At 39.0% G+C, this 101,640-nt stretch overlaps 6 protein-coding genes across 11 annotated transcripts; 4 read left to right on the top strand and 2 right to left on the bottom strand.

The window, feature by feature from the left end:
• Positions 1–2,744: 2,744 nt before the first annotated feature.
• On the top strand, positions 2,745–30,187 carry nadka (NAD kinase a). Of its 2 annotated transcripts, XM_022219166.2 has the most exons (12): positions 2,745–2,910; positions 3,808–3,970; positions 11,764–11,847; positions 22,827–22,956; positions 23,629–23,737; positions 23,844–23,929; positions 24,025–24,127; positions 24,443–24,585; positions 25,090–25,189; positions 26,691–26,848; positions 27,273–27,355; positions 27,768–30,187. In XM_022219166.2, exons 2-12 carry the CDS (start codon positions 3,819–3,821, stop codon positions 27,913–27,915), a joined length of 1,296 nt encoding a protein of 431 aa, XP_022074858.1. In that variant the 5' UTR covers positions 2,745–2,910; positions 3,808–3,818; the 3' UTR covers positions 27,916–30,187. The 2 variants fall into 2 exon arrangements, with proteins under 2 accessions (XP_022074858.1, XP_022074860.1); XM_022219168.2 differs by lacking the exons at positions 2,745–2,910; positions 3,808–3,970; positions 11,764–11,847 and adding an exon at positions 19,732–20,122.
• LOC127534364 (uncharacterized) lies at positions 5,895–8,528 on the top strand. The gene is made up of 2 exons (XM_051949364.1): positions 5,895–8,124; positions 8,209–8,528. Exons 1-2 carry the CDS (start codon positions 6,182–6,184, stop codon positions 8,261–8,263), a joined length of 1,998 nt encoding a protein of 665 aa, XP_051805324.1. The 5' UTR covers positions 5,895–6,181; the 3' UTR covers positions 8,264–8,528.
• Positions 30,188–30,389: 202 nt separating the features above from the next.
• On the bottom strand, positions 30,390–44,169 carry LOC110969135 (uncharacterized). Its single transcript, XM_022219174.2, has 9 exons — positions 43,990–44,169; positions 42,472–42,568; positions 42,009–42,183; positions 40,082–40,227; positions 35,534–35,710; positions 33,567–33,683; positions 32,941–33,027; positions 32,068–32,215; positions 30,390–31,835 (listed from the first exon to the last, which is right to left on the bottom strand). Exons 1-9 carry the CDS (start codon positions 44,001–44,003, stop codon positions 31,819–31,821), a joined length of 978 nt encoding a protein of 325 aa, XP_022074866.1. The 5' UTR covers positions 44,004–44,169; the 3' UTR covers positions 30,390–31,818.
• A 4,137-nt stretch (positions 44,170–48,306) lies between these two features.
• Positions 48,307–62,098, top strand: LOC110969134 (solute carrier family 35 member E2A-like). The gene is made up of 9 exons (XM_051949395.1): positions 48,307–48,673; positions 50,219–50,677; positions 52,688–52,823; positions 53,053–53,180; positions 54,284–54,404; positions 54,477–54,530; positions 54,606–54,678; positions 57,592–57,737; positions 59,662–62,098. The coding sequence occupies exons 2-9, from the start codon at positions 50,398–50,400 to the stop codon at positions 59,897–59,899; spliced, it is 1,176 nt and encodes a 391-aa protein (XP_051805355.1). The 5' UTR covers positions 48,307–48,673; positions 50,219–50,397; the 3' UTR covers positions 59,900–62,098.
• A 2,754-nt stretch (positions 62,099–64,852) lies between these two features.
• Positions 64,853–73,111, bottom strand: LOC110969133 (solute carrier family 25 member 45). Of its 5 annotated transcripts, XM_022219171.2 has the most exons (8): positions 72,837–73,111; positions 72,578–72,612; positions 72,413–72,469; positions 72,282–72,325; positions 71,870–71,941; positions 71,552–71,740; positions 67,161–67,395; positions 64,853–65,627 (listed from the first exon to the last, which is right to left on the bottom strand). In XM_022219171.2, exons 3-8 carry the CDS (start codon positions 72,447–72,449, stop codon positions 65,335–65,337), a joined length of 870 nt encoding a protein of 289 aa, XP_022074863.1. In that variant the 5' UTR covers positions 72,450–72,469; positions 72,578–72,612; positions 72,837–73,111; the 3' UTR covers positions 64,853–65,334. The 5 variants fall into 5 exon arrangements, with proteins under 5 accessions (XP_022074863.1, XP_022074861.1, XP_022074864.1 ...); XM_022219169.2 differs by having other exon boundaries at positions 72,578–73,111; XM_022219172.2 differs by lacking the exon at positions 72,578–72,612 and having other exon boundaries at positions 72,837–73,109.
• A 16,394-nt stretch (positions 73,112–89,505) lies between these two features.
• mad2l2 (mitotic arrest deficient 2 like 2) lies at positions 89,506–95,635 on the top strand. Its single transcript, XM_022194053.2, has 8 exons — positions 89,506–89,832; positions 92,535–92,653; positions 92,757–92,828; positions 92,916–93,016; positions 93,108–93,202; positions 94,219–94,292; positions 94,411–94,503; positions 94,689–95,635. The coding sequence occupies exons 1-8, from the start codon at positions 89,793–89,795 to the stop codon at positions 94,725–94,727; spliced, it is 633 nt and encodes a 210-aa protein (XP_022049745.1). The 5' UTR covers positions 89,506–89,792; the 3' UTR covers positions 94,728–95,635.
• Positions 95,636–101,640: the final 6,005 nt, after the last annotated feature.

A 101,640-nucleotide genomic window follows, 5' to 3' on the forward strand; every position in this document is an offset into this window, starting at 1 on the left:
GTAGCGCCACCTTTTGCTGCAATTACAGCTGCAAGTCGCTTGGGGTATGTCTCTATCAGTTTTGCACGTCGAGAGACTGAAATTCTTGCCCATTCTTCCTTGCAAAACAGCTCGAGCTCAGTGAGGTTGGATGGAGAGCGTTTGTGAACAGCAGTCTTCAGCTCTGCCCACAGATTCTCAATTGGATTCAGGTCTGGACTTTGACTTGGCCATTCTAACACCTGGATACATTTATTTGTGAACCATTCCATTGTAGATTTGGCTTTATGTTTTGGATCATTGTCCTGTTGGAAGATAAATCTCCGTCCCAGTCTCAGGTCTTTTGCAGACTCCAACAGGTTTTCTTCCAGAATGCTCCTGTATTTGGCTCCATTCATCTTCCCATCAATTTTAACCATCTTCCCTGTCCCTGCTGAAGAAAAGCAGGCCCAAACCATGAGGCTGCCACCACCATGTTTGACAGTGGGGATGGTGTGTTCAGGGTGATGAGCTGTGTTGCTTTTACGCCAAACATATCGTTTTGCATTGTGGCCAAAAAGTTGGATTTTGGTTTCATCTGACCAGAGCACCTTCTTCCACATGTTTGGTGTGTCTCCCAGGTGGCTTGTGGCAAACTTCAAACCAGACTTTTTATGGATATCTTTGAGAAATGGCTTTCTTCTTGCCACTCTTCCATAAAGGCCAGATTTGTGCAGTGTACGACTGATTGTTGTCCTATGGACAGACTCTCCCACCTCAGCTGTAGATCTCTGCAGTTCATCCAGAGTGATCATGGGCCTCTTGGCTGCATCTCTGATCAGTCTTCTCCTTGTTCGAGGTGAAAGTTTAGAGGGACGGCCGGGTCTTGGTAGATTTGCAGTGGTCTGATACTCCTTCCATTTCAATATGATTGCTTGCACAGTGCTCCTTGAGATGTTTAAAGCTTGGGAAATCTTTTTGTATCCAAATCCAGCTTTAAACTTCTCCACAACAGTATCTCGGACCTGCCTGGTGTGTTCCTTGGTCTTCATGATGCTCTCTGCACTTTAAACAGAACCCTGAGACTATCACAGAGCAGGTGCATTTATACGGAGACTTGATTACACACAGGTGGATTCTATTTATCATCATCAGTCATTTAGGACAACATTGGATCATTCAGAGATCCTCACTGAACTTCTGGAGTGAGTTTGCTGCACTGAAAGTAAAGGGGCCAAATAATATTGCACGCCCCACTTTTCAGTTTTTTATTTGTTAAAAAAGTATAAAATATCCAATAAATTTCGTTCCACTTCACGATTGTGTCCCAATTGTTGTTGATTCTTGACAAAAAATGACAATTTTATATCTTTATGTTTGAAGCCTGAAATGTGGCGAAAGGTTGAAAAGTTCAAGGGGGCCGAATACTTTCACAAGGCACTGTAGATCACAGTCATTCTGCATCTGTTCAAAAAGCCCTAAGCCTGACGATGTGAATAGTGTCAACATCATACAAAAAATGGTCAGAAGGAACAACACATTTTCTAATGTTTTGACTTAACCGTAAAGAACAAGCGCACTAGAAAAACACTTGTATTGGTTGTAGAATATGGTCATTCTCAAGCCATGTCACTGTTATTTATATAGTAAATTTAAAAAACAGATAGTGGGCCAAAGTGCTTTCCAGTAGAGAAATAAAGTATAACAAATTTACTTAAGACCCAACGATATAATATATATTACAAAGTTACCTGACAAACTGAAATGTTACATTTATGAACCTACAATATTATATACTCAAATTACTACTAACTCAACGAAATGGGAAAAGGTATAAAGAGAGAAACTCTGGACAGGATGCTGTGACGAGTAGCTGCAGATCAGACCTGGGCAGGTCAGGAACCAGAATTACCTGCAGAGATATACAGACAGAGAGGATAAAACAAACTACAGCAGAGAGAAGGCACAGACATGCAAATATGGAAGATAGAAAACTATGAAGACAACCATAAGAATAGGATAAGCTGAGGTAAAGCATGTAGGCTAATTAAAAAAAAAAAAAGAGGTGGAGCTGTGAAACCAGAGGACTAAGAGAGAATATTGAGTGATATCAGGCAGCCGACTAATACAAAACAGCAGGGCGACAAAAAGATACTAAGAGTGGACATGAGCCAAAGGTGGCTTCAGGAAAAACTGAAAGTAAATGAAATTAAAAAATATTTATGCCAAACAATTAGATATTATGAAAAATAAACATCAGAATAAATAGAAACATAGATAATGTGCTAGTTTCACAAAACCCTGGAAAATTTACTGTTGCAAAAATACAACATCAGTTTTATTAGTTTTATTTTTTTAAGTATTATTTATGTAAATACATATATCAAAAGTTACTCATTCTGTGGTGGTTAATTATTTTATACATTGTAGATTAATTCTGAAGATATTAAAACTAGAAAAGAATACATATGGAATTATGTTGTAAACAAAAAAATGTTCATCTTCAGTATTATTCTACAATGTGGAAAATAATACAAACAATATTGGGTAATAAAAACAGAACGTCCAACATGATGTCTGTAAAAGTACATTTGTAGGGAATAGTCAGGTAACTCATGCAGCAGATTTCTGACTTCAGATTAACTTAAATGCGAAATGCAGTTTACGAGTTTAATCCTCTGACATAATGTTGTAATTACAGCGTTAGTTGGTTAGCTCTTGGTGTGATGCAACCTGACAGCTGTGTTTGGTTTGAAGCCGTTACGATATGACATCATGGAGGCGGGAGCCTGTGATTGGTCGCACAGTATCAGGAAGCGATGAGCCGACTGTTGACTGTTAAGTAAGGTGGTGTAACGCTGTTATTTCACCTGGTAATGGCGAGGCGTTGATCCCACGGCAGGCTGCTGCTCTCCAAACCCGTGTCGTCCCCCGTAACGCTGTGGCTAAAAGGTAGTGTTGGGAATGGAGGATGCTACGGCTTACTTTGAGCACGACTGACTACTAGCTTAGCCGGCTAACTAGCTGCACACTAGCTTAGTTAGCTCACCCAGAATATTCTACCATCTGGACCCGTCACCATTCACCCACTCATGTCAGAGCAGGACTTGTTGTTGCGTTTAATGCTCAGACTTTTTGAAGAACTAACAATTTACAAAGCGGGCTGGCTTTGGTGATGACGAGGCTGCTAGCCTACTGCCGTGTAGCATATTTACCGTCCAATTTGGCAGCTGAGGTAAACTTAATAACAGGTTGTAAGCGACCAGTTCCCACTTGGGTCCCACATTTTAGGGACGTAAAATCATGTTAGATGTTTAAGGTATAGCCTTAGTAGTATCTGGGGCCTGTTTTCACGTTTGTAAAATCTTTATTCTATTTGTTAATGTGGAAATGCAGATTATATTGCTGTAGACCATATTAACCAGGTATCGATCAAAAACCACTCTATCTAGACTGTTGTAGACTAGATCATTCAGAGAGAATAAAGCTATTCCACTAATCAGAGTTTGTTTTTAGTCTCTTGCCTAGTTTAGTTCTTACTTTCCCTTAATCTTTTCCCTAACTACTGAACTAATGCTGCAAATCATGGGCTATATTCAGCCAATGTGGACCTCAGTGGATTCTGTGTGCACATCTGTAGACTGACTCATACATGCAGAATATTGTCTAAGTTGCACTTTTGAAGCATCAATTAAACAGATTTTTTCCCATGAAGTTTAGAACAGCTTGATTCGTGCACAGCCTCGTAATCAGGGAGATCGGAGAGCTGTGCTTCTGTAAAGCTGCCTGATGATTGTTAGCTCGTTTGTATGTGACTGTGGATTCACGAATGATTGATTTGTCTGTCAGTGAACGTCAAGATGGATGGTGGACAAGAAATGCAAGTGGAGGCTGCCCCCTACTGCTGCTCCACCTGTGATGGAGGGGAGGTCTCCGGCCGTAACCTGGCTCGACGCAACCGGAAGACCCGCAGCCTGAGCACCTCCTCAGCCTGCAACTCCTCTGAGTACAGGTAGATGCAGAAACAGGATTTATAAAGGTGCAGACAGGCCTGTTAGGTCTAAAGCTAAAGGTCAGAAGAACTAATTCTTCTGTATTTGTTTTGATTTCCTTCCTCTCTTAGATAATAAAACCTGTAAACTCGTATTCTAAGTGGGGCTGCTTGATATTTGAAGAGAGAAAAAAAGAGTGATTACAATACGTTATTCACCATTATTTATTGCCACATAAAAAATACAGGATACTGTATCGAACTACTTGAATATCTCTGTAAAGTAATAATCATTTTAGAACAACTGGTGTGATTTTGTCGGAGAGTGTATCTGCACAGGAAAAAAACAGATTTAAAAAAGCGGAAGACTGAGTGCAAACCATTTGGAAACATGTGTAATACAGGCAGTTATCTTACTTTGAATGCCACTTATATTTGTCTTGTAATCATGTGTTGTGGCAATGATTGCATGACAGCTGAGTACCCGTTTCTGGTAAACATCACTGGCTAAATGATAATCACCATTAGTTTTGATCAATATTGACATCAGACATGTGTGATGAAAAATAACTTTGAAAAGAGTGAAATCAGGAGTTCTAATGCCATATACATGACCGTTCAAACGTTTGAGGTCATCCAGACAATTTCAAGTTTTCCATGAAAACTCACACTTTTATTCATGTGCTAACATAATTGCACAAGGGTTTTCTAATCATCAATTAACCTTTCAACACCATTAGCTAGCACAATGTAGCATTAGAACGCTGGAATTCTGATTAATTTAATGTTCTCTTCATTGAGAAAACAACTGCTTTTCTTTCAAATATAAGGACATTTCTAAATGACCTCAAACTTTTGAACAGTAGTGTATATCCAAGGTGGAACCAGGGGATTTTTATCTACATGGACCTTTTCATATCAGCGGAGCATTTTAAACATCACTGCCAGCCCTGTTTATTCAATTATTGGAAACACAATCATGATAGTAATGATAGCTGCAACCAAATCTTCCATTTCAGTGCAAGTAAATTTTAAAAAGTCAGTGTATCCACCGACATTTCATTATCGGTATTTTCGTTGTTGTGCAGTCATGTCATTGTCACCCAGTGTGTTGCCTCAAGGATTTAAGATGATGTTTTATTACTACTCACCTGAGTGGTAAAGAGTACTTGACACACTGAGGTGCGAGCAGCAATGTAGAGGCCCGACAGCACGATATTTCAGGACATGCACATTTGCTCCACTGTTCAATCAGGTGTGCCTGTTCCTGATGGTCTGATATTTTACTGCATGGCTTGAAGTATTCCAGCACATGGGGCCGGGTTTTGGCTCGAAAAAAAAGCTAGAACTACTTTGCCAATTGAGTTGGTCTACCAATGGAATGAGGGAAACGCAGCTTTTGCTCTCAACCAAACTAATAAATGGGGAGTAGATGGGGGCGGGTCTTAAAGAGACGTTGAGATCCAGCTGCAGGTGAGTCCATACCGGAGTGTCACGCGATTTCACGGAGTTCCGTACGCTGATATCAGGAGCATGGAGAACAGATTATTGAAGCTGGGGGAAGACCTCCTAATAGACGAAGGATATAAGAAGAAAAACACTCAGAGAGCGCAGTATTCCGCCGTGGCTGCTCATACGGTGTATCATTTCCGACGAATGCTCAGCGGTTGGTTTGTAGTGGGATCAGTCACGTGATCGTCTGCAGCTGACGTTGCGTTCACTCGTCATAGTTACAGTGACGCCGCGGTGCTTTCTCGCAATGATACAGAAATCTTGAACAAATCCGTGGATCCGGACTATAAGCCACATCACTGCCGAAATCACTTGGTCCTTTTGTCATTTCTGACCTTCCCTGAAAATGTCATCCAAATCCGTTATTCCGCTTTTTGGGTAATGGTGCGTCCATAACTCGTTCCTTGGCGGAGTAAAAATAAATAGCCTTTTCCGTTAGGGTGACCAGACGTCCCTGAAAATCCGGGACAGTCCCTAAATTCAGCCGCTTGTCCCGGATCCCGAATTTTGCTCTAATTGTCCCGAAATTAGCCATACACCTGTTATCACGGTCCAAAAACATGACTGCCGGGCCGCTGCCTGGCCGTCTCGTCTCAGGCCTTCATGTCTCAGGCCTTCTGCAGCCTGCGCAGTGGTCACTCGCGCATGAATTATGACGTTTGTATTATATTTTTTATAGGCGCGAAATGTATGCTATGCTAACACACATTCATTGTTAAAATGGAGGTGAACAATGCTCCGGAAAAATCTGATGAACCCCCAGCAAAGAAAAAACGTCTGTGCAAATACCGAGAGGAATGGACGAGGAAATATACATGGGTAACGGCTGCATTTGGGGATGTAAATAAGGCGTTCTGTAAAGTGTGCCGAAAAGACTTTAGTATTTCTCACGGGGGAGAGTCAGACCTCAAGTCTCACGCTAGCGGCAAGCAGCATGTAAATAACACTAACGCTGTACAGACCAACACTTTGCTATCATCATTCTTCAAGCCACAGGATGACTCAGTGTACAGTAAGGTTGCTGCTGCAGAGTTAACTTCTGTATTTCACTGCGTTTCTCATCAGCAGTCATACCGGTCCCTTGACTGCGCAATGAAACTGACACCAAAACTGTACCAAGATTCAGCCATTGCCAAACTCATAAGCTGTGGTCGCACCAAAGCAGAGGCCCTTGTCACCAATGTACTGGCTCCTCTTGCATCTGACTTCACCCATAGCCTTGGCACAGAGCAGCTCTTTTTTTCTATCGCTACTGATGCTTCAAATAAAGGCAATGTGAAAACATTTCCTCTCTCAGTGAGATTTTGGACCCCAGAGCAAGGCATTCAGAACAGAGTGCTGGATTTCTATGAACAGGCAGAGGAAAGTGCGGATGCAATCACTGACATGTTGTTAAAAAAGTTAAAGGAAAACAACCTCCTCATCCACAACGTATCAGCTTTCTCCGCTGATAATGCGCCAGTAAATTATGGCAAGCGACACTCAGTTTACCAAAATCTAAAGCAGAAAAACAGCAAGATCATCCCAGCAAACTGCCCAGCTCACATCATCCACAATGCAGTTAAAAGGGCCTGCAATGTGCTACAAGTCGATGTTGAAAACATAGTTCTTAAATCATTCAACCATTTCAGCTGCTCCGCAAAAAGAGTTGCCAGTTTAAAAGAAATGTTTGAATTTGTTGATATGGAGTATCTTACCTTGTTACGCCACGTCCCCACACGCTGGTTGAGCTTGCTCCCTGCAATAAATCGACTGGTGAGCATCTGGCCTGCTGTGAAAAGTTATTTTTTGTCGCTGGGCCAGGAGGAATGCCCCCGTGCCATTTGGGATGCGCTCAAGGGGCACGAGCATGGCGAACAAGATGATCCAAATGAGCTTGAAATCACGTTCTTCTTCCTTCAGAATGTTCTCAAAATATTCTCCACAGCTGTCCTCAGTCTTGAAAGCAACAGTCTCACTTCAGTTGAGGTATATGGAGTGATGAACGACCTCCGAGTCAAACTGCAGCAGCGCAAAAACGACGCTTTCTTTGGCACAAAAGTGGATGATATTATGGCTTCCTCTCCCAGCAATAAAGTTGACCGGCTACGCCAAGAGTTTAGCTCTTTCTTACAAGTTGCTGTGGATTACTTGGAGAAGTGGTTCGACTTTTCACAAACTGGATATCTCTACAATGTACAGTGTTTAAATATCAAGGAACAAAGAGAGATCAGATACAGTAAACTTAAAGACGCAGTGTGCGCTCTTAACATGGAAGAGCATCTGGACTTGGATGAGCTCTATAACGAAAACTGCGCTCTGAAGAATGTATTGGCCCATCTGGACACGAGCAGCAACTCAGTTGGCGATCTTTGGGCCCAAGTACTGAAGACCCCGTCCACGTTTCCGCAGTTTACAAAATTATTGTCCTTCGTCCTCAGCGTTCCTGTGAGCAATGCTTACTCAGAGCGGGTCTTCTCCATCATGAAAGGCGCTTGGACTGACGTGCGAAACAGGTGTTCAATGGAGCTTGTCCGTGCAGAGATAAAAATTAAAATGAATCTGGCTATGACCTGTGCAGAGTTCTACAAATTCATCCTGGAGAACAAGAAGGCCCTCTTTGCTGTGAAATCATCCGCGAAATACAGCAACAGCACCGAGTCGTCACAAAAGCCTCCTTCGAGGTAGAAGCCAGACTATGAAAGATGCGTTTTACCCTTTACCTTGTTATAATAACAGTCACTGATTCCCGTTTTTTTGTCTCATAGGCAAACAAATGAAGACAACACCCGTGGCAGCAGAGATATGGGAGAAACGTCATAATCTAATAAAAACCGTTGCCAAGAGATTTTAGTTTATGAATTAATTAGGCCTATGCTAAGAGTTTAAATGAATTAAAATTACCTTTTTTTTGTTCTGTTTTTAAGCAGGCCTACAATGAACTGTTTTCAGTTGGGCAACTTGTCAAAATACAATGCTTGTTGTTAAATAAAACTATAACTTCTAAAGAAATAAATGTGTAAATGTCTTCGAAATTAATAATAATAATAATAATAATAAAATTAAAAAAAAGAAAAAAGAAAAACAGTGTACCCCCCCCCCCCGGCACAGCGTCCCGGATTTTAGTCATTGCCATCTGGTCACCCTATTTTCCGTGGTTAGAAGAGTTAAACGGAGATGGCAAGCCCTTTGGTTTCTGGTGCAAAAAACTGAAGGGTGCTTGCTTCTGTACCATGTGCTCCTAAAAACTCACGTAAGCAACTAGCGGCAGAACAGTGCTGTCACATCAGGAGTCAGACCCATAGAGCTGCTGTTCTCTGAAACTCGCAACTCGTTTACCGGGAGCAACAGCCTTCGCTGAAATACCGGCATCGATGACTGACCCAGTTTGTGAGCACTATGTTCACCAGATCTCAACCACTCGTTAATCTGTGTAAAAAGTTGGCTGAAGATAGAAATGCTTTGTCAAAACTGGGATAGCACCGGTTTTTAAGAAAAGTCTTTCAGAACTGCTTATAAAAATGTGTATTTTCATTGAATATTGATGAAGCCACTAGCCAGAGCATGGACAAAATTCTGAATGTGTTTGTTCGTTTTTTTTATGGCCAGAGCAGCTCAGCATATGACAAACACAAAAGTAAACATTGCCAATGCCTCAACACTTACAGAAGTGAAAGATGTCAGAAAGAAAGAAGAAATAAATGGGGGGAGGGGGTTAAAGATTTAGCTTCCCACTTCTTGTAGCTCTGTCAATGTTTTTTTTTAAATTGAACTGAGCTGTAGTTATCCGTAGTAAACTGTAGTTGTTTTTCTATTTTCTTATTTATGTCTTATTATTTAAGTTAGCAGTTCTGAGAGCACTTTGTTTTTTTGCTGGTATTATTTCAATTGAACTGTAGTTTGCTGTTCTAAAGTATATTTTTATTTATTTAGTTAGTTTTTTTTTTGCACTGTAGCTGTATTTCAGAGCAAATGGTGTAAGTGGTGCACATATTGTTAAAAGGCAAATTAATGTCATTTTTTTCCATGTCATTTACTGATTGGTTGCTGAACAATATATTTGCACCACACTGTAGTCAGACGGAGTATCTGCCATGACCTGCTGACCTTTTTCAGCATTACTATAATCTATAAACAGCTTTATAATCTGCAAAAAAGTTCAAGCCTAGGATTATTTTTCACTTTAAGCCCTGCAAGTGTGGCTGCAGTAACGAGCTTGCTGTGCGTGACTAACAATATGCCTGTGGTTTGGAATCATTTCCAAGTCCACATGTATCGGTATTGGTTGATATCAGAATCAGAAATTGAGAGGTGGACGATATCGGCATATCGGTTATTGGCCAAAAAAAAGCCAATATCGGACATCTCTAGTGGTAAATAGTACTTGACACACACTGAGGCAGCAATGCAGAGCCCTGATAGCTCACTGTTTAAGGACATCCACATTTGCTCCACTGTTCAAGTTGTCCACAGTAACCTGACAGAGGTGCCGTGTTTAAGAACAAGTGCAGTTGCCCCAGGTTGCGTGAGAAATGTTTTGGACACAGCCTTGTGACATGATCTGCGTTGCACCACCTCAGACATTTGTGAAATGTGCATGTGTGGGTTCAGTTCCTGCAGCCCTCACAGAAGTGGCTTCATGGAAACATAATATTTAAACCATGACATGTTTTTTCTCTGTAGGTGTTGCAAGGGTTTTGTATGGCTGTTTTAGCAACTGTTTGAGGTTTCTTACAAGGAGAAGTCACTGAAAAGACCACACTTGTCCAAGATGTCGAAATACACACCCACAAATGCATTAGAAATGGGTCTATCTTAATTTGGCAACAGGTTTCTAAACTCTTCATCTAAGGTCAGTTTAAACCCTGAAATAAAAATAGTTTTATACAATATAATCCAACTTTAACATCTGTTGTTGTTGTTTTTTAGCCTAACTTTACACAGGATTTGATGTTTCAGTGTGTTGATCAAATTAGAGGAGGAGCTCTGAAACACAACTTACTGGAGATCCAATTTTGGATTTGCATTTTCTGGGTAAATGTGCAGGCTTTCTCTTCTCTCAAATATGTTTGAACATATATTCAGGTCTTCGTATAATAAACCCATTAAATCAGTCGTGCAGTGCAACTTTTTTATCGTCGCGTCAGAGTTCCTCTTATTTTTCCTTCCCCTTTGGTTAAGTGGGTAAATGTAGAAATGTTAAAGGTGCATTAACATTTCTTTCTCCACTAGAGGGAAAAAGAACTCCAACACAAGCTGACAGACACACAGTATAAGTGTTGTCACTAAAGACTGTTGATGACTATCATTATCATACCAATTCATTTGAATCCTTTTTCTGGTTTCCTGACAAAACACTAACTAAAACAAGATAAACAAACGCTGTAGAGCTGAACAGGTGGTGATAATTCTCTCTGTTTGTCACTGTGAGCAAATCTTTCACATTACACATATCCAGTGTTGGTATGAAGTTACTGATTACTGCAGCTTTAAGAGCTGCTAAACAGTCACCAACTGAAGTTGCGTTGTTTTAACAAATCCCAGTACAGACACAGTTTGTCAAACTCTTCCACTTTTGTAAGAGCAGCTTCGTCTGTGGTCATGAGCTTCAGAGAAGATAAAAATATCTGATCTGTGGATATCGATTGTTATTAAAACTGTTTGGCTTCATTTCAACCTCTACTGATATGGTATCTGCACTGCTGCTATGATGGATAAAAGTATTTGTTTTTCAGATGTTTCACAATGCCTTGTTGCCCTTTTCTAAGAATTGTCGACGGCCTTGACACAGCATACATGTCAGATCCACTGCATATAGCATGTTCTAATTTGATGTAATTTAATAGATACTGTAGCACTTTGTCACAGGTAGGTGATCACAAAACGTGACCGACAGTGAACCAAATAATCTGACGTTTCCCGGTAATAAATGATGAAAGCTGTTACTTCTGTTTCTGTATGTCTCAAACACAACATGTGTCACTTCTCTTTTTTTCTTGAAAACAGAAATGAAAAGTGGAATTTATTTGATGAGAATTTTGACAAAAAGATGCATTCAGTAATTTGGGAATTTTAGAGACCTTCATCTCCAAACAAGGATGTATAGCATTGGCTGTTCTCAGCTTAGAGTGTTCTGTAAATGCTAAATAAAACACACTAAATGCAGGAGAAGAACATCTATGCACAGCATTGAGTCGTGTACATAGCCTTGTCTACTCTGTATTTTGCAACTTTTACTTTCTACACTGTAAAAATAGTTTGTCATCATTTGCATATTTATGAAGGTTCCTTAAAACGGTTATGTTTGTCATTCTCTCTATCAGGAGGACTCAGTCACTTCATGGACCAAGCCCCGTGACCACATTCGGCCCGAAGGCATGCATGCTGCAGAATCCACACGCAGTAATGTAAGTCCCACACAGACAGTTTTTTTGTTTCTTTTTTCAATCACATTTTCTGTTGCAGTCATGAGTCGGGGTAAAAATTTGAATAGCATTCAGACTTTAATCTGTGTATCACCAAAAAATCCCATAAAACCACTTGCTGTTGTTGCAGTTAGGCCCATGCTGCCCTAACAGGAGCATACCTTTCTGGATCCATGGCTCTGGATGACCTCTGGTTGTAGGTCAGGTGTCTTTTCTTAGCTTGGCTCATAGCTGCTAACTTGCCTTTTCTGAGGAGAGCCAGAGAGACACTGCTTTGACATTTGCTATCCTGGGTTACGCAACGTTTGGATAACTCTTCCACTGAAATTTAGGCCTACCTGCACACTTTACAGCTAATAACAGTTGTCACTTCTGTCAGCACACACTTTACAATGACCCTTATCAACTTGAGGATGATAACTTATTTTTCACACGTGCAACTCCCACTGCCAACTCCTGTTGATGCACACTTTCAGTTGCACTTTATAGAGTTACAATCATGAAGCCAAAGACTCGGTCGAGCAAATACTCAAGGAGGTTTTAGCTAAACTGGGATGAACTGAACTGAAGAGCAGATAGGAGACACATGTTGTTGGGATTTTTTTTTTTTTTTTTTTTTTGGAAAACAAGAAGGTATGTTTGAGTTTTCTTTTCTTTTAGCCATAGCTGTTCTGTTTCTTTGAGGTGCAGCAAAATCATACAGATAGTGCTTATGAGCTCAGAGGGTTAATTATGCAAAGCTGAGTCATTTCAGATGTCTGCACACATGACTGGTGGGAACCTTTAACATACAGTATCTGAACATACAGTGGAAGTCATGACGGAACATGCTAACCAACCATAACACCTTTGAAACCAGCTAACTATATTAGGCTCTTGCTGAGGAATTTAAACCAAACTACATAGAGAATGTCAGTACGCATAAACAAACGTTGAAACCTGTTTTTATTTTTGTCCATAAAAGTATTGAGCATCATGGGGCAAAGGTACACCACTTGTTTCTCAAAGAAGCAAATCCAGTGAAACCAATGCTCACCTGCATATTTTCTACACAGAACTTCTGAATATTTACTCTTGCTTCTCCTAAACTGTCTATTTATGAGATTTTGATCACCTCATAAGCCCGGCCTTCGGTTTAAATGTCCTAATACCCTCTTGTGTAACTTCCATGTCAGAAAAAAGCTCAGTATATGGCAATGTATATATATTCTTTAACTTTCGGTTAAAACCTGAAACCAAAGTCGTGCTTCATGTATGCACTATTACAGTTCTTTTTAATGTTAAAATAACATTTTCAGTTAATTTGCATCATCATAGAGGATGTTTCTTTCTAGGACTTGTTTTCTTTGGGTTTAAATGGTGTATGTGTTTATTATGAATCTTCTAATAATAAGATATCCAAAGTAGTTTAAATCACTCCACTGGACTTTAAGAAAGTTCCTTGAAGTTCCTCGTGTGCTAATGGTGGTCATTAACATGAGTCTGCTGAGACTCAAAAGAACTCAAAAGAACTACTCAGCAGACTCATGCTAATGACCACCATTAGCACACGAGGGCTCAGTGACATCTGTGCATTTCAACGACCCCCACCGATACTCACAACGACCATCGTTGAGTAGTCAGATGAGTTTTGGTATCGGTCGTTGGAATAATAGCCCTGGACACACCTCACAGAGGTTTGAAGCTGAGGCAACACCAACCACCACCAGAACTGAAGAAGCCTCTTGGATGAGAGGTGAAACATCTTCAAGGAACTTTCTTAAAGTCCAGTGGATTGATTTTAACAACTTTGGATAACCATGACCTGGATGAATGAGAACCTACAGACATAACTAGACGAGCCCTCAGTAGATGGCAGAACCACGCCCATGAATGGACACACACACACACACACACACACACACACACACACACACACACACACACACGTTTGTTTTTCTATACCGGTGGGGACTTACCATTGACTCCCATTCATATCTAACTCCTAACCCTTACCCTAACCTTAACCATCACCAAATCAATGCCTAACCCTAAACAAACGTTTTTGCACTTTTACATTTTTTATTAACAACAACATGGCCAAGAAAACGGTGTTGCCACCCGTGGGGACCTCATTTTAGGTCCCCACCGTAAGACAAGTCCCCACCTTTATAGCAAATAGTCAGGTCAAAGTCCCCACCGGTATAGCAGAAACAAGTACACACACACACACACACACACACACACACACACACACACACACACACACACACACACACACACGCATACTTACCCAGCCAGCCAGATACTGAAGCGAATGCAGTAACCCCGCTGACGTACACGTCAGGCATGGTTAATAATAAGATAGTTTAAACTTGCTCATACAGGACTTCACAGCATCTTCTTTTAACTGAATTTCACATGTTGAGTGATACCGCTCCAGGTACAAGGACTGGCTGCAGAAAATAATGTCCAGTCATCGTTACAATGGTCAGCGACACCCTAAACACGCCCTCAAATGAAATTCAACAGAGTGCCAAGGAGTTTTAAAGCCAGCCATATCAGTACACTTCGCCCTACATTCCACATTGGCTTCACATTGAATTAAATCAAATGGTTATCACTTCTGATTAAAAACAACAGTAAACAAGATAAGGCATACACACGTGGACAAAATTGTTGGTACCCCGCAGTTAAAGAAGGAAAACCCACAATTCTCACTGAAATCACTTGAAACTCACAAAAGTAACAATAAATAAAAAATTATTGAAAATTAAATAATCAAAATCAGCCATCACTTTTGAATTGTTGATTAACATAATTATTTAAAAAAAACAAACTAATGAAATAGGGCTGGACAAAAATGATGGTACCCATAACTTAATATTTTGTTGCACAACCTTTTGAGGCAATCACTGCAATTAAACGATTTCTGTATTTGTCAATGAGCGTTCTGCAGCTGCCAACAGGTATTTTGGCCCACTCCTCATGAGCAAACAGCTCCAGTTGTCTCAGGTTTGATGGGTGTCTTCTCCAAATGGCATGTTTCAGCTCCTTCCACATATGTTCAATGGGATTCAGATCTGGGCTCATAGAAGGCCACTTTAGAATAGTCCAACGCTTTTCTCTCAGCCATTCTTGGGTGTTTTTGGCTGTGTGTTTTGGATCGTTGTCCTGTTGGAAGACCCATGACCTGCGACTGAGACCAAGCTTTCTGACACTAGGCAGCACATTTCTCTCCAGAATGCCTTGATAGTCTTCAGATTTCATCGTACCTTGCACACTTTCAAGACACCCTGTGCCAGATGCAGCAAAGCAGCCCCAAAACATTACTGAGCCTCCTCCATGTTTCACCGTAGGGACAGTGTTCTTTTCTTCGTATGCTTGCTTTTTGAGTCTATGAACATAGAGTTGATGTGCCTTACCAAAAAGCTCCAGTTTGGTCTCATCTGTCCAAAGGACATTCTCCCAGAAGCTTTGTGGCTTGTCAACATGCATTTTTGCAAATTCCAGTCTGGCTTTTTTATGAGTTTTTTTCAGCAGTGGTGTCCTCCTTGGTCGTCTCCCATGAAGTCCACTTTGGCTCAAACAACGACGAATGGTGCGATCTGACACTGATGTACCTTGGCCTTGGAGTTCACCTTTAATTTCTTTGGAGGTTGCTCTGGGCTCTTTGGATACAATTCCAACGATCCGTCTCTTCAATTTGTCATCAATTTTCCTCTTGCGGCCACGTCCAGGGAGGTTGGCTACTGTCCCGTGGGTCTTGAACTTCTGAATAATATGAGCCACTGTTGTCACAGGAACTTCAAGCTGTTTAGAGATGGTCTTATAGCCTTTACCTTTAAGATGTTTGTCTATCATTTTTTTTTGGATGTCCTGGGACAATTCTCTCCTTCGCTTTCTGTTGTCCATGTTCAGTGTGGTACACACCTTTTCACCAAACAGCAGGGTGACTACTTGTCTCCCTTTAAATAGGCAGACTGACTGATTATGAGTTTGGAAACACCTGTGATGTCAATTAAATGACACACCTGAGTTAATCATGTCACTCTGGTCAAATAGTTTTCAATCTTTTATAGAGGTACCATCATTTTTGTCCAGGCCTATTTCATTAGTTTTTTTTTTTTTTAAATAATTATGTTAATCAACAATTCAAAAGTAATGGCTGTTTTTGATTATTTAATTTTCAATAAATTTTTATTTATTGTTACTTTTGTGAGTTTCAAGTGATTTCAGTGAGAATTGTGGGTTTTTCCTTCTTTAACTGAGGGGTACCAACAATTTTGTCCACGTGTGTATATTGCCAGCTATCATTACTGGACAACTTTATATGCTTGGTGCAAGAGACACATTGCAGTAAATATTACAGCTGCAGGTTTCAGGGGCTGTTTTCCTTCATTCTGGTCCTGAGCAAGTCAAACATGCTCAGCCAGTTTGAGGTCAGGTGACTGATTTGACCAGTCAAAAATTTTCCACGATTTGCCTTCACAGATTCCTGGGTCAGATTGTGTGAATGTTTAGAAGGCGTGTCCTGCTGCACATCTGTTCTGTATCAAATTAAGGTATTTTTGATATAAATACTGAAAAAAACATTAAAGGAAGACATCCAGTAGTAAAGACCTGAAGGTGCCCAATGACAGAAGATATTAAGGATGTATGCTGCTGTTTGTGTTTGCTAACAGGTTGTAAGTATGATAACTGTAATGTTATGATATACAACTGTTTACTTCTTCCCCTCACATTACAGCAGAACGTTGACATTTTTATCCTCTTTGTTATATAACTCCAATATGTTGTAGTACAGAGCCAAAATGAGAGCGGGAAACTGTGACAGTCACATGAATGAACTTTTACTGCTCAGTATTATGGGGTAGAGAAAAATCCTGTCTTTTTACTTCATTTCAGATTTATATATATTACACTTAATCATCGGCCATCTCAGAGCACTTTATACTAAGGTCACTATCTTACAGAGTTCTAGAGAGAAACCAAATAATTTCCCCTTGAGCAACACTTGATGTCAATGGGGAAGAAAAACTCCTTTCTAACTGAAGGTACCTTTGACAGAACTAAACTCGGGGATGGTGGCTGTCTGCCTCAAACAGCTGAGATAAGAGAAGTAAGAAATAAAAGATTGGCATTAAAGAAATCAAACACTGGGCTGATTGGCAGCACTATCGGCCATAAATCAGAAACCTGCAGCTCCAGACCCACAGGCACCTGCAGAGAGGTATGAGGAGAGAGGACTGAGATGACAAAACACAAACTATGGGGGAGAGAGAGGAGACACAAAGTTAATAGCATGAAAAAGAGGCTTATATATGTATGGAGAAGAGTAGAGGAGAAATGCTCGGTCCATCACGGAAGTCCCATGATTAGGGATGTTTTAGAGTCAACTGAGCAGAACTTAATTCAAAAAAGAAAGTTTAAAATCTAATCTTAAAACTGAAAGTTGATCCATCAGGAGAGGCATCAGATCGCTGAAGGCTCTGCCTCCAGTTCCACTTTAACATACTCTAAGAACCACAGATCAGCCTGCAATCTGACTGCTCTGTTGGAATAAGATGGTACAATAAATGAAACTGTGAGGTGAAACTATGAACTATTGATGTCTGTGTATATAATGAGAAGGATTTTAAATGGTTTCCTGTGATTTTATTTTTTCACTATAATTAGGAAATCGGTCTTTTTCTCAGTGTGTTGTGTCTCTGAATCTCTACAAACATTAGGAAATATTTTAATATTGTAGTTTGATGACATAATCTTACTAGCTGTTTCCAGAGCTCTGTCCATTACACAGGATGTAGTCAAATACAACAAACACTACCTTTATAAAGCTTCTACCATTCATCTTTTGAAACAATGTAATAAAAAGGCAGTTTGTTTAATACAGTTATAAGCCTCTAGATGTAATGCTGTGCAACTAGCAATGTAACATATCTTGTTCAAGTATATAACACAATGCAGTTTGTCAACATAACTTCCTACACACACAATCATATTGCCACCACTCAGACACAGTCAACACAAGCTGATGACTTCACAAAGGTACATAGCTCTTTGTTGTAGAGCTGTTTTATTGGGTCAAAGATTCTGTCATGTCAGAGTTATGAAACACTCTTGACGTCTTCCAGTCAAAGACTGGCCAAACTGCTGTTGGTCCGTTGACTCTCAGTCACGTAAGTGTTTCCCAGCCCTGACTATTTCAGGCTGCTGTATTTGAAGGATTATCTTCCTCAAAGCGGCTAGACAGGTTAAAAGTAGTAAAACCAGGCTATCTTTATTCCAAATAAAGGCCAGACTGTGGTTCCTTTAGGCCTAGTTCCACACATTGTGTTTTCAAATATTTTACATTTTGAATAAATTATGGTAGATGTTGTATGTGCAGTCACTGTGGGCAATAGCCATTGTGCTTTAGTGCATGAGGCAATAGAAAAGGTGGTTTAGAAGTAAAATAGCCACAATTTAGACCCTCAAAACAGGAACCACACTATTTATGTGATCTCTGTGGAAGGGTGTGGTTATGATATTGCTCTGGCTAGATGGGTTCTTTGTTTTTGACAAAAAAGAGAATGCTCCCCCATCCTCACATTCATGTCCGGCACCCTAAACACACCTGGAAATGAAAACCACTCAGGGAGTCGATACAAAGGCAGCCATGTTGGTTGGTTCCACATTTTGGCATGTTTAGTTCATCTCCTTCACTAACCAGCTGTGGTCACAGTTGTCATGAACCAGACAGTAAACTACCCCCACGCTTAGTGATGTGACTTAAAGTATATATTATCAGTAGATAGATTGCTAATCATACCCATTTGTGCGTATTTGCAGCAAAATAAATCAAGCTTTGCAACTTGTTGAGTATCTTCTGTCCAGTTGATTAAGTTTTTACTCTTGATTGCAGCATTTTAACAAAAAACCAATTGCACTAGTGGTTTGATTACGTCTGAACATATTTAATTGTGTGCTCATTTAAGGCAACAACAAAAAGTATCGTACAGTTTGATCTGTGGAAATGATGTCAAAGCAGTTACTATTCATCAAACAGCTGAAAGACTGGTTCCACTTCAGGTTGTCCTGAATTTAAAAGAATACACTGTAATGTCAAAAATATCACTGGGATACTAAGGGCAGTTTTACTAGGAGATATCTGAACTGCATTTGAATACCACACCTTATTTGTTTTACATTGCTTATTTTACTCTGCCATGGGTAATCTCATATGTAATGCTACTATGCATTTTTAGTTTTCCAGACAAAGACTACCAATAAGGAAGTTTATTATCAGAAATAGCTGCATAATATATATGAACAGAACTGGCTATGTTCAAGTCAATTTTCTTACTGTAATGAGACATCAGGAAGCTGAAGTACATCCTAATAGATTCCCATAACACAGAATTACATTATTTGCACACATTATATAACCAACAGGGATCTTTTTTTTTTTTTTTTAACGTACTGCTACATTTCTACAATTTCATTAAGCAGAAGACTTTACCCAAAGCGACGTACATCTGAGAGTCAATATAACACCAGCAAGGATCTTGTCAGGAGAAAACAACCTGGATAAGAGCCATAAAGCAGGTTCAGGTGTACTTGAACTTGTTTTATACTGAAATGTAAACCTTAAAAAAGGGGTATCTATTTACCTTGCATCGCCTTTAGCGCTTTGTTAATTTCTGTACTTGGTGGTCAAATACCTGTCATTACAGTGAATATACTAGTTTTAGGAGCAGCTCTGCCAGTGTTGTTTCAGTGTTGGGTTTCAGTGAATCATACCTGTCAAACAAGGAAAGCCCTTCCCTGAAATGGGCGGGTTCAGCACAGCTGAGTGGGCGGGGGCTGAGATGAAGTCAACCTTAAGATGAGTGAGAGCGTTAATTCAGCAGCAGAATGCACCAAGAAGGTTTAGTGTTAAGTCCTCACGGGGACAAATATAGCCACAGTGAATCCAGCTCGAGGGGTTATTAGCTGATCGTAGGGCCTGACCACAGCGCATGGAGAGACTCTCAGACGACCTGAGGCTGACTCACAGCTTGACTGCAAGAAGTGACTCTGTTGCTAAAGCTGCTCTATAATGTGTAGCGTTCGAGGAAGTTGTTAGAGACAGAATGAGTTGTTTTGTCAGAGCGGGTGACCGGGACAGAGCGCCGTTCTCCAGCTGAGTCAGACCGAAGCAGCATCCTTGTTACATGTGTACAGCCATGAAGATCAACTCATATGGACTGCAGGAGGCTTCTGGGAGCCACAGCGAGAACAGAGTCTGGAAATGGTGAGAGGACCTTCTAGCATCTTCCCTGTCTTTGTATCAGCAGAGAGATTATGTTTGATAGGTAAAGTATTAACTGACACGTTTGTTTACTGCCAACCAAATGTTCAGAGTTTCACTGCGGTGAGCTAATGGTAATGTTTAACTGATGTAGCAAAGTTCAGACAAAGCAGAGAATAATGTTCTCCTTTTTTTTTTTTTTTTTAAATTTGTTTTGTCAAGAAATTGGAACACAGAACAAAACGTATGTTTGTCCAGAGAGTGTGAGGTTGGGGTATTGTGTATTTGGACTCCAGTGTGATATCAAGCTTTAATTATGCCGTATCAACGTTTTAGAAGTGATTGTGTGTTATCACAGGCCGGCTGTTGTTACAGCACGGCCCTGTGGTTGGGACAGAGCAGTGTTGTTGAATGAAAGGGGAAGGTCAGGGTGTGGATGCTTTGAGTGGTCAGATGAGAAATTGTTCATGAATAGACCACTGCTGTTTCAAATGCTAATGAAGTTCTGCTTTGTTTCATGTACCTGTATTTGAAACCAGGCCAGCACAGTTTGAGTTTCAGATGTTTGCACCTGTTCGGTGTTTTGTGACTCAGATCCAGTTCATTTTGGGGATGTTTTAGTACATTTGATTGGTCCACAGCCACTACTGCATGACTAAATCTGTGTTGAAAGAAACAGGAACTGGATATGTCATAATGATGCTGCCTTCTTATGTTATTTGCGGGGACGGAAGCGTGTTGAGGAGGAGAAAGCCTGTGTGGTCTTCTGTCAATGTGTCGCATCATTGAGAAGAAGTGCAAAGGCAGGTGAAATGTAGTGAGGCAGCTTGAAGTAATCACTGTCAGCGTGAGTGTGTAATCACTGCATTTTTATCAACAGTCAAATGTATTGTAGGATTTCTAGTCACTACCGTAGTAGATGGTTGGTACGGACACATTGCTGCATTCTATTAGTCACATTATAACAGCCCTGAAACTAATCGGTACAGTAAATCACTGTTAAAGAGTAATGGAACCATAAGAAATGATATGACACAAATGCATGAGGTGGGGCCATAATTGCTTATATTATATTATGAAGAGACTTGGTTGCTCACACCTCCAATAAACACTTCATACTAGATGATGTAATGTGTGTGATGCATTTATGTGCTGAAACAAAGGCCATCAGACTTGTTTGAGTGTCATGAAGGCATTTCACCTCTAACCTTAAAGGTGTGTTCCATTCTGGCTGAGTGGGGGTGAGCCTCCTGACCTGAAACTCAAGCAAGTCCAGTTGCTTCTGTTGTAGCACTGAGCTATACCAGTGCTACAACATGTCGCTTAATGTCGCTGTGTCAGAGAATTAATCTTTGAGTTACATGCATTAATGATTAATTCTTAACTATTCCAACCCTATGTTCATAAATTTAACAGTTTCTAAGCCTGCTGTCATTAATTGTGTTTTGTATTAACAGAATTTATTGAATATAACCCGTCATTGTGGGCATGAAGCATTCACACAACTTCATTGAAAAATTAAATTATTTTTGGTTTCTGATGTGATGAAATGGAGAAATTGCTTTGAGCAGATGCAGACTCCCAAGAATTTCCTCATTCTCTCATTTAGTCTCAGTGATGTGTACAACAGATTGTAATGAAGCTTGAAAGTGCCCCGTCTCAGCATATTATTAGTTTAAAAGTCACAGTATGTGTACTATAGGAAGTTCTTTTACAGAGCAACTCTGTCTGTAAGTACAGTTTATGGGACTAAGGAAATGTGTAGTAACAGATTAACACTTTAACATTGCAGCATTTTCAAATTTGTTACATCAAAGTGACAAAGACAAAAGCATGTTTGCAATTGTAAATCGAATTATATGAAAATTAAAATTCTGACTGTTTCAAAACTGAATTCTTGCATAAGAACTCCAAGAATGAGTTCTTGTATAAGCAAATAGTCAGCCTATTATACAGTAATTTCCTAATATGTGGCAGTACTGCAACTAATGACAGCCATACCTAACCAAAGACAACAGACTTTGGCGTTGTTAAATAATCTTTGAACAGAGCCACTTTTTTCCCTTCGGAGCACGTGGGAAATCTGAATTTCATGCTTCTTCTCCAGTCCCTTTTTTTGGGGGGGGGGGTGACTGAAGAAGAAGCTTTTCATTGTGTTTTTTCTCAATGATGTCATAATGTTCACCCACCGTCATGATTTTTTTTAATAGCTGTTTTTTTTTTTAAATCAGTTTTGTTTAAGTTTTGCTCCCACTCTGTTTTTTTCCATCTTGCCTGTCTCACATTTTTGTTTTTTGTGAACATTGTTAGGAGTTGAGTTAAGGTGAGGGCCCTGCACACAGCATGTGGGGTCAGAAGTGTGTGGAAACAATGTGAAACTGTAAGCCTGCGCACCTAATTGGATAGGTACTAAGAAAGCCTGGTGACGATAAACATTAGGAATCTTTAGTCACTTCACTGATCGTACATAGACTACCATATGTGGCTCGAGTCCCAAACCTTGACTGAAGTAAAAATCTATCTACCGAATTCATATCTCTCTCTCTCACTCACTCACTCACTCACTCACTCACTCACTCACTCACTCACTCACTCACTCACTCACTCACTCACTCACTCAACCAACCATTTTATTAAATTTAAAATTTTAATGGAGAATTCTTGCTGTTGTTTCCTCTGGCTGTAATAGTTCCGTTTGTGTGTTCAGGCACATTCAGGACCCCGCCAGCCAGAGACTGACGTGGAACAAGCCACCAAAAAGTGTCCTTGTCATCAAGAAAATCCGAGATGCCAGTCTGCTTCAGCCTTTCAAAGAGCTCTGCATATTTCTCACCGAGGTATGACTATGTACCAAGGCTGATAGCACTCAGTGGCAGCTTGTTTGTGTTTGTTGGTGATGTGGAATTAGCATGAACCCTTTTTTTTTTCTTTTTTTTTTTTTTTGTATGTTGTCCCCTTCCTGTTGGAATAAAAAAAAAAAGTAGAAAATCTGTCAGCACTGGTGTCACTATTATTATTATAATTATTATTGTTATTATTAGGCAAAAACTTTAGTATTTAGATGGTGCCACATGACCTTTTCCTCAATGCTACACAGATATGAATAAGGGGTGGGACTAGAGCTGGCCGATTAAAGCTAAAAAGTTTATCATAGTTTTTTGTTTTAGTCTACATTAATAATTACTGATAGGTTTTAAAGACTTATTTTAAATAAAATCCACGAGGAAAAGATTTCTTTTGAATTTGTTTATCAAGGCACACAATCATTTCAATGTAAACAAAGCAATGAAAACACACAAACAAATGAATAAATGTACATATAAAAGAATGATCTCCCCCCGATACGTATTAAATATAGAAAGATGGTGAAAAACCTCCACAGGGTTCAACATCCATTCAGACACAACTGAATATTTTATTGCTAGCATGGACGTGGTCAATATTTGCTTAAAAAAATGATCAATGAACTGGCTGTTGCTCAGCTTTTGTCTTCTTGGCTGTTGCTGCAGGTAAAAAATCTAATTGTTTACGTGGAGAAAAAAGTTCTGGAGGACCCAGCTATTTCAGACGATGAAAACTTCGGGGCAATTACGAAGAAATTCTGCACTTTCAGAGAAGGTATGATAATCAGTCACCTTTGCTGCAATTATATGGGGAGTGTGTCTTTAAAAAATCAGTTTAGTGTAACAGATTTAGATTGTTTCTCGTCTTTTACGTTTGTCAGATCTCGATGACATCTCCAATCGTGTCGACTTCATCATCTGTCTTGGTGGAGACGGAACATTGCTGTACGCATCTTCGCTCTTCCAGGTATTCAGCCCGCCATTCCTTCTGTCACTTTAAATGCAGCATTTTGTGTCTTCTTACCTGTACTGCTACAAGCTCCTTGGTGTGTTTATTTGTAGGAGAGCGTTCCACCGGTTATGGCCTTCCACCTGGGTTCCCTGGGCTTTCTGACACCTTTCAAGTTCGACACTTACCAGTCTCAGGTCACCCAAATTATTGAAGGTAACTTAAGAGAGCAAATGCTGGAAAAAAGATCATTCCTGTTTGGTTTGTTAAACAGAGGTCGTGCTCCAGTTTTAATTTGGTAAAGACTGTATGCATTGTGGGCTGCACAGTGGACTAGTGGTTAGCACTTCCACCTTACAGCTAGAAGATCCCCGGTCCAAAAACATGCTGAGGTTAATTGGTGATTCTAAATTGTCTGTAGGTGTAAATGTGAGTCTCCTAAGTCAGCTGGGAGAGACTCCAGCCACCTGCAACCCTAATGAGGATTGAAACGATGTGTAGATAATGGATGGATGCGTGTGTTGTCTATAGGTAATGCTGCCATTGTCCTGCGAAGTCGCTTGAAAGTCCGGGTGCATAAAGAGAACTGGGAGAAGAAAGCCAGAGTGGACGAAAAGGGTATCATCCTGACCAACGGGGACATCGAAAATAGCCGCAAAGCCCTGCAGTATCAGGTAATCTCTCCACCTGAAGCTCAATTTCAGTGCCTCTGCATTATTATTCACCCTTTGATTGCCAAGAACTGAACTGTAGAAGTGATTGTTCTGTCCAATGAGTGATTTACATACCAGCCCGGCTAGATTATAGACCTGGGTTCTCCAAAATATTTATCAGTCGGTGACAGGGTGCAGCTCTGTTCTACCCGGTTCACTGTAAATAGGTCAAAGGCATGTCCATGTGGTGTGATCATCATTACTCAACCGTCTTTACCTTGCTGCCTGTAGACTTTGAACACGTTGATAAACAACAACACAACAAACGCTGTCATGAGTGATATGTTGCTCCAATGGCAGGAATGAGGTTAATGGTCTCCAGCAAGTATTTTTTACTGGCACAAATCCAACAGTCTGGTCTGAGCTTGTTAGTGAACTCATACCAGCAGTGGAGGTAAACCAGGCTAAGGCAAAATGGAAAATCCAAGTTGCAGCGTGAATTGGTTTTGATTTGGTGTGTTTCAGGTCCTAAATGAGGTCGTGGTGGACAGAGGACCGTCCTCCTATCTCTCCAATGTCGATCTCTTCCTGGATGGACACCTCATTACGACAGTACAGGGAGATGGTGAGTGGGCACGCTGTCTTTATTCTACCTGGTTTGGGTAAACATGCTGTACGACAGCCTTCAAACAAGAGTCACAGTCTGATCAGTGCAGTGTGTTGTCGTCCTGGACTGAGAGCTACTCTGTTTAATCACTCTGAGTAAAACTTTCTAGAAGCCTTGATAGGAAGGTCTGAGGATGGGTCAGAGTTTAGTCTCCACGACTCCGGCTGGCTGTCACTTCCCAGACTGCAGCGTACTTGGTGTACTTTGTACAGACACAATGGAAAATTGCAGCAAAATATTTAAAGAAAACAAAGATCCACATCCAGAAAGGTAGTCAAAACTTTGAGTAGCCATATTTTCAGTCAGGTTAGTGGAAGCAGTTTGGGAAAGAAAAAAAAAAACAAACCTTTCCCAGTTGTGCAAAATGTAAAAAGAATATGTCCAGTAAAAGTTTTTTTTTCTTTCTGAAAAACCATTAATGTGCTAAATACGTTCTGACAGGGAGCATATATGACTGATACCAGCTGACATGAAAGAATTCTTACATCTTGCCTAAAAGCAATGCTTTGTCTCTGTTTTTCTCTTGTGAATGACGACGTAAATTTAGTTTTTCTTCTTCCTTGTGGTTTTTTTGGGCAGTTGGCAGAGAACTGGAGGGTAGCATGCTGGCTTGAAAATTGCAAAATGAGACCAGATGATGTCGGACATCCTGGTGTTTCTGGCATACGATATATTACCCACTACGCCACAGTAAACTTTATCTGGGCTACTGTATTGTCTGGTCACATGGATGCTGGAACTGGATTGGAGTCCAACGTACTGTCACTTGAGCGCTTAAAGAGGAGATTATACACTGCAAGCAAGATGGTCAAAGGTGCAATATTATCACCAAGTACTGTGTCCAAGTTGTCTGCATATTTCATGCAGCAGTATTTATTTGTAAGTGTGGCTGCAGTGGTTACTGAAAGGTAAACAGAAGTCCTTTGGAACGCAATGGTGGTTTTGTTTCTGGTCCTTAAGTGTAACGTAGCCTACAGCACCACCTTCTGATGACACTATGCACTTTACTTTATTAGCTCTGAACTTGTTGAAGCTCCCATTTTGTGGCCCCACAGTGTGTCTTGGTTTTTGATATAAAAATATTGCAGAGATGGTTGATTTTACCATGTTTAGCTCATGTTTTTAGCCCTGTTTTAAACGCGCGTTTCAGCTGTGACAACCAGTGAGCTGCTGCTGTCCTCATCGTTCCTGGAAGGAAGGAATAAGTAAATGAAAGTTCAGAGATAAACAAATGACCGCATAGCAAAATTATGTAAATGAAGCCACCCGATACAGAGCGCATGAACACTCTCCTGTTCACCTTTTGCAGCTAACAGCAGAACTTTTGTTTCTTTGCTCAGTGCTGCTCTGGAAAGTTCATAAACCTGGAGGACTTCTTACCTGGAAGATGCAGTTAAATATCTTGTGTACTGGAGTTTGTTTGGCTGGCACAGTGAATATGTCTGTTTGTCCTCTTCAGGTGTGATAGTATCTACGCCTACAGGCAGCACAGCGTATGCAGTGGCAGCAGGAGCTTCCATGATCCATCCCAATGTCCCGGCCATCATGATCACCCCCATCTGCCCACACTCGCTGTCCTTCAGACCCATCGTGGTGCCCGCTGGGGTTGAACTCAAGGTATTCACACTGATGTTTGATTACGTGGTCTTCCTTTGCCAGCCCTAACCCTGACAACAGAACCAAGTTTGCAGCATGTAATTTCACAAATGTGTGTTTTTGGTTTTATTTGGTATGTTGTCAGTCCAGTTATCAAATGGATCAACGACAAAAAAAATCACAGATGAGTAGTTCAAGAACCACTGGGAAGTTTCTTGTTCTGATAAATGGTGTAAATTTGGCATTTTTCCTTTATAAATAACATGCCTTTTGCATTGTTTGGGGTTTAGGGGGTTAAAGAGAGCGAATGCGAGTTGATTTAAAAATATGTAAATCTCATTTAAATTCACCATAACAAAACAAGCAGCATGCTTTGTCTGAGCTGTAAAAATAAAACCGTGTTCTTTGTGCGACTTCTCCACATTCTTTCCTTGTCGTGTCTCAGATAATGCTGTCACGTGACGCTAGAAACACAGCCTGGGTATCATTTGATGGAAGGAAGAGACAAGAGATCTGTCACGGAGACAGGTTAGTCCACATACCGCGCTGCTGGACAGTCAGACGACACAGGTGAAACAGAGTAAATGATGCAAAACAAAGGCGGCACAGTGAGCGACTCCCTCACCTGCTGCCTCAACACTTACAGGTTTTGTTATGTAACCTCATCAACCTGCTTAATGCGCTTTAGGCTGTGAGTGTCCACTGAGCCGCATCAAACTCCTTTCTTTATGTAACTCATCCAAACATAATCACCTTCCTGGTTCTCGAAATGAGCTGCCAGTATTTCATCACAAGGAAGCGGTGTTACTACATACGGTGTCAATGTGTCCTTTTGTTCTACGATTGCAAATACCTGGGCTTTCCTTTCATCACTGAATCCAGCCTGTGTGAGACAAAGCTTTATCTGACTTTTATTGTTTCTCCCCCATCCTTTTTCCAGTATTACCATCACCACTTCCTGCTTCCCTGTTCCCTCCATCTGTTTCCGGGACCCGGTCAACGACTGGTTCGAGAGTCTGGCTCAGTGTTTGCACTGGAACGTGAGGAAGAAACAGAACTACCTCAGCTCGGAGGATGAGGAGTTCTAAGGCTGCAAGATTTTTCTAAGGTCTCCAAGGACTTCTGAAGTCATGATTTTACCTTGACCATGCTCTGTGCCATTTTATTTTTTTATGGATGGAATGTAGAACCAAACTCTATTCAAAAAGGTCTGTTGTCGCCCCTCACGTGGATTGAAATAATTCCACAGAATACTGATCCAAAAAATGCTTCTATGGCGGGCCTTAATGTTGTGTTTTAGAGGAAGAAAGGTGCGGTAATACGACCCAAAGTGAAACTAAATATTTTGGTTGTTTTTAGCTGGGTGTTGGCTGCTGGCAGTTGTTGAGTCTGCAGAGAATGGGAACTACTACATTGTCGTGTGTTGTTCAGAAAAGGCAGCGTGGAAACAGACATGAGAAAGGACTTACTGAAATGAAAACATTTACAGTAAATATCTATATCATAATACTAATCTAGTAAATAAAAATTAGGGGAAAAACTAATAAGATTGTTAAATAACTTTTCCAAAAATGAGTTGAATTTTAATCATTTCTGGTTCATTAATAGACATGGAACACTTTGGTCTCCACAGAAACAAATCTGAACAATGCGACAATCTAACCAGCGGCACACGACTAACCAGACTATATGTTAGGAGAAAAACGCTTTTAATAAAAAGTCTGTCAAGTTCCCCACCCAAAAAACAAAAACCCCACACATAAAGTTCTGCGTTATGTGTTGGCTTCTTAAAATGTTGGGTTTTTGAATGGAGTTTGGCCCCCCGCTGGTGAAGGATCTGTATGCTGTGAAAACTGTCCCTTTGAAGTGAAGGAGCAGCTTGTAGAGAACAATGTTTGGACTAGTAATCGAAAGGAAGTACAACATATGAGCTGACCTTGAACCAAAGTGCTCAGAGGTCAGTTGTGGATGACTGTTTTTTGCAGTACTCTCGACGGGTGTTTTCAGGTCTGCGAATCCTTGAGACAGACGGCAGGGACACGACTGCTACTTTACAAACGGCAAAAGCCTTGTTTTTTAATGAGAGGTGAAGGCCAAGTTGCACTATTTAGAAAAAAAAGCAATCTGTCAAATCAGACGCTTCAAATTCTGTTAAACAGGCCAGGAAAAACGCTGTGATGCCGTCAACTGATGTTGCTTTGAGGTGCATTCAGGGGAAGAGCAGGTTTTCAGTACGTCTACTCGGCGGCAGCGGCCCAACTGTACAGACTGTGCCTTAAACACTGGTATCATTAACAGAGATAAATCTTATTTTTCAAGGTTTACATCATGTTTGTCATATTTTTTTATCATACACTTGCACATATCTGTATCGTGCGCATTATAACCCCATGTTGACTGTCTTCTCCATCAGCAGCACATGACACTTGATTGAATTCTATTTAATGTTGCATTAAATCTCTATGTTCAGCTGTTGGTAAACGCTAATGGGTGGGATTCATTCCAGGCAGATCTCAGTTCAGATGTCTTTAATTTTTTTTTTTTTTTTGGTGTCTGCTTTTTAAAATGTCCTTTAAGCCATAGCTGAACTTTTGGAAATGTATTTTCTAGACCAATGTCTGTGGGTGGTTTACTGTTCTGTGTGTAAATGTGGAGGAATCATTAGACTTCCAATCAGTTTATGACAAGTGAACACTTCAAGGTGGCCTACCTGACATGTTAGTTTGGACTTAGTGTACAGATGTTAATATATACTTTCTAATTTGGCTGTTAGGCTGAAAAGAGGAGCAGTGGCATCACCAGTTGAAACTCTGCAAGACAGACCGAGCTCTAAAAGGCAATCATTCCTTTAACTCTTGCGTATGTATATAAATGTAACGCTTGTATAAGATGTATTTTGTAAAGTCCACATGTTTATTAACTGGTTTACAATGTATTATTAATGGAAATAAATCTATTTGGTACTTTTTTACATTAATAAATTCTTCAGTTGTTGATTCTTTTTGTTTATGAGGAAAAAGTCTGTGTTAGCAACTCTTAATTCCTGTTTAACCGACTGTAATTGTAAAGAGATAGTGACGTACTTTTACATTCAAGTTTATTCGAAATGCATTCCAGGACGACATGAATAGTCTACTTTTTAGGAAAGATGCTGGCAGGTTTGTTTGAAATGTTGAGCTATTTAAACTCCAGTTCCACATGAAAACCCACCTCCAGCCTCATCAGCTCTCAAAGTGCTTTTCACTTTTGTAACTCTGAGAACCTGTCATTCTAACTTTTGTATTAAGCTTGTTAATGTTTCTAATATGACTATTTTTTTCCCCCCAAAACACTTTAATAAACAGAGAGTTTGACCAGGAAGTGTGTGTCCTTCTGTCTGATCAAACAGTGTCACACCTTAGAAGTGTCCTTTAGCTCATGTTTGCTGTGAATGGTGGGAATGTGGTGCATGAAGGACTCCGGTTCTGAGGTCCACAGAAGTCTGTCTGAGAACTGGGGTTACATCCAAATAATTTCTTTTTCCATACTTGTCTTCATTGAGTAATGAAGCAAAGCAGCAATCTTCTTTTAATAATTTATTAAGAACTTTGGATGAAAAAACATTTGCAATAAGGTGCAGCACATAGTTCAGTAAAAGACATCCGTTAATGAAAATATTCCAGTGTTGCCCAAAGTACTCGTCTACAGAGCACATGATCCCATTTATACAACTACAGTTTTAAAAAGAACACTTAACTCTGTAAACTCTGAACACTATTTACATGACACAAAAATTACCTTTTGAGATTAAAAAATTACGTTAGAAATGGATTTCAGCTGGAGTTAGATCCTACAATGGACAGGGTGTCACTAAGGTCTGGACAGGAAAAGTGAGAAGTACAACTTCAATTGTTTGCTTCTTTTGACAAAACCATATTTAATCTGTGGAGGCAAAAAATATAGTTAATGAGATTTCCTATGTGTCCAGACTTCGAGGACGTCGTGTTTACGAGAGTTAAAGTACAAATTAAAAATCCTTAATAACCCAGTTGAAGATAAGCAAAATATTCTGTAGTTTTAGATGGAAATGTATACGGATTATATTTCTTACACCTAGTCTTTACGTGGGGCTACACAGAGGCTCAGTGGATCTTTCTGTGTTGATTGATCATTCTAAATTGTTTGCGGGTATGAATGTATGTGTGATTGTTTGTCTCTATGTGTAGCCCTGTGACAGACTGCTGACCTGTCCACGGTGTGCCCGACCTTCACCCTAAGTCGCCTCATGACCCTAATGAGGACTAAGCATGTATGGAGGATGGATGAGTGGATGGTCGTTAAGTGTGATCTGTATCTGCATAAATGAAGGTAAGAGGATAAGATGTAAATGTACACTGAGATTGGATCAGATCAGTAAGACCACGTTTGGGGTTGGTCAGGTTCCCAATGTAATGAGATCTCAGCCAGGAGTAAATCTGCAGTCTGACCACATTCTGAAGAAAATAATTTATTCAAAAAAATTTTGAGAAAACTTGCAGGCAGCAACAGTCACGTTTGCTTGGCAACAGAAAAGAAATATAGTGCAAACAGCAGCACAGCTACCTGGTATGAGCCAAGTCTGTTGACAAACTGACAGCTACTAACATTCATATTGCACTGACAACAAACTGTATACAACCGAGATGACGCATTTTAGTAGCAGGTGTAAACACAAAGACCCGTGGATTAGATATGGTTATCCAGACAATGTATTCAGATACAGATCAGTGCTAATACCAGGTGAAGATGAGGCGCTGATTTACAGAAAATTCTAGTAACAGGCCAAAGTAAAAATAAAATCAATACAGTAAACAACACATTTGGATAAAAAAAGACGTTAAAAAATGTAGAGTGATCGTTTTGGTGGCGTTAATGCTGAAAAGAAATTGGAGTTCTGTTGTTAGCACTACAGTGCTAAAGTTTCTTAATGCTGTTTTTAGGCACTCAGTATGCAGCTGTGACCCGGTTTAAGACTAGCTGGATGCAAACACTGCAAAAAGAAAAGAAAACAACAACAACATCAACAGAATGTCAGGTTAACAGCAGCATTCAGTGTTCCAATTTCTTTTTAGCCAACATAAACACACTCAATATCTGCAGATTCAGAAAAAAAATCACACACAAACACACACACCGCCATGGAAACGCTCCCCTCATGCTCAGAGTTACTTTTGAAGGACTGAACCCCAGAAACAGAAATGCAGTGAAGTCAGTCTACTCACTTCTCTCTCTCAGGCCTTGTCCAAAGCTGTGAACCAGTCTGATAAGGCCCCAGAATAAAACCACTTTGATCATCAGTGAAATGGCAGCTCCAGTGACAGCAGCTGCCTCCAGAGTGTAGATGTTGTCATGGAACCACTTCTCTATAACCTGGGATTAAAGCGAACCGCATTACTTCACTGCAGAAATGGTTTTTGTTGGCATACAGAAAAAAGCCGGTGATCCTCCATATTTTTGTCAACAAATCCCAAACATCCAAAACCTGATAGCTCTTACTCCTCTGTGGAATAGAGCTCGGCTGTTGTTTGAACGCTATTAATAACGCGTCATGTAGACATTGCACTAAATCCATCATGCTGCTACTGTAAATTCTCACTAAACAAATACATCATTTATTCACGTTTGAATAACGTGTGCTATAATCTGCAGCTAGCAGATGTTACATGAAGTTACTGAGATTTTTTTTAAAGAATATAATACTATACAGATACAATCATTGTTTTAAGATTTATCGCTTCAGAAAGAGCAACCTGACACCTCACACAGGAGAGCTGGCAAAAAGTCAGCTATAATTGAATCATTTGATACTTAACAGATTTAGATATAGTCTATTGTATGTTCTTTCATTGGTTTGTATGAGACTCCACTGAATGTCATGTCTAATCTTTCATGCATGACTAAATGTTGTGTGTGCACCACAGCTTTCTCCATCAATGTGGTGGAAACGTCTGAATGGTGCTGTGAGGAACATTAGAGTGGCCTATATCTACGTATTGCATTTAAGTCGTCCGTGGATTAGCATTTGTATGAGTCAGTCCACTTTAAAAAGCACACAGTGATAACATGGATTCAGAGAAATGTTACTGTCAGCCTACCGTGTACATCAGATATATAAAGAAGGCTACTTGAGGAAGGTTCTGCATCATGAAGATCCCAACCAACACTTTGGCTTCCTTCAACACCTGCAAAACAACAAGGGGTTACAACCACGTGCACTTCTGACCGTATCCTCCACAGGGTGCCCCTAAGGTCCGGACACAGGAAATCTCATTACACTGCAAAAACTCCAAATCTTACCAAGTCTATTTGTCTTATTTTTAGTCAAAGTGTCTCATCCCACTCGATTTAAGATAAATTCACTTAACAAGCGACATTTCAGCAGATGGTGGGACTTGTTTTAAGACAATGCATCAAACAATCTTGAAATTATCTTGTTATGAGTTGAATTTTACAAGAAAACTCAAAATAAGTTCAACCCTTGTGTCGTCCTGTGGGTCAAATTAATCCGTTTTAAAGTATGAAAATGTGGGAAAAAATATTTTCACAGTGAAACTTCTGATGTCCACATTTTCAACAATTTTGGGAAATCTTTGAACATGCTAAAAAAGTTTAAGAACATTCACATAAAAATCAACCAAAATCCAGTGAAATTCGCTGGATTTTGGTTGATTTTAGACAGTAGTCTCTTGATGTGACCAGAAGATGGATGAACTGCACTCACTGCAACAGCACCTACAGCAGCAGTCAGGCAGGCCCAGACCACCCCCACAATCAGGACGATGGTGTTGGTGGTGGACATGGCTGAGTCTGTCGTCGTGATCAGGATACACAGACACAGCTGGAAAAGTCACACAACAATACAACGTTCATGAATCCAGTCAACAGCTCTTGTATTTTTGTCTCTCTTCTTCTAAAACCAGACCGTCTTTATTTAAATCAGTCATTTTGTACATGGAGGAGAAAAGTGACAACGGAAGCATCACCAGACCTGAAATTACTCCAGTCACGTGTGTTGTGTTGTGTTGTGGTCTGTTGTGTTGTGTTGTGCGTCAGTGAGGAGCATGATATCTGACACGGCCAGAAAAAATGCTGTTCTCATTAACCTAAATACTTTACTTCTTCAAAACAAATGCAGCCATAGGCAGCTGCTCAAAGTCTTCCCAGGAACTGTGGTAAAGCTCTGACACTGGTATGAACTCTGTGATGACACAAACAGACGACAGTTCAGCCGCAAACATCTCATTAATGGCAGCAAAGCCAACTTCTACATCCTAAGTCCTATTTACCCTGAACTGGTATACTTGGGGACTCCTAGTAGTTTGTAATAACTTTGGAGGATGCCTGTGATCTTCAGCCTGTGTGAATCTGTCATGTCTGCAATTTGCAAAGTAAAAATTCCACTGCCAAAATCCACCCTTCCAGAATTTGCCAAACACTAAAGTCCTGTAATAATAATAACAGTTCCGTGGAAATTGGCATCTCTGATTTGGCGTGATTTAAAAAGAGATGTTTGCAAAGGTTTGGCTGTATTTTCTTCGTGCAATTCTGGAAGCTGCATTGGCATTTACAAGTAAAAGTTTGAACAGGATTTTGGTGCAAACTCTGGAGACTCCAGTCAGGAAACAGCATGGAGACTTATTCACAGAAAGCTCAAGTTCATCAGAAGAGAGAAACTCTGAAGAACGATTAGATGGACGACACGCATGGCAGCATGGAGCATTCTGTTGTCGTTCAGCAGTTATTATGAGGCAGACAGAACTGATCTTTGTAAATGTGAGCCGCAAAACCCAGATGTGAGGGAATGACTGCTAAATGACATGAGGTCAGCAGGGAATTCTAGTCCAGTGCAAGTATGGTTTTAGTGATTTGTTAGAACTCGTACTGGGAAAAAAAATTCACTGCTGCTTGCACAGGGGAGCCTGTCTGTCATGTATTTGTGTAGATCAGAGATGTCAAACTCATTTTAGTTCAGAGGCCACATTTGTACAAAACATTATGAACAACCTGAAATTCCTTAAGAAAAGTAAGTTGAATTTCAACAACATTACACCTCAGTTCATCGTTTTCACATTACAATTAGAGATCACTGTGTATCTACAAAGACACAAAACATTCAGTCACAGGGATCCGGTACTGAACAATGTAGTATTTTATTTTATGATCAAAACAACTTGTCCAGATCGAGAAATTATTTTAATTTCACGGTTTTACAAATGTACAGTTTGCAGTGTCAGTTCACACACTCTGCCTGCTGACTAAACTTCTCTACATACTGGACATTTTACATTCTAAATGTTATTCATTACATCTGTAAAATATCTGCACCTATTTCTATCATTGCACATGAAGCACATCCTCATTTGCACATTTCTGTATCACTCCTGTATACTCTTTTATATATTATTAATTTCTTCTTTCTATATCAAATTTTATTTTATTATATTTTAAGTTATCTTTACTTTATTCCTGACCCTAATATTCTGTGTTGTCTTGTTGTTGAATATCCAGCCGCTGTAACAACAGAATTTCCCTCTGGGGACAAATAAAGTCTGTCTAAGTCTAAGTCTTCTCTGTAATTTTCACACTTTACAAAGTCATCCCGTGGGCCATACGGGACCCTCTGGCAGGCCTGTTCTGGCCTGCGGGCCACATGTTTGACAGCCCTGGTTTAGATGAAAGCAGACATACCTGAGCCTGGAGGTCAAAGGTCACCATGGAGAAACAGAGGTTGAGCAGGAAATACTGCTCCTGCAGGCTCTCCAAAGCCCCGCCCACACGGAACGCCATCATGTTGGGCCTCTGGATGAGCAGGAGAGTGCAGAGGACGTGCACTACGCCCAAAGTCACGATGCACACAAAGCGAACCTGCGACACAAACACATCACAGCCGGTAACTTTTTAATTTAATTAAACTTAATGTAAAATGTTACAACATCTAACTACTAACAGACATCAGGCAAACGCTTATATGCTGAACTCACCCCCTATTTAACATGTGGTTTTACACTGAGGCTCTTTATGTGCTGCAGATGTGTAGTACTACACAATTCAAATGGTGGATGGATTGTTACTGACCCCACTCTCCACCTGCCATCCATTCTGTTGTAGAGTTACCATGTGTTGGAACCACAAGTATTTATTTCTCAATGATAAAAAGAAGAGATGCAACTGAAAATGGAACTTAATGAATTCCAACCTGCTGCATTTATATATTTGTTTCGTATATGTCACTTCTTAGTGTTTCCACATAAACATTTATTGACAAACAGGTATAAAGTTGACAGTAATGTCATTATTGTTTCTCATTTTCAGACCTGGACTTTCATGCCTCAGACTAGCCCACTTTAGATCACGACCTACAGTACATTCAGTCAAGAGTCTACATACTGTCAACCTAACCAGTGATACAGCAGCTACTGGTTGGATAATCTGACTCAACAGACTGTTTGCACATTTCATGCAGCTCTCTCCTCCCCTTCCATTATGTGTCTGTTATTGCTGTCAAAATAAGAACTACGACCTCCAAGCAGCGACCTACTTAACATGCTGAAAACGGTACGTTTTCAAGAACATTTGGATTGTACAGGTAAAAAAAAGACCCTTTAATGACAAAACTCATCTCACTTCCATCATAACAATTCCCTTTTACTGTTGTGCAGAAGGACCATCACTGCATCCTTTGCTTAGCCTCACTCAAGAAGACTGGGATTTGTTGAAAGAAAACCAAACAATCCAGAGCTTTTTCCCCTCCTGTAGCAGAATGACACTGAGGTGCAGCCGGACCATTCTCCAGGGACATAGATCTGGCTGTGTCAGACTGTGCAGGCTACACTGAAGCTTCTGTGTTTTACATCCTTTCAATTAGAACAAACACTGCTGTCGCTAACAGGGATGTTTTCTCTTTCCGCAAAAGCCAAAATCATCATTTTCTTACAATGTACCATCGGTTAACTTTCACCATATCAAGGCAAATGATAAATGTAAATGACATAGAGGAGGGGCTGCATAGTGGCTCGGAGGTTAGCACGTCACCTTGCAGCTAGAAAATCCCCAGTTCACGTCCCGGCCTGAAATCTTTGGAGTTTGAATGTTCTCCCCATGCGTTTTCTCCAGGTTCTCCGGCTTCCTCCCACAATCCAAAAACATGCTGAGCTTAATTAGCGATTCTAAATTGTCCGTAGTAAATGTGAGTGTGATTGTTTGTCTCTATATGTAGCCCTGTGATAGACTGGTGACCTGTTCAGAGTGTCCCTTGTCATCAATGGGCACTTTTCTACATTCCCTCAAGACACACAAATCTGTGATCACAAGATGGGACTGATACAACAGTGACATCAAGTGGAGGAACAGTGAAAGCTGACTTTTGCATTGGGTTTTGCCCCCAGGTAACACATATTCTGCCTTGTCTTCTTGGTACAGGTTGTTAGAGCTTTATGAAGACCCAACGCATGACTGGCATGATATACCTTATCAGTACCTTCGTATGGAAAATATCATTTAAATGTGGGTTTTTTTTGCAGGTAATAATAAAACACCTCTGAAACCAAATCTATGAAGAAAAAAAACCTGTGCTCCTCTACCCCACTGTGAAGTCATTAGTCTGTCAACTAGTGCTGGGCGATATGGAAAAAATGTTATATCACAATATGGATTTTTTTATATATCACAATAACATTATATATCACGATATACCACAAGTTTTTCGAGGACCTTCTTTAGGTGACAGAAGAGATTTGTTGTGTTGGCATTGGGTGCAGGAACAGTCTTGTAGCATAGTTTGCATACGGCCGTCTTCTGCTCCATGTCTGACCTCTTGAACCCAAAATGTAACCAAATCACAGATGTACCCCTCTTTTCAGTAAAAGTGCTTCTTCTTGGGCTGCCAGCGTAGCTATCTCTGTCTGTTGCGACTCCGGGCATAAAACTTCAACCTGCTGCACGTCCATGGTTCAGCATTGAGTTAAGTAACGTAAAGCATGTCGCAAACCCATGGGAGACTCAAAGAACGTAAAGCAGCATCACGTCGCAAAACCACAAGACGGAGTTTCTTTGCAAAAAAATTTTTTTATTCTTCTTTATTTTCACATATATAAATTTAGAGTATGCATAGTGATGTTGCAGGCCAAGCTGCTCTCCTTTAATCAAGCTAGGTTGCGGTATTTGCTGTAATAATTAATCAAATTAGACTAGAAACCGTTCCTGCTCAGCTGCCCGACCGTGGTCAGAAGGCATAGGGGAGGTCAGTTCTCCAGGGCCGAAGTTACTGCAGTTCACTCCGGGGTTAACCCCCTTCACTTCACCAGCAGTTTTGGAAGGCAAAACACAGGAGCCCGGCCTTGTCTGAGAATGCTGCAGCCTTTATTGTGGATAGACTGTGACTACCGTACAGTTGCAATATTCCAGAAGCTACGTTTCTCTGAACTCATCTTCTCTTAACCGGCTCTCGTCTTCACTCGCTCCTGCTACATTCAGGGTCACTCGGACAACTTGCGCTCGCTCGTTCGCTCTCTCTCTCTCACTCACACACACTGCTCTCTATCGCGATAGAAACGATAGAAGAGAAAAGGCACAATAGACACTTTTCTATCGTTCTCATGATATATATCGTCATATCGCCCAGCACTAGTGTCAACTACCACCAAAAGTCACGTGAGCAAAACTCAGGGACTGTTTGATGTAGAGCTGCCATTTTTTCCAGTATTGCTAACACCTGCGCGCACTTGAAAAAATATGTACTGTACATGTGGATTCCAGGTTTTTTCAATATTTGTAATTTAAGTACTTAATTAAACTTACTCAACTTTTGTTTTTGCTTTATTTGCCTGATTCATGGCATTTTAACTTTGCTATACTGCAGAGAAAAGAGTACACAGGGGAGCAAGCTGTCAGCAAGTTGTTGAAGGACACACTCAGCATGGTGAAAATTTTTCTACAGTCAATCTGCAGAGTTGTGTGAAAAACACCTAGTTTGTAGGGGTTATAAAAATGTGAAAAAGCCTCATGAAAGAGTCTGTCCATAGCATGTGGAACCTCCAAAAAAATGAAATATGTAGATTCCTGATTTTATCATTTAAATTTTTGTTATAACTATTTAAAGAATTTAAATTCAAATGTATTCTTTTCTGTGTTTTATGGCATTGTAACTGTGTTGTACTGCAAAGAAGACATTTCTGAGTTCTCTCTACTTCCAGCCATGCTTGTGTTGTTTCTGTAGAAGTGCAGGATTTTATATTGTAGTGAAAAAGAAACCCACAGTGAATAAAAATGTGACAGCGCTAAGAACTGTCCAGAAACTGTGAGGGATTTGCAAGGTGAAGGTCAGGTCAAAGCTCAGTCTTGAAGCAAAGCGTCTGCCACTATTACAGTGTCACATATGATGGTTTATATGCAACCTTGACTGTTGTCTATTAGTCTACATTTATTTAAATTCACAGATAGAAAGAAGCATATTTACAGAGTTAACAATTTGAAGAAAACAAAGCCTAGTGCTGCCTAGTGTGACTAACTACATGTAGGTTGTGGTTATCATTAATATCTGTTGACATTCACCCCCCCCCATCCACTACCTCTGTGTTACCATTTCCTCAAAAAACAACACCATCCTCCTCGCAGCAACATACCACACTAAGAATGAAACTGAAAAAAGTTTGGCCAAAGATTTGGTTCGAGCAATAATGCAGCTCCTTTTTAAACACAGTGTTCATCTCCCTGGATGCAAATCTTCCACCACAACAATTCCAGCCGCCACTATTTTAAGGGAACACCAAAGCTGCAGCCTTTGCTTAGCTCCGCCCCCAGCAACTGTGATTGGTGAGTTTTTTCCCCTTATGGCAGAACGATAGTGTGGTGCAGCCACACCATACTGTTCTAAGTATGGGCTGCCTAATAAGACTAAGTCCTGCCTGGTATTAGACAGAATTTTTACCTCATGAAGCTCTGTTTTCATGAACAGGATTAATTCAAAGGTCTGCTGAAGTCTAATGTAATCCTGTGCATTATATCCTCATTTTAATTTGTAAAGTTTTGTTCTGTACATCCATAAAAACAATCTATAAATCAACAAAAAAACACACAAAAGGTCATTAAAATAAATGAGTGTGTCATTCTTAATGCCCGCACTTCCAAATCTATTATTTGCAGATGTTCCATCATTACAATCATTTAAGAGCTTATTAATTCCAAGGAGAGTTCAGACAAACATCTCATCATGCTGTGTTTTGTGTCAGAGCGACCCACCAGCAGCTCCTGCTTTCCCTTCGACCCCAGCACGGAGAAGTTGACCACCGATCGAATCATGACCACCAAGATGGTGAGCACAAAGGCCACCAGCTCCTGCCTGTTCTCCTGCAGCACGCCACGGCTGATGTAGTAGATGCAGAACACTGTAGGAGACAAGATCACGCAAATCTCACACACAGTAGTAGTCATTCCAGTGTTGCATTCTTTATATTGACTGACTTTTATATTTGCACTCTTATACTATATAATGTATACGTATACTACCATTTAAAAGTTTGGGGTCACCCAGACAATTTCATGATTTCCACGAAAACCCACACTTTTATTCATGTGCTAACATAATTGCAGAAGGGTTTTCTAATCATCAAGTAGCCTTTCAGCACCATTAACTAGCACAATGTAGCATTAGAACACAGGAGTGATGGTTGCTGGAAATGTTCCTCTGTACCCCTATGGAGATATTCCATTAAAAATCAGCCGTTTCCAGCTAAAATAGTCTAAACTGGATTTCTGATTCATTTCATGTTATCTTCATTGAAAAAACAAATGCTTTTCTTTCAAAAATGACATTTCTAAGTGACACCAAACTTTTAACCAGTAGTGTATTTATATAATATATTCTTGTCTATAATGTTTTGTTTCTTAAATGTATTTCCATATGCATATAGTTTAGTTTATACTTCATATTATTAAACCTATGACCTTATGTACATATTTCTGACTGCAAAGCTACTATAATACTATGTTCATTCATTTGGTTTGCTTACAATGGTTGTCAACTGGTAATTCTAAACTGTCCATAGGTGTGAATGTGAGTGTGATTGTTTGTTTCTATATGTAGCCCTGTGATAGACTGGTGACCTGTCCAGCGTGTCCCCTGCCTTCACCCTAAGTCAGCTGGGATAGGCTCCAGCCCAGCCGTGACTGTACAGATAGTTAAGCGGTGTGTAGATAACAGATGGACTATGGTTGTCTGCACTGGCTATCGTATTATGCAGAATGTGTAAGGTTGCAGCAAATGTTCCAACTATTGATTAAGTTATAGTAGATGTTTCATGCTTTATGAAGCATTTGGGTGATAAAATGCCTAAAATGTTGACAAATGTGTATTATAACATCTTTGAATAACTAGTCTCAGGTGCAGCACAAAAGACAAAAAAATACTATAGAGAATGTCTTACAAAGTTAGTTTCCAATTAATCAGTTTCTTCCTTGTTCTTCTGATCTAATTTCACAACAGATTTATTTCCTTTTATTTTATTTAAACTACAAGTTATCCTTATCTTAATCTGTGCACCAGCAAAGCTATAAAAAATAAGAGCGCTACGGTGTTATAAATCTTCAGATAAATAATAATAAATTCTTCTGATCACCACGTGACTCAACACTGAAATGGCCCACAGCATTTGTTTGTCATGAAGATTCTCAGTCATCCAGGTCATGGTAATCCTAGGAACTTCAGTAAAAATCAACCAGGCTTCTCTGTAAGGCACCTTCATCCAAGAGGCTTCTTCAGTTTGAAATGACTGCTGGGTTTCAGAATTTTAGAGTCAATCCAGTTCACATGACTAATAGCAGATTAAGGACTGAGAACGTGAGCTGGTTTCTTTTTGACGTGTAAACTTTCACAAGTCAGATCGAATGTAGATGCTGCTTGTCATCTTGTGTTCAGACACTCCGTTGTTGCCCCTGCTACTTGTTCATAGGTTACATAGAAAATGAGGAAGTAAAGCTATCTAGAGGGAACTGAATCACCAGAAACCCACAAGCACCATGGGCTCATTTCATCAGAGCAAGCACAGAACACCCTCAGTGTTCATCACTTCATTAAATGGAAAACTTATGATTTGGTCATCACTGTTAAACAGGCGTGCCGTAAAACTACTTCCTGAAGACACTGACAGTAAATGGTGGTGACACTCACGTATTCCAATGAGTTGGATGAGAGATACAGTAAAGTTGTCCTCATCAGACACGTCTGTGTCCATGTGCTGCTTATAGATGCTGGACACCGTGAGGCCAAGCAGCGCCAGCAGAGACGCTATGGTGAAGCAGAAATAGAGTCTCAAAAGCCTCGACAGCTCTGACCAGGGCTTGATCTGCAAGATGGTGGAGTTAGAGAGGACAAAGAACGTGAAACAACCTGTGATAAGGGCAAAACCATCTTCTTCTACCACAGGGTTTATGTATCTATGCAACTTAAAGACCAGGTTTACATCTAAAAAAAGGCAACAGAACTAAAAAAAATTTAGGCACAACAAGCTGAGAGACTGAAACATTTAACTTTCAGGTTGTGATACTTTCTTCACATTATTTTCCATTTCAGTTCATTTTTTTAGGGCACAATAGTGATCAACAGTGTTGGGATAAAGGGTTGGGTATCTTACCGGTCCACATGGTGTTGGGATCAGATCCTGGTGTCTTGGCCTCAGGTTTGGAGACAGAAGGTCTGGGCCCTGCTGTGGCTGGCTCCCCAACAAAGGACTGGAAAAAAAAAACATTCAAAGTTTGAGTTTCTTTGACATAAAGTTAATGTTCATTTTGAGCACTAATGTAGGAAAGTGTCCGCACCCAACCAAATTGAAAACGGGAGTAATTTCATGTTTCTCTGCATATTCACAAATAAATACTTGTAGTATAAAATTGTAATCATTATTATACGACTGTATTATTATAGATATTTTCCAGAGTGAAAGGAACAGAGCTGAAGCTGCAGAATTTATCACAGCAGATAGTGCTTAAAGGCATCTTAAAACACAAGCCTGACAGACAATCTGACTTTGTAATAAAGTAAGTAAATAAATAAGCTATGAAGCTTTTAAGCTCGTAACGTAAAGGCTTCATAACTTAGTTATTTAGGTAACCCTACTGGCTGGGGTACCTGCTGACCCTAGAGGCTCACTTTTTGTCGTATCTCACAAGCGCCTTGTTCTATCATTTTAACCATTCATAACTCTGTCAATCATTTTGTTCCTGATCACTCAGTTATAAAAATTGCTTTTAAAAATACCAATGTATCCGAGTCCTGGAGAACTCCCCTAAAAATGCTAATGGACTCTAACATTTTTAAATGATGTTGCACGATTAATAATGTTTTGAGAAGAAATAAGCTAGCATGTTGCTATGCTGGTTCTTTCTCACAGACAGTCATCTCTGCCCGTTTAATATGTTGAGGGTTATGGCACCAAAGTGGTGCACAGGTCAGTAAAAACCCATGACAAGGCACATAAAACACAAAGCACAGCCAAAAGTAGGTTTATAGTAGACTGTACTGTTAATGTGGCATATCATAAAAAAGGGGAAACATGACACATATTTTAAATTGCTAAAATAAACAAAATGTACAGGGACAAAGGGCAAAATATTAATGATATCTTACATACAATCACAAACTAACATCAAGAATATTTTTTCCAACTCTTTCCACCATAGAAATCGCCTCCACTATAAAGTAAAGTATAATCCTTAATCCATATTGACAGGTTAAGATTTCACTTTCATTTATCTCAGGTGTAGGACTGTAGCTAAATAAAAACTGAATGAACTCTAAATGTGTTTAAAACTATGCATGTATTGCGTTCATTATTTATTCGTTCATTTAGCTACTTGTCGACTTGTTGTCTGGTTCAGTCCCACCTGCTAACATGTTTACTTCCACAGAAGGAGAGTTTGGCAGTCAGATAATGACCCACACACAAACTAATACTTCATAAACAGCCTGTGGGAAGAAAACATTTTAACAGCTTATATTTCATTTAAATGTACAGTTGTTTGCTTTACTGCCCTCTGTGTCGGGAATAACGAGATATTAAGCTGAACATCATCAACAGTTTGTCGTGACATTTTTTTTAATGACGGAAAAAAAATAAACTTAAGTAAACAAATCGGCAAATGATGCTCCTGACCTTATCTCGTCCATTTCCCAGCGGACAAAACGGCCGGACCCGGGGCTTACATTCCCACAACCTTTCCAGCTTGTCTCCTCCTCAAGCTGACACAACTTCACTTTCACATTTTGTGATATAAACAGGGGGGAAAAAAAGCCCAGTTCCTCTTCTTCTTTCCCTTTCTTCTTCTTCTTCCGGTGAAATGTGCGCGGCAGAGGTGTGTTGCTGTCCCCTACAGGTCAGCGTTAGAACTCCTCCCACTTTGAATCTCATCCTTATGAGCACTCAAAAATAATGCTTAGGTTGAACAAAAACTTCAAACGTGACAGCATGTGTAAATCTTTTTGAGTTACGAAAGCTTCTAATGAAATTATGTCTAACCAGCGAACCACACTGAGTCAGACTGATGAGCTTTTCCTCTTCAGTCAAAGGTATTTCTTTTATTACAGCTGTCAAGGCATGTTATGATAGGAGAGGCAAGGCAGAGCAAATTTATTTGTATAGCACAATTCATACACAAGGCAGTTCAAGGTGCTTTACAATGGCAAAGAAATACATTCAGAAAATTAACTGTAAAGATGATTTAAAAGTAGACATTAAGATCATACAATAAAATCATAGAAATAAAACATAAAAGCGCATTAAGTTCAAGACTATAAAGATGATTTAAAAACAGAATAGTGCATCAAAAATCGAGAAAATAGATTTAGTATCTAAGAGAAAGCTGCAGTATACTATTTGGTTTTCAGGCCCAATTTAAAAGAGCTGATAGTTTGAGCAGACCACAGATGTTCAGGAAGTTTGTTCCACAGGATAGGATAGAATAGAATAGAATAGAATAGAATAGAATAGAATAGAATAGAATTGCTTTATTGTCATCATACTTGGGGGCATGACAAAAATATAAGGAGCTGCCACTAGATGGTGCATTGAAACAAGTTAAATCAACAACAATAAATAAGAAAATCAAATGTACATATAAAACTAACTATGCTAACAATTCCAACATATGCAAAAGAGGCAAGATATATACAGTACGATAAGGAGCTAATGAGATCAAATAAAAACCAATAAAATAGAATAAATATGGGCAAGAGATTGCACGTAAGTAGCATTATTAAAAGTGATTCTGTGCGTGACTGTTTTGAGTTCAGAAGCTTGATGGACCATCGGTAAAAACTGGAGGAGCATAATAGCTGAATGCTGCTTCACTAGTCTTAGTTCTAGTTCTGGGAACACACGGTAAACCTGTCTCAGATGACCTGAGGGCTCTGGATGCTTTATATGGAGCTAATAAGTCCAGGATGTATTTTGGTCCAAGACCATTCAGTGCTCTGTAGACCAGGAGTCAGATTTTGAACTCTATCCTTTGACTAACAGGAAGCCAGTGTAGTGATTGGAGGACTGGTGTAAAATGATCCAGTTTCCTGATGTCAGTTAGAACTCTGGCAGCAGCGTTCTGGATCAGCTGCAGCTGCATGATTGATTTCTTGTTAAGACCGGTAAAGACACCATTACAATAATCTACTGAAAATAAGTACATGAACAAGTCCCTCTGTGTCTTCGTCAGACAGGAAACCCTTGATTGTAGCAGCATTCTTCAGGTGGGAATAGGCAGATTTAGTAACAGGTTTCAAGCGGTTGTTAAAATTCAGGTTGGAGTCATTAATGGTAGCGAGGTTTCTGGCTTGATTTGTAACTTTAAGTGACACGGAGTCCAAGTGAGCACTGATCTTTGACCTTTCATTTTTGGGGCCAAATACAATCACTTCAGTCTTGTCTTCATTGAGCTGGAGAAAAAGGTGGGTTGATTTGAAATCCTGAACTCAAAGTGAAAAATAATGAAGTTATCCAGCCATCTTCATGAAGTTATCCTAACCGAAACCTAGTTTTAAACTAAAAGTTTTGAGCTTAAAATTACACACAATATTAAGCAGCTCATCCGCTGAAGTGTGTTCAGAGGTCTGACAGCGATGCTACAGGCTGATTCATAAAGCAGTTTCTGCTCAGACACTGTGTGATCAGGAGGGTATGACTGACCTTCAAGAGTTTCTGTTACAGTCTCTGCTCCATTGAGGATAACGGGTGGGAGAAATATAAGATACCTCAATATAGTCATGGTTCTCAGTAGAAAAATACAGAGTAGAATTAAAGTCAGGATAAGGCAATGATACATTTTCTACAATAATTATTATGTCAATTAACCTCAAAATATGCGAAAGTTAAATCTAAATCATGAAAGTGGTTCTTTAATTTTCTACCATGCATTTATTTAGGCTATGTAGTAGTTTTTTCATAAACCAGATATTTTCCAACTCATTACCTTTTGATGTCTGCCTGCAGTTTCAACCACAGACTGGATAGGTTCTAACAAACAAAAGTTTTGTTAAGCCTTAAAAGTAAACAAAAGCACAATGATCTGACAAGCATTCTGAGTTTACTTGTGATCTTTCCCTGCAGCAAATGCTGACTGAATACTATTGTAGTAAACTTAACGGTTGATTAATTGTAGAACCTCCCTTAACTCTAAATATTATGAAAAAGCAGTTCTAGTGTTCCTATTAAAGCATTGGGTGAATACATAGTCTTTGTTTTCACTGCTCTCCACTGGTCACAATCAGAAGTACAGTAAAAGATGTGCACCAGCGCCGCCAGCACTCCCAGGGCAGAACTGCCTCAGTCTTTATTATTTTTCATTTACTGTAAGTTTTTAGTAGCTTATTTAATATTTCCAATCAATATTGAAATTTGCAGTTTCTAAATTACTACAAATGAACAGAACCACGCTGTGAACTGCCAGAATTGGAGGGCATTTTACACACACACCACCATCAAATTTCAAATAATCCATGTACAACACACTAAAACATGCAGTTGTTGTGTAAATTTACTTGTCCTGAGACCAAATCTAAAATTGAAAAAAAAAAAAAAATAGGAGAAAAGACTGCTGGAAAATATTTGTAAAATACCAAATAAGTCTGGAGTTCCACCTAAAATTACATTTTTCTCTTGTCTGACCCCCCTGATGACTAAATTGAATCTCAAATAAAACAGTTAAAATTAAATTTAAGCCTCCCTTTTTTGGTATTATTTTTTTCCATTGACATCTCTTGTAATTGTGGGAACATTTTTTTAATCAACCTATTTTAAGCAATAATTATTATGCATGGAATGTGTATCCCACAATAACCCTGTCAGTATAACCTTTTTAGCTGATAGAAGAAGAAGAAAACAGTGAATCACACTATAAACTGGAATTATCATCATCAAACAGTTTCCCAAAAGAATCTTATGTCTATGTCCTCTCTTCTATTTTTCATATTTTCATAACATTGTCAGCCTTGATTGAATGTCTCATTCTACCTCATGCAACCCTGTTCTGCATAGTATCAGGAAAAGACAAATTATTTTTTACTTTTCTCTTTACTTTCTTCTGTCAGTAAGTTTGTCCTCCTGGTCAGCAGTAACAGCTAAATATCTAACTTCTACTACTGAGAAAAAGCTGACATTAGCATGGATTAACAACCCTGTTACCGTGATTAGAGTAGGGTTAGCAAACAACAAATAAAACATTTTTAAAAATGGTACCATTGATGTGTAAGCTGAGCCAGTCAAGGCTTTGATAGTTTATTACGTATTATTAATGAGCATATAGCAGAAAATTGTAAAAGAGGAGATTTATTTTTCAAAATATTTGCAGGCCAAATGTCCTCCAATTCTGTAATGACCGTTAATTATTACACTACCGTACAAAAGTTTGGGGCCACCCAGACAATTTCAGGTTTTACATGAAAACTCACACTTTTATTCATGTGCTAATATAATTGTAGAAGGGTTTTCTAATCATCTGTTAGCCTTTCAACACCATTAGCTAACGCAATGTAGCATTAGAACACAGGAGTGATGGTTGCTGGAAATGTTCCTCTGTACTCCTATGTAGATATTTCATTAAAAATCATCTGTTTCCAGCAAGAATAGTCATTTACCACATTAACAATTTGTAGACTGTATTTCTGGTGAATTTAATGTTATCTTCATTGAAAAATAAACTTCTCTTTTAAAAATGAGGACATTTCTACATGACCTCAAACTTTTGAACGGTAGTGTATGTGTGCATATGGACTTTACTATTATTATTATTATTATTATTATTATTATTATTATTATTATTATTATTATTATTATTATATTTTCTAGGAATTCATTATAATAGAACTAACTCTGAGTCCATCATCCAAAGTTCCTTGAACTTTCTTAAGGTCCAGTGGATTGATTTAAACAACTTTGGATAACCTGGATGAATGAGAACCTACACAGACATCTGAGTCCATCAGCATGAGGCTGGAGTTGAATGGCCTAACAGAGGTTTTAATTTGAAGGCTGCTCCTTTTGTGTGTGTTTGGGGTAACTTGACGCTGCGCATTGATCGCTAGCAGCCACGTCTCACAGTGAGCTGTGCGGCGATGTGAGCCCGTCAGATAGCTTCGTGTTTGTTCATAGGGCTGCTCGTATTAAACACTGTGCTTTGTACTGGTGTGTGTGTGAGTGACAGAGCTCCTCAGGACTCCTTCACCTCCCATCATGCTGCAGCCTACAGCAGCTAGCTAACGCCAATGTGCAACTTCCTCCTTCCATAAAGTCCGCTGAGCAGCTGCTCCGGGTGTTTCCCAGTCTGAACAGAGACAGCCGGAGTCACACAGAGGTAAGCGCTCATCTTCTCAGTAGCCTTTTCACCATTTCATCGCGCTCCGTTGTGTTCCTGTGTGCAGAAGCTAGCAGCAACTAGTCCGTGTCCGTGGTGTGTAGTTGGTGGGGCATGAAGATGACCGAGGCGCTGCTTAACTGTAATTCACCATATTGACACATTTAAGGGCAACTTTGTGCAGACTCACGTTCATCTCAGCAACAAACAGCTCTGAAGCCTGATGTCAGTGTACTAGATGTGAATTACCAATATGAAACTAGCATGTGGCAGCATACTGTGGATATCTTTTACAATAAAAAGACAGTATGTAATGTAAGACATCAGGAGGAGAAACCAGACAGCACAAGCACTGGACATGTTGGTGGACCAGTAGCTGCAGATCACACCTGCAGAAATGCAACTGGTTTATATGGAATTAAACAATGTGTTTGTGCATGTTTGAATGAGTTAAAGTGTGTGTGACTCAGGTTTACCTGTGGATTTAGTTGAAGCGCTTGAACAGATTCTTAAAGACTGTAGGGATGAAACCTACTTTGAAGAGCTCTGGAGACAAACTGCTGAACAATGCAAGACTGACCCAGAACCTGCAGCCAAAAGATTAAAAAAAAAGAGCTAAACAACAGGCTGAATGGACACAGTGTGATGTCTTCTGACCCCAACAAGGACACGTTTGACCTAAGTGTCTTACATCTGCTTATCTTATTGGCTTTATCAACAGTTAGAAAGCGAGCGTTCCAGATGTTAAATCAATTGTGAGTTAAATAAATAAAGCTTATTTTACTGTATGAGTTCTAATACAGGGCTGCACAGTGTCACTTTTGCCTTGCAGCTGGAAGATGACTATATTACATGCAGAGGTTTGCTGAAAAACAAAATAATAGTTGTGAAACATTGTGCCACGCCAGTGTGAGTGATGTTCTCAGGATGGCCACCACTGTATCAGCTGTCTGCTACTGAACACAGCGTAAATAGTGCATGAAGTAATGATAATGTAAATATCAGAGCAGCATGAGACAAAATCTGAGTACACTACCGTTCAAAAGTTTGAGGTCACTTAGAAATGTCCATATATTTGAAAGAAAAGCAGTTTTTTCAATGAATATAACATTAAATGAATCAGAAATACAGTCTAGACATTGTTAATGTGGTAAATAACTATTCTAGATGGAAACAGCAGATTTTTAATGGAATGTCTCCATAGGGGTACAGAGGAACATTTCCAGCAACCATAACTCCTGTGTTCTAATGCTACACTGTGTTAGCTAACGGTGTTGAAAGGCTCATTGATGATTATGAAGTCCTTGTGCAGTTATGTTAGTGCATGAATAAAAGTGTCAGTTTTCATGGAAAAGATGAAATTGGGTGACTCCAAACCTTTGAATGGTAGTATAGATATTCAGAAACATGAAAACATTGGATGGAGTATTGTGTCACAACTTTAATTTCCTGCCTGTGATCTTATTTTGTGAGTCGCAAAGAGAGTTTTCTTTGTTCCTCCCTTTTTTCCCTCTCATCTCACAGAAGACTTTTTTTTCTTTCCAGCTCCTGGACAGGTGACATCAGTACATGATCTGCTCCGGGTAGCCACTGCAAGACAAAAAGACAGATTTTTGCTGGGCTCAGAAGAAGATGGACTGACCATCAAAACAGTCTTCAACTCATCATCTCCCTTCTTGTCACTTGCCTGTTGGGCCCCTGAGGGCCCTCAGGCAGCAGGCGTGATGCCAGGCAGCAGGCAGACCGCTCACCACCCACTATGGCGTCTCCTGTCACCGTTCCGTACCCGGCAGGAGCGGGTGGTCCTGGCCCGCAGTGAGAGCCTGCCAGGGGAGCAGGTGCTGAAGATCACGGTCACAGAGACCACGGTGATCGAGGCAGAGTCTGGGGTCTGGAACTGGCGCTCCCTGATCTACCTGGGCCTCTGGTACTTCTTCAGCTTCTGCACTCTGTTCCTCAACAAATACATCTTATCGCTGCTGGAGGGGGAACCCAGCATGCTGGGTAAGGACAAATAATCTGCTACTACTGATATTAAGTCTTATACAGTGCCTTGTGAAAGTATTTGGCCCCCTGGAACTTTTCAACCTTTCGCCACATTTCAGGCTTCTAACATAAAGATATAAAATTTTTATTTTTTGTCAAGAATCAACAACAAGTGGGACACAATCGTGAAGTGGAACGAAATTTATTGGATATTTTAAACTTTTTTAACAAATAAAAACCTGAAAAGTGGGGCGTGCAATATTATTCTGCCCCCTTGCATTAATACTTTGTAGCGCCACCTTTTGCTGCAATTACAGCTGCAAGTCGCTTGGGGTATGTCTCTATCAGTTTTGCACATTGAGAGACTGAAATTCTTGCCCATTCTTCCTTGCAAAACAGCTCGAGCTCAGTGAGGTTGGATGGAGGGAGACTTGATTACACACAGGTGGATTCTATTTATCATCATCAGTCATTTAGGACAACATTGGATCATTCAGAGATCCTCACTGAACTTCTGGTGTGAGTTTGCTGCACTGAAAGTAAAGGGGCCGAATAATATTGCACACCCCACTTTTCAGTTTTTTATTTGTTAAAAAAGTATAAAATATCCAATATATTTCATTCCACTTCACGATTGTGTCCCAATTGTTGTTGATTCTTGACAAAAAATTAAAATTTTATATCTTTATGTTTGAAGCCTGAAATGTGGCGAAAGGTTGAAAAGTTCAAGGGGGCCGAATACTTTCACAAGGCACTGTATGTGTGTAAAATCATTTTATTATGATTTTTATGTCTTAATACTTGGAAGTATAAATTAAAAGCTGTGAGAACACAAGGAGGCTTACAGCTGCCATCTCTGTAGGCTTGTAGAGTATGAAGGAGTATGAAATAACTCAGTCCATTAAGGCTACATGTTAATCAGCAATGACTTGAAAGCCATTTCCAGGCTGCAGTTCTACCCCAGTAAAATACAGATTTTGTAACTGCAACAATGGCTGACAAACCTACCAAACATAGGAGTTAAAAACAACAGTTTTACTGTGAGATATTTCCGTGTAAAAGGATTGCTCAGAGAAAAAGAAGTGATACAGGAAACATGCTAGTGACTTCTTAGGCTACCTTCCTCCATGACATGAAAAACTACTTTCAGAGATATCAATCTTGTTTGAGAGCAAATGATTGAGCAAATGATTGCACAACTGATTGTGCAGCTATGAGGAGATACAGTTTTAAAGTAACTCTCCAGGTGCTAAGAGCTTCCTGGTGCATGTCAGAGATGAGCAGTTTAAATTAACCCTTTAAGCTTCAGTCAATTCCAGCCGTTTTCAGTACAAAAAAATCGCTAATATTCTATTTTTAAATAAAAAAAATTACGAAAAATACAGGGAATATTGGACGGGCATCGCGAGGTGCATTTCCTTGAAAATGACCGATTCGTGGATTTTATACCGACTTCAGGACATGTTTTGGACAAAATAGTTTACTGGCTTGTGTCATCTGGATGTAAAAGGTTGGATTATGGCCGTTTTTTGTGGAATCTTTTTTTTTGTGTGTAATAATAAACCTGGAAATGTGAGTCGCGCTGTGTGCGTTGAAGCCGTGTATAGAGAACGGATGGATGAATATTTGTTTTTGTCGGACAAATGTGTTTTTCTCACCTGCTGTGGTAATCGCATCTGAAAGTGGTTTATACCGGCGGATTCATGAGAATCTAAGCTTTCCATCGGCGTATAGTGTTTGTATAATCGTGTTTGCAGCCGTCAAACATTCTTGAAATTCCTATGCAAATTAGTAGGTGTACCGCCGGCGGTACACTGAAGCTTAAGGGGTTAAATTCTTCACTGTAACCCCATTTTTTACATTTTTGTTAAGTGTTTTCATTTTGATGATAATGTAGCATTTACAGAAGTAGTGCTAGTAAGTAGTGAAGTAACTCAAGCATTTCCACGTCAGTGCAAGAAACACACTGAAATTAAATGGGTGTTTGTTGCTGAAGTTCTGTTTGGTTGTCTGTCTTCTGGTCCTTAGGTGCTGTTCAGATGCTCTCCACCACCGTCATCGGCTGTCTGAAGATGTTTGTCCCCTGTTGCCTGTATCAGCACAAGTCCAGATCAGAATATCCCCCCAACTTTATCATGATCATGCTGTTTGTTGGACTCATGAGGTGGGTTCCTTTGTCTCTCTAAACTTCACAGTTAGTTCCACATAACTGTGCTTAACACATGTTCATTAATGTGTGCATGTAAAATACCAACTTCGTTAAACAGTCCTCATATTTTTGAGGCGCAGAACTAGCTTAGTAAACCATTACTCGTAGCTCATAGTTTTACAACTACCAATGGACATCAGCGTTATTTTAAGTTCAGTATTGACATCACGGTCTCCTTTGTCAGGTTCACCACTGTGGTTCTGGGCTTAGTGAGTCTGAAGAATGTTGCAGTGTCGTTCGCTGAGACAGTGAAGAGCTCAGCACCCATTTTTACCGTCATCATGTCCAGGCTGATCCTTGGGGAATACACAGGTAAACACACACATACCCAGGCTCCAGAGGATGTGTTTCACTTCTGATGGGGAATACATCGTCGGTTTTGGTCAACCAAACTGCAAGTCAAAACTTGTTAAATAACATGAAAAGGAGCCTGATGAATACTGGGAGTACATTCTTTGGTCAAATGAGAAGATACATTTGTTCGGCTCAGATGGGGTCCTGTATTTTGGTGTGAACCTGGTCAGGGCTACCACAGTGAACGCATCGTCCCGACAGTGAGGCACAGAGGTGGGAGTGTGATGATGTGAGGCTGCATGACTCCCAGTCTGCAGAGGTTTGGCAGAAGCGGAATATTCCAGCATGATAATGATCCAAAGCACACTGATAAAATCGCACAAGAGTTGCTAAAGAAGGAGAGGGTAAACTATGACCTGGGCAACTATGTTGCCTGACTTGTTCCAATAAAACACTTTTGGTGTATTTTAAAGAAAACGACAGAGCGATTCAACACCTCCAGCAAAAAGTAGCTAAAAAAAGGTGTTTCTGAAGTATGACAGAACATCTATCTAGAAATTTGGTATCCTCTGTGCACACGAGGATTTAGTGTCTTGGAAAATAAAGGTGGAGACAACAATTGTTGCAAAATTAAAATAATTGAATCTCAGTGATGAAAGCTGTACTGACTTCTGTTGCATTTAGTTCCTACTGTGTTTTTCATTTTTGACCTTTTAATACTGCATAAGAGCAAATATGCTGCTGTTGAAATTGCACTTAAGATAAAGTGATAAGACAGCATAGTGTGATGTTTTTTTACTTGTCACTCAAACAGCATATAGTGAGGCCAATTCACACTGCCTCGTAGGCTAGTTGACACAGCTCTGTCGAGATCCAGACTGACAGAATGAAACTAGCAGCTGTCTCTGTGAAGGGCCAACATCTGGTCCACTGTCGTCTTGAAATACAATCAACCAGTGTTCATAATCTGAATGCTTCTAACACCCCTATCAGTCACTTCTTATTAATGCGTAGTTAAGGACATCCTGAAAGCATGGTCACAGGGAAGTCAGTCATGGCTTTGTGTTGATAAGCTAAGTGATATGCTTCATTGTGTGTACTGTTTGCTCTCCAATCTACAGGGCTGTGGGTAAACCTGTCCCTGTTCCCAGTCATGGCTGGCCTGGCCCTCTGCACAGCCACTGAGATCAGCTTCAACATGCTTGGCTTCTCTGCAGCACTCTCCACCAACATCATGGACTGGTACTGCAGCACTCAGTAGAGCTTCTCCACAGCAGTGTGATGCTTTACCTAACTCTGTTTCTCTGATCTCAGCTTGCAGAACGTATTCTCCAAAAAACTGCTAAGTGGAGACACATACAGATTCAGGTAAAAGACGACACACTCTTCTGTTTGCAACTGTAAAACTATACATGCAACTCTAATTTCACTGTCTTATGTCAGTCCTCCAGAGTTGCAGTTCTATACCAGTGCCGCAGCAATCATTATGCTTATACCTGCCTGGGTGTTCCTCTTGGTAGGTCAACACACAACTGCTTAATCCCTGTGTACTGAATTATTGTTACAGCTAGACAAATGCAGTTACAGTGTATACTATACCAAAAGTCTGTACTTATTACTCTGCCAAGGAGCGCAGTGGAGTTTTGTGACGATCGGTGTTGGTTTGTCTGTCTGTCTGCAACGTTACTCAAAAACAAATTAACGGATTTGGATGAAATTTTCAGGGAAGGTCAGAAATGACACGTTAGATTTTGTCCGTGATGCAGCTTATAGTCTGGATAAACGGATTTGTTAAAGATTTCTGTATCATTGCGAGATATCACGCCATCACTGTAGCTATGACAACAAGTCAATCAATCAATCAATCAATCAATCAATCAATCAATCTTTATTTATAAAGCCCTTTTCATGCCAGGGAGCAGCTCAAAGTGCTTTACATAAAAACAATACAACAATTAAAAGCACTTAATACAAGAGATATAAAAACAAACATATGCACACACATACACGTAAACACACACTCACACAAACTCGGGAATTAAGAACACTTGAACACTTGAGGAAACGCTATCTCACACAGTGGGGAAACAACAGAGAATGAGGTTTCGATTAAAATGGAAAAAATAGGATATATAAATAAAAGCAATAAAAATTAAGATAAATAGGTAAAAGGATATATTAATAAAAATAAATAGGATATATAAATAAAAGCAATAAGCGCAATAAAAAAAATTAAGATAAATAAATACAAGGAATAAAAGACTTCAGACCGGACTGAAGCCGACGTAAAAATAATAATAACAATAAAAACACGATAAATAATAAAATAACACAAGTAGCTAAAACCAGACTAAAAGGTTAAAATAATAAACAAATAAATAAATGTAGCTTAATCAAGCTAAAAAGGTAGGTCTTGAGTTTGCTTTTAAAAATGTCCACATTCTCTGTTTTCCTCAGGTCTTCAGGCAGACTGTTCCACAAATGTGGGGCGTAATGTCAGGAAGAGGCCTCACCATATGTTTTGGTTAAAACATGAGGAACAGTTAGAAGAGCGTTGCCTGAAGACCTGAGGGTTCTAAAAGGCACATATTTCAAAAGCAGATCAGATAAATAATTTGGACCAAGACCATTAAAAGCTTTAAAAACCATTAAAAGAATCTTAAAATCGATTCTGAAGCAGACAGGTAACCAGTGCAGAGACTTTAAAATTGGTGTAATGTGTGCTCTCTTTCTGGTCCTCGTCAAAACCCGTGCAGCTGAGTTCTGAAGATGCTGTAGTGGGATAATACTTTTTTTAGAGAGACCAGAAAGAAGAGCATTACAGTAATCTATTCTGCAGGTAATAAAAGCATGGATTAGTCCTTCAGTGTTGGCTTGAGATAAAAATGGCTGTACCCTGGAAATGTTCTTGAGATGATAAAAACCGCTCCTAACTATGCTTTTAATGTGAGCATTAAAATTTAATTTAAAATCTAGAATAACACCAAGATTTTTTACTTGATCAGATGTGTTAAAATCCAGGGCTTTGAGTCGTAAGATAAGCTTTTCCCTGTGTGCCTCAGGACCGATAACAAGTACTTCTGTTTTGTCCTGGTTGAGCTGTAAGAAGTTACCTGCCATCCATAACTTAATATCCGAAATACAATTTAAAAGTGCGTCTATTGGTCTGGTGTCATCAGGAGACACCACTACGTAAAGCTGAGTGTCATCAGCATAACTACTGAAATTAATGCCGTGTCTCCTGATGACGTCGCCCAGTGGCAACATATAAAGATTAAAAAGAGTGGGACCTAAAATTGAACCTTGAGGGACACCACACTTCAATCCATAGCTCCTTGAGGAGTATCCGCCCATGCTTATAAAAAACTCTCTACCAGTAAGGTAAGATTTGAACCAGCTAAAAACAGTGCCAGAGAGACCAACCATGGTGTGAAGTCTGTTCAGGAGGATTTTGTGGTCAACCGTGTTGAGTGCTGCACTTAGGTCCAGTAAAACCAGAACAGAAAGTTTCTTCACATCCATATTGGACCTTAGTTCGTTCACAACTTTTGTTAATGCCGACTCTACTGTGTTTGGCCCGAAAACCATTTTTTTTCGGCAATGTCATTACAATTTAAAAAATCATTTAACTGATTAAAAACAAGCTTTTCTAAAATCTTGTTTAAAAATGTCAGATTGGATACTGGTCTGTAATTACTGAGAATTGATGGATCTAGATTGTTTCTTTTCAGAAGGGGTTTGACTATTGCAGTTTTGAGAGAGGATGGGAAAACACCGGTCTGGAGAGAGTTGTTTATTATGTCGAGCAAATCCTTTACCAAAAAGCCATGGACCGATTTAAAAAAGGGTGTAGGAATGGGATCTAAAATGCAGGATGTGGGTTTGAGTTGAGAGTTTACCCTTGTCAACATCCCAGCATCAACCAGGACAAATTTCTCTAGTGTTTCCCCACTCGGAATAAGAGGTTCATGGGTACTAAAATCCAAGATTTGGCAGTGTAGTAAGTTTGACCTTATGGCATCTATTTTACTGTTAAAATAGGCTGCAAATTCCTCACACCTCAAGTCAGACGACATATTGTTTGTGTTGTTAAAAGAGGGATCAATTGTCTTAAAAAGAATCTTGAGGTTGTTTCGATTGTCACTAATAAGCTTTGAGAAGTGAGCTTGTCTCGATTTCCTTATAGCCCGATTATAGTTTATCAGCTGTTCCTGGGTAGATTTGGTGATGGATGGTTCGTTTATTTTTCATCCATCAGATATCATACAATGACTGAGCAGCCTTGGCAGAGTACTGCGCTCTCTGAGTGCTTTTCTAGCTTATGGAATATTTTCAAAATAAAAGCAGAATGACAGTTTCTAGCAGACGTTACTACAGTAACAATAGTTTATTTATGTTCATGGTTGTTGCACTTTGCCTCTGTTTGCAGGACATTCCAGTGACTGGGAAGAGTGGACAGAGCTTCATCTTAAGTCAAGACATTATCTTGTTGCTGCTTTTCGATGGTTGCCTGTTTCACCTGCAGAGTGTCACTGCCTATGCTCTCATGGGACGGATATCCCCTGTTACCTTCAGGTAGGACAACAGCACAAAGTCTACAGCTATACTTTGTACCGACACTTATCTGGTCCCTTATGTAAGCATTCATTATGTTGTGTCCCTGCTGCTTGTACCAGCCATAGATTCAAGTCTTCTGATCCAGCTGAGATAATTACAACCAGCTGCCCCCCTGGCTTTTTAGTGTTTATCTTATTGATTCTAAACCATACATTTTCATGCTTTGTAGCTGTGAGGGACTAAAGGGGAGGATACTATCACACTTTGAAAACAGGAACCAAAGTTCTTGACTCTCACTGCAAGCAGCACAGAGTCTCATGTACTGAGCCACAGCCACATAATGAAGGTGCTGAGAATTGGTTAATGAGCATGTGGACCACTGAGTGTATGTTTCCCAAAGTGGGCTGCTGCTGTGTGTGAAACCAGTTTAACCCTCTCAGCTCCCGGCACTTTCTGGGTTTATTTGCTTATGTCATATTTTTACACCCTAGGAGCTCATTTTTCCCTACAAACTTCTTTGCCTCTATGGAAACAGTACAACCATAGAGCTAGAAATAGAGAGAAAATGTCATAAATCATATAAAAGCAAAACTAAAAGTAATTTAATTATATAGTTTACAAATATTTAAAAATCTTGAATCAACATGTCCAACATTTTTCCAAGTGCCCACAGGCATTCACGATATTGGAAGAAAGGGTTACTCGACATACCATAGATACTATTTTCATTGTACATAATAGATTTTGCACATTTTTACATTTTACCGGTTTCCATATTTGTCTCCTGTCTGCTCTGTGTAGACACAGCCTGCAGTTCAGCCTAGCATAGTCCAAAACTCTCAGAATTCTGAGAACTTCTCGGTTACACTGAGGCCGACGGAAACAATTTTTTTTAACAGAATCTGGTAAGCACAAATAGTATATTTTTGGCATTTTTTTAAATGAGACAAAGTGATATTGATGAACTGTTTTGTTTTTGGTTTAGATTTGTTGAATTCTTCCATCAAAACAGCATGTCGTAGATGAGAGGTTCCAAGATAATAATAAAAAAACAGCTATTCTTTCTGTTTTTACAGTTTCTACCTTTGTTAAGTTCTGTCATTTTGCTTCTTTTCTATTGAAGAAAAACAAAAAGTAGAGATGTCCGATATTGGCTTTTTTTGCCAGTAACCAATATGCTGATATTGTCCAACTCTCAATTTCCAATTGATATCAACCGATGCCAATATATGTGCGCTTGGAGATAATTCCAAACCTCAGACAAATTGTTAGTGAGGCAGCTTGTTGCTGCAACCACGATTTGTTTACACACTTCACGACACCTTTGATGATGAGATCATTTGTGTGCCGGTACAGTTGTGGTCACAAGTTTACATACACTTGTAAAGAACATAATGTCATGGCTCTCTTGAGTTTTCAGTTATTTCTGCAACTCTCACCAAAATTGCTAATTCATGTTGCTGTATGTAAATTTATCACCCAGCAGATTTGGTCACTTTTTCTGTTAACCCATAATAAAGTAATAAAAGAACCAAACTTCATGAATGTCTTTTTGTGACAAAGAAGTATCCATTCCAGTCACTCTATCAGAGAAAAATCAGAGTTGTAGAAATAAGTGGAAACTCAAGAGAGCCATGACATTATGTTCTTTACAAGTGTATGTAAACTTCTGACCACAACTGTAAATGCTGGCAAAATCTAGGCCTTACTTTAGTGATTTTCATGATAGGCAAAAAAAAAACAACAACAACCCGATAACGATATTGACCGATATTACATTTTTCTGCCAATATCGGGCCAATAATTTCAGTGGGTCGACATTATCGGAAATCCCTAAAAAACAAAGTCTTTTGAACCTACCAGTGGCTTTTGGGGTTCAAATGGGTTAAACTGCATGAAGCTGATGGTAATCCTTGCAGCAACAATCCTATTTCTTCCTCAGTGTTGCCAGTACTGTTAAGCACGCCCTGTCTGTGTGGCTGAGTATCATCGTGTTCAGCAACCAAATCACAATCCTCAGTGCCGCCGGCACCGTCCTCGTCTTCATCGGAGTCTTCTTGTACAACAAGGCCAGGCAGATCCAGAGGGAAACCTTGCAGGCTATGGCTGCCGAGCAGAGAAGCGAGAATCAGAAACCACTACTGCAGGATGAGGACTTCCAGGCCTCTGATTCTCGCTAGAGACTCAGCGCTAGAGGCTGCAATGCTGCCGGAAATGACGTGAAGGTATTGAGAAAGTCCACACACTGACTCGATGACCACTCAAAGTACACTTGATCCTTACTTGTCTTGTGTTGGTCTGTTTAAAAGGAGAAGCTCAGGGCATCTGTCACATTTTTTTTAAGGAAGTGACTTAACATTTGCATTCCAGAGTATGCTGGTTTCTCTTATCTGTGGTACAGCAGCTACTAAGTGTATTGTGTCTGAAAATCATTGACGTTGTAGGTTTTTAAATTTTGTTATGGTGTAATTCAAAGTAAATGTATCTTAATTACATCTCAATATAAGATGTAAGTAGGGCACCGGTGTCTGAGATTTGAGGCCTTTTTTGAGGCTTGTCCAGGCCAAGCTTAGACTGGCCGTTTGACACATTTAAAGCATTTGAAAACCACATACTGCATTCTGGGAATGCTCTTCCTCTATCATGTTGTATTTTTGTTTGTCTTTGTAAACTGACTGCTCCATAATGCATGCTGGGATACCAGCCCTATCCACCTAAACAGATGGACGTAGAGAAGGAATAAATGAACAAGCTGCTGTTTGTTACACATGTGTACTTTAAAAAAAAAAACTGTCACAACTTAGGCTTTAGTTTTGTAGCTCAGCCCTCTGGCACTGTAAGATTACATCCAGTGGTCAGACGATCACATGGGTTTTAGATGAAGCCCAAGTTTGTAAAATAAGGATAAAGAAACAGAATGAACTCTCTGTATTTTGGTGAAATTCTTAAATGAGACCTGTAGAATAAAGTCATTTTGAGTAAATATCATGGTTTTACACTTAGATTTAGTGAAGTTTTCTGACCTAATGGCAAATCACTGATGAAAAGTTCAGATTGCTAGAATGCTGAAAATACAATAATTCCTTCGGTTTTAACATTTTCTAGCTCTGACAAATGTGTCCTTTCTTTTTTTTTTTTTTTTTTGAAAACCCACTTCTCAAACATGTTGGTGTGATTTAGGGTTCGGAGGGTTAATACACAAATGAACTGCTGTAAACAGCCGCAGTTTCCAAATCAAATTCCAGGTTCGCCTTTGACCTGCTGTACTCACTGCAGTTCTTTGAGCTTGCAAATGCTTTAATGATTCTAAAACTGTTGGGTTTTTCAACAAATAACGTGTTAACTTGTGTAGCTAACTGTTCACTCATTTGCAGGTGGTCTGATTGTCTGACTGCCTGTTTCTTGGACCCATTTTTGCAGAGTTGTGATACTCCACTATCTCAGTTGTATATCTGTCATTGAAAACAAGATCAGTTGCCCAAAAACAAAAACAAAGCCTAAGTTGTAATAAGCTTGTACAAACTTGCTCTAATGTAGGTTCCAACTTAAACTTTGAAACCTACATACATTCATGATCAGTGAGATGTTTGATGCTTAAACCTCCATTCATTCCTGCTCACATGAGCTGTTTGAGGATAAGTGTTTCCTGTTCTGTCCTCACTGAGTCTCATTTCAACTTCTGTGGTGAAAGTGAAACTTCTTCCACTTCTTCCTACATTAAAATGAACCACATTGCCAAAAACAGCTGCATGGTGCCAATTATTGAACATACATATTAACCTTGTTCTGACCATACAGCTTCAGTTACACTGCTTCTAGTCTCTACCTGTACTGAATCAGTGACTGACAAAGTCCATCAGTGGTCTGATAGGACATGTTTATGTTAATCATTGTCAATGTAACTGTCAGCTGTCAGTTCATTATTTGGAAAGCATTTTATTAATGCTCTGTTTTTGCTGCAGTTTTTGTGCCTCAAGAAGCAGTTTTTTTCTTTGGCAACATGTATTGTACCACAGTTGTGACCACAGAGGCTGAACATAGGAGTTGACTGACTTTAACTTTTTTTTTTTTACATTTATTAACATTTTCATTCTGCTTGACTGATTCCTATTGCTGTTTGAGAATTTATATCTCAACATGTGCTAATTAAAAAAATACAAGTGTACATCATGATTTAGCATCAATACTAGAACAACGGATCTTTTTATACTGATCTTCCACGTCCTTAAAATGCACCTTCTGTTTAAAGGCTCATAAGTGTTGAGGTAATTATGAACTGTATGTTTGGGAATGTGCAAATCAAAGATGTAAAAATATTAGTGTGGATGTGATGTTTGGTGGACACTGTGCACATATTAAAATGTTTTGTCTTCAGCGTATTGTGTGTCAGTCGTCAGCAAGTTATTGATCTACAAACATCCTAATGAGAGTGTTCATATATCTCATTTATTCTATATTTGCACATGAAAACAACTCATTTTTCTTGAGCTTAAGGCTTAAAGGGAAATGCTATTATTAGATGTTCTTGTTTGTTTGTTTTTTTTTTGTTTGTTTTTGTTTTTTTTTACAAATATACCTTTTCAGGCATTTTTGTCACAGTTATAAAATGACATTGGAGAGGAGGGCAGGAGATGTGAGACAGAGCAGGGAACGATCCTAAACTGTGGGAATAACACACAGCACATGGTCCCCAGCTGGGATGTATTCAGATCATGTGCCCTAACTACTCCAACTGAAGCTGTAAACAGAACACTGGCATAGCAACTAAAATAAATGTGTTAGCAAATATGAATTAACATTCCAAGCCACCTGATGAATTGAAGTCCAATATTTACTCTTCTTTGAGTTCTGTTTCCACTCTTCTCCAACTCCTGTGGCTCTATGTGCCAAATGCCAGCTCATTGCCAACATTACTGTTTGATTTTGGGGCAGGAAGTGTACAATGTACCTGCCAGATCAGCTTCTCTGAAAACACCTGAAGGCTGCACCTGGAAATGCCGATGAGAGCAGTGAGATGGAACCTAAACTGATTTAGGTTCACTCCATGGTATCACTGCATTTTGTAAAATTATTTTAAATGGGGAAATTGAGAGCTTCTCGAGTATGTGCCAAGCATAAGAACTCAACAGTCAGACTTTTATAGATACTTAAAAGTTTGGAATTTTTTTCAGAATGAGATCAGAGATCTGCAATCTAAACCTTGCTCACAACTCACTCAGATTTCCATAGGTGCCTACAAGAAGGAGAACACTGAAGGGGTTATAGCTAAATTATACAATGCTATTGTATCAATGAAAGATGATTTGATTGATTATATCAGAAAACGTGAGGATATGAAGGTGGAAATTTATGAGGAGGATTGGTTGCAGGCCTGGAAGTCTCAATGCTCCACTACTGACCCGGAGAGACTTCTGTTGGAAGTCAGATACATTTTTTTAACAAATGCAGAAATCCAAAATGACTAAGACTCCTTTACCGTGCTGGAGGGAGTGCAGATAGATGCAAGTAGACAATGCTCACGTATTCTGGCTAAGTCCATATATTAGACCTTTCTGGGAAAATTTGAGTCGCCTTCTGTCCAGGATTCTGAGAATAAATATTGGCGTGTAATTCTTCTTCATGTACCTCAGTATCCCTCCCATATCTTTATGTAAAAGCGATGTGTACTTCCAAAAAGTCTTCTATGCTGAATCCAAAAAAGCAAAAACCAAATGCTGGTTGCAGAGAGACCCGCCAACTGTGGATCTTTTCATAACAACTGTCAACCACATACGCTCCATGGAAATCATGACTCTTTATCTACAAAGAGACGAAGGGAAAGAACTTTGGAAGAAATGGGGCTGTTACCTGGTGGACGCTGGCATTGGGTAAGAAGCTAAGAGCCATGTTGTAACTTACATTTGTCTCAGACAATACTCATATTTTTTGACCTTGCATTTTGTGTTGTAGCTATTTCTGTTCTACATACAAAACTTTAAAAAAAAATTTTTTTTTTTTTTAAAAAAGGTCCCTTATTGCACCCAAACCTAAAATACTGCACAGATTTTAAGTCTACTATACCTCTAATACCTCTGCTTTTAGACGTGTTCAGACAGGATTTTTTTAGTGTCCGGTAGATTTAAATACAACTGAGCAGTGGCTGTTTACACCCTCTTGCCACATGCACAGCTCTCAGCATCTATTTGGGATGCATGCCAACATCCACACTTCCATAGTGTTTAGTCTGTGAGAAGACAATTCAGTATTGTATAGTTTGTGAAATGTAGCATGTCAAAAACTCCAGGATGTAGGACGTACTTAAAGTAAAACAAAAGCTATGCGATTTGAAATGTTGCTTGTGTCTACTCTGTTTGGTGAGCGCCCTGAGTCAGCTGGGATGGACTCCAAACATGGTGGCACATTTTATTAATGTGGTGGTTTGTTACCTTTGTCACAGGCAGAATATTCGCGGTGCTCCAGCTGGGGATGGTTGGCTTGTCCTCTCCTTTTTCTTTTCAAGTTATAGCACACAGTTCTAATCACCAACTATGACATTTAATACACTGACTGCTGTAGCCTCTGTAGTGAAGCATCAAAAATTAACGTATGAGATGACTACATCTCACATTTGTGGATGAAAATATAAAAGTATTAACTACTAAAGCTCTGAATACGGCTCTGCTCTTGTGTTAAGTGTGAATATTAGTTTATAAAATTGCTTTGAACATAAAAAATTGACAAAGTATTGAAATGTTTGTGTTGAGTTAGAGGTTTAGAGTAAAGCACTTGCGGCACGCTGCTGACATGAGCGCAGGGAAGAGGTGTTGAGGTGTTTTAATGCTACTTGTGATTAAAAATATGCATGAGGAAAAAGGCAAAAGGTGCTTGTCATAGTTTTGTTCAATCATTACAATTCAGTTTTAAAAACATTTACATGTATATACAGTTCAATGGAGTTCAGAAGTGTGACACCACATCAGAATCTGTCTACTCTCTATTATGTCCAGAGCTTTGAGCCATATCTAATGTTTCAGTTTTGATTTTACTTTATATAATCTCAGCTATTTTACACTGAACACCCTTTACAATCAAAGATCAGAGCTGAGGACCCTCCTACACAAAGCAGAGGTTTTTTAAACGCCAAAGATCAGGTATTCTCTTCCACCTACCATTTATTTATCTGACGGTCAAGATTTACATAAAATCAACTGTCCTCAACAATGCAAACAAATTTTGAATTGTTTATTAAGAAAATCCTTTACTGTACTTTAATTCCCTTCAGTAAAAAACAGGTAAATGTTTGTGTTTTATGTGCAGCAAATGTAATCATGTACATTCTTATTTTGTCAAGTATAGTGGATGTGATTTCTAGTAAACAGCTTAACATGGATATCTTCAATCAAAGCTGTTTAAGTCACAGGACACTGAACTAAAGGCAAACTATGTCACCTTCAAAGTGTCCCTGTTTCTGACATTAGCAACATGAGAGTTGACCTATTCCATGAAGACTTCAAACAGTATTTCAGTGCTCATCATCTTAAATCACCATTTCAGCGGAAAACAAAATGACCAACCCACAGTGAAATTGTATTATAAATCTCCACAAAAGGTCATTTCATTTTGCATCTATTCACACTCAAGAATGAGTTGGTTTTGCTGGGGGACAGAAAATCTTCATGAGACTCTCGTAGCTGAGGAATGTGACAGCATTGACAGGGAAGGCTCTCAGACAGTTCAAGAGGAGCCCTTTGAAAAAGACCCTCACTCCCTCCTCCCTGACGCTCACTCTCATGCAGTGGAGGACCCCGCTGTACAGCCGGCCGCCGGCACCCGACATCTGGAGCCGAGCTTTCACAACGTCCATGGGTGTGGCACAGGCCCAGGTCACCACACCGGCCACACCACCCGCCATCAGTATTGCAAAACTCCCTGAGGACAGAAAAGATTCACAATTAATGGAAGTCAGTGAAATCATGAATGCTAAAAATAGTACATTAAATAAAACCAGGACATTTAGAAATGCTACTTTTCTGGTCTTTGTTGTTGGTCTTCTATATGGAAGATTATACAATGTGTCCCGAAAGTCTGGACACATAGGAAATCTCATTAACTATATATATTTTTTTGCCTCCACAGATTAAATATGGCTTTGTGGAAATGTCCATCCTTCACCAGTTCAACTCTTTCTTCTTTCGATAAAGCCATATTTAATCTGTGGAGGCCAAAAAATTATAGTTAACGAGATTTTCTATGCATCCAGACTTTAGGGACACCCTGTATTGAAGCTAAGAAAGGAATAACAACAGTAAAAAGATAAGTCAGCATGCAGACATGTTAAAGTTAGTCAAAACTATAAGAAACTAAATATCACAAAGTCCAAATTTCTGCTATTTAACTGTGACTTCTAGTTTACATAAGGTGGCATGCAACAGTCTGGGCACTCTGGACAAAAAATGAAATAAGAAAAAATAGTGTGCAAAAGCATTTAAAGAAATATTACTGTATTGTTTGTTTTGTACAATTTAAAAAATGAAAGGACTATGCAAAGGCTTGAATATCCCATGACATTTGAGCTCTCAGACCTTAATTCATTTGTTAGAATTTTGGCTTGTTCACAGTCATCATCAGGAAAATTCAAAGCTGTATGTGGCTGTAAGAAGACAGCAAGGTGTTTTCAGGTGGCTGCTTAATAAGCTTCTGGTGTAACTAAGAAATGGCAGGAACAATACAAGTCAAGCTGAGGTCTGGAAGACCAAGAAAATGTCCCATGACAGGTGCTCATAGACCTGGTTTGACTACAAAAGAGCATTAAGAAATTTCCCAGAAGCTGGAGTGTTTGCTGGTTTACTGTTCTGCAGTGTAGAGTCACCAATATGACCTTCATGGAAGAGCAAACAGCAGAAAAGTTTTCCTGCATCCGCACCTCTAAATTCAACATCAAAGGTGAGGACTCGTGAAGTTAAAACAGAACTTCATGGCTACGGTGAGCCAAGGGGAAAAATGGTGCAGAATTTCTTGAAAGGAACGTCTTTTCAACTGTTCAGCACAGAGTTCATTTATCATGCTTTGGTCTTGTGCTTCAGCCAGTGGAATAGGAAACATTTCACTGGTAGAGGGAAGAGTAGATTCAATTAAAAAAATATCAAATTCTGAAGAGAAAAACATCACTGCATCTGTAAAAGCATTGATGAAAAGAGATGAAAAGAGGACAGTTTCTACAACAGGATGATGCTCGGGAACAAACTGTGAGGTGCAAACTGAAGATTTCACAATGACCCTCACATCATAGAAAATGTGTGGACAGACCTCCAAAGACTTCATACCTTCTGGAAATCAGGTCACCTTTTACACAGCAGTTTGGACTATTCTATTCATTTGTCTTGAAAGTTCATATCTTGTCACCTAACAATGCAGATAAATATATCATGATTTTGACTTTGTGAGTCAGGTTCTGTAACTGACCTGGCTCTTGGCTGCTTTCACTCAGAGCGTTACGAGTCACTTCGTAAGGCAGGAAGTAGAGTCCATAGCAGGGCACGTCTCTCAGAGCGAGGGCCAGCCCTCCTCTGAACAGACCCCGGGGACCCTCCTCCTTCAGGATGACAGCAACACAGTGGATGGGTCCACGGTAACGGTCAGTGGTTGTTTGACCCTGCAGACGCACCTTCACCAGGTCAATGGGTGCACAAACCAGCACCTGAAAGCAGAGTGCATGAAAGCCAAACCAAATTAGACATGATAGACTCAAAAACGTTCCATTTCTTTGAAGTTATGATAAAACTTAACTAATAAGGAGCACTGTTTTGATGAAAGTGGAGCTCACTTCTTAAGGCTCTCTGATTCTTCACAGTGCCATCACCAACTGAAGAACCTGTTTATTTCTGGGTTAATTACTGTATGTGATTCTTGAGTGCTAAAGGTTCTGTGTTGCTCTTGGAGTTACAAGGTTTGATGGCAGGTAACAGCATATAATTACAGGATGTAAGTTCTAATTATATTCATTACTGATTGAGCATTTCATCTGTAAAATATTAGAAACAGTGAGAAATGTCCATCCCAGTATTCCACACCCCACCCTGGTATCTTCTAATACGTTCTTCTGTCTGACCAAGAACTCAAAATATTCAGTGTACAATAGTGAAAGGAACAACATCTGACCTTTTCACTTAAAAATCACCTATTTTCTGTTGTCTGGTATCAAAATGAAACCAGCTGAGTATACAAAGAACCATCTGGAAAATAGCTCCTGAAAAACAGTTTTTGCTGAAGTTCTTTGAAGCACCATTTATGGTGTCTAAAGGAACATTTTAATGCCTCTTTGAGCCACCTTTAGGGATACTTTAAAGAACTATTTTGAGAAATGATTGTTTGAAAAACCTCTTTCTAAAAAGTGAAATAGCTCTTCAATGGCGTCACTTCAAAGAACCATTTGTGGTTCCACTTACTACACAGAATATGCAAATTTACACGACTGATGTGGTTTAGATTTTCATGGACTCTTGGCCTCTGGTGCCCAGCTCAGCTCAAACCTCTGTGTGGTGGAATGACCATAGAAATCTTTTTGGTCCCAATATCTCTTTATACTAGAGCTCCATAATATATGGTTTCAGCATCCACTATTGTGATGAGTGCATGCACAGAAGTCACACTGCAGAAACTGTGAGGTTTTTATTTTCTTTACTTAATTTCAAAGACACAGTTTGTTGCAGTTTGTTGCAGACTCCACATGAAAAGGAAGATTTGGTGACAAAATGAAATGTGACATCAGTTATATGGAAATATTTCGGCAACAGAAACAATGATGTTGACCAATAAGACTTTCTGTCAGCTGAGTCTTGCAGTTGTTGCCCCTACATGATACAACTCAATTACTTTGTTTGAGCATTTAAATCAGCTCTGTATGATGAGGGCAAAGACCGATCTAAATCTCATGCAATGCAACGAAAAAAATATGTTGTTTTTTTAAGAGCTAGTCCATATGACAAAGGGTACAAGTGGCCTTTCGTCTGCTTTTTAAAAATGGTTTTCATTTTTGATGCCAATGCAGTACCCAGCAAAAAACCCCAAATCATTCTACGATAATCAATTCTCTCCAAATAGAGTTATTCACGTCATCTGGTGAAAATTCCTGTTTTTTCATGTTGCAATATACTGTATATCTGAGAATAACTAAATATCAGGTGATCCCAATATCTTGCAGTCTTACTCTATACTTCAAATGTTATTTTAACACAACATCTGAATTCTCCTTGGTGCTCCTCCTCTCTCGATCTGCCTTGTATTAGGTTGGGATTGGAGGGTGAATACAGGTTTTAACAACTCATATCGGCTGTTAATGAAGAAGAGACAGTCTTTGCCATAGTTTTGCTAATCTTTAAGGGTTCGAATCAACATGTGACGAGTGTAATATTAACTAATCAAGTAATGTCTGAAAACAGTTTCCTAACCTCTTAGTAAATTGACTCTAGATCTCACCAGCCCTCTGTTGCCTGCCAGACCCCTGAGTCATTCCATCTCATTTCAACAAATCTGAGGAAATTTTGTTGCATGACCTCCTCTGATCATCTCCAAACTTTTTTTTTAACTATCCCAACATAAGAATAGATTACTTGCAAAGTTTTAACATCATATGATTGCTATTTGCTAAGTTATAAAATATTTAAATCCCTATTTTTCCACTCGGAAATTGATATGTTAGGTAGAAAGGCTTGATTTAGGAAGATAATACTGGGAACTGACTGATGATATAGACTTACAAGTGATCTGAAGGGTTCAAACACCTTAACAATAGAGCAGGAAAAAAAAATTTGGAATGAATATACCCATTTCTCTGTGGTACAGGGCAATTTAAAAATTTGGCGAAAATGGCATTTTTCAAGAATTTAGGCATTTTTTTCACAAATTTTAATAAGTAACAAGGTTCATATGTTATAAAAATCTCAAAGTACCTTAAAAGTTCTCTCTAACCTAAAAATATCCAAGAGCTAGCTAGTCTCCTTAGACCTCAAAACGATGCCTATTTATGAAACAGACTGAAAAACACCATACATATATTGGCACAGAAACCAATGTGGGACATGGAGTAGAAACATGAAACTTTGTCTGTATAACAATAAACATCCGAATAATTGATATCTGAAGTATCAACATTGTTTCTTGAATCCTTCATGGCCAATTTAACCAAGAAATGCACTATGTTTTATAGGCGTTTTTTTAGGAATTCTAACTAATATATTGCAGTTAAAATGAGTTATATTGCCTTAGGTCCCATGTAAAACATGTAATTTGTCCCCAACTTATCACACCACTATTTCTGTCCTTTGAACTGCTTGAATTTCTCTGAAATCAGGCCATCATCTGCACCAGATATGTGGTACTGTCCACCATGGCGTGTTGAAGGAGCAGTGATTGGACAGAGGATGTGGGCTGTAGGCACCCACACTACGTCATCCTTTCTAGGCCATGTGAACTTCTTGCTGGGACCTTTTGGGTGCATGAATTTCACTTGCAAATCTTCAAATTCAGCTGATAAGTCAAATACGATACCGAGGCTGTCCTGAGAATGCAGTCTGGGAGTGATGCCATTTCTTCTTATTCAGTTACTGTATGAAAGAAAAAACAATGTCTATATAATAATTAACTTCAGATATGCCCTTTGTAACTTATACTACGATGCTGATGCTTCAGATTCATCTTTCATCTTTAGTTGGTCATGTAAATGGTTCCTAAAAACAAAAACGAGGATCAAAATGTATAGTAAATTGATTCAGCAGTTGCTCATCTTTGGCACAAGAAACAAATATGAAAGTAAGTTCACACATACTTCACACATACTAGTTCCTCCAAAAAAAATTTGAACCGCGTACCATGTATCCCACATGCACTTTTTAATGCCTAAAGTTAGGCTATTTTGGGTCTACACCTGAGTTCAACAGCCTATAAATCAATAAATAAGCTTTATTTTAATGTTTTAAAACTTTTACCTTATGCAACTTTCATTAGTAAAGAAGAAAATTCATTCTTTCAATGTCTTTTCACAAGAATAAGTCCTAAAATAGAGGCATGAAAAACCCAAAATAAAGTCGCCCATGAAATAATAAGGATATTTTGGGAAATTCCACAGTCCAGTATTTTTTTATTTTCATTCATTTCTATACTTTTCTCACCAGAAGGGTAAAAGTTTTGGAAGGGGAAAAAATTCTGACCATGTAAAAGGAGTATAAATTGCTTTTTTTAGTAGTTTAAAACCCTAAAATCATAGGCGAGGATTAAGTTTGGACTGACTATGGGTATTAGATTAGATCATTACTGCTTATACTGTATGTTTATAACCATAATACTTTGCATTTGTTCATAAAATTACCCAAATAAAGCCCAAAAAAATTTTTGGGAGGATCTGAGAAAGTGGTGCAACAAGCATTTGTTGAATTGACATGGAATGACTCCCCTTCATTTTTCAATACCTACATGCAAACCATCCACTGATCTCCACAGTATTGGCATGTGGTGTCCTGCCTACAGTTCAACCATCTGGAGAGGCGGAACATGTTGCAATCTGCCAATCTTCGAGGTCAGCTAACCTTCCCAGACCCGCCCTTTGTCCAGTGTACACCACAATACCAATGACACTTCCTATTGGAGCAAACTCCAGAACAGACATTTCAGTGATTTCTTCAGCAAATTTCGCATGCTACATGAAACTAGTATGGTATTTAACTCCGCCAAAATAGTGGCACATGGAGTTCTGTGGATCCCAAACACATCAAAACAGTCAACATGGCGGTAATATCTGCAGCTCTATTCTGTAAGCTGTGTTTGGATGAAAGCAGCTAGTGAACTTCAGGTGATCTTACCTGCACCAGTCCTGAGAAGCAGCCGGCAGAGAAGACCTGTGCAGCGGAGGCCGGCTTGCCTTGACTGCGGTCGCTACGTGGAGATTGAGTGAGGTAATCTAAAGCATTGCTGTAAGAGCCAAATACAACGGAGTTGGTGATGCCGGTGGTCAGCACCGGAAATGCCATGCCCTTGAAGAATCCATTGAGCTGATGTAATAAAAACACAGTAAACAAGCACACTGTTATTTCCTGTCAGGGTTTTTTGGTGAAGGCTACGGCTAAGAGTGCATATGCAGCAATATCTTATAAAACAACTGAAGAACACATGACACCTACCCCTTCATGGGCATAAGTTTTAGCCACACAGTGAAATATCCCTTTATACACAGACTGGGCTTGCAGGCGCACCTAAAAATGAAGTACAAAGTATTAGAAAAGTCAAGTTATTTAGTCAGCACATTCAAAACAACCATCAAATAAGACATTAACAGAGCAGTCTGCTATCTACATTCCCCTGAGTAAGTTAAATATTACAATTAACATCCTACAGTATTATATAACATTGAAAATGGTCAAACTAAAAAAGCAAAACTATAGCAAAAACCACCTGTTCTCCATTATCAGTTAGTTAATAATCAACTGTACTTTACATAATACAAATTACTCTAACTGAAATGTTGACATAAATATAAAGAAACGGCAAGATTCCTGCATTTCGTCATGTTTATGGTTTTCAGTGTGTTGCAACCTTCACAGTATCTAAAGGATGTCCAACTGCAAGTCCAACAGCACCTATAGTGACCAGGAAGGACATGTCATTTCTCCACATGTATACAGCTTACAGAGCATTTCTTCTCCTTTTTTACACAGGTGTTTTACCTGAAATGCTTCCAGCTATGAATTCCAAGAAAGGCATGACTTGTGCAGTTCCACAACCTGTAGGCAGACCAAAGAGTGTGAACTGTTAATGATAATAGATGACAGTCAGCTTTACAGCTGCTATAAAGCCCGCTGGCAGCTCTAACAGCCAATGACAGTACATACATGACTGTGGCCATAAGTCCAAGGTGAAAATCCCTCTGAAGTGAAACAAATATGTACAGATTAAGGCTTTTACATCAAATGGCTGGAGGAATATCATTTTTAGGCGTAGTTACACAACTTCATTTCACTCTCCTCCACTGATGTGCGTATTGTTCGCATAGGCTGCACGTTTCTTGTACATGATGGTTCATGCAGGTCATCATGTGGCCCGTTATCACTTTTCAAATACTGGTTTGTTACATGAGAACACTTTGCTTACCTTCTTTTTGTGTCACCTCATTGTTTCTCTGTACAGTCTGGCTCTGAGAAATCACAGCTCCGCTAGTGTCTCCGCTCGAAGGTAGCGTAACATTTTACAGTCGGCATATTCCACAGCGGCCCCTCCACAATAAAAGCTCCATCACTGTGCCTTAAAGGGGAACTTCGGTTTTTTTTTTCAACCTGGGGTCTGTTTCCATATGTAATTTCATACATGTGAGTGATGGAGAAATGAATTTTCGACATAGCTCCAGTATTTAGCCAGGCAGGCAGCTTAGCAGCTCAGCTAGCAGCTCGGCTAGCGAAAAGTATGGGGCAGCGAGATGAGCCACGGTTTCCAGTGAGCCTGGGGCTTGCTAATTTTCACTTATGTAGCTTGCTAATGTTAGAGACGGAGGGAGAGGGGGATCCTCTGAGAAGGGTTTTTTTGTGTGTGTGCTTTTTGGTAATTACAACCTGTGGTTCTGACAACAGACTGTAAGTCAAAAGAAATCACACATTGACTCAGACTTTACATGACATTAAAGTGCAACTAAACCCCCAGTCACAGCAGGTTTCCATACACTGTTTGAAAACTACATCCTGCTTGCTTAATCCTGTTTTTTTAGAAATTTGGTGCCAAGGTCATAATAGCACCTAGCTTGGAAAATCCAAACTGAATCTCCATGTAATCTCCTATCTCCATGTTAGGAGATACAGGAGAGTCAGTTTGGCATTGGGCGAATTGAATCGCGTTTCCCTTCCGGTACAGTTTGGTACGACCAATCATAGCACGGGAGGCGGGAGTTAATGCTGCATCATCTTCAGCGCCTGGATTACCCATAAAGATGATGCCGGGGGGGGGGGGGGGCACAAAGCGAATCTTTTTGTGGTTTCTTGTAGAGTGCCTATAGTTTCTTGGCGTTTTGGATGGCGTTAGTCGTTGCCTCTTTTCACTTAATGTTTCCGATGATGAGGAGGCAGTGGATGGCTCGTTACTTTCGGCTTCTTGCCATTGTTGGTACAGAGGAAAATCCCGTTCCAAGCGTGTGAGTAAATTTAAGCAACTTTTACACATACGCACCGACTTGGTTTGGCTCCGATTTAAAGTTATTCCTAACACCGCTAATCGTTCAGAAGGAGTCTTTTGTTGCGTAGCCTTTTCAAAAATAAGTGTTGTACTTGAGAGTACCCCATGTATTCGCAGATTTTTGTGACAAAAACGGCAGTAATCATTCACCACGACGCTTTCTCGGCTGCATGCCATTGTTGTTTGGACTACATGGACTTCAAGGTCGATTTGTTTGTGCGTCACATCCGTGTTATGCTGATTGGTTCTTTCTCGTTCAAGCTGCATTCGTTAGCCCCTTCTTTTTGAAATCATCTCGTATCATCACAATGCCAGACTACCTTTATTTGTATTTATATTAATACATAAATAAAGTCAGTCTGGATTTTCCAGGCAAAATAGCACCAACACTGATGTGTTTCATTATAGTACAGTCATATCATTAAGTTTGCAGCTCTAAAAATGTTTACATGTTAAGAACCTCTTTAAGCTTTAAGTTGTCCACATCAGATTGTATCATAGCTAACAATGAAGATTATCAAAGGAAAAATAGAGTTCAGTCAGTGTGAATCTTGTAGGAGACATTAAAGAATGAAGAGGAAGGGAACCACCACCAGCTTTTCCCAGCCTAAAAGAAGAGAGGAGGAAGCACATCCCAGAGAGGAGATGGAGGAGGAAGAGTTCAGAGAGAGAAATGAAGGCATGCAGAGCTCAGACAGAGAAAGGTAAACCAGAGACTATCTTTGGTCCACATGGTATGAATACTGCTTTAGTATTATATATCTGAGTAAGACATAACCTGTGACAACAATGACCTTTTTGGCCAAAATATAATTTTAAGATAATAAGTAGATCCTTAATTCTTAAGAATATCCAAATATTGGATTATAGAATTATTGTAAGAAATGTCCCAAATAAAGAGCATCAGAAAATAAAACCACAAATCTAAGACAATGAATAAAATTATCTGGACTCTGATTGATGAGTTGATAATGTAATCATTGTAACAGGCCTACCATAAGCATAGATCACACAAATGCAGATTTCCCATTGTCTAGTCTTAGTGTCAGTCGGCTGCAAATACAAATTATATTTACTTATTTAACATACCAGTCTATACACACACAGCTTGAAACAAATATATATATATATATATATATATATATATATATATATATATGGCATGCCGTTTAGGAAATTATATATATAATGAAAGTCGATATATATATAATGAAACTTGATATATATATAATGAAACTTGATATATATATATATAATGAAAGTCGATATATATATAATGAAACTTGATATATATATAATGAAACTTGATATATATATAATGAAAGTCGATATATATATATATAATGAAACTCGATATATATATAATGAAACTTGATATATATATAATGAAAGTTTATATATATATATATATATATATATATATATATATATATATATATATATACGTCCTCCAGTTCTGGAACGATCCATGCTTATTTTCTATCCAAGTCTGGCCCGAGGGCCGAATCCAGCCCGCTGTCGAATTTCTTTGTGGCCCGCCAGCATTTGTGATCAATACACACGTTAAAAAATATTTTAGGTTTTACCACAAGGTGGCAGCATGACCCATTCTGACCATAGTAGTGTTCGGAAAGTTCAATTTTTCAATGCACTAAAATGTGTTACTCCATGTGCTCCTTCTCTTCACTGGGAAAATAATGGATACTTCTTCAAAAATATTTGGCCACATGACCAATTTCTTCCATGGCTTTCAAGAAACACATTGCTGATGAGTAAAATATATTACAAAATTTACTAATATTAATTGTTTTTTCAAATTTTGCCATTGCTTCCATTATGTTTTTTTAGTATGATACAAACAAAATACATCATGGACTTGGTTAATACATATTATGTTAAAATATGTTATCATTAGTGTTAAAATAGCATAATAGTATGTTAAAATATGTTGCATATTAGTAAAACACATTATAAAGTTTGCTAATAATAACTGTTACTCGTCTTCTATTTTCGAAATGATTTTTTTAAATGATATTAGAGAACAAGGTCTGATGGTAATAAACATTTTATTTTATTATTACATTGTTTTTGTTTTATTATAGTTGTAAAGCACTTTGTGATTTTGTATCTGTGAAAGGAGCTATCCAATGTAAAGGATTACAAATAGTTAGGTTTGATAGTTTGGAGACTTGTAAGTTGCAGAGTGCAGGAAAAATAACTTTATCACTCATTGCAATGACATGTTTGTCACTTCTAACCCTCTTAACACTACTGTGCTTAAAAGGCATGCTTTCTTTGAAAAAAATCTCCAAAATACAAATGTTTCTTAGAGCCACAAACTGTAAAAATGGAAAGAATGGTTCAGCTTTCCGACTGTTTGTAATAGATACCATCAGTTTTGTGTGGTTACATTGAGGAAAAATATTGAAAATAAGCTTAAAATTGTCAGATTTCATTGTAGTCACTTTATTTAATATGTCAAAATTCAAAAATTCACCAAAAATAATGATGAACATTTAAAAAAAAAAAAGAAAAGATTCTCTGCTCTGCATGGCAACTGAGAAGCCATGACTGACTCAGGCCAGTTGTGAGCAACAACCATGTGACCAAAATCCAGACACTTTTTGGGTGAACCTTTCAATTCATTTTCAATAAATTTTATTTACAATTCAAATGTGTCATCTCAAGACACTTCAATGAGAAAAGTAAAGACAAAATTATAGAGAGAAACCCAACAAATCCAAAATTTCCTTTGGATTCCCGTCTGAGCAAGCACTTGGCGACAGCGGGGAGGTAAAACTCCCTTTTTCAGGAAGAACCCTCCGGCAGAACCAGGCTCAGACAGGGCGGCCATCTGCCTCGACCGGTTGGGGTGAGGGTAAAGGGGAGAGAGAGCAGGATAGTAGATAGAAAACAGCCAGAGAAAGCAAGAGGACAACAAACACTAGGTGAGGCCAGGAACCGCAGCTCCATAATGTCCGCTCCATAACACCGTTATGTACAATCTGACGTCCCTTCATCACGGCCAATCACCTGCTAGAATAAAAATCAGAAAATAAATTAGTCATATCTGCCGTGTAATCAACATTTTAAAAGTTGACTTGAGACAAAGTGTTTTTCGAATATACTTTCGCACTATCTAAACTAAAGACAAGCACGTGTCATTTCCCTTTGAATTATTTTTTGATTGTTTGGTCTATGTGTTTTAAATTTAAGGGTTTTTATTATTGTTCTTTTTATTACTTTTTTACAATCCTTTTATATCTTTAATGTAGCACTTTGAGCTTTTGCTTAAATGAAAAGTGCATTACAAATAAAACGGAGTATTATGATTATTATTATTAATAATAATAAATCATTTTAGTTTTTTTAATTGAATTGAATTCTATGTTAGCAAATAAGTTATGTTATTTGGAGTAAGCCTTCATCTGTCTGTCTGACTTTATATATACACAATACACAAACTGTGTATTGTATAGCCTGCATATTATATTTACAAATAACATACTTACATATTTTAATAAAAAATAATATTATATATATATATATAATTATTCTTTTGATCTATTTGGTCTTTGCACTATTTAAGTACAAGATATTTAACACTACTGTCCTAATTTACATACTGTCAGTTCATAACAGATGTCTCAGGTCACTTTACATGATAAAATGAGGACTAATACATTAATAATTACAGACAGAATCCCAACAAATCCTTTGGATTCCCCTTAGAGCAAGCACTTGGCGACACTTGGGAGGAACAACTCACTTCAAATGGGAAGAAACCTCTGGCAGAACCAGGCTCTGAGAGGGCAGCCATCTGCCTGCACCGGTTGGAGTGAGGGTAAAGGAGGGAGAGAGCAGGATATTAGACAGAAAACAAATCAAAACACTAGAGAAAAATAAACCCAGCGAAGGTTACTGAGGTCAGTACCTGTGAGACTGAAATGTGAATATAGGCCATTGGTGCTGCTCAGTCCATCACATCAGACACACAGCAGCAGCTGAATGTCTTCTTCATCCAAGACGAGATGCGTTGGAAGCAGTTCTTCTTCTTTTTCTTCTTGCTTTGCTCCTTCTCGCTGTCTTCAGTGTACTGATGGTTCTGCTCGACCTTCCTGAACTGATCATCCTTGCTAGCGTTGTTGTCATTGCTCTCACCGTCCTCAATGTCTTTAGCAGCTTTATAATCATCACTCTCCTCACTGTGCTCATACTCATTGCTCTTCTTGTCCTCCCGGTCTTTGTCCTCATCAGGCAAGCCTGTCAGGTCAATTCTGTTTTCAGGGTCTGCAGGCTTAACCATAATGAACAGGCTGGTGGAGGGTTTAGGTTCATTGCTAAAAAAAAGAAACATACACTGTTGGGTTTACATCCGACAAGCAGAGAATGTAAACATGCAAATCAGCAAAAGTCCATATCAGTGTTTTGTCACTTGCTGGGCTGTTAATATCTCACAACCTGTGTACAAAGTAAATAGAAGCACACTTACCAACTGCTAATGGGGGAGCTGCTGTTGAGGTAGCTTTTTGTGATAAAAGGATGGTTGAGGATACCACTGGGGGTGATTCTGTCCTTCTCATCCCACCGAACCATCGCCTTCAACAGCTCGATACACTCCCTCCTCTCATCAGCCTCTGCTGGGTTGTCTGGCTCAGAATACACCTGGTGCAGAAAACATTTGGAAAGTACAACAGTGGTCAAGTCATCTTCAACCTGAAATATGAATACAATAAATGAGCGTCATTCTTCAGCAACTAGCTGCTGCTTCCTAAACTACCTACCGTTTTCATTTCATCCAGAGAGCGGAACGTGTGACATATGGGGGTGCTGTACATGACGAAGATCCCAAAATACTCTCTCGGTGTCTGAAAGAAGAAAACAATGATGCTTACTAAAGCCTTCATCTTATTGAGTGAGTAGAGGTCAGTGGTAAAATCACAGTAGGAGTATTGTACCTTCAGCCGCCACAAACCGCTACACGTTTTCTTAAAAAAGATTCGTGATCTCCGACCAGCCTCGATGAGATGTTGTGGCGGCAGACCAAGCAGACTGATCATTTGTCGGAGCTGCAGACAGAACACAACACCACGTTAGACCTGAAGCTAATCGTGTGATGGCATCTAATGTGTTTCACAGTCATTTACTCACTATCCAGTATTCTGAGACTGTTCCGAAGAGAACAATACGAGCCACCATCCAGGCCATCATGCAGCCCAGCGACCAAATGTCGATGGCCTCTGAATACGGCAGGCTCAGGATGATTTCTGGAGCTCTGAATGTGGAAAAAAACATCAAATGAAGATGTGACACAGTAGACAGTAAGGAGACAGTGCTGAATTAAAGATTTCTCAATGTTGAAAACTTATCAGTATTAGCATACCTAAATGCAGGTACTTGGACTAGATCTCCTGCTCTGGCTTCGGACCTGTACTTGGCCACACCAAAGTCAATGAGTTTGACCTTGAAGGGCTGCTTCACATGATCCACCATCATGACGTTATCAATTTTCACATCAGCATGGATTATGCCAGCACTCTTTGTCGTATTCAAAGCCACGGCCAGCTGTAAGAAAAAACAACATTTATCAGGAGTTTGTTACAGAAATCTGTCACGACAATAAAAGTAGAGGTTGTAAAGGTTCCTGAACCACCGATGTGACTATAGCACCAATGTAGGAGGTAAATATAAGGAGACAATAGAAGGTCACACCTGTTGAATAACGGTACGGACGTGTTCCAGTCGCATTGGCTCTTTTAAGCCACGTACATAGTGCCACAGGGAGATGTCCAGTTTTTCCAACACCAGGAGCCGCGTACTTTTTACAAAGACTTCTCCCTTGTACTTGATGATATTGGACTCGTCCGAGTTGTGGCACATGAGCTTTTCCAGGATTTCCGCCTGTGGAGACATAACATGTTTGCTGAGCCACATAGTCCAATCAGTTCTTCTCAACAACTATGAAGTACATTAGAGGACCAGTGCCACTACTCAGAATCTTATAGTGGTACTGCCCTCGTTTTATAAATGTCTTTTTGTGTCACTGTTCAGCTGAAATCACTGTCCTACCTCACGGTCTAGATTGTTCCTTTCAGGGAACTTTATAGCCACGTGCTCTTCAGTGTTGTCTTCCACACATTCCAGCACAGTGCCATAGCCTCCACGTCCCAGGTTTTTCACCAACGTGTAGCCTTTTGGGACTTTGGAACGCTGCGTTGTGGTTCTCCACTCAGAGGAAGACGATGAGGATGATCTTTGAATGTTCATCTTTATGTTGTCACAGAAGACTGAAAGTGAAACAGACACAAAAGAGAACCATAATCTATGGATGTCTTGTTAAACCGTTGGTAATCGACCACACTGTTGTGATCTCAGTTTTTAATCAAATTTGCTAAATATTGAACCAGTTATCACAAAACAACAGCACTGAGTGTTACAACCTGTTCTGAATTGTGTTATAAGGCATATTGGACAGTACTGCAGCAAAATTACATGGATTCTTCCTCAGAAACTCCAAAGTGTTTACTTCATTAAACAGAAGAGTGGAGTTACTTACCTCACAAAAGTTTGGTTATCTAGATTTTGTTGAAATATGGATGTCTTTGAGGTTGGTTTTACTAAACTACTCAATAAACTAATAAATAGCTCAGTAAAATAAAGTGAAATGGTGTCTCCACTAAGAGTTTTTGTTTGACATGAATTCTCGAATGCCTTTAAAAACAATTACAAAGTTCTCAGCATTGTTTACTTTTGAAAATGTCATGTGAAATTATCAAATTGCCGTTGTTTTTCTCATCTATCTGCATTTACTCACCTATAATGACATGCTCTGACTAATGTTGTTATAAATTGCTGACGTCTCTCATTTGTTAGAACATTTTCTGCTCAACCATGTCTCATTTGACAGATTTTTTCTAGCATAAAATATATTTTAGATATATTAAAAATATGAATATTTTTGAATGTTTTCGGATTTCTTATTTACAAATCAAGATATTTGAGATGTTTTTTAAAGCCTGTTTATCCACTTTCAGCACATTTTTACATATTACAGGCATCTGAGGTAATGTTTAAATGACAATATCTCAAGAACTAATACAGATAAAACATGAATTTTTCACCGTCTTTTCTCGTTTCAACTACAGGACAAGTAGATGAAATAATCTCTGAAAACAGGTGACTTAAAATTTAGATTTGAATAAAAGATGTTAAAAATTACATGACAAGCACAAAACTGAGTGCTACATCCTGTTCTGGCTCACAGATTTCATTACAAACTGGACAGAGTTGTAGAAAAACTGATTTTAAAACTGCCTTCTGAATGTTTCCTCTGGTGTTTGCTTCATCAAACAGAACAGTGAAGTCACTTACCTCAAAAATCCTGGGTTCTTTGGATTTTGTTGAAAGGTTGATGCTGAAATTAATCTCGATGTCCTGCTAGTTTCGATATAGTCCTGTTGTCCTGCTGAAATCCGTAAGACACTGACTGTCCAGAACTGACTCTACACTGTGATGATTTAAATGTGGTATGAATTCTAGAATGTCTATGATGATGCAATCAACAGTTAGAAGCTATTTTTTTTAGAGGTGAAACCTGCATATCTTGACAAGGGTACATCAGATCATGTTCAGACTTGGTAGGGGTATTGCTGGGGTCCTGAGTAAGTGCAGTGGGGAGTTTGAAGCAGATTGGATGAACGGTGGTGGTTTTTCAATGCAATGAAAACAAGGTAGTCACATTCTGACAGCAGTCTCAGCACTATGTTTAAACGTAAACAAATGCAATGGAGCAAATATGTAGTGTTGTTATTGTTTGAACTGTTATACTGACAGTGAAGAAAGCCCACTGTGGGTGGGTCTGGGACTGGGTTAATGTGAATTGCTGAAACACTGGTGTAGTCTTTGGATACGAGGAATATGGCTTTCAAAAAAAAGTTTTCATGTTTCAACTTATTTTTAATTGAGCCTTTGTATAAAATATGTTGTGGTAAATTGTGTCATCAACTATGTTGAAGTAAAATAGAATTTATTTTTGTTTTTTTTTGTTTTTTTTTACCTCATATAATGTAAGATCTGTCTCCATTTGTTCATCTCAGACCTGGTGGGCAGATCCTGTTCTCTTGAATCCTGTTCTGGTTCCTTATCTAATGTACCTAATGTAATTATTTACCAATAATCATTTAACAAAAATGCATCATCCAGAGCTAACTTCATGCTACCACTTCAGCCTCATATAGTAGCTTACTGTATGACTATACAACAACACATGTGGAATAGTTTCAGGTCTCAATAATTGTACAGACATAAAACCATAAACATGAAAAATTTACTTTGAGCAGCAAACAATTGTTTTGTACACACTTAAAGGGAAACCTCGTTGGATTTGGGTAAAAAAAAAATACTGACAGCACAAAACTATACTGTGTTTTGGTTTGAACACATTTTCAACCAATAGCCCCTTAATTAATATCTGCTGTTTGAGCAATATTATTCACCCGATCTGATTTCTGTCATACTATTGAATAGGCTCAATCCTGATACAATCATTCTACAGAAATGGGCCAGTAGGTCCCTACTGTACCTACTAGTAGGTACAGTAGGTTGTGATCATCTAATCATTTAGTTGATTCAATGCTATTAATGCCCAGTAGGCACAGTAGGTACGTTATAAAGCTCATTTCCCCCACGCATGGGGCGTGGCCCATTTCTGTGGGATGATTGTATCAGGATTGAGCCTATTCAATAGTATGACAGAAATCAGATCGGGTGTATTATTTCACATTGAAATCTTTAAGTCAAATCATGTTCTTTTTCATACTTCACCCATGTTATACATACATGAAGCATTTCTATTAAATATATGTGTTTATGTCATCTTGTTGGTGTTTAATTTGTTTGTATCTACAATAAATGATCAGATTTAATATTCTATACATGATACAGTTTTATTGATGCAACCTAAATGAAATTACTTTTGCTGAAGCTAAATTTGTGTTGACCTACAAAGCATTCAAAACAATTAAACAAATAAATAACAAACTGATTTAATATTTCTTTTTTAGATCAAACAACTGTGAACATGGAAACTACAAAACCAATTTTAACAGTGAAATATTTTATCTCATCAATGCATTTAATCTACAGAAATGAACTCCCTCCACATTCAACTTAAAGTGCACATATGCGTTACTGAGGCTTAAAAACATTCCTTTGGGTACCTCAGATAACATGGTTAAAGCCTTTAAAATGTCGATTTTGCATCTTTTTTAAGACATGATGAACTGCAACCAAGTGTTCAGCCAGTTTGCTCCACATCTGTTAGAATTAGGATTACATTCAATACAAGTAACTAAAGGAGTGACTTACAGCCACAAGAAATAAACAAGGTCGCATATGTGACCAAAGACAGTCTGACCATCAAGACTGACCTTGTCTTCTTTTTTCTTTTTTTAAACACAGTTAAGTGAAACACTTGAACAATATTTGCATAAACCTATCAACAGCAACTTTTCTTTTAAACAAACACTGCAACATGAGGCCCAAAGACCAAACATCGAACACCACAAACCAGTATTCAAGGAGTCTATTTTTCTGGACCTGAGCTTTTTTGGAAAGGGTGCCCCCATCAAGCACCATGATCACCTTTTAGACCACTTCAGAGAAGTACCTCTGTTGAGGAGGATAGTCCATGTTTATGGCATACAGGAGTTTAAAGAGTAGGGCCAACGGAACATTGTCCAGTTCTTGAACCAGCAGGTGATGGAGAAGGTGATGGTGCTCTCTGTGAAGGAGTAGTAGAATGTCTGGAGGGCTCCTTATGTCCGGGCAGGTTGAGAGGGACAGAAGTGGTAGATAGGGGAAGGAGACAAAAAACACTCAATTTGATAGAAGCTAGATACAGAGTACAAGCTAATATTAAAACCAATTCATAGTTTACTGTTAAGATGTTAAGCTCTGGTAATAAATATACTACATATGTAGCTGGTAGTAAACACAAAAATATTTAGAAGAGCATGATGTCTTCCTGCTACTTTTTATCACCTTTTTTCTGCACTTTGATCACAGACCTGATAGTTGAACACATGATGTTCTAATGAGACAAAGGGTACAGCTCCATGAAGTTTTTAAATTCTGAATTATTAATTCTGAATTAACTTATTCGGAATTAAAGTTTTGTGCTGTGCATTTACATGAAAATATTTATTCCAAATTAAGGTTTACATGGACCGCAAGTTTTTTCACCTTCCTTAATTCCGCTTTAACGCTTGGGTGTTGGAAAGGATTCTGATTGGACAGGGAGTGGACGTGACCTATCCCTGTTTACTGGAAGAAAACAAACTCCATTTGCAGCAGCATTTCTTTTCCCCAACAACATGGAGAAACAACTAAAAAGCACGCTTTTCACTTTGCTTTTTATTGTCATTTTGAAACAGCAACTCGACAATGGCGTACTACTTCTGTTGCGTCACTTGAGAAGGAGAAGAGAGATAGAATACCGTCGCTACGTCATCGCCAGGTGAGGAGCCAAGCATATGCAGAATGACTAGAATTAAGCAGAATTAATTGTATATATGAATAGAAGGTACACAGGAATTAGTTTATTCGGAATTAACATCAGAATAAACCAGGTAGTTTATTCAGAATTAAGTTTTTTATTCGGAATGAAGTGTTTACAAGAACATTTTAAAGCGGAATTAACTTTTATTCCGAATTAAAGAGGAAGTAAAGGTCTCATGTAAACTCATGGTAAATGAGAGAAATAACAGCAGCAGAGACACAAACAAACTGGAACTGAAGATCTTCTGTTAAAACAGACTGTGGAACTTTATCTGCTGGTTGTTTTTAGTTGTGTTTTGTTTATTAAGGAGCCAAGAAATAGAACATGTAATTTATTCAAACAGCTTTTTGAAATAAAATACTGTTTATTTTTCTAAACAAAAAATGTAAATGTACTTTGTCAATCTGAGCTCTTGTCCTCGTTTTGATGGTTTGACAAGTCTGTCCAGTTGCTGGGGGTACTTGAAGGTATGCCAGGGGGTACGTGAGATATAAAAAAAAAAAACATTAAAAACTAGCAACAATCCAAAAATCCTTTATAAAATATATTTATTCAATAATTCTTCAACAAAATGAAAGTTGATAAACTGAATTTCATATCAAGTAGACCATTCCATCTTATTACCATAAACCCATAGAAGAGTTTAGAAGAAAGAGTTTATTTTTTTAAATTCTGTTGAACTATGGTTCAAAAGCAATGTCTGATTTTCACTGGTTAATTTTCGTAGAACTTTTTTTTTTTTTTACTTTTGTCAGATTCAAACTATTTCTGTGACCACTGTGGGTTTTTCTTTCATGAACCGAGGTGCACCAATAATTTTGTCCACTTGTGTAAGAGGACACTACGTTTATGATTATTTCTGTGTAGAAATCTTTATTTACATTTGAATCAATTATTTATTTTTCAACAAGTATTTAGTTATTTTTCTCCAAGTAGTTGAAGAAAGACCACTACAAATTAGCATTTTTTTGCATTGATATAAAATTTAATATATCAGAAACTGATGACGTAGTGCTGTATTTTATGTCCATCTCTTTTTGTCAGCCAAAAATGCTTTGCCTTGGTTGGAGGGTGGTGGAATGAAAAAATAGTACACAAGGGGTACGCCACTGAAAAAAGGGAGAATCAATGATCTAGGCCATTATACTACAGCGGTAGAGTCCTATGATCTGTTCAAGTGAGGATGTAGGCGATTCAACCAGAGGTTTCCAGCATCATGAGGACGTGATATATGCAAATAAATAAATAAAATTGATCAAAAAATGACTTAAGCCATTCTTTTAGGAAGGTAATGATATTAAAAACAACAGGAGTTAAACCAAAGTGTTTCACAGTTAAAACAGCAAATCAGGAAACATTACAACTTAAAGACAGATCAGAATAATTAATATATATTTAAAAAAGAATAAAAGACACATGGCTGCACAGTGGCTTGGTGGTTAGCACTTTCGCCTTGCAGCTAGAAGATTCCTGGTTAGCGTCCTGGCCTTCCTGGGATCTTTCTGTGTGGAGTTTGTGTGTTCCCCTTGTGCATGTGTGGGCTTTCTCCAGGTTCTCCGGCTTCCTCCCACAGTCCAAAAACATGCTGAGGTGAATTGGTAACTCTAAATTGTCCGTAGGTGTGAATGTGAGTGTGATTGTTTGTCTCTATGTGTCCCCTCTCCTCACCCTAAGTCAGCTGGGATAGACTCCAGCCCTCTCATGACTCTAATGAGCATTGAGTGGTGTATAGACAATGGATGGATGGATAAAAGACACATCAAGAAATGAAATCAAGTTCTATTTGAAATGCCAGTAAAGAAAGGTGGATCTTAAAGCTGCTGTCCGGAGTTTGAATCGCAGCGTCTCCCAGAACACTGTTGGTCCCACCCTCCCTCCCTCTGATTTCGCCCCTTTATTTGTGCACGCGTGCAGTACATGAGAGAAGTGCCCGGAGTGCTGCAGCATCTCGCCTGTTTTGCTGTTTTCCCCTCTTCTACATTTAGTACATTTAGTAAATAATAAAGGAATTATGTTAGAATGCTGTATTGAGTCTAACTTGTCCTAATACCAAAATAACATGAATCTGCTAGGACGAACTAGTAAAGTTTCAATATGTGATTACACTCGTGTATCCCTCTCGATGACGTTGTTTATCAAACTTAGTGCATTTACGCGTGTATATGTGTTACATTGTTTATTTATTTCTATCTAGAGTTCAGAATTGCATGACTCCTCTGACGAAGAGTATGCCCCAGACGCCCCAACATCTTCCTCAAGAGGTCGGGCATCTAAACGAAGCCGTCAGCCGGGCTATGGAGGGCCGTGGTTGGGGAGCGATGCGAGCACCCCGAGCCAAAAAACGTCCTGCAGTCTCTTGGCCTAACAAGCCGTGGGATTGGTAACTTTTCTGGAAGTTGCTGAGCCCTGATGCTCTCTCCTCCACGAGCAAAACAAATGTGCGCACGGTTGCGTAGGGCGTAGCTCGCCCACCTCTGCATGGGCTTGCTTGCTGTGCGCGTAACCGTTGATTGACAGCATGACAAAGCTGAAGCTCGAACTTGATTGGTCGGCAGCAACCGGCGCTTTTTGGAATAACATGGGGGTCTATGAGAGGAAGGCGGAGCTCAGGAATAAATTTTCATATCGCGTTATTCTAACTTTATATTATAGTATCGAACTAGACTAACACATTTAAGCTTTGTTAAACAATGATACATAAATTGAAAACAAACGGAAACTCCGGACAGCAGCTTTAAGGAGCTATTTTACAGTCTCTAGAGTTCAAGCAGTTCTCACACATAAAAGTAAAGTATAACTCTGTTTTCAGTTGTGATTTTTTTTTTCATTGACTTCTCTGCAACCGTTTAAGCATGTTGCTATTTAAAGTAATTTAAGATCTAGGTTATAATGTTGAGCATGCTCGCAGTATTTATTACATAATGAACAAGAAATGTTTATTTCAGGGTGCCATTAAATAGGACCCTAAGGTTTTTTGCTGGACTTGAACTAATCCCCAGTTAAGATTTAAAACGTGACTCCATTGGTGGGATGCGTTACTTGTTTACGGTTACTGTTTTATTTTGAAAGTGAAGTCCCATGATGTCCTGTGACAGTATTTCTGACTTTGCTGCAAATAGTCTTTTGCTACAACATTTACTAAAAGGAATTTTTAAGAGAGTTGAGACTACGCAACAGGACTCTGTACCTTCTGCCAGAGTTCAACAGTTCATACTCTGTGAACAGGACATGTGAAAAGTCAGAGAGAATGTTGTTTGCCTGCCTGATGGTGGCCTGTATACACAGTTATTGTGGCATGAGTTGAGCTGTGGTACCCATGATCTTGCTTGGCAGCTTCACCAGGTTATGAATCTGTGTTTTCGATTTAACTGTGAGCCCCAAACCAGCAGGTGATCCCATACCTTAGTATGGACTCGATGGTAGCACAGTAAAAAAAATCCTGCTCATATACAAAGCTGTTATTGACAAAGCTCCATTTTACCGTAAAGATTTTATTTTACTATATCATCCTAACAGAGCCCTTCACTCTCAGACTGCAGGTTTACTTGTGGTACTCAGAGATTCTAAAAGTAAAATGCAAGGCAGAGTCTTCAGTTATTGAGCTAGTCTGTTTCCATCTTTCTGAAGTCTCACAATCCAATTTTTCAATTACTCTGGTGATTCTTCTGCTCTGTAATGAACTTAAGTAAAATTCTAAAGCAGAACTAATACTTGCAATAGAGAACATCCGCAGTGTGGTATTAGCATTTTTACTGAGTTTCAGCTCTTCATAATAGCTATTGGTAAATGGAAAACGAGACCATGTATGGGGATCATGAAGACCTGGCCTGAGAGTGGCTTCTCTCAGCTCCAGGGACACATAGAGACTGTATTATTTCACATCAAGAACAGTTGAAAAACACATCAGGATGGTTCCCAACCAAAAACCCTGGATGACTACTATGGTAAAAAGACTTTTGAAACAACACAACTCTGTCTTCCAGTCGTGGAACAAGGAGCAGTACAGCTCTGGTAGAGCTGACTTGAAGAGAGGTATCAGTGAGGCAAAGGAAGCCAGCAAAGCGAGGGCAGAGAACCATCTCACTGACAACAACCCATTGAGGATGTTTCAGGGGATCCAGGGATGGGATGGATGGGAAAGGATGGAGTGGGTCCATACCCTCAGGTTCTTGGGACCTCTACATATCTGATGACATCTCCTGGACATTCAACACCACTGTGGTCACCAAAAAGGCACAGGAGCACCTCCACTTCTGAAGACTGCTGAAAAGGAACAATTTGGAGGTGAAGCTGCTGGTAGCCTTTTAAGACCCTGTGGTGACTGAGGGTCTTATAGCCTAGAGTATAATGATGCGGTATGTAGGCTGCTCAATGGCAGTCAAAAAGGCTCTGCAACAAATAATTTGATCTGCAGAGAGGATCATCGGCTGCTTGCTGCCCTCCTTGGTGAGCACTGCAACCACTCACATCCTCAAGAAATCATGAAACATCATAAAGGACTCCACGTATCACAATCTGGTTCAGCAGATGCCTTCAGGCAGATGCTACCAGACAGCAATGGCACGAACAACCAGATTTACTGACAGTTTGTTTCCTCTTGGCACTAAACTCTGAAACACTTTGACTCTTTTAACTGCTGCTAATCGCAATGCACTTTAGAGCAATGTTGCACACGATTGACCTTAATGTATTTTTATTTATTATCTTTATTTCATATATATATATATATATATATATATATATATATATATATATATATATATATATATATATATATATATATATATATATACTGTATATATGTATGTATACATATATACACAATAGCTCTATTAGTGCTATTTAAAACAATCATTCATTGCTGAATGCGGTGTAAGTATTGGTGTCTGCACCACACTACATTGGTGTCTATATTTTTAAACGTCAAGGGAGTTGCCTTCTGAATTTCGTTGGGTGTTTTTGGCATACTTTGACAATAAAAGCTTTCTGATTCTGATTTGGGCCCTCTACTTAACGTCATCACCAGTCGCCGGCATAGAGTAAACAACGAGTGACGTCAAAGAGACGCGCCCTTGTAACAGCACGAAAAAAGAGCTGAGCGCCGCGTCGTTCAATGGGTCACATTTGAAATGCGTTTCTGAATGTTCCGCTGTGTTTTTACGGGGAATCTTTGCACGCTTTGTTGCTGACAGCTTACACCTCTATTCATCAAGTCAGCCAGTGACTACAGAAGGATATCACACAATTAAAACACTCGCTTTGCCAACGTTAGCTAGCGGGAGGAAGAACTGTAAAGTGTGTCTCATTGTACAGCTGTTGGGAAATATAACATGACGACTTTAACGAGACAAGACCTCAATTTTGGACAAGGTAAGACAAGCATACTAATCAGTGGCATGAAACAGTCAAACATCCTTTAGGTAGCTGTGCTCTCGCTCCAGCTCTGACAAAGTACACCTAAGGCAGTGCACATGGGTTTGCTTACAAACAGTTAACCTGCCATCTTATATGAGCCGAACAATTTGCTGAATAATCGGCACACACTGGTCACTGTCAGCTTTAAGACATCAAATGACTTGAAACTGCATCAACTCTCAATAATTCCATTTTAAATTGACAAGTCCAGTATTTCCAAATATGAAAAATCCAAAACTGATACTTTAGAAAGACTATTGAAAATGCAGGCCACAAAGCAGAAACTCAGCAAAAGTAAATACATTTTTGATCACTGAAACTAAAGTCAGTACATCTGTGATTTCCAAATGGAAAAGAATTGTTAGAGGAACCCAGTCAAAACACAGTTTCAGCGGTAATCAGTAGGTATAGAAGGCTTAGTATGACTAATCAAAGCTGTTGTGGTGTCCTCTCGAAATGTCCTGAAATACCACAGAGTGCGCTATATTTACAATCTACTTCTGAAAAACAGAGTGGCATGTGCACTCGACATAGACGGATTACAAATTGAAATCAGAATTTCTCCGACAACTGCGAGAGTGCTTAGAAGTAGCCTGAGTGGATGGCAATCAAGAAGAAAACCTAAAAGGCACAAAATTAAAGATAACAAAAGTTTGATAAATAGCATGAAAAAAGCCTTATAAATATAAATAAGTATTGGGAGGACATTTTTTGGTCAGATGAGACCAAGATGAATTTGTTTGGCTTAGATGGGGTCTAATGCCTTTGGCTTAAACTTGGTCAGGACTACCACACTGAATGCAATGCAGAGTTGGGAGTGTGATGATATGGGACTGCATGAGTATAAAAGCTGTTGGGAGATAACATTTTCAAATTGCATTATGAATACCTGAGCACACCCCAAAATACTGTCTGACAACATGACTAACAATCTGCAGAAAATTGACAGAACAGGAATATTCCGGTATGAAAATGATCCAAAGCACACTGACAAAAATTGCACAAGAGTTTCTGAACTGAAAAAATTTCAAACTGTGAACTATGACAGTGATGTTGCCTGACTTGAATTAAATAGAGCACACACCATGTCCCAAAAGTTTGTTTTCTCCACTGGACAACATGTTTGATTGCTTGTTACCAAAATTGGTTCCACCACCTGGTCAATCAGGAACTGTTTGGTTGTTTTTCTGGTCAAACTGTGAGGTCCCAGTATATAAATTTCTTGCTTGACCAAAATGCATCACACTCAACCAAATTTTGAAAGTGCTGTTACCATGACCAAGAGTAAGGGGGGAAAAGCTACTCTTTCAGAGTCTGAGATCTGTGCACTGGCCATTGCTCTTCGAAATGCAGGAAAAACTGCTCAGCCCTTGGCAGAAGTGTCTGCTGGGTGTAGAAGTGGTGGCAAAGGTACAACAAAGGAGGATCCTTCAAAGACTTGCCTCCCTCAGGACATCCATCTAGCCTAACTGCAAGAGCCAAGGATCTGATGTAAAAGACACCAGTCATACCAGCAACTCAGTCAGATGTTTGTAAGAGCACCGTGCATCATTATTTAACAGAAACATTGGGGCTGAAAGCTTGCAAGAGGCAACGTACCCCACGACTCACCCAACTGCAAAAGAAGAGGCTGACTTTCGCAAAGAATACTTATTTCTGACACCCAACAGCCAAAATGACTATCGATACAGATGACTGTGAAAAAATACCTTTTTCTGAGCAAGTCAAATTCAGTGCCCATAGTATGGTTCGGTGGTCTATGTCCACTTCAGATCTCTAAGAGCTGCACATTGTGTCTGAAAATACCACTGTTAATGCAGAATATTATCCCAACAACATTTTGGAAAAGGTACTACTTCCAGTTTTAGCCAGGAAGAAAAAAATCAGGGCCTGTGACTGACCAGAAAATGTTTAACAAACGTGCTGAATTCATATTTATGCAAGATGGTGCCCCTGCTGCTCACACTGCCTGCCACCAAACTCCCCTGACCTCAACCCAATTGAGAACTGTTAAGGAGTCCTGAATAGTCACACCTTTGCCAGTCCACTACCAACCATAATGAAACAGCTCAACTCTACTGTTGTGTGGGAATAGGGGGAAGATAGAACCATCCACACTTGATAAATTGATTATATTGCATATTCAATCTTTCAGCTTTGTTTTTCTGAGGAGAATGAACTTCTCGAACACGGTGTATTTGGGGTTTTAAATGAGAAAGGTAGAATAACACAACCCTTCAGCAAAGAGCAGCCGAAGAAATAGTCTCAGAAGAATGACAGAACATCTCCAGAAATTTGGTATCCTTCATGCCAAGGAGGACTGAGCCTGACATTAGAAATAAAAGTGGGCATGTAAATATTGAAAAAATAAAAGATTTGAAACAGAGTAAGAGAAGGTGCACTCATTTTTGTTGCACTGAGTTCCCACATTGTGGTCTGCATTTTTAATGTCGTAAATGCTAACCTGTCAGTTTGTCATTTTACATAAGGGCAAATACTTTGCTGTTTAACTTGACATTTGAGTGATACCGCACAGAGGTGTACACACTTCTGTTATATACTCTAGATTGGCATGTATTTCCATTGGACATGGTGGTATTTTGGGGTACACAGTTTGACATGAGGGTTTATTATCCATTTTTTTCCCTCTTTTCCAGTGGTTGCTGATATTCTGTGTGAGTTCCTGGAGGTTGCTATACATCTCATCCTGTATGTCCGTGAAGTTTATCCCTCTGGCATATTCCAGAAGAGAAAGAAATACAATGTTCCTGTGCAGGTAGAGTTTTATGTGTAATTACTACATTGTTGTAGTTTTGGGGATGTGCTCACCTGTTTGTATCTCATTGGTAGTCTGCTGTCTTTGGTGTGTTTACTTCTAGATGTCATGCCACCCAGAGCTGAATCAGTATATTCAAGATACCCTACATTGTGTAAAACCACTGATTGAGAAGGTAAGATGTGCCCTTAAGCTGACAGACTAATATGAGGAAAAGTGTCACCTCAGTCTACACTGCTGAAGTCCTCCATTTACTTCCTAGAATGATGCAGAGAAGGTGGTAGTGGTCATCATGGACAAAGAGCATCATCCAGTAGAGAGATTCGTATTTGAGATTTCCCAACCTCCACTGCTCTCTATCAGGTTTTCCTCCCCTCTTTTAATCAGAAATGACTACAATGACCAGCCTCGTTCTGTAGTGATCATGGTCACTAATCTTGCTTTGTTGTCACAGCTCAGACACATTACTGTCACATGTGGAGCAGCTGCTGAGGGCGTTCATCCTGAAGATCAGTGTGTGCGACGCTGTCTTAAATAATAATCCACCAGGTAATGTTATGGATGGTTACTTGAGGGAAAGTACATCATGTAATTCAGGTGAAGAAGAACCTTATTTTAAGTCTTATATTAATGCAGATCCGTACATTACGGTAAAAGGAATGTAGCACAACATGGAAGTGCACACAGTCCTCTGTTTATTTTAAAATGAAAGTGGCATTTCAAATTGTACTTTAAAATCAATGAATGATTGTGATAAATTGTTTAATAGTGATCTCAATAGTGATCAAACTACAGGGGGATGATGATGACCAAAAACAGGTACTCTACTGGCACCACATGAGACAACACAATTAATTAGTTTGTCCAATTGAATCAGCACCACAGAGTTGTGTATACTGAGTACAAAGCCTGTTCTGAATGCCATCCAAAGCAAAGAACTATTTCAGATTCCTTTGCCACTGTTTGATTATATGGACCTTGATGAACTATTAGATGCATAAGTGGGTCAAAAATGACCCAGTGAGGTCATTTTCTTGCAGTATCTTTGTAACAGAAAGTTTTTATCATTTCATTTTCCAGCTATTTCTCAAAAAAACATGTTTTGATATCATCCTATTAATACGTTACTTGCAATATTTTTAAGGAAATAGTAATATTTGTATCACTACCTCAAGCTCACTCAAGAGGTGATGCAGTGCACAAACTTGGAGGGACAGAAAGCAGCAACAGCTGGAGGAAAAGAGAGGAAAAATGTCAACAAAATGGATGTTGCCATTCTTCTATTGCTGTTGTGTGTAATAGTCTTCTTTTTCAATTATCAAAATGTATAAAACCTGTTATAAAATGAAAAATAAACAGGGTTAAAACATGAAATCATTCTTATGTGGATAAAAATGTAGTACAAACAAGAATACAATTGATTACTCTTCACCAAAATGACAAAAATGGCATAAAAATACATTGAGTATTGTACGGGTCATTTTGACCCACTAATGAAAGAGTGTTGGGTCCAATCACTTGTGCATCTAAGGGTTAATAATCCTTTTTTTCCTTCTTTGTCATAGGGTGTTCTTTTACTGTACTAGTGCATACCAGAGATGCTGCTACACGCAACATGGAGAAGGTTCAGGTTATCAAGGTGAGGTCATCTAATACACGATGCACTAAAACAGCTGCTGGTTTGTTTTTTCTGTACTATTTGCAGTGACCTCCAAAAAAGGAAGAGTCATGTCATGTTTGTGAATTTGCGTTTGCAGGATTTTCCGTGGATAGTTGCTGATGAGCAGGAAGTCCACATGCAGGAGCCTCGACTCATTCCACTGAAAACCATGACCTCTGACATTGTAAAAGTGAGCAGAAAGATCCCACTCTGTCATTACTTTAACTCTCCAAAGACAAACATAGACACTGAAATCAGGTTTATTTTTAGGTTTGTCGCTTAGATGAACACTTGTGCCAGACTGTTGAAATATTACTGTCATGTTTAGATTCCTGTGATTACTGTTACTGACATTTGGTTGCTTTCCATTAACAGATGCAGCTCTATGTGGAAGAGAGAACCCAGAAAACATAGGTGTTAACTTTGCTGAAAGGATTGCTACGTCTGCCTTAAGTACGTAATCTGTGACAACAAGGAATCCTGAACAGAATATTTTATACAGCCAATCAGAGCCAGAGCGCTGAATTTTTGCTGAACACATGGGGTCATCGAGTGTGATATGTTCTTGATGGTGTGTGTTTTTAAGGTCATTCACTTTGCTGTAGCCGGTGTTAAGGATCGGACTGAAGCACTGTGTTGCCATTTTGTAAAAAATCTTCATCTATCATCAGTCTGGGCCACACAGTTGATTGATTCCATATATTGCATATATGGTTCTGTTTTTGTTGGCATATAATATGTGTTAGCGTTTATAAATGCAGATTTTTTTATGTAACATGATTGCAATGTAGTTAAGTCTGTGATAGTAAAATTGAAGGGGAAACTGAAATTTATGGAAGTGGAAAAGATTAACAACATAATATCTCCCACCAGCACCTTCAATCTACAAACCTCTATCTGTGTTGTATTGTTACTATAAGAATATTACACTCTGTCTTTGTTGGTCAATTGTTTTGCCATTGATCCCTATAGAGAGGTGTTTTTTTCTCCTTTTTTTTTTTTTTTTTTACCTCCACAGGGAGGTCAGTTCATCTCTATGTTTAATGTACAGTGTCTTCACCAACACTATTAAACTGCTGAGCCATAGTAGATCCTTATGTGGTGTCTACAGTAGCATCCATCAGGAATATTGTGTCAGAGCTTCAGTGTAAAAGTTTTGGTTAGATATCTGTGCAATAAATGGATCTCGGTGTGTACAGTTACAACAATCTTCCACTGTTATGTGATGACTGCAAAGTTATATTTACTTCTTAAATGCAGCAATGTGTTTAAATCTGAAAAACATGGCTATCAAATTGTAATAAAACCCTTTTAAAGCACCAGCACTAGAAATTTTGGTCTTAGTTTGTGTTAGAGCAAGACTGCTGTAGACTGACCGCTGGTAATAAACTAAACTCATTTATCTATATGGAATGGAATGCTGAAAATCTTCACCACTTTAACAATATCACATTTTATCATAACTTCACTTTTTACATTGAGTGATCTTTGAAAAAAGGAATTAAGGTAGTCCCCCCTTAGACTAAACAGTCAATGAGTAGCTTTTTCCCACACAAAGCTGATATGTTTCACTCTCTGGCCCCAGATAATTCAGTATCTGCACGATGAATCGCCTAATGAATTAAATGTCTCTGTTCGTTGCATATCTTCACAACTGTACTTCTGATCCACTCAAACTTGGCATGTGTGCTGATGGGAAGTGAGCAAGTGCAGTGTTACACACGTGGACAAAATTGTTGGTACCCCTCAGTTAAAGAAGGAAAAACCCACAATTCTCACTGAAATCACTTGAAACTCACAAAAGTAACAATAAATGAAAATTTTTTGTAAATTAAATAATCAAAAACAGCCATTACTTTTGAATTGTTGATTAACATAATTATTTAAAAAAACAAACTAATGAAATAGGCCTGGACAAAAATGATGGTACCTCTATAAAAGATTGAAAACTATTTGACCAGAGTGACATGATTAACTCAGGTGTGTCATTTAATTGACATCACAGGTGTTTCCAAACTCATAATCAGTCAGTCTGCCTATTTAAAGGGAGACAAGTAGTCACCCTGCTGTTTGGTGAAAAGGTGTGTACCACACTGAACATGGACAACAGAAAGCAAAGGAGAGAATTGTCCCAGGACATCCGAAAAAAAATTATAGACAAACATCTTAAAGGTAAAGGCTATAAGACCATCTCTAAACAGCTTGAAGTTCCTGTGACAACAGTGGCTCATATTATTCAGAAGTTCAAGACCCACGGGACAGTAGCCAACCTCCCTGGACGTGGCCGCAAGAGGAAAATTGATGACAAATTGAAGAGACGGATCGTTGGAATTGTATCCAAAGAGCCCAGAGCAACCTCCAAAGAAATTAAAGGTGAACTCCAAGGCCAAGGTACATCAGTGTCAGATCGCACCATTCGTCGTTGTTTGAGCCAAAGTGGACTTCATGGGAGACGACCAAGGAGGACACCACTGCTGAAAAAAACTCATAAAAAAGCCAGACTGGAATTTGCAAAAATGCATGTTGACAAGCCACAAAGCTTCTGGGAGAATGTCCTTTGGACAGATGAGACCAAACTGGAGCTTTTTGGTAAGGCACATCAACTCTATGTTCATAGACTCAAAAACCAAGCATACGAAGAAAAGAACACTGTCCCTACGGTGAAACATGGAGGAGGCTCAGTAATGTTTTGGGGCTGCTTTGCTGCATCTGGCACAGGGTGTCTTGAAAGTGTGCAAGGTACGATGAAATCTGAAGACTATCAAGGCATTCTGGAGAGAAATGTGCTGCCTAGTGTCAGAAAGCTTGGTCTCAGTCGCAGGTCATGGGTCTTCCAACAGGACAACGATCCAAAACACACAGCCAAAAACACCCAAGAATGGCTGAGAGAAAAGCGTTGGACTATTCTAAAGTGGCCTTCTATGAGCCCAGATCTGAATCCCATTGAACATATGTGGAAGGAGCTGAAACATGCCATTTGGAGAAGACACCCATCAAACCTGAGACAACTGGAGCTGTTTGCTCATGAGGAGTGGGCCAAAATACCTGTTGACAGCTGCAGAACGCTCATTGACAAATACAGAAATCGTTTAATTGCAGTGATTGCCTCAAAAGGTTGTGCAACAAAATATTAAGTTATGGGTACCATCATTTTTGTCCAGCCCTATTTCATTAGTTTGTTTTTTAAAATAATTATGTTAATCAACAATTCAAAAGTGATGGCTGATTTTGATTATTTAATTTTCAATAAATTTTTATTTATTGTTACTTTTGTGAGTTTCAAGTGATTTCAGTGAGAATTGTGGGTTTTTCCTTCTTTAAATGAGGGGTACCAACAATTTTGTCCACGTGTGTAAGTTTGAAATAGGCTGGAGTAGCCTTGGCCATTTTTGCCATCCTCAGGAAGTCTTTAAAACAGTTTTTTGATACAAATCTACCCTGACAATTAAGTATCCACATTGCTTAATGAGGCCTAGAGCTTAAACAAGCCTCAGAACTAAAGTAATCTGGTTGAAAATGACATGACTGACTCAGAAGAAATTCAATTCATATCTCTACATCACAATGAAAGTTGCACTGAGCCATATGTGTCTGAAACCAGTCTTCAGCCTGCTCAGAAAGCTCTGCTCCCCAACACTTTTAAGTCCTCTACTGACCTGTCTTGGCCATAGTGCATGTGTTCACTGAGGTCAATCTGTCATAAACCTACTCATCCTAATCGTGCTGTTGTCCTTCACCTCACTCTATGACCCAGTTCAAGCCCTGTATGGATTGTTATGATCCAGTTTCATCACAGTCTGTGCAGACAGAAGAGTGCAACACAAAGATTAAGGTTAATTTGGTGAAATATAAAATCACATTTAAAGGGAGAGGAGAAATGTGTGTTTTCACCTACATTTATTCTGACAAAGCAATTCAGCAATCTTCATTACTCACATCAAATTCTGCTAATGTAAGTCCTAGTCAATGAGGTGAACATCTTCATTTATCACACATACACATATGAAGCTGGTAGAATTATTCCTTGAGATCCTCTGCGTGTGGAGGCAGTTGTTTGGCACATTCTACCTGAGTGCTAAGTTAACATGCATTCAGATTACATTAGGATCCATGTCACTTGATCTTTACAGTCAGAGGTAAACATACTACACATTTAACCATGATCAATGCAAGGGGTTACAGTTGACTGCAGGGCAGAACCTGAAGGACATCAGTGAGTTCCAAATAGAAGAGGGCAGCCTGCACTCACGTTGTCAGACTGTGCCTCAGTCACTGCAGGACCTGGTGAAGGCGATAACTCGCTTTATTAACTTCAATGTTGTACACTGCTGCCACCTTTAGGACAAGCACTGGGCTTACAACATGGAAAACTTGAATATTTCTCACGCTGATGTACTTCCCTCGAAATGATATACAGCGCTGAACAATTCATTACACCACCTGTCATAAAAATGAGAAAACACAAATATTTTAGAAATATGTCAAAAAGGTGTTTCAAATTCAAAACTGTATTATTATTTATTAGGCAAATAAAGTGGAACAACTAAATATTCCTTAGTCACATATATTAACCAAAAACCTAAATATTTTGTATCGCCTCCTTTGGCCCTGATAACAGCTTCCATTCTTGTTGCCATTGATTTTATGGACTTTTGGAGAGTCTCTTTTGTTACTGAGTTCCAAATAGTTTCTAGCTGTTCACAGAAACTTGCTTTGGATTAAACTTTAGTGCAATCTATTTCTGAATTTAATAAATCCCAGATCTGTTTAATAAGATTCAAGTCTGGACTTTGACTTGGCCCTTCCATCAGTTCCGGTATTCCAAATTCCTTTTTCTTGGTCCAGTAGTCTCTGTACAGCTTTGAAGTATGTTTAGGGTCATTGTCTTCTTGGTATATGAACCCATGACCAATCAGGTTCAATCCAGAAGGGATTCCATGATGCACTAAGATGTTGTGGTAGACCTTCTTGTTCTTGTTCATACCATCTATTTTTAACTAATTAGCCCATGGCATTTCCACAAATGTAACCCCATACCATAATGGAATCTCTGCCGTGTTTCACTGTGGGTGCAATGCATCTAGCATCGAAACGTTCTCCAGCTTTTCTGTGGACATAGACATGATGATGCTGACCAGAATTCATACTTGGACTCTTCCATCCAGACTACCTTCTTCTAGTCCTCTGCAGTCCAGTGTTTGTGCTCCCTGGTGATTTTTTGTCATTTCTGGATGTTTGCAAGCCTCAATAATAGCTTCTTAGCAGCTATCCTTTTTAAGCTATCCAGTTTAAAACCGGTTCCTTCAGTCGTCTGCTTATAGTCATTCTGGAGACTTTATCAGATTCTGATCTAGAAGCATTAATCTCTGTCTGAAGATCAGCAGTAGCCTTCCTTCTGTCTCTAGTACTTAAAATCTTGAGGTGCCTGACATCTGCTTCAGTTAGCTTTCATTTTTGGCCTCTTTCTTGGTGCATTTTATAAGTACCAGCCTCTGCAATCGAGTCCAAGGCATACTTGACCACACTGTGAGAACACTTTATAACGTGGTTTGTCTCAAAGAGCATCCAGCATCATGACGTGCTTAACTGTGGACTATGTCTTTCTCAGTGAGTTCCCTATGCTTCACCATTTTGAACAGGAGTGAGGAATTTGAAACTGAATTCTTGCTTTTGTACCCAAGTTTGAACCAGCGCATTGGAATTCTCTGAGAAGTCAGAAATTAATCAAGAATAACATACAACCACTAAAAATAAAAATTATTCAGGAATGCAAGCAAATAACTGTATTTGGCATCTCAATCAAAACATAATAATGTGCTTTACTATGTTTTATGTTTTTTGTAAAACAGTAAATTAGAAAATTCATGGATACATCAATAATTATATTCAAGTATTAATTATATCCTTTTGATTAAAGAGCTCGCACATTCTGATGGTTTAACCAAATATTTTGGCAATCTGCAATTCTATTAATTTAGGGCATCGGTGGCAAACACCTTACACTGGGTGGTGGTTTAATAAATTTGTTAAGCACTGTATATTTAATGCAAAACATCAGTGATGAAAAAAAAGAAAAAGAAAAAAGAGGACATGTTGTTGAAGACTTTTTAATGACTGCAAATATCATTGTACCCAAAGTTATTTGAGTTCAATCTCCTCCAAAGAAGTTTTAAAGCAAATGTATATTTGTAAATATTCACTGGTGGAAGAAGTATTCAAATCATTACTAAATCAAATCATCTAATAAGTAAAAGTACCAATACATCAATGTAAAAGTGTAAGTTTGGTCCCTCTGACTGATAATATGTGACATCATTGGATTATTATCAGTTCAGTATCAGTATATCAGCAGCATGTTATTGTTGTAGCTGCTGCAAGTGGAATTAGTTTATTTCCACTTTTATACAGAGACATCCACTAAATCTGAGGGCTCCAAACATGACTAACGGGAGAGAAATAAGGGAACAATTAAATTTTGATACATAAAACTGCTTTTAGCCTCACTGGAACATTTATTGGAATCCAACCATGTATCCATGTAAAAGGAAAATTTAGGTGGAAATGCTAACAACTCGTAGACACACACAGTTTTTTGGATGAAGCTTAATAGGTTAGAGACCACAGGGTTAACCTGTAACCACGCGTTGTATTTTTAAAATTTGGTATATTGTCCATTGTGAAAAATCCTCATAAATTCTAATCCAAATAAATTGTATGGAATAAAAAGTACAGTATTTTCTTCTGAAATAGAGTGGAGTGAAAGCATAAAATAGAAATACTACAAGTACTTCAAAATCGCATGTAAGTACACTACTTGACTGGTTGTATTTATTTACATGCAGCCACTGCAAGAACATCTTTACAAAGATTTTTCTTAAAATGCATTAAATTAGTACTCTCAGTTTAACTCTGAAAATGACACAATTACAATTTTTTTTTTTTTTTTACTGACATATTATATTGCATTTTTCTTCTATTGCAGCTTCAGTACTGTTATTTGTGTTTATCCACATTGTTCCTTTTAAAATTATGTCTAAGAATAGAGAGTCTTAGTAGGTTATACAGATTTTAAAGCCCTCTGAGATTTCGGGCTACATGAATCCATCCATTCTCTATACACCGCTTTATCCTCATTAGGGTCGCAGGGGGTGCTGGAGCCTATCCCAGCTGACTCGGCGAAGGCAGGGGACACCCTGGACAGGTCGCCAGTCTGTCGCAGGGCTACATATACAGACAAACAATCACACTCACATTCACACCTACGGACAATTTAGAGTCATCAATTAAGCTCAGCATATTTTTGGACTGTGGGAGGAAGCCGGAGTAC

Source organism: Acanthochromis polyacanthus, chromosome 6 (genome assembly GCF_021347895.1).
Source record: "Acanthochromis polyacanthus isolate Apoly-LR-REF ecotype Palm Island chromosome 6, KAUST_Apoly_ChrSc, whole genome shotgun sequence".
Taxonomy (NCBI): Eukaryota; Metazoa; Chordata; class Actinopteri; family Pomacentridae; genus Acanthochromis; species Acanthochromis polyacanthus.

Bases quoted from the DNA above. Each gene is read 5' to 3' on its own strand.
- nadka (XM_022219166.2), top strand. From the start codon at position 3,819: ATGGATGGTGGACAAGAAATGCAAGTGGAGGCTGCCCCCTACTGCTGC. The intron at 24,128-24,442 runs GTAACTTAAGAG...TGTTGTCTATAG, and splicing joins GGTCACCCAAATTATTGAAG to GTAATGCTGCCATTGTCCTG. The intron at 24,586-25,089 runs GTAATCTCTCCA...GGTGTGTTTCAG, and splicing joins GCAAAGCCCTGCAGTATCAG to GTCCTAAATGAGGTCGTGGT.
- LOC127534364 (XM_051949364.1), top strand. From the start codon at position 6,182: ATGGAGGTGAACAATGCTCCGGAAAAATCTGATGAACCCCCAGCAAAG. The intron at 8,125-8,208 runs GTAGAAGCCAGA...TTTGTCTCATAG, and splicing joins TCACAAAAGCCTCCTTCGAG to GCAAACAAATGAAGACAACA.
- LOC110969135 (XM_022219174.2), bottom strand. The intron at 33,684-35,533 runs GTATGTCTGCTT...TGACTTTTCCAG, and splicing joins CCTTTGACCTCCAGGCTCAG to CTGTGTCTGTGTATCCTGAT. The intron at 32,216-32,940 runs GTAGGCTGACAG...CTTTAATCCCAG, and splicing joins TTATATATCTGATGTACACG to GTTATAGAGAAGTGGTTCCA.
- LOC110969134 (XM_051949395.1), top strand. From the start codon at position 50,398: ATGCCAGGCAGCAGGCAGACCGCTCACCACCCACTATGGCGTCTCCTG. The intron at 52,824-53,052 runs GTGGGTTCCTTT...CTCCTTTGTCAG, and splicing joins CTGTTTGTTGGACTCATGAG to GTTCACCACTGTGGTTCTGG. The intron at 54,405-54,476 runs GTACTGCAGCAC...CTCTGATCTCAG, and splicing joins TCCACCAACATCATGGACTG to CTTGCAGAACGTATTCTCCA.
- LOC110969133 (XM_022219169.2), bottom strand. From the start codon at position 72,674: ATGATATTCCTCCAGCCATTTGATGTAAAAGCCTTAATCTGTACATAT. The intron at 72,470-72,577 runs GTATGTACTGTC...GTCTGCCTACAG, and splicing joins GGACTTATGGCCACAGTCAT to GTTGTGGAACTGCACAAGTC. The intron at 72,326-72,412 runs GTAAAACACCTG...TGGTCACTATAG, and splicing joins CATAGCTGGAAGCATTTCAG to GTGCTGTTGGACTTGCAGTT.
- mad2l2 (XM_022194053.2), top strand. From the start codon at position 89,793: ATGACGACTTTAACGAGACAAGACCTCAATTTTGGACAAG. The intron at 93,203-94,218 runs GTAATGTTATGG...TCTTTGTCATAG, and splicing joins CTTAAATAATAATCCACCAG to GGTGTTCTTTTACTGTACTA. The intron at 94,504-94,688 runs GTGAGCAGAAAG...TTCCATTAACAG, and splicing joins TGACCTCTGACATTGTAAAA to ATGCAGCTCTATGTGGAAGA.